Source organism: Hetaerina americana, unplaced genomic scaffold, assembly GCF_022747635.1.
Source record: "Hetaerina americana unplaced genomic scaffold, ioHetAmer1.1.p SCAF_5, whole genome shotgun sequence".
NCBI classification, from domain to species: domain Eukaryota; kingdom Metazoa; phylum Arthropoda; class Insecta; order Odonata; family Calopterygidae; genus Hetaerina; species Hetaerina americana.
This window is the reverse complement of record NW_027287095.1, coordinates 8,659,534-8,781,429: the sequence shown is the minus strand read 5'-3', so window position 1 is coordinate 8,781,429 and position 121,896 is coordinate 8,659,534. Positions and strand designations below refer to the sequence as shown.

Sequence of the window (121,896 nt, the reverse complement as noted above, 5' to 3'; positions counted from 1 at the left end):
GCTTGGCGTGGAAGGGATGACAACTACTGTAGTGCAGATATTATACTTGATTTATCATTTTCGTGTACATTGATGGAAAGAATGGATGGTTTTGAAGGTGAATACCGATGTCAAGGAAAGTGATAGAAAGGTTGGGCATTGTGGGAAGTGAATTAAGGGTAAAAAGATGAGTTTAGACTATAATCAATGCATTTATAGAGTGCTTTCATGGAATCCTCCTCATTCCACCACTTCCATCAAACTTATATTCGTTCGTATTTGTCATCCATCCCAGTATTTCGAGTTTATCCTACTTGAGCATATATCGGAGCATTCAGTACGTAAAATTCGATATACAAACATAGATATTGGCCATCTTCTCCCCTACCCGTGGTCATCCGCGGCGAGAGGAACACGCGAGAGCCGTATTGGGGGGACGGGGGGGAGCGCTCTCCCTTGTACCCTCCTCCCCCCGCCTCCTGTCCGCCCACGCGAACCCCCAGGCACCACACGCGACCGAACCAACACACGAGCCAATTCCCACACCTCGGGGTGTCGTGTCACGCTCGCCTGTTCCCCCCACCTCTAACCCCTCCTCCCTTTCCCCCTCCCTCCCCATCTCTCTCCGCCCTGATCATCGCCTTATAAAACGGCCCCCTTTGCCGTCCCACACACAAACTCCCTCCCTCGTCCACGGCGCGCGCCAAACTCCGCACTCCGCTCTCTCCGCACGAGGCACCAGCCACCCTCCGCAGCACCAAACAGCACCCGCACACGACGCCCAAGAAGCGAATTTGCCGGTGTCGCACTTCGAGGTCCACCGCCGAACGGCCCCACTCCTCTCCGCCGCTCTCGTCTTTCGCCTTCTCTCTCTCTCGCCATGGCCGACGTCACCGGAACCTTCAAGCTGGTCAGCAGCGACAACTTCGACGAGTTCATGAAGGCCCTCGGTGAGTTTTCTCTCCCCCACCCCCTCCCTCTCTCTCCAAGGAGTCGTTCTCCGCGTCTGTCCAATTTTCGCCGAGAACCCTTGTCGCAGAATTTCTCCTCCCGAAGCCAGAGGATAGGAATACCATGGATATACCCAGCTGAGAAAATATGCATACTCTAACATATGCTTCGCTCTCCCAATTCAGTTTTCTATCATCCAGAATTGTTTGTGCATATATTACCTTCAGTATCATTTCATTTTTATGATTGTTACATAACGTAATCTACACCATTGCAAGTTCTGAAAAGAGATAGATTTGTCTTTAATAACGACTAAGCGATTACCCTCCCAGTTCTCTGTATTTGTTCTTAGTGTGAAAAATGGAGTGACCACTTTCCGAGTGTACTCCTTTTGCTGTCTTAGGAATAAAGATTAAAGATGATTCCGGTTAGAGTTCTCTTATATATTGTTTATAATATTTATGGATGGGTCTTCTATTATATAAAGCAAACGATCTACTGAGAGGGTGAGGTCTAAACATTTGATGAATTACATTTTGACTAAATTGCAAAAATCACTTGGTGATGCATGGTGAAATCGCATTTTAATCTTAAGGGTTTGTCAACATGTAGGCGCCACTGCATGTAATAGCTCCATGACCACATCCTATAACCTTATTCAATTAGAATTGTTATAAAACTTGATAGTTAGTTGATATTTTGGTACTAGGCGATGCATTTAGAGGATGTTTTTTTACTGTTTTGAGTTCCATTCTTGTGCTAAAATTCATCCAATCCAGCAACCATTCATTCCCACACTAAATTTTAAGCTTTAAGCCTGTTTTTTTTTTAATTTTAGTTTTAATCACATATCCTGGAACTTTTCATCACTTGTTTATTTATGGATAAATGTATTGTCGAGAAAATTAGGGGAGTGATCGGTGCGGGCGGAGTCAAATTAATTACAAAACCTACGCATACAATGTGCATAATTTTTGTGGGCTGAAGAGAGAAATATAAGCAAGGAATGTAATTGCGTCTTATACAGAAATCCTGACTTAATAACTATTAATTTTATACTCCTAATCCTAATTTTATACTCCTGATTGAATGTTTGGTACACCTCTTGTTTCCGTTTCTCGTGACCATGCCCTGTTCTGAATGACTGAGGTTCCACCGATGCTGCACAAGGCATGCAGTTTCCAAACCTCTTTGGACCCCTCCAATAAATGTTATCAATACGACAAAAACGGTCAACATAAATATAAATAAATATAAGAAATATAAGAATGTGGACCATCAAAAATTCAAATAATAACGAAAATGGACTCGAATTTGGTTGCATGACACGGTCTTAAAATACTCGTATTTTTATTTATTTTGGATCCACGATTCTATTGTCACACCGAACTGAATCAAAGGCCGTGTAGATTTCGGGCAGCCAGATATTTCTAGAAAATATGCGGGAGACGCTCGAAAATCCTTCGGCGTCGACGTCTAAAGCCTTGCACTCTCGCCTTCCAGAATAACCTTCAAGTGGCTGACTGTTATGGAAATTATAACTATATAATTTAGCATATTTCGGAATACGAAAATTGTCGGTCGAGGTAATCCTTATCCTTTTCATTATTTAACATATTTAATTATAATTGTATGGGATTAAAGTTGTTGGATAAAGTTGTATAGGATTGTTGTTGGTTCTTAATTGCGTTCGAATACTCTTCATACGACGCTGCACAAGACGAGATATGTACAACATATCGCGGATAAGAAAATATAAATTTAATGTAACTATTAATTTTGTAATAAATTTTTACGGATTGGTTTTGGTGTTAGCTTTTGATTGCTAGCAAAAAATCATAATGATCAGGTGGCGTGAAAACCAGGACAGGAAAAAGGCAAATGCTGCAAAAATACCAATGAATTTTAAAATTACTCTTATATTTTAGCAAGAAGGTTGGTAGTCTATTGGGTATGTCGCTAGGCTTCTCAACGGAGGACCCGGGTTCGATTCCCGGGCACCCTCAGCTTTACCCGACCTTGGTAATCTTTGGGTTCCAGATCTTTCTGGGAAACCATGGTCGACTCAGGAAAGGGATCTGCCCCCTCCCCCTCTACGCGGATATGTGAATATCACACACCATCGAGCTTAGCATTGGATAAACTCAACCATTACCTATCAAACCACCTTCCTGTTGATTTCTTTGATTGTAATTTTGAAGAAATATTCACTTCCTTTCAAGTCTTTAACCTGAATACAAATTCGCCCATTATGTCCTCCTACGACTTCACAATAATTGATCATCAGTCTAACACCATGGTTCTGATCGGACTAATGGGGCTTTAAAATACGTGCTTGTATCCAATTAAGGCGTTGAATTCCAGTTTGTCAATCGCATTTAGCGCACCGAGGATGTTCTTAAACTCTCAAGAGTAACGTGATATCCGTCGCTTTTCCCCGCACGCACGCCCCCGCCCCTCCTGCCCTTTCCGAATACCCTCGTGGGGGCATTTGTGCCAGCGTGGGCGTTTATTTGGCCTCTGAGCGACAGCAGAGTGTGTGTATGCAAAAGAGAGTCCCCTTTTCCACACAGACTGAGTCGGACGTAATCTCGTATTTTAGGGGACGGGTGGATTATGAAGCTATGTAAGTGCTTCAATTCCTCATAATGCGGCCAGTTCGGACGCTGTACGAAAGTAAGATATAAATATGCGCGATGTCAAGTTCAGGGTTTCGTGGAAGCCACAAATCCGATATGGGCCGAACACCATAATCACTTTTAGTAGGAGACTTTATTCACACGAACACTAAAATGATAGATATTTCTATTTATCGATTTTAAAATAAAAAACATTTATTACGTTACATACCAATATTAACTTGTGCCAATTCGCTGATTTGAATCTTTCCTTATCATTATGATGCAAAACTTAAGGATTATTCTTCTCTTCTCCGCATTTTACTGCACATTGCAATGCGTAAGAATTGCGACTAGCAAATGATACAGTTCCTCATGTAACATGCTACCCGTCTGTCTTATCGTAGATAGTGTTTCTTTCAGGTAGTAAGCATTATTTATAATAAGATCTAAATCCATAATATTTGAAATGATGATGACCGTGGGTATCGCTTAATTGTGTGGAGGCGTCGAATACGAAATCAAAAATAAGTAAATTGAATCTTGTTACCTTCCTTTTTGAACACGATAAAGAAAAATTGTGATAAGAAATTTCAAATAAAACAAATGACAAAAAGCTATGGGATATTGTACGGGATATTTCGTTAGGCACTGACACTTATCGTTAGATATGGCAATGTGTAGAAATAGGAATCAGGAATCCTGGTCGGGGATTTCAAATTGCACTGGCTCGGATCCCTGACGCGAAAATGATTTTTAATGTGATCGATTTCTTGGCCTTTATTTGGCGATTTCTTGGTCGGTTTTCACCATTCGCTTTTTATGAAGAATACAGTATATGATGCCTCAAGGAAATGACCGATGAACTTATCATTATTAGGTAATCTAGGGTTGAGGTAGATTTTAGATGTACACAACTACAAATTAAATATCTACTGACAAAACACAACCCCACATCCTACTTTACAACAAGTCCCTCTTCATCTCTGTGCATTTCCGTCCTCCCTTCATCCATTCCAACATTCCTATCCTGTTCCTTCCCTTTCCTCGTTTGTCTTACGTTCTCCCTTAAATTACATTCTTCAACATCCCACAGCCGATCAATATGCTTTTCATCCATTTTTCCTGCCTCCATAGGATTTCTCCCGACAAACCCCTCTCTTCGCCCACCATACCGAGTACCTCCTCATATGTTTTCTTCTCTATCCATTTTACCTTCTCCATTCTTCTCCACACCCACATTTCAAAACCCTCCAATCTACGTCTATCCTCCTGCTTCAATGACCACGTTTCCGGACCGTACATAGCAACGCTCCATATCAAAGTTTTTACGAGTCTTTTCTTAACATCCTTACTCAAAGTCCCTGTCATCAACTCCCTCCTCCTTGTGAAAGCCTCTTTGCCTAGAGCAATTCTTCTCCTTACGTTCCTACTACTTTGACCGTGTTGGTCCAAAACACTACCGAGATACGTAAACTGTTCTACCTGCTCTAGTTTTTGCCCTCCTATTTTAATAAGCTTAGGCTTTTTCTTTCTAGAAAATCGCATAACCTTTGTTTTATTAATATTTATTCTCATCCCATATCTATCGCACTGAATTTCCAATTCACTAATTAATAGATAATGTAATTGATGATCATTAGAGACCCGTAGCATTAACATTAGAGTCGCTTGAAATACCGCACTTGATGTTCTCCGCTGCTGCAGTCTCGAATGGGTGGAGGGGAAAAAGGAATCTTTTTTATTCCGTGCATCCTGTTTCCCATTTACTACTCCTTGTGGTCTCGTCTGCATTGTCTCGGAAATAGAATTAAGCCAATGCGCATTACATTTATTTGGATGATTTTCATTAAATCTCTTAACTTTGAGTGGCTCCTAACCCAAAATTGCAACTCTCCTTAGAATTTTCTTTTGAAAGTTTCCCCACTAGTTATTTCATGAACCCATTACTTCAAAAATATAAAACTCATTCGCCTTGGCCGGGATTTGAACCCGGATTCCTCGATGTCCGGCCGAGTGGTGTAACCATTTAAGCTATCAAGTTCGAAGCTATGAGATGTTGCCGAAATACCGTACATACGAGGGTTTAACCAACTTTTATACACAAAGGGTGTTTTAGGTTTGATAAATTCCAAGAAATAGCAGGAGATGTCGCGGCAGTGACTTTTAACGCAGTCATTTGCTATGTGTGCATCCATGTAATCACTCCCTGTCCTAGGGGGTATTGTGTAAAAGAAATGTGAGAACCGGATACAACTTGGTCCGCCAGCATCATCATTACACCTACAAGTTTGTGGCTGTTAGGGTTACAGACTTCTTTATTGTTATGGTTGCAGAATATATCTCCATCTCCGAAATGTATTGCTGGGCACTTTTTCAGCTTCAAACGTAGTCCCCCGCCCTGGCATCGAACTCTTTTATTAAGATCGTATAAGTCGCTTGACATAAACAGTAGGCCAGCACATTTTACCAATTATGCCTCAGTAGATGACCGTGTCATGGATGAATAATGCTGGATACGTTGCCAAGGAAGACATTAATGTCAATATTTCCAAAATATTGTTTTGATGCAGCTCTGTGTCTTTGACTCACGTTCATTGATATTTGTAAATTGTTTGCCTCTCGTTAGATCCGATATCGTTGCGACATGTGATTCGACACGTGAGACTCCCTGATCCTCCCTCTCATGCCTGCCTCTACACGCTCGAAAATCCTCACCCTAAAGTTGATGAGGGTTTCAACAACTCTGGGTTCAACCAACCCCTCACCTCCTCCCCCTTCCTCCCTTCCCCAATCGTCCGCCCCCCCCCTCATTCATTCCAAGAGAATCGTCCTCATCTGACGTTCGTCAATTTCGTCATCAGTCCCGCCGAGGAGGAGGGGGCCGACGTCGAATCGATCGAAATCGGCGCGCCCTCGCGATTATTAACGCGGGCCGCAGCGCGCGCCAGAGGACGTGCACTCGCGCGCGCATCTGCGCCGCATTTGCGCATTACGGGGTGCCATTTCTTCCACCCGCCGCCCCCCCAACCTCCCACTCCACCCTCACACCAAACCCACAGCACTCACATACACTCACGCGTTGTCGGCGGGAGATGCGAATTTTGCGCCGCCGCGCCCACTTAACCACTTCTACGCTCCCGTCATCCGCTCAACCCCTCCACCCCCACCCCGGCGGTTGCCCGGGGGGTGGAGGGGTTGAGCCGGCCCATCCCCGACCGCGCGATTCGCCCCGGAGGCAACGACGACGCGCGCTCAAATCCGCGCTAACGACATGGACGTGATCTGGACGCGGAAATGAGTTGGAGGGTAATGCAGCAACGCACTTGTGCATAGCTCTGCTTCCTCGCTCTGTTCTTAATGCGACACAATTTACACTGCTGCCATTGGAAAAATACATACGTAGTATCAGGAAATGATTTGTCTTCATTATTTTCATAAGTAATGTATCATAATGGATGGAGGACAAATAAAGTGAGGCAATCGACTGTTGAAGGATGTAGTAGGTTGGAGAATGTTGGTAGACCGAGGTAGAGGCAGGAAAAAAAATAGCAACGTTGGACGAAATGAACGGAGGCATTAATGTTTGGGAATGAAGAGTGATTTGTTGTAATGAATATTTCGCAATATTTATTTAGCATCATACTAGGTGGGTCTAAAATATGTATCAGAACTTAGGTAGTGGAGTCATCAAAGCCTAACTTCACAGGTAGACTGCAATTTTCCGCAAAAATAAGGGCAATATTTTTAGCAATTGTGTATTCATTTAACCTTACGAGTTAATCCGCTGATTCTCCACGCTCCATGATATGTGCAACAGGCGAATTCTATTTATTATGCCCTGTTAATTAAATTTCTTGAACCCGTAGTTTAAGAATGTTTTCTAATAACGTTTATTACTCCTCGTACGGCTCTTTAATTCAATAAATCTATGTATATTTCTTTTTACTTTATCTCAACCATGAAACGAAGGAAATTGATACCGTATCAGTGTTCCTGAGTCCATCGTCCGGACGCGAGTCTGAGCTCATCCGGAAACGAGTCCCACAGTTTAAGATTTGACGATGAGATATAATCTTTAAAAACTATGGCATAACCCAAATTTTTGTTAGAATACCTTTAACATCATCACAGGAGGCAAATTTATCCCACGAAGAATTCATCGATCCTTAGACGTAATGCATATGCATACATATATGGCAAAAGTGTCGTACTTGTATGTTTCCAAAGCGGATTTCAATCTCGAAATCAATATCGTCGTCGACATAAATATTGCACTCGTCCTCGAAGGTAAGCGTGATTACCTCGTGGGTAGATCGTCACTAAACTGCCCAAAGGTCAGGCTTTGAGTTCGATTCCCAGCGGGTGATAAATTTCGTTGACAGCATGCAAAATCCAAGTGGTGCGGTTATCTGGTTCCTTCTCGCTTCGCGAGAAATCGAATGATTGATCAGGGGAAGGAACTGCCCCCATAACCTGGATATGAGAATTTCACACGCCTTAGAGCTTAGTCCTGGGTGACCTCTACCCTCGCCTATCAAAATCAATCTTCGGGTTGATGACTGCGGTTAGTACTCCAGGCGACCGTACGAAGCAGCTGGAATAATTCCACGTTGCGAAAGTTAACTTCGCAGTGGTACCCGATCATTGTTTTCCAAAAGTTCGGTTGCAGGCGGAAACTGGGTGAATGTTTTCTGAGCCGAAGCAGCAAATATAAAATAAAACAGACCAGACGTAGTATATCAAAACACATGTTGTGAAGGAAGACACCATCGTAATTTTCACCGAAGTTCGTAATGTAAAGACTTTTGAAGTAACTTGTATCGTCATCGTAAGGAAAATAAGATTGCATTTTGTCTCCGATTGATGTTTTATGCTTCCTGATTATTATCTTAATTATTCTCTGCATCAAATATCGGATGAATAGCTTGATTCCTTCTGTTTCTGCTCCATCCAGGGAACTATTCATGGAATGACTCCATATTATACGCAAAACATTTGGCGGTGAGATTTAGCATAAAATCGTTTCTTCAATAATTCACTACTGAATACAACATTTGGAACACGGGTGATTAAATGCTATTTATTATATATGATTAGGCAACAACCGTATGCTTTTTGAACAACAGTAATTTTTGTGCATATCAATGAAACAATGTCCTCCTATGAATATGAATAATTGCCTTTCCTTCAATTGCATGACAACAGTGAGCCCAAACAAGGAGTTTACGGAATATTCTTTGCTATAAAACCCACGTATATCGAAAAAGACGGCTTCCAGTTCTAACACGCTTGTGCCAATCCGTTTTATTTGGAGAACATTCCTTTTGATTTAATTAGATCTGTATTACCCACGAAATTATTCCCCAATACCCAATACAACTCGAACAAAACATTTGGGTACCGGGATGTTGCGGTAGCTAACATACTGTACTGGCTTCCAACTCTGAGGGCCTGGATTCTAATCCTGGAGACTTCAGATCTCTTTCAGTGGCATCCCAATCCCCATTTGAGGTGCTTTGTGGAGAGCACTTTGAGTGAGTACGCCGTCCGTCGAATGGTACGTTAAATTTTGTGACCTCTTGGTGCTTCTCAATAAGAGTAGGCGAATGCCGACGCCGGGTATCTTCCCCCCCTTCCTCCTTTCCCATCCATCTCTAATGGCGCAAATGACCTCAGCTCTCGATCGCCTCCCATAAAAACTACTACTTCCCCAAGACGTGTGTTCACCATAATTAATTCGCAACATCATTCGCTTAACTCTCAAAATGAACGAATGCTGATTAGTGTTTTTCCATTCTTAATCTTTGTTACCGACCACGGCTTGAAGTAATCTCTGCCATTTCCTAGTTACAATTTTTATGGGTTGCTCATACTTAGTCACGCGCCTCAATGTCAAGTGGGAAATCGGGGGTAGATTTTCAATTCGCATTCTGCTATTTAATGATCGTGTTTATCTGTCACATTCTCATTTTCCATCCATTTCATTTCCTCGCTTAGTTGGAGGGTATTTCATGAACCTATGGGACGTTTTAATGTCAACTAATTGCAACCATCCCCCCGTCTCTTCTTGTTTCCCCCTGTTAATCCTGATTAAATTGGTGACATTCTTTTAAATCGTGCGTTGTCCTCCTCTTCACCCCCGACCGGTTGGGGCAAGTGTTCCCGTACAGCCACCGATTCGTATTTTTATTCTTCGCCAGCTTCATCCGTACTCGGCTTCTCTCGATTCTCCTCCATTAAGACGGAAGACGGAAGGGGGCGTGCGTGTGTGTACGAAGACCAGCATTTTAGGCGTCCTATCCCCCAGGGTCAACCCCTAGAGGCGTGAAGTTTTCGCTAGGGCGTGTGTGCTAGGGCCAAGTGTTTTCATCATAATTGGTGCCAAGGCTTCCCCAGCCCCGTAGGATGACGCTTCAACCAAAACGTATGATCTTCTCGTCGCGTGGTTGCAAGTGCGCTTTCATTCCCGTCTTTCTCATTGAGCGGCCGATGACTCGCGGTGCCTGCAGCCTCAACGATGCAGTAGTTGACCTATCCCCGCTCCCTCCCCCTCCCCCCCCCATCCACCATCCAATTGCTTCATTTCCAATCATATTCCCCACCCCCTCCCCACCTCCCCGCGATCCCGCTTCCTGCCAATCGCGTCTCGTCCGTTGACATCGCCTCGGGGCCACTAGTCGAGCCACTTGTGACGTGACTTCGGCGAGACGGTCCTCGAAGCAAGGTTACGGGGACCCAACGCACCAATCACGGCCATTAAAGGGTTAATTTTTCCACTAGGCATGAATTTTTGGGCGGAGGAATCGCCGACTACGATGAAAGCCGTCGAAAAGACCGATGGCACACCCGGAACGAAATTGCATCCATCTTAAATAATATTCTACACAATAAATTTGCGACTTTTATTAAATATCTCAAAGTTAAAATATCCTGGGAAAACCCCTGTTTATTGATTGGCAGCCATGTCATTTGCATTCAAGGGAAATATTTTTGTTGCTAATACTTAGTTTCAACATTTCAATAGATGCATAGCAGTGGATGTCAGGTGCATACTTTACAGTGTGCTCCCACGTAACAAAGGGGTAATATTGATATTAAATAAATATAAATTACTGGGGCAGGATGCATTCTCATTCAGTGCATTAACAAAACAATAAGAAAAGTAGGTATTTATGTCAACGAAAGATGTGCACATAATTTTAACACTGATTTGAGAATTATTTTTAGTTCATTCAATTTTAGGACCATGGATTTTTTTAAGTCTTTTATTGAGTCAGATGAAAATATGCAAACAAACTCAAAATGCATGCCGAATAATACGTACATATTTAAAAATTCTCATTATTCAAGATAGTCTAACGAATGAAGATTTGTCTTTGACAGTTTCGAGTTGTTTTTATACTTCCATTTGAAGTTTTTAAACAGTTTTTCTCAGCAGTAACTTCATCTTCACTACAGCAATTCATCTCTATGCCCCCAAGGTTGTGTACTCCACCGTCACGACATCCAAAGTACCTCGCTCTATTCCGCCTATCTTTCGTATTATTTCAATCCTTTTGATGTGTTTTCTTCGAACATTCTTTAAAACTTTCTTTTTTCGACGTCCCTCTGCGAGACTTCTCCGTCTATCTATGTGTGCATAACATGTCATCCATCTCTTTTCATACCCACATCGATTATGCCTCCAATCAAGCTAATCCTCTTTCTTCAAGTCTTGATTTCCTGAAGCATACAGTGCTACTGTTCATACTAGTGCAAGTATTACAGGTGCTTGTATTATGGATTGGCTTCGACACAGCAATAGTATTAGTCTTAACACGAGTATAACCGAGTTTAAGTAAGAGAAAAATTAACTGGCTCTACGTACACCACCTGCGGTTCCCGAGGAGAGGTCTGGTGATAAGAAAATCGCATGAATTATAGATGACATCGTACCTAGGTGGTCATTAAGAGTATAACAGAGTAACTGTTGCCATAGGAAATCATTTTTTAATGCAACGTAAAATTTATTACAATTATTGTATAATCATAATCATATATGATATACAAAGAATTAATACAATAAATGCAACGTACAATTACAGACAATCTTTATCATATACCATAGTGATATGAACTTCATAATATGCAGTAGTAATATAAATTTAAAATTAATAAATGGAATACGCATTCTGGACCTGCTAAGCCAGTCAGTTCTGGCTCGACAGCAGGTATCACGTAAACAAAGATAAGAGCTTAAAATGTTGCAATTATAAAGCTGCATATATTGTGTCACGTTTTTCTCCAAGCCCTAATCCATTCTGTCTAATAGCCAGTCTTTTATTTTCCCTTTAAAAGCATTTACTGACTAAAATATTTTTAAATTTTTAGGCCATACATTAAAATTAGAGGTACAGTAACCTCCAATTATCTTCTGCCTTGATTTGGATGAGTTTATTTTGTTATATATGTACCTAATATCGTCCCATAATGGTATTTCCTTTTTATTAAAAGTAGTTATTCTAGACATTTTCTCTAGGATTTTTTGCTGTTTATTTTTTAGTATATTGATTTTTGTATAATTAGTGTCTCCCCAGACGGTTATACTATTTCTTAAAATATTGGAAACCAAGGCAAAATACACAACTTTGATGACATTCAATCTTAAAAAACTCCAAATGTGGTGAACTTGACGAAGGATTAATTTTGATTAATTTCAATTTGTATGCAATAATGTTTTTACAACAATATGTTGATTAACCCTTTATGGTCAACAATTTTTCTACGTAAGGGAAAAATTTTTTCCTTCCAAATCTAAATCAATGGAGACTATAGGAAGCATACCTATCCATTTTTAAAAATTTTTTGTCGAAATTGTTAAAAACTAAGATATGTGCCAAATTCGGTACATTGGGCATTCCCGTAACAGTTAGGCATCACCAGAAGGCAGGCAACCCGTCTCACCATTTTTAGATTAAAAAGAAATAATTCCTTATTAACTGCCTCTTTACAATAGTCAGTCTTACTAACGAAACATGGGAATATCCTTTGTCAAATTTTACCTTTCATAATTTATTTCAATACACAATGTGTTAATCATCAATAACTTTGTTACAGTTAAATATCGGCTGGCAGCATAAAAAGTAATATGCATGGAGGAAAACAGATATTTTTCCAAAAAGTAAACAGCAATGTATCCATAATAATATGTCTGATGACATTTGATTGCTTAGTGAAATAAATTTGGAGAGAGTTACACTTCATAATCAAACACTTATTCTTAAATGGATACACTAATTTCTGTCATCATTTCAGCAAAATATAAAAATCAATGGGGAAGTATTTGAAGAACTGCAGAAGATGGTTGGTACAAATAACAATGAACTGAGTTATTTTTCATGAAATTTAATAAAACAATTAGAATTCTTGTTCATACACAAGTGTACATTGCATTTAGTACAAAGAAACACGGTTTTCCCTGAACAACCAGGGTTTTTGCACCTCTGTCTGACATCTTACAAATCAAGGCAGAAGATAATTGGAGGTTACTGTACCTCTAATTTTAATGTATAACCCAAATATTTAAAAACATTTTAGTCAGTAAATGCTTTTAAAGGGAGAATGAAAGACTGGCTATGAGACAGAATGGATTAGGGCTTGGAGAAAAACGTGACACAATATATGCAGCTTTATAATTGCAACATTTTAAGCTCTTATCTTTGTTTACGTGATACCTGCTGTCGAGCCAGAACTGACTGACTTAGCACGTCCAGGATGCGTAATAAAATAAACATTTAAGCGCTATCTTTCTACGACAAATATTTCCTGTGGATTTCAACAACCCCATGTCATCTTCCTGATGACACTTGAAGGAGAATTTGGAAATCTCATGTCCAGGTCGTGGATATTAAGCATTTTTGCCGAAATGAGTATTAGATTATTGTATTTTGCTATTGTCAAATGATGAATCACCGGCGAGTGCATTGGTAATTTATTTGAAGTCAATTGCAGCTCGCTCCAACATCGCATTCCGATTGACTCTCGGCGACGGCTGCGTGTGCATTGGTGGGCCCAAAATGCCAGGCTGATCATAGATGAAAGGTGGAGAGTGCTGGAATTTAACATAGACTCCGGAAGAAATATAGCGATGCCCATCTAATGGTCTGTTCTAAGGTATTGGGATGGTCGGAGTTGACCTCTCCGCTTTTCCCTCGAAGCGGTGACCCTCCGCCAGCTGGCGCTGGCCTGCACACTCTGGTTCCTCGGACAAGAGCGTCGCTCCCTAACAGCTTCGGCGACCCGAAGGAGACACGAAACGCAGCGATCGACGTCGGAGGACGTCCCTTCCGAACCGTCTTCCCTCGACGGGGCCAAGCCTAAGCGCCCCCCGGTGGATTGCCGCGTGAATGACCGCCACTCTTCCCGGGAAAATCTGTCTGCCCCCCCCCCCTGGGGTATCTCGCCCCGAAATTAGATTAATGGCATTTTAAGAGTTGGAGACGGGAGGAGATGGGGGTTTCGTGTTTGAGAGAGGTGGGTGGGGAAGGATTTGGAAGCGGGCCGACGGGTGTATGCGTAGGATTTCGAGACGTTGGAAGAGGGGGAGGGATGCGTGTCCGCCCCCCGGGGGGGTGGGGTGAGGAAAGGCGGGGTCTCGCGAGGAGTCACGCGAGGGGGAGGAGGAGAGGGATGGGAAGGGAGGATTCGGAAACACGGTTCGCACGGCAATCGTCGGCGCAATCCCTTTCACTCCTCGTGTCGTGCCAGGGGATGGGGGGTGGAGGGGGTCGTGTGGAGCACGCGTGAATGATAAGGATGACAAAGGGCGCGCGGAGGGGGTGGTTGAACCCTCCGGAGACGACAGGGAAAACCATTCCAGTGCTCCGTGTCCACTAGCAACGCACTACGACCGTCTTACGCACATCCCAGCGTTTCCAAATCCCAAAAAAGATGCGTCGACATGATGGAGTTTTTCAATTTGAACGGAAGTCCACGAAATGTGTGTTATGCGAAACTAAAACAGAATCAAAATTGTGAAACACCGAATCGTTAGGCAAGTTGTTGAAAGAATAAGTTAATCCTCTAACTCTGTAGTTAGAGGATTGTAGGTAGGATGAGTCCAAAATACGATAAACGAAGCGGTAAATATACGTAATATGACCGGTCTATGTAGAAAAAATATAAGTATTTTTAGCGTCAATTACGAAATCGATAGAAAAAATAAGAAAATAAGTAGGCTTGAATAAAAAAGTGTTCATTCCATGACCGCCCCTGATTATTTCATGTAGTTTCATGGCCTTAAATGAATTTTTAAAATGGGAGAAATTTCTCCTCGCCTGAAGTCCGGAAATTTTCTCGAAATTTGACATAAATGAACAATCCGGTCAAAATTGAGGGTATTATCTGTTTTTGATGTGACGCATCTGTCTTTAACACGTATTAAATAAAAAGCTTCAATTTTAGCCAAAGGGGAAACAAAAGTTTTGAAAATATTTTTGAAAATAATTGATGTTTTGCCTATTTTTACAATACATGTACATTGAACGAGAAAGTGGTTGGTGAGAATTGTTTTGTGTTTATTATATAAAAAAAATAAATTATAATCTAAGACGTATGAGTTCACTTTATCCGGTAAGAAAGTAGGTAAGGGGACCTCCTCACATCCTTCGTATGTCGCCCTCCTCAGCTGAATACTTTAAGATCCCTAAATATTAACGTCATTTCTTTAGTTCTCTATTTAATTTTTTCAACTTTATTTTAACACATTTGGTTGTCAGAGAGCCATTTTTAACCTGTTATATAAAAGAAAAGTTCACAATTCCGATGGAAAAGACTCGATTTTACATGAGAAGGTACTATGGACAATGATGGCGTCGCGAATATGTTGCTTGTGGGAAAAAGGAACTTAAGTTTAGCTGGACTGGACCTGACTGGTGAGAATATAAAATTTAAAATATATCCTAATTTTAGTAACTAAATCAATATATCTTACTTACATTCACACGCACACATACGCGCACACAACTCACGCATAAATAAGTGTGACATTTTTTCTTTTCTCTCGTTAGATTCTTCCTGTTCCTCATTTCAGTTCTTGTTTTTTATTTGAATAAATAGTTGTGTTAGTAAAAGGTTTCAATTGCATAAATATGTACATTTTTTTTCCTCATTTCACTTTCCAACTCTTTTTCCATTCGCCAAAGTATCGAGAAACAATACTAATGACATTCGTGACCCATCCGTGACTCTGGCACGTCGACAAAATCTTTGAATACACCTCCAGGATTGGTGGCCCTCGTCTGACTCGCTGGCTGTGGAGAGGGGGCGGTAGTGTGGGGGGGAGGAGGAACAGGGGCGGGGGGCGGATGGAATACAAGTGAATTCGAGATCGGGGCTCACGCATTCCTCTGCCATTTTGTTCGTGAGTGCGTGCGTGCGCGCTCTGTGCGTGCCGGGTGGTTTCCCGTGTCGAGGGAGGGAGGGCGGGAAGGGGGGCCTTGAGGTTCAATTGAGCCAATCAGACGGGGGGAGCGGCACGAAAGGGAGCGTCCCGGGCCGTCCCTTCTTATCCCTTGCGCGCGAGAGGTGGTCACGAGTGGAAACACGGCGAGCGAAGTTCACAAACACCGCCGTGGAGGGACGCCGAGGGGAAATGTTTGGCTCGTCCGGTCGTCCTCCCGCCTGCACCCCATCCCCCCATTCCCACCCTGTCCACCTCCCCCCCTCCCATCCTCCTCAGCAGTGAGTGCCAGGAGAAGAGTGCGTGAAGTCCACATACTACTATTACATCTCACCCTTGAAGCCACCAACCAGGGCGCACAGCAAGGGGCGTTTATTCATCGGAGTAATTGGTGATTAATGACATTCGGGGTGATCATTTTGTTACGTACTGTTGTAGTCTCGAACTATGCGGGGAAGAACAGTGATTCCGCATACCGATCGTTTCTGGAGTCAATTGCCCGTAACTCCTCACCGTGGTCTCGCCTACCGATGGAATGCAGTCCTGCTCAAATTACTTTCATACCTCCTGAGTCAGCATTAAACTCGAATGATCTGTACTTATCTAAAAGTGTAAGTCGTGCATATTGTATACGTGCTTCCAAGGTCTCCACAACCCAGACTATTCGGTGACAATAATTTCACGCTTTCGGTTCATTATTGAAGGGAAAAGACGCCGTATAAAATTCGATTCGTGCGAGTTCTGACCATCGCAAAATCTCCCCTTTGCATTTTTTTGCTCGCCAATTCAAATAATTTTGGGCGGACAGTGGTTGGCCGGTGGCTCGAGCGGTCCACTCGCGTCGGGTGATGTCGTGAGAATGTTTGGCGGAGCGTGAAGGGCGGATCCAGCCAATCACAGCGTAGGAGTGTCTCGAGACTCCCCTCCCATACCATTCCTCCACGCCTAACCATCCATTCGCCATGTACTCACAAAAGACCCGCGCTTCCTTCGAATCCCTGGAGTCCTTGACCGGGTGAAAATCGAGTTGTGAATTGAATCCATGCGGTCACACTATGTGACATTCATTCGCTCATCTAAGGGGGTGTGCATGTGCAAGACAAAATGTGTTTGGCCGAAATTCTATGATTCTTTTATGGTTCCTCACATTTTTCCATCGCCTTGAATAGTGTTCAAAATGGTATGTTCTCCCTCCCTGCTTCCAGCTTGTTAAATATTTTCCCGTACACCCCGGCCTTTGACATCCTACCTTCTCTCAATGTGCCTTCCATCCACATTTTCTCAAAATTTCGAACTTCAACTGGAAATACACTGTAATACACTGCAATGTATAAATATATATATTTATATATATAAATATTAATATATTATACATATTTATATGTATAACGTATGTATTTATAATATAAATTATTACATAATAAATTATATATATGTGTAATACATTATACAATATATATATATATATATATATATAAATATTTATATTTATATATATATATATATATATTTATTTATATATATATATACATACATATACATATATAATGCATGTATATATAAATACACATATAATGTATGTATATATAATTTACAAATACGTACATAATATATAAATGTATGTATAATTTATTATTATTAGGCAATCTACCGGTTAAGGTAGGTTTTTGGATGGACACAGCTCCTAAATAAATATTTTCTCCAAAAAAACACTACTCTACATCAGGTCCCTCTTCATCTCTGAGTACTTCCTTCCTTCCCTTTCCTCGTTTGCCCAGCATTCTCCCCTCTATCACAGTCTTCAACATCCCACTGCCGGTCAATACCCCCTTCATCTACTTTTCCTGCCTCCATAGGATTTCTCCCAACAAACCCCTCTCTTCGCCCACCATAACAAGTACTTCTTCGTTTGTTTTCTTCTCTGCCCATTTCACCTCCTCCATTCTTCTCTGCACCCACATTTCAAAAGACCCCAGTCTACGTCCATCCTCCTGCTTCAATTACCATGTTTCCGCATCGTACATACAGGGTTCGTCCGGAAAATAAGTGTACTGAGCTCAGGAAAAAAAATGTATTACACTTTTACATATCTTAAGCTAATATTCCTCAAAATAGGACCCTTGTGAGTTGATACACTTGTTCCAGCGGCGTTTCCATTCCTGGAACGCTCCCGCGAAGGCATCATCGGGAACCTCTCGAAGACACGTCGTCACGGCCTCTTTGACGGCCTCCAAAGTCCCGTATCGCGTTCCTTTCAAACTCCTCTTTATCTTCGGGAACAGAAAGAAGTCCGGTGGTGCCAAGTCCGGGCTGTAGGGCGGGTGCGGCAGCGTTGCCACGCCGTGCTTGGCCAAGAAGTCCGACACGACAAGCGCGGTGTGAGACGGCGCATTGTCGTGATGCAGCCGCCAGATGTTTTTGATCGCTGGCCGGACGCGGGCGACTCGTTTTCGAAGCCTGTCGAGCACTTGGACGTAAAATGCAGCATTTGCAGTTTGTCGTTCAGGTACAAATTCGTAGTGGACGACTCCCCTTTTGTCAAAAAAGACAATGAGCATCGCCTTGATCCGAGATTTTCTCATGCGAGCTTTCTTTTGACGGGGTGATGATGGGGTGTGCCACTCCGCACTTTGTCTCTTCGACTCCGGGTCGTACTCAAAGATCCACGTCTCGTCACCCGAAACAACGTTCTCTAAAAAATGTGGATCATTTTTGCAGTGATCCGCAAGTTGTGTCGCGATTTCCAAACGATTGAGTCTTTGATCATCACTGAGCACTTTCGGCACCTACTTTGCACAAATTTTTCGCATCTGTAATTGCTCCCTAATAATCTCGTGCACTATTGTTTTTGGCACATTACACTGCTCTGCTATCATCCGAACACTAAGACGACGATCAGAGTTCAGTACATCGCGAACTTTGCGCACATTTTCGTCGGTGAGTGTCGTTGATGGGCGTCCAGGCCGTGGTTCGTCGTCGACCTCTTCTCTGCCCTCCACGAACATCTTGTGCCACCGAAAGGTCATGTTTCTGGACATGGCTGACTCCCCGTAAGCCTGGTTAATCATACCGACAGTTTCGGTAGACGATTTCCCAAGCTTTACCGCAAATTTGATGGAATAACGCTGCTCCGGCATCGCGTTCCGTGACGTGGGTCGAGCGTGGAGGTTCGCGTTAACAGAGCTCCTCACTACACCACAGCTCAGAGCCGACTGCCTTTTTCAGCGTCGCTTGCCAACATACCCCCCTCCAATCGCAGCCCGTCAGAGCGGTGCTGGGCGCGCCTGGAGCGGCGGAAAAAAATCAGTACACTTATTTTCCGGACGAACCCTGTCGCTACGCTCCATATTTAAGTTTTTACGAGTCTTTTCTTAACATCCTTAATCAACGTCCCTGTCTTCAACTCCTTCCTCCTTGTGAAAGCCTCCTTGCCTAGCGCAATTCTTCTCCTTACGTCCCTACTACTTTGACCGTGTTGGTCAAAAACACTACCAATACGTAAACTGTTCTACCTGCTCTAGTTTTTGCCCTCCTATTTTAATGTTAAGCTTAGACTTTTTCGTTCTAGAGAATCGCATAACCTTTGTTTTATTAATATTGATTCTCATCCCATACCTGCCGCACTGATTTTCCAATTCACTCAGCAATGCTTGCAATCCCTTGGCTGACTGAAAAAGTAAAGCTTGGTCATCAGCAAACCTAACTGATTTTACGAATTCCCCGCCCACTTTCATTCCTACCTCCAGTTCTTCCCATGCCTCTTTAATCATTTCCTCTTCATACAGGTTGAACAGCAACGGTGATAATGGGCAACCCTGCCTTACACCTCTTCCTAACACTGCCCGTCCGAACTCCCCGTTCCCCACTCGCACTTGAGCAGTCTGAGACATGTACAGGTTGCGGATTAGACTCCTTTCCCTCCACTCTATTTCTCTTTTCTGCAACATACTCATTAGTTTTTCCCAATTCACTCTATCAAACGCTTTTTGAAATCTACGAAACAGGCAAATACCTCCTGGTTGTGTTCTATATTATATGATGATAATGGGAAACCCTGCCTTACACCTCTTCCTAACACTGTCCATCCGGACTCCCCGTTCCCCACCCGCACCTGTGCAGTCTGAGACATGTACAGGCTGCGGATTAGCCTCCTTTCCCTGCAATCTAATCCTATTTTCTTCAAAATACTCATTAGTATTCCAACCAGGAGGAGGTTTTTCACCCTCCTGAAGAAAATTTACGCATCAGTAAAATTTCCATGCTTCACACTCACCGAAATGTGCTCTCTATGAATACGCAATGAGTAGAAGACTCGTGAAGATTATGAGATTGAAAAATTTAGAATATTCATAAATTTTCTACAATAAGTGAATTTGAAAGGACAAATTTAGCGACCAAATTGCTCTGCGAAAGTTAATGTTAAGGATTATATTTTAATGAATAATCTCCATCATCTTAAATCTTAGGAAACTAAGTTATTAACATTTAAATTTCCATACAAATATATTTCACCATGGAAATCTAGTATTCCGCATTTGTAATGCAATGTGCTCAAAAGGAGACTTTTCTAGTTTAAATGGATTATCGTCTCCATTTATAATTTTATCATCGGTTTCAGCAGATTTCAATTTATTTAATATCATTTATATTTATGATTATCTCATTTTTTTGACGCGGATTAGCATGAAAAAGATGAATGTTTGTCAAATGCCATAATTCACCCGAGCGGTGATCACTCATTTCGTCTGGCACGTCATTGAAGACGACTCCTCTGTCGGCTTCCGTTCTCCACCGCCAGTGATTTTGGTTTAGAATTTTATCTCTCTCTCTCTCTTTCCACCTGTTTACTTGGCCGTTCATTTTTTAGTAATTTTCCACAGACGCGAGCACTCTCGGGGGAAAAAAATACATTTTCATGTCCTGTTATCGCGACGTCACCGCTCGTTTCCTCCCGAATATACTCCACCCCCGAGTCCCCTTCCCTCCGCCCCCCCCCCTTCCCACACGGAGTGAGTGTATGCAAAACTTCCGTACGGAGTGAATAGGGGTGGGGGGCGTCGCTCCCGAGGGCAGGGGATCACCCCACCCCCCGCAGGGCGAACCGTAGCAAATTCACCCTCAGGACTTAGCCCCGCGTTGCGATTGTATTGAATTTGTGCGATCGGAATGGATTGTGCATATGGACAATTCATAAAATACATAAACAGCGGTTCAGGGTCTTGGGATATGGGACTTTATTTTCCTCCGTGGGTTAATACTTCCTAGACAAGCCTTCGTAATGCCATCGCTTCCAAGATATTACCTATGGAAATCACTATCGAATCACTGGAGCTGCAGTGGACCCTGACGAGAATGCTTTCGCTGACGTTTTTCAAATTTATTGTAGCTATATGCCTTTCCTTCGACTAAAAGTAACAGAGCCAGTCAATATTTCGAGGAAGCATTTGAGTTCTACGCCTACGTGTTAAGAAAATCGATACCTTATCTTTAACAATTTTTTATACTTTTCACAGTGCCTTTCGTCTCCCATAAACAACTTGAATATTTAAAATCTTTGCATTACTCATAAATCAAAATTTCCTTAGTTTGAATTGCATAATTCGATGGCGGAATTCGGGCACGTTGTTCAACTGTCATTGTGCTCGGGAGTGTGTAATAGGTGTTGCATAATCATTAGGATGCATCTGCGCTTCGTTTTCTTTCACATCCTATTACTTATTTTCACATCTTATTTCTTTCCTATTCATTATTCCAGAAATGTCATAAATGGAAGCTTTAGTTTAATGAAACGTAAAATACAAAATTCGTATTATCAATCCGACATTATTGACGAATTCTTTATTGGTAAATTAAGAAACTAATGCAGAGGAATCAAAATATCAATTTAATTAGGAATATAATTCTTTGAAAAGTGTTCTGTCGGCGAGGAGGGACAACGTATTGATGTATCGGGGAATTGATTGATTGATTTCCACTCAAAGGATTCCTCTGTACATGAAAACGAATCACCTCCATGGGGCACTGATGCGATATTTTTGCTATCGAACTGAGGTACCGTTATCTAATGTATATATGCATGGCGCCTCAGAAAAACGTCTCGTGCGCAGAGAACAACCCTTGAGGCATATGCAAGTGTGTGTGACGAAACCGAATCCTCTTTTTCTCTGCCTCGACGCTTTTTTTTCGGGCCTCTTGCGTGACTTCAACGTTCACCTCCGACGACATCCAAAAGTGTGTGAGTGGGACGATGAATTAATGCCGGGGCCGTCTCGGTGGAGTCGTGAGCATTGTTGCTATTACTCGTGTCAAGATGACTTAGGAAATGTCAAAGTAATAATTCTGTTTAAAGGTTTACTTGTAAATCTTAATTTATGAACGTATGTTCGAATCGCCTGGTGAAGTTGGACATTTATTTAATTGTTGAATTATTTGTTTTAATCGTTTAAAACATAATCTTCAACACTCAATTTAACCTTTTACATTGGCTATTTTAAAAGATACTACAAGAACAAGGATAATTGTGTATTACCAAGCCCTAAATGGACGAAACTCAGCGAGTCTAGGAAACCCCGGAACCTGTGGATCGACAAGCGATAATTTAACCCTGCTGCCACCGGGGGCCGGATTATTAACATAAAGCACCCGGCAAGCAACCGCTAGGGTGTGTGGAAGGGTATGATTACCTTGCTACAATTTATCCCAAATACTTGTCCCCCCTAGAGCTATCTTTAGTATCTTTAAATATATATATATACATACACGAGGGTCATCCGGAAAGTAGTACCCGTTCGTGCCGCATGAAGTGCTGACGACGCGAGTAGCCGCTGGACGAGGTCAGATAGCTTCAGTGGCTTGTCTGCCTTCTCTGAGCCAAGTTGCGTGACGCTAGCATTGCCTGTGTTGTTTCTGTGATTGTTTACAATGTTTAAAAAAATTGAGAACGCCGCCAGTTGTGAAGTGAGGGCAGTGATTAAATTCCTCAATGCAAGAAACGTTCGCCCATGTGATATTCATCGCCAATTAAAGGAGGTGTATGGAGACAATGTAATGGACGAGTCGTCTGTTCGGCGGTGGTTTCGCAACTTCAACATGGGGAGGGGGAACACACACGACGATGAGCGTTCGGAGAGACCGTCTGTCATTACAGACCAACTGGTGAGCTCAGTTGACGAATTCGTGAGGAACGATCGGCGCGTCACAATTGATGACATCTGTGAGCATTTTCCCAATGTTTCTCGAACAATTGTTCATGAAATTGTTAAACACCATCTGCATTATGCAAAAATTTGTGCAAGATGGGTCCCTCGCGTATCTCAATGAGCTGGCGGCGAAGGACTATGCAGCAGGAATACAGAAACTTGTCACACGTTATGACAAATGCCTTAATTTGCTTGGAGATTATGTTGAGAAGTAGTTTAAAGTATCCTCTTTCAAATAAAATTTTTTATGTTTGTTAATATTTACTTTTGTGTCTTTATTTCACGAACGGGTACTACTTTCCGGATGACCCTCGTGTGTGTGTGTGTGTGTGTGTGTGTGTGTGTGTGTGTGTGTGTGTGTGTGTGTGTGTGTATATATATATAGGCTTAATCTCTCTAATTTCAGTGACATCTCCCACCGTAGTACGATGGCGCTAATAATGCATTTTCAGCAACATCTCTAAAGAGGCATCCTTCTAATCTATGCAGGAGATTTAACTTATAATTTAACCTTCACTCCGTGAGTGATTCCCAACCTGGCTTCTGGGAGCGGGAGAGATTGCATGAGTGAACGCACAGATATTCGACGGGTAAATGCAAACGCCTCGTCATCGAACGCCTCTGGTATCGAGGCGAGGAAGCAGACGGGTTTGGAGTGGGAAGGGACAATTCCCATGGACGTATTGTGTCAGTCCCGTAAGTGTGTGAGGCAGGTGGTGGGCGGGAGGGAGATTTAATGCATTGGCGGGAGGAGATATGCACGGATCAGAACGTTGCGAGGTGTGTGAAGTCGCTGGGACCTTGTAGGGCGATAAGGATTTGTGTCGACACCTCACAGTTAGAAAAGGTGTCATCGATATAATCGTTACATTGAGTTAATACTTTATTGAGTTGCACGAAGGAAGATTACCGGTGACATTTGATACTTGACCACGTGGTTCGTATTGTTCATCAGCCAGAAAATTTCTAATAATGTACGGTAATATTCAAACTTGATGTACATGTATATAAAAAAATGTCAAAAACTGGATTTTTTAAGAAATTATTGTTAAATTTAATTCTTATTGTCATAATTTTGACTTAAAACAACATTTCAGCATCTTAAATCCTTCGCTATTCAACCGATCTTCTAGTTTAACGTGTTTTATTTGTTTTTAATTAGCTGAAATCATTTAAATCTTCATCTCTGATGTTTTTCATTTTTGCATGATAGTTAATACAGTACAATAATAATTTATTTTGAAGAGACTCTATAGAAATTTCATTATATCGGTTTTATCAATTTCTTTAATCCATCAATGGTCACAATGTTCAAGAAGGTCGATTTGTACTTTTCCCATAATCTCAAAACCTTATTCTGAGAAATGACCCTTGGTTGATCATTAGCCAGGGCATATGTTCCATGTATAACCTGCAGAATGACAGAAAAAGGTAATATCAATTTTATATGTATCTTAAAAGTCAATAGATATTTATAAGTTTCAGCTAATTGAGACGATATTGCTAGGCTATCTTTTTAAATTATTCATATTTCTTTCAATAAGGATTATTCCCTATCTATTCAGAAAAACAGAATTCTGACGTTTATTAAGATTTTAATATTAATTGTTGGATTCTGTGCCTAGGTTTTATGTTATTTCTTCAATCATTTAAGCGTAATATTTCCCAGAATTCCTAGCACAACTGCCTTTCCAAATATCTTGAACTCAAGTTGACACTCGTGCATTCACCTCATTGAATATAAAATTAGTAGTTTTTCGGGGAGGCGACCTACAGCCGAGGTCATTTGAGCCATTGGGAATGGACAGGAAAGGATGAAGGGTGGAGAGAAACCCCGTGTCGGCATTAGCCTCCTCTTTACGAAAGGCGCCAAGGGGTCAGCGGCTTAACGTCCCATCCGACGGACGGCGTACTCACTGAAAGTGCCCTCCACAAAACGCCTCAAGTCCAATCGGGATACCACACGAAATATATCTTCCACCTCCTGGCTTCGGACCCAGGCTCTCTGGGTGGGAAGCCATTACGTTAGCCACCGCACCATCCAGATTCCCTTTTGAATAAGGAGATGCTTTAAATAGCTTCTGGATGAATGGTAAAATTACTCTTTGATTATCGGACTATTTGAAAGTGAGACTGTCAATACTGCCAATGCTTGTACGTCTATTAAAATCCGTTCTGGTCAGATTATGTATCATTTATAATTAATTTAGAGTAACATGGCGAAATTGAAAATCTCAAATTTCGCCTGCGAAGATAATCCGCTTCTCATCGTGAAAGTCAACCCCGCGAGTAATCCTTTCGGTCCCGGGAACTTTGGCGAGAGTGTGAAAGCGACGAGAATCGAAGACACGGTGACGCTCGTCCAAATTGTTATCGAATCTATTCGGGATTTGTTCCCTGACCGGCGGCGTAAGATTCCGCGTCTCCCGCTCGTGATCGATACTCGGCCTTCCCTCCCCCCTACTGCTTTCTGGGAAGAGTTGCTTTGGTCATAATTCACGCACGGTGCCTGCCGCAATGTAAGTTTTTCCAACTTCCCAGCAAGGAAGCCGTGGTGGGACTTCACCCGTCCGCGGAAGGAGTCTCATCAATCAACCCGGAACTTTGGTTCCCGCTTGTGAGAGCACCAACTCGGGCTTTGATTCATTCGCCTCGCGGGGTGGGGCGCCCAGAGCACAACCGGTACTCCTGAAATTCACTCGTGCGGAGTCTTTCGGGGATGATTAATTGCCTTCCTGAGGCGGCGGCGAAGCGTCGCGACTCGCGGTGTATTCATCTGTCGCCCGAGCGTGTAGAAACATCTCCTCCCCGCTTTAATTTGCCTCCCCAGTTCGATGTGTCGAAACGGTCTATGAATTAGAGGTGGCCCATGGAGAGACGTTCCCTTTACAATTAGCTCAGCTGCTTACTCTATTCAGTGACGTTTGCTGAAATACTGATGGAAAAACATATTCCATGTTGCTTTAATAGCAAGTGATAACATGTTGGTTAAAGTGCTTTAGGAAGGTTGACGTGAGTTCCGACGATGGAATTGCGAAGAGGTTGCGTGCAGTGCATACGGCTGACTCCAAATTCCTCGAGGGATGATTCTTTTTGTGAAATTTTGAAATACGTAGGATTAACATCTTAGTGTGATTTTCGGTATTTCCAGATACTTTTGGTATATAAGGCAATGTAATTTTTTAAATACTGGTACCCTTTATTGTCAACTGAGTACATATTATTTCCATGGTTCAGCTTTTCATAAAATTGTTTTTTATCCCTGCGTGTGCCTACATTCAAATTTGTTCCATTATTTAATCTATCTTTTCTATTGTGCTTGGGTGCTAGTATTTCTTTGGTGGAAAAATTTTTCAGGAGTAGTAAAATTATATTTAGGGGAAGGCGACTTAATCCATACGCACCATTGGGGTGGATGGGAAAGGAGGAAGGGTGGAGAGAAACTCGACGTCGGCATTAGCCTACTCTGATCGAATGGTGCCAAGGGTCCTCAGTTTAACATCCCATCCGACACACGGCATACTCCCTTAAAGTGCTCTCCATGAAGCACCTCAAGTAGGAACTGGGATACCACTAAAATAAATCTGCCGTCTTCAGGATTCGAACCCGGGCTCTCTGGGTGGGAAGCCGGTATGATAGCCACCGCACTATCCCCATCCTCAAGAAGAAATTTCATTTTGGACTATTTACCATATTTTAAATACACGTAAAGAAGCACAAGTGGATAAAGATATGACTTAATTTTAAAATGCCCACGCTATCAAAATATTGCCTTTTATTTATTCAGATTAAAAATCATGGGTAGTTTTAGAAATATTCTGAGCTGAGTGATTAAATCACTTTATCTTTGTGGCATATGAAGGAAACAATTTAATGGTTCAAAATTTAATTCCTCGTTTTTCGCAGCCGTATTTCCTTTGATCTTAATTACTGGTTTAGACTAACAACTCTCCGACTCCAAACTTCGACTTCCGACGACTCCAAATTATTATCGATGCATTGAAGACCTCAAGTCAAAAAGTAATAGGTGAACACAAATGGCAAGTTGAAATGAAATGAAATAATTGACTTTGTAATCCCACACACTTTATTTAAATAACACGACCCAGGTTACCATGTTGAACGTCATCATCAAAAAAAAAACAAATGACAAGGGTTAACCTTTAATATATGTGGGGATTCACGCGACACTAGTTGATAGTTTCAATTATTAAGCACTGCCACTTTTTCACACCTTGAGGATACTTTAATCCTCACCATGCTTCCACGAATGACTGCTACTTTAACATGATGAGCTTGAACAAAATTTCATGCAGTAGAATTTATGTGTGAATATATTTAACTGCATGTAAAACTATCACCATTCTTCATCTTCACCAAGGTGGGATAGCAAAGATAGTACAGTGATTGCCATCAGATGATAACTTTCACGAAAGATTTTTTTTTTAATCATACGTAAGATGTCCAGACGCAATCATTTTACTGTTCTCCATGTAAATGCAGACGAATCCCATCCGTTTGTGTATTTTATGCCGTTGCTTTAGGAAAATTGTTGCTTTATTTGAAATAAAATATGCGTGCTTCACTTTTATATCCTCGCTACGGCGTCTACGTATCTGGATTTTCGACGGTGTGCAACCAACGCAACAGATGTGTTCACTACGGCCTTGTTCCTTCTTTTTTACTCGGAAACCCGACTCGTTCTTTAACAGTTGAATAGTTCCTGTTGCAACTCGCTGCACCGGGGTGAATCTCCACGCGCCTCCCCTCTCTCCCCCATGCTCACTTCGCTAATGAGTAGGCCACGCGTGCGCATTCCGTTCAGAGGGAGAGAGAGACCTTGCTCCAGTAATGAGCGCCGTCGCTCCACTGCAAGCGGTCATCCGACGAGGCTTCCGACGAGCCTCGCTCTCCCGCACGCCGGCAACTCCGGAGGAGGCAGAGGGGGGGGTAGATCGCTCCCTGCCGACCCCTGCCACTCTCTCACCCTCCCAGCCCCCCGGATGGGCGCCTCCGTCGTCCGTTGGGTGCCGCGCAGAGGAGGAAGTAGTGCCGGACGACGACGCCTTGCTTCCCAGGGGACGGACGGCTGTCGGGATCTGACGCACGAGACGGCTTCAATTCAGGCGCCCTCCCCCCTCCACCCTCCCACCCCCGCGGCCGCCCTCAACCTTCTTCCCGGCCGGACGACTAAGTCCTCCACTTATCCTCGAATGAGAAGTCGAGACGAGACGGCAATTAGCTACTGGGGATCGGATCGAGCGGTGGGCACCACTCAGGGGGCGATGGGTACCAACCGCCCCCACCCTCTCTATCCTCCCAACCACTATATCCGTGTAGTCCCCTTCCCACCCTAAGCGCCGCCAACCCCAGTCCCCTCGCGTCCTGGAGGCGGAGGGATACCTTTCCAGGAGAAGGCGAGAAACTGTTGCACATTCGTTTTTTAATATATTTATACAGTTTGTTTGTTTTATATTAATTAAGATAGTAAGTTGTTTTGTGTACGTGGACCGGGTCTAGAAGTCGTTATTCAATATAGCCTTAAAAGAGACGAAGACATCAGTTAATTGTCATCGTAGCGCCGTACGAAAAATCGTATGTAAGACGTAGCGCCGCATCCATACGGTCGCATTATTTGCGAACGATCATTATTAAGCAGCGAAGACATTGAGGGGTTGGCCTGTGTAGGGGACTACGCTTCGAATCGAAGTTATTCATTCATCCCACGCATATCCATGCATATGATATAATGACTATGAAAATGGTCGCCTGTTCGTCGTAACGTCAACCATATTCGTGACCTTTCTTTGTGTTGAAACGCATATGTACCATAAACACAGTAATCAACCTGAAGGTCTGTTTGGTAGTGATGGAAGAGTTTAAGCAATACTTAGCCCAATGGCGTGTGAATTTCACAAATCGGGTTAAGGGGACCAGTTTCTTTCCCTGTGCCACCTACGGTTTCCCAGGAAGTTCTATCCTAAAAATCACTCAGCGCGGGTGAAGCTGTGGGTGCCCATAGAATCGGAATCGAAACTGCACCTTCCGGTCAGTAGTCCAACGCTCTACCCCTGGACTACCACGTCGACAATTACGTTTATCATCCCTCTCTACCCCCCCAAGTACACAAGTTCAGTGTAGATCTCGGGGTCGACTTCCCCCTCGGGGACGGGACCAGATGTCATCGCTAAGCAGAGAGCACTGGAGGAAAAAGTCTGTCCGACATCCTATCTCTCCTTTATCTTCAATAATCCACTTAAATTTCTTCATGATTCTTAAATTACATTAACTGGCCCAAACTATACGTACCATACTAATTATTTTTTTGATATTTCATTACACTTTTTCCTTGCCATCTTGAGCAACTGGCTCTATGAAATAATCATCAAAAGATTTGTCTCTTCATGTCAAAAAAAATAGGGTAAAATTAACATTTTCAGCTAATTCCTTTGTTCTGATCTGTCACGTGATGCATACGATAAAGAATGTCTCTTTTCCATTGCTATTTACATCGGATTTAGTTCCGTGGTAATAGAATGCCTATCATTTGGACCAGAGGAAAGAATTTTCATTGAATTATTTTCCCATTTCAGCACCGCTTTAATTTTTGAGATTGCCTTTTTTTCTGGTAACCCGATTGTTTTGATTCCATCTAAATGTTCCAGCCGATGGTGATGCACATAACGTAGCTATTTCGTTTTTATGTATTATAATCAAAGTGGTTTTGTCTGCCATAGCCTTCGTCGATCATTTTCCTTATTAAATATTAAGTTATTCCATGATTTTGAAGCTATGTTAATCTCCGACCTGGAAAAATGGGGAAGTAATTGAACACTCATTGAGTCGCGACGTTGGTCCAGACGTTTCCGCTTATGTGTGGGCTCGCGTTAATGTTCACATTGGAGGTTGAATTAATTACCGGCTCTCCAAGAGTTTCTTCGTCACGGGATTGGAGTGACGTGCCATTGGACGCAGGCTCCAGGGAGAGAGAGCCTTGCGCGCGTACGTATCTGCGGTAATGGGGGGACAGGAGGACGAGGAGACGCACTTAACCCTGCGCCGCCGTGTGCATTTGCATGGGCAAGGGGGCCGCCGCCGCCCTCCACACCCGCCCAGCCCGGCCCACTAATCCAGCGCATAGAGTATCGTGGCTGCGATGGCGACGACGTCACTTCCTCTCTAGGCGGATGTGGACCCTTGATCGCCTCCCATTCCCGCAGCAGTCCCCTCCAGCCCTCAAGATATCCGTCGTCGCCGCTGTGGAGGGCATTCATTCAGAGCAGCCTCACCGCCTCATCCACCCCCAAAGAGCGAACTTTCCACCCCACTTCCCCCTCCTCAATCGTCTCTCTCGTTCCCTCCCTCCTCGGCTCTGAACCACTCCCCCCATCTCACCCTCTCGCCAAGAGTTCAATAAACCCGACCTTGACTGAAGCATCCTTTAATGTTCAGGGAGTCCGGGTAGCGAATGCCATCTGGCGGAGACGTGTCTGAAACCACTGCCGCGTCGGCGGCGTCGGGAACCAGTTGAAGAGAGGTTTTGGGTTTGTGAGGGAGGGGGGGTGAAGGGGGGGGGGGGGAGAGGGCGTCGGAGGTAGAGGGGGCGATTGGCGCAGAAGCGGGAAACGCAAAATGGTGGTGGAGAAGAATGGAAAGTCCTCATCCCTGTTTAATATGGGAGAATTATTGAATTCAATACCTCTGTTCTTCATCCCTTTTATTTATTTCTTAATTACATAGTACCCTGCAAGCCACCACTAGTGTGTGTGGCAGGGGGTAATTACACACCGGTCTACTTTTGGCCCAAAATATTTTCCTTACCCCTATCCCGGTCGCATAACGTTATTCCGATCCCTTATTGCTCGTGGGAAAAAATTACCTCTTAAATCTATCTGTTCTACACTGAATCTCTTTAATTTTATGCACATGAACTCCCCTGCCGTAGTACGTTGGGGATAATAATACATTTTCAACATTATCGCTGAAGGGGCATGCTTCCAATTTATGCAAGGGATTCAAACTGTAATTCAGCCTTCGCCCCTTAGTGAGTGATTCCCAACGTAGCTCCTCTAATAATTTTTATACGCAACTCCGTTTATCATGACAATTTTTACGAATCATGCTCCTCTAAGCTTCACGCAATCTAATTCATCATATTCGGTCTTTCTAATGCTTATCACCCTTGTTCGCCTTGGTACCTATCCCTGAGCCTAAAGTTCCTCTTTTTTCCTTCTCCATTTGCCCATTAACCGTTCTCATCCATCGTATTATGTGCCAAAATAATTAATTATGCCTCAGGTTTTGTCCAATCAAACTAGGGCTCGTTCTTGAAGGTATTGAGTCGATTTGCAAGTGTTCTGAAAGGCATTTTATGAAGTAGCCTTTCCAATCGACATGCTCTGTAACGTTGGTAGTAACAAGTACTGCATCATCTATTGTAATCAGCAGACCTAATCGGTATGTACTTATTACAAGGATTTCAGAGTTTAAAAATCATTCTCCTGTGAATGATTTTTACGTTTAGAAATTATTGAATTGTAATTCACATTTAGCGGATGACTCCGTTGAATGTTACTGTTGCGGCATCTCCCGCAGTTTCTTGGAATTTGCTACAAGGAGTTGTCAACTGAATTCTAACTTTGAGAATCTTTGACATATTTTTCTTATCTACTCTTTTGCTGTTGAGAATTATGGAGAAATAAATTATAAACGAGATTTATCGTCTCGAGATATCCATTTAATTTAAAATTAAAGTTTCTGGAGAAGTGTTTTTTTACGTTCAAGAATATCCAGCGTTAGAGGCATTTCTTACTGTTCCTTGCCAGATGCTCCCATCAAGTAAGGCACCCGGAATAAAAAGACTAAAAGTGGTCCATTCAGAAATCTGCGCTTCCGTTGACTGCGCGGGCGTTGACTGTTAATTTACTATCAAGGTTGTGAGTGGTGAGATCACACGGACCAGCACGAGCCAGATTTTGATCTAGATGACGGATTTTGATAAATATAGTTTTTCAACGAGTATAAGGCACTTGGAGATTATTGGTGTCGCAAGAACACTGAGCCTAGTTCCATGTGACTCCGTTAGCCGATGATTATATTTTTCCAAACTTGATAATATTTTCCGAGATTAGAAGACATAAGGCAATTTAGACAACATAGGATTAGTTGCACCGATTTTTCAAAACTTCTTTTGAATGTTTAAAATGAAAATTAAGTAGAATATGTTTCACACTCATTAATAAGTTTCGCAAATTTTTCTATTTTATTGTCACATGAAGTATATTTTTAAAAATGAAATTAGGTTTTTGTTTTATTGCCATAGAATTCCTAAATTAATTTAATTTTAGAGCACCAATTCTTTGCCTTCTATGACGGTGCCTATGAAAATATTTCTTATGCGATTCTCACGCAACCTTCGTCGTCAAAATTTTAAGTAAATTACTTAATTCTCGAAAAATAATTGCCTGAAATGAAAAACATCCTCGGTCCGAACATAACGACACTTTAGCGCTGAATCAAGATTCGAGAAACTACAGTTCCGTAGGTTTAAAGGAGATTCTGGAAGGGGGGACGAGGGACCATAACACTGGACGACGGGTGACGTGTGGAAAGCACGTATAGTCTTTCCCATACTTGCATCACCATTTAACTTTCAACCGTAAGCTTCATTACCAGATGATAAAAGATGAAGCTGAGGAGGGAAAGGATGCTGCTAAGTCAATGTTAAAACCCAGAGGAAGCAATGCATCGGAATTGGGCTAATATTAATACAAATTAACTTCAAGAATAATTTTAAAATAATACCTAAACGTATTTACAATATTACATGGCTCTTGGATATACTTTCATCTTAATAAAACAGTTCCTTAATAAGCATTTATCTGAGTGTTAGTTTCTGAAATACTCGTTCCTCTCACATTCTTTTCTTTTCATTAATTTGTATAAATTATCCAATGAGCCAATTTTAAATTGGTCTATTGTGACCATGGAAATTCTGCGAAACATTTAAGCAGTTGAATGATTATTTCGTTTTATTGTTAAACCGTGGAACCGTCTTAAAATCGTTTTAATGAATTTTACACTCCTTTTGATGTTTAGATTATTTTTTATGTTAAGTCTCTTCTTTTTCTCAAGTTAAATTTTATAAATCATGCCCGACGAAGAATTAATGATTGATATGAAAATTAGAAACTGAAGCTTGCGGATATAATTCCCTGCAGTCCCATAAGAAATGGAACTAATGACGAATGAACGATGTGGATAATCGGCAAAATATGATGGATCGCACGAAGCCGGAATTGGTGTATTTACAGCGTTCGAGAAGTCACGTCAGTCTACTTTTCGATTCATGTCACAAAATCGCAAAATGGCATCCTTTTCTTCTGTTAATCGCAGAATTCTTTCGCCATGTGATGTTATAACTTCACAGTGAATGCGTCTGCGGAATCAATTTGGATTCCATAGTCTTTTCTTATTTTATTTCCACAGAATCAAAAGATATTTCGACTTGAAAACATATTACGATCTCTCAAATATGCTGCCCCAAAGTTTTAGCCATGATAAAAAAAACTGCAAACTCTGAAGGAACGTGCCTTCGCTAAAGTGAAAATATCTGCTCCGTTTCTGGTCGAATGAGTCATGAGTGGGTGGACTGTAGGAGAGAACTATTTGACCGAATCATCACTAGATAACGAAAAGATGGAATTCGCCTACGTCATAGGGTTTCGATGTCGACATTCATCAATTTTCTCTGACGCCAATGATGACTACTCCCGGTGATAATGAATGAATGAGTAAGTGATGAGTGGTGTGGAATATGTGACGCAGACGATGTTGTAGCAGAGTGATACCAGTGTCATAATTAGAGGGAAAATGCATAGTCTCTTGGGTGAAACTGGACGGAATGGATGAAAATGAAATATTCTCATAGAGTGATATCCTAGTCGGTCTGTTTTCTACTATCGACCATGTGTCTGTTGTGCCGTTCAGGTGACTAAATACATTGATATTCTAAACATAACAGTTTCAGGCTTAACTTTGTGGATTTCCTTCATGATGAGGGTAAAAAAAGAAAATTTTCACTTCCACATAAAGATTTAATGCTTCGCATGGCCATGGTTTCGATGCTACGCATCATCATCAGGTGTTGCGCAGCATCGAAGGCATCATCACTGATGAAGGATAGATGCAGGCATCATAATCGATTTTCTACTTGGCATCGAGTAAAGTGGAAATCAAACATCTCACTAAGGTCATATCTCTTGCAATATCCATCATGCTTGTATCAAATATCTTTCATATGCTCTTGTTGGGGAAGTAGCGTCTGGAAAGATTCAAGGACTGCTTACAGTGAGTCGAGTGCCACTGGAATTTAGGAGAAGGGTCGAGAAATGTTTCGTTTGGCGTGCGGTTTTATGTGTAGCTGAGACATGTGCCATAAGGAAGAAAGAAGCACTAGATTGTGTTTGCGGATGGAAATACGAGACGTAGAGAAAGTGATTTGAAGTGACTGAATGATAAAATAACATGGGCTAAGAAGAGTTATAGAACAGAAAGATGTCTGCATATAACGAAAAGTTCCAAAGAAACTGCGGGAGATGCCGCAACAGTAACTTTTAACGGAGTCATCCGCTAATATGCATTCCAATGCAGTCATTTCAGAGTGTAAAAATCATTCTCACTGACCGGGATTCGAGCCTGGATCCCTCTATACCCGATCGAGTGCTCTAACCATTTAAGCTATCGAGGCGTCCTCTTAAACTCTGAAATTTTGGGGGCTTTTAAAGGAACAAGATGTTGTGACGAAATACCGTACATACAATGTCACAGGCCAAAATTTCAGAGTTTGGCAAAAGCACTCGATCGGATTCGGATCGGATCGAATAGTTCGCGTATTTTTGCCATGGCAACAGCTCTTGTTGTGAGCGTGCATTGTCTTGATGAAAGATGACTTTCATCCTTGCTAAATCTGGCCTTTTTCCGTGCATCGTCCCCTGTAGTTGGTCGTAGAGGTTAGTATAGTATTGTGAAGTAATTATTTGACCAATGGGAAGATAATCTATCAGCAGAATCCATTTCACACCCCAGAAAACTTGTCATCACTTGTCTGGTCGACGGTATTGCCTTTGCTTTCTTTGCTGGTCGTGAATCAGCATGTGAATCAACTGTTTTGTCTCTGGGGTATAGTAATGGACCCAAGTGTACTCTGTGCTCACAAAGCGGCGCAGAAAATCCAGTTGGTTGCTCTTAAAACGGGTTCGGAAATTTCCATTCTGATGCGTTTGTGATTCTGCGTCAAGAGTCGCGGCACCCATCTATCATATAATTTTCTCAAATCCAATTCCAACGTTAAAATGTGATATGCCCATTCAGATGGCATCCCTTCAGCTTCAACGATTTCTCGCACTTCCAGTCAGCGATCCTCAATGACCATTTTATGCACTTTGACAATAATATTTGGGGTAATATATATATAAAAATATTTTGCAATAATATCTAATAAGGGCACATTGTGGTAGTGGCTCTGGTGGCAGGGGTAGTGGTTCGTAATATGAGAGGGCGAAGGCTTTGCGAATATACGTATTAAGAGAGATTCAGAGGACAGACAAGGTGGTTTTAGTGCCAGTTATACATACCTTAGGACATGTTTACCAAAGAAAAGGAAAATTGTGTGTTGTTAATTATTAGTTTGGAACCCTCATAAACTTTCCGTGGAAGGTCGCTTGTTTTCTTGCATTTAATGATACTAGACTCACTAATAGTAAGTAAAGTGTGAAACTCCTTTCTTTATCCTACGTGAAAACACAACACCCGCATATCCTTGCCATTTGTCGGCCATCGGCGAAGTGCATGGCGTGCCAGGGAAGTGCGCAGTGGTGCTCTGCGACATAAGCATAGCCTCCTCCTTCCAGTCCGCCACGTTCATCTTTAGCACTTGCCCGCGAAAAGACTCGCGGTCGAGTTGAGGCGAGCGTTGTGTATTGCGCAGTCGAGTGTGGTAAGCAGGACGGCTGCCGACAAGGTATTATTGGGGGGATTAGGGAGGGGGGGGGGGGGTTGCCGGCCCAAGGAAACAATGGATGCATGGACGAGAGCGCGAAGGAGGCGTTGGGGGGGGGGAGGCAAACGGCTTGATGCGAACTGCGCGCAAGACGGGGGCGAAGGAGGGGACGGCCGCCCCAAGCCATCCCCTTGCTATGACGCGACGCTACTGCTGACGTACATCGACGAAAGCCTGACCGGGGCACGCTCAGCAACAAGTATCCAAACCGTTTACGGCTGTGCAAATGCCATGGTCCTCAGAAAAGCTCGAGGAGTGACACTTGAGTGTCCACAAAACCAAAGGGCAAACGATAACCTACGTCCATTCACATGAAATGACTGCATTTCCCGGCGTTAACTACGTGATTCTCGCTGGACGAACAACTTCCTCCATTAGCAAATGCCGATAGCGTTTCGGGCGTTTGGCTAGGGAGTTCAGCTGAATGTGATACATATTCCCATATTTGTTTTGTCAACATTAGTGTTGATCAATATTAAGGAACGTCAATGTTAATCGGCCGCGAAATTTAGTTTATACTGCAGCAGCGATTAAATTTGGTAAACATGGTCAACCGATAAAAATAAATCGCTGAATTCCAAGTTAGCGAATTTTTAATTAATCGCAAAATATTCACTAAGTCATTGTACATATGATGGTACGTACTCGGATAGTGATTCCATTATGATGATAGCAAATTGGAACAATATAGAGTTTCCATTCAACAGAAAATATATTAATTATTCAACTAGTTTCGCTACACTGTAGCAGCATCAAGGCTAATTACATGTGACGCACACGCATATAATATGCATATTATTACTATCAGTAATCTACTGGTTGAGGTGAGTTTTTGATTGGAATAATCTACCAAGAATTGCAGCGGCATTTCTCCTAACAAAGCGCCACCTACTTACAACAAGCCGCTCTTCATCTCCGTACACACACGCGCACCTCTTCATCATCCGTACACATCGTATTTCCTTCTTCCCTTCATTGCGTCCAACATCCCTATCCTATTTTAACCCTTTCCCCGTTTTCATAACATTCTCCGCTCTATATCAGTCTCCGTATCCCATTGCCGATCAATATGCTTTTTATCCATTTTTTACCTCCTTATTATTTCTCTCAACAATACCCTCTCCTCCCCCACCGTACCTAGCACTTCCTCATTTGTTTTCTTTTCCGTCCATTTCACCTTCTCCGTCCTTCTCCACACCCACATTTCAAAATCCTCCAATCTACGTCTATCCACCTGCTCCAGTGACCATGTTTCCGCGCCGCACATAGCTACGCTCCATATCAAAGTTTTGACCAACCTTTTATCATCATCTTTTCTCAACGTTCCTTTCATCAATTCCCTCCTCCTCGTAAAAGTTTCTTTGCCTAACGCAATTCTCCTTCTTATGTTCTTACTACTTTGATCACTTTGAGCCAGAACACTTCCGAGTTACGGAAACGGTTCCACCTGCTCCTGTTTATGAACTTCTATTTTAACCATGGCTGTTCCTACGGTTCATAAAGGTAATTAATATTGGCATTAACTCCAGCAGTTGTGCCTCCCGCGTGACAGCTTATGATCATCATATAATTATGATATAATTTCCGTTTATTTCTTTAGTGTCGTTAATTTTATTTCACTCTTTATGTATTGTTATTATTTCTCAACAGATACATGAAATATGTATGAAATTATTTTTTTGCGAAATTTGTAGGATAGCATGTTTCAATGTAAATACACGTTTGAGGTTTTTTTGGACAGCATCTAAATGTTACCTCCTCTAATGGCATTTCAATTTAAGAAATATAGAGATAACTACACGAGGAAATGGTTGCTTCCTCGATTATCGTCATGGCAAGAGAACTTGTGGGAGGCAATGACGAAGGTGATTAATTATTCGGGAAGAGGTGATTTATCTCTTCTTTGCGCAAACATTATGAGGAATAGTTGGGAAGCAACTTTTCTGAGTCATTAACTTTTCTGTTATTAACTCCTCTAACTTTGCGGTACTCTTTCATCATAATATCAAGCAGTAACATAGTATTTCTACAATTATTTTTATGTTAAAAGAATAAAAGAGGATCTGCAAAGGTGTCTTCCAAATACATGAACCCTTTTATAATGCTTTATGAACGCTTTTATAATCTTATTGTAACGCTAGGAAAGACAAAAACGATGGAATTTTTCCTATGCAGACTGGTGATACCCCTAACAGGAATAAAAATCCACAATATAGAACAAGCATAAAATATTCAGTGTGGAGGAAATGACATTAAATATGACGTGACATATTAAAAAATGATCTAGATAACAGATTACATCGCTTTGAGACAATTTTCGGAATAATGAAAAGAACACCAAAAGGAAAACGTAGAATAAAGACACTATTAAAATTGTATAAAGCTACGGCAGTTCCGACTCTAGTATATGGTAGTGAATTCAGGATATAGAAAAAGGAAGACAATATGAGGGTTGAGAAGCAGAAGTTCAATTTCTTAGAGCAGTTGAAGGTTACACCAGACAAGACAGACTAAGACAGCGGAGGATTAAAAATAAAAGCCGACCCCGGTGGCGGCGGGGTAACTTCCTCGTCCGCCATTCCAAGGGTCGCGGGTTCGATTTCCGCCTGGGTGGCTTTTCCTATACCTAGGACTTGGGTGTTTGCAAATATGGCCATTGTTATCATTGTCGATAGTTCGAGTCAAAAGGTCAAAAAGTGGTGTTTTCGGCCTAATGCTAAATAAATAAATAAAATGTAAAAATTAAAACATCAGTGAGAAAATAATAGAAAATAGGACAATATGGAAGGCCTGTTTAGGGCCTGGGTGGAAGAAGGAAGATTTCCCATGGAATTTATTCTACACAAATCTAATGGTAAGAGAAATATCGGAAGACCTAGGAAAAGGTGCGAACTCCAATACGAATGCCGTGACAGGCTGAGAACCTAATGAATGATGAAAGCAAATGATAATGATTCTATTAGACAGGAAAAATTACTGAGGAAAAATTACTGGGACGCAGTATTTTAGGGGGTAGAGCGTTGGACTACTGACTGTAAGACCCGGATTCGATTCCCGGACGCACCTCTGGTCACTCACTGCTTCACCCGATCAGCTTCAACAAACATTATTTTGTCAATGCTTAGCATGATTGGGAAAATTGACATTCGGCCGACAGCATTTTCCATAGATAGGAATTCCGAAAAAGAATACGATTCGTAGTCAGCGATCCAAGCCGGAGAGGCTGCACTCGTCTGGGGCAATTGAAAAAGTTCCCGAGAGATCCCTTAATTCTTCCATGCGGCTTTAGAATGTCAAACATAGCCTTTGCAATTGATGAAGACATCTCGAGAAAAATACGTCTTAGAAGAGTAATAATTCCGGTTGTAAGGTTTCGCGCATCGACACTGGCGAGGAACAGAACACAAGTGAAGAAACTACATGTTAAAACTGAGGAGCCCAATATACGAGGTCTGCCCAATAAATACGCGAACTGAGGCCTTAAAAACTTTATTTTGCAAAATTTAGTCTCCATAGAATTTGCCCCCTTCTAAGTACTCGCCATTCGTTGCTATGCACTTATTCCATCTTCTTTTCCACTGTTTAAAGCACCCTTGTAAGTCCTCGGCAGTTAGGCTTTTTAGTTTTCTCATTGTTTCTTGTTTTATTGCGTCCACATCTTCCCAGTGACGCCCCTCCATCAGATTTTTATATTTTGGGAATAGGAAAAAGTCGCAGGGGGCGATATCTGGCTAATAAGGAGGATAATCAAGGATGGTGATTGAACTTTTTGCCAGAAACTGGCGAAAAATCAATGTTGAATATGCAATCCATCATGTTCGGTTAAAATAGTATTACTATCACTATTGATTTTCCTAAATTCTGTTCATCTGCTATTATTCGGACAGTTTTTCGGCGATCGGTAAGGACAAGGGACCGCACACGATCAATGTTGTCGTCAACACAGGTGGTTGAAGGTCGTCCCGGCCTTGCATCATCTCTGGCGTCTGGTCGGCCATCTTTAAAACGCTTAATCCACTTGAAAACAGATATTTGCTTCAGAGCATTATCACCGTAAACAACTGTCAATGTTTCTGTAATTTCTTGATTTCTTTTACCGCACTTCACCAAAAACTTGATGTTGATTCGTTACTCCGTGATTTCTTCAATTTCCATTTTCGACAAACAGTAAAAACAAGGACAACAGAAATTTACATAACTGGCACTATACGCACAGCTCGACGATCCGCCAAACACAGACGACTCATAGGATCTCACTACCGCACAACTATCGCCGCTAGTGAGCGAGGCTATAGTCCGCGTCATGGCCGCCAGATTGCACCAGTTCGCGCATTTATTGGGCAGACTAAGTAAGTGCTAGGGACTAATAAAGAGAAGGTGCCAGAGGCGTCATGGCAAGGAAGGTTTTTGTGGTTGGTATTCAGGGAATCGAGACGAAGAGGAAGACCAAGAATGAAATGCCAAGAATTGTTGAAGAAATGCATCGAATCGAGAGAAGAGGGATAATTGGAGAAGATATTTATGGACGGGAAGTGGTGGAGAGGGTTTTCGAAGCGAAGACCCGTCGGGTAGTTGAGTGACGTGCCTGGATATATTATCTACATCTACATTACCGTGCATGAAGCCCATGAAGAGTGTGGCATGGGGTACTAAGCTACCAACTTCCGGTAAACTCATTGTATATGTGTTCCAGAATAGTAATCTGCAGTTAGATTCGTCGGTTGTAGCTTTTTCGTTCTTTAGATACGTTTTCTGTTGTGCTCGTGAATAGCACGACGAACGAAAACGTCCCAGAATCTATCGATTCCCCAGTCTACACATCTCCGTCATCTTAACCGAATGGTCCAATCTGTCGATATTACAAGGGAGGGGCTTTGGCGATTCCTTCGGCGCCATCTGTCAACTCGAGTGTCCTGTACCTATCTAATAGCCGTAGTCGCGCCTTCTCCCTTCGTGCTTCGAGGTACTCCCATCCTCGTTCCTTCAATAAATGCGTTTCGCTCGCTTCCTTTTCGAAATATTTCGTCAAAAACCCAGCGGCCATTCTTTCGCACCCTCTCCATCTCCTCAACCAACTCCTCCTCCGACGGGCACCAAAAACTTGTCGCGTATTCCAAGTGCGGCCTCGCAAGTATCATCTAATACCTCTCCTTTGCTTTCTCATTAAATTCCCTCCAAATTGTCCAATAAATCCAATTTTGTTGAAGCCACCTCCATAAATATTTCCAACGTGCTCGGTCCATCATAAGTTTTTTTGTGGGGGTACCAAGGCCCGAGTACCTTATTTTTTTCCGAATGTTGTATTTCGACCTTGTCAATTTTGTATGCTGTGTTATGACTTCACCGGTGATGAGGTACCACCGTTGGAAGTACGGGGCTTCCTAGCTTTCCCGACTATTTTTCCCCTTGGCGCTTCTAAAAATATATGCTGTCCCAATCTCAATCACACAATAAACACCGCTGGCCGCGCTGGAGAGTGGATGTCCCCGTGGTGTTCCCACCCAATCGGCCGGGCAAGCACCGAGGAGTCACCGTGCAGGATTACACAACTGTTGCGACAGTCGGGAGGAACGTCGTATCTCCGGGAAAACATTGAAAGTAACGGGATAGCAGCTGAAGATGATATCAATGCCAGAGGCAACATCAATATATCAATACCACGACAACCTCTCACGCCGCGACCGGAGTTTGCTCTTCCCAGCTTCCTTCGCATCGTGCCCCTCCCTCCCATGAGGTCCTCGAGTACTTCACTTCCATCATTTGTGCCGTTGCGACACCTCCCTGGTGTGGGTGGTGGCATTTCGGACCCGGCGCAACACTTGTCTTGGAGTGGACGTGCGGTGGTCGGGCCTACGGTAGCACGCGCCTGAGATGCACGCGGTGATAAGACGAGCGGGAGACGTGGACGGACAGAGGTAGCAGATAGGAATAGGCGGGGGGGGGGGGACCAAGGGGATCTCAGACGTGCAAGGTTCATCGCCGGGCGGGCGATTGGTTGGCGGGATGGGACAAGGACGAGGGTGGGGGGACCCCCGTTGCGCCCTTCAAGCTTCTCGTCCGACAGATCACGAGAGAGAGAGCACGCATTCAGAGACGCCCATCTTATCGCGGTTAAGTGGACAAACGAGAAAAATCTGACGCCCTCAGCGCAATTCCTTCCCCATATCTGATTAACCACTAGGTACACCTTGTACTGCCGTTCCCTCAGAACAAGTGTTCGGTTCGGAGATTAGCAGAATGCATTCGCAAGATAACGGCCTTGTAGGTAAAACAATACAGTAGTATCAAATAAGATAACTATCCTTCATGAAGGTCATTTTATAGTGTTAGGGGAGGGTAGTAGACCTCACCTCGTAATAACCCATATACTGCGCGTGACACTCCTCAGAGAACAGGGTATGGACGCCAGTTCCTTCTCCTGTGCTGCTTGCTGTTTCTCAATAAATATGTTGGACGGATATTCAAAGAGCTTGGTTGATGTTGGGGGGGAGGGGTGGTAGGGTCCTTTGCTGTCATCCGGATATGAATGCCCATTCAAGATTCAAACGCTCTGACAACTGGATTACCGCGCCGCCCTTTAAAGGAGTAGTTGTCCGAAAAATAAGAAAAAAGAAAAAAACAGCTAAAACAGCTATATGGTTCAGTGGCGATCATAATTTCCCATTCCATCAAACGATGTTTGTGCACTATATCGAAATTGTTCTGCAAAAGGGACAAGTATTCGCGGAGATGAGGATAAATGGATAGATAGAGGTCTTTATTTGGGCGATTTGAATCAAATTGTTCCTTCTTCCATTTAACCCATCGTCGTATACAAACGAGCGCAGCATTGCTCACCTAGTAAAAACCCACGCAGGAAAACACCCACGAAGAGAAGGGAAGTGTGAAAAACCTGCAAAAACAATTGGAAGTTCATCCATACTTATTTTACAATGTAGTCTAATGTATCCGATTATAATGGACTGACTTTTGATGGGGTTTATTTTCAGTTAAGTTTTTATACCCCATAGTGACAAAGCAGAAAGATCTGAATTAATTTCATTAATAATTTTCTCGTAGGTAGGTCAAGAAGGCGAGCAGGCGGGCGTAGAGTGCAATTAGAAATACCTTTCCTAATATCATTTATACCCGCATACAGGGAAAAAAGCAAGGGTCCAAGAATGGATCCTTGTGGAACTCCCCTGTGTATTTGAAGCCAGTTAGAGGATGAATTAGGAGTGATCACTCTTTGGAATCGGTTACTTAAGCATGAGCGAATCCATTGTAAAGACGAGGAAGAAAAATTCAGGATTTGAAGTTTTGCTAAGAGAAGGTGAGCGGGAAAAGAAAGGGATTAATGAATGGAAAGGTTTTAGGCGAGCAAAGAACGGAAGGTGTTTTGTTTAAAAGGCATAAGGTAGGATGTAATTACCCTGAACTTGGTCATGTGAAGTCATGTGGCCTTGTGAATTAGGAAGATGATTGGGTGACCAATGGCCGAATCTATGATTTAGATTCGGTCATTGGTCACCAAGCTGTGTGATATGCTCAATGGGGTAGTGACCAAGAGAAGCGCTAAATGGTAGAAACGAATCGAATAGCTTCTCGGTATCGAAGGGAAGGAGAGTAACATCGTACGACTAATTGATTGTGCCGATCGATAAGAACAACGCCCCCAGTTCCTCTTATCAGTTGTTTCTTTAAATCACAGTTGGGAGAAATACGAGGTTGCCGTGATTTAGTGTGCTTCACGCTTAAATAATTCCTGCCACAAAATAACCTTCAATTTCCCGTTCGCCTCTTTTGTCTCATAAGATTCATCGGAACTGAAGTTTTTTCATCTGGCTTGTCAACGCTGTGAATGCTATGTAAACAATTTCAACACCGGATTAGCCGCATCACAGCTTTGCACTCCATGGCAGAATTGAGTATGGCATTAAATCGATTAATAGCCGATTCCATCCATACCAAATCATAAATAATAAGGTAAAATTTTAACAATGAATTTTATTACTGTTTTTGGAATTTTAGACGCGATAGAAATCCTTCCCTAATGAAATAAAATTTGCATCTAAAAAAAATATCTGGAATAAAAATTCCCACACAATTTAAAAAAATGTGTTCCTAGACATGGAGAAACTTTCATTTACCTCCTCGGAGTGCTTTCTAGAGAAAAACTAATTTACAGCATTAAAAATAATAGGTATTAAATAATCAACCATTTTAAAATAATGCATGTAGATAAAAGGAAAGTAACATTTAAACCAGGACGTGCACTGTTGTATGAACAGGAATTGATCAGGAGTCAAGGAGCAGAAATGTGTAATTTGTGTCCGACAAAATTCTGAGAAAATTCCGAAGACTGGGAAATCCAATGTTAGAATAAATTTAATAAGTTAACGCAAACGTATCAAATTGTAAGATTTAATCTATGGCATTGAGTAAATAATCCAAGAGCAACACTATTGCATCGACAAGTCGGGAAATATTTTCAAAATAAGTGCAGCTAGACTGTCCCACGGATAGATTGAAGGATTCATTGTTTTTATTTTTCCACATTTCGCAACTGAACATCCTCTACCAGACGCCTCACGCACGCCTCACGCTTACAGCTCACGGAGTACTTTTTTTGTTTTTAGGTGTCTCATGACCGAATGATGACTCAAGTTAATTCCAAAGTATCATCTTAGTTTTTAATCAGGGAACATTTTAGTTGCGTTCGAGTCATACCAATATCTCAAAACGAATGTCTCGAAAATTCCTCGCATCCACGTATTTTCCTGGCTTGCGCATGAGTCACCAACTTCTTCTCCCGGCACCGACATTATGGGCACGCACCACACCTTGGAATTGGCCACTTTCAGGGGTTGGTGTCAAACCCTTATGCTTGTCCTCCTCGGTTCCCGCCGCCTTTTGCGGCCTGGGAATCGACTGAGTCAAGAGGGGAATGTTTTGCGGGAGTGGAGAAAAAGAAAGCACTCCATCGGTGATTCTCAAAGAATTTCCTCGAAAAGAGTTTATTGCTGTTTGATGGGCGTCCCTGTTTTTTCCCTCTCGGGCGTCACGAGAGGCCTATTAGTTGATTCATGGCTTAACTCTCCGCGACCGGAGTCACTCACTTCGCCCGCGTGCTCCACAAACTGAGACGGTATTATTATTTTTTTTAATCACTACCGCGTTTCATTCCCTCCCTTCGCCCACTGTGGTTTTTATTTAACCACAGTATTAAATACGCACATTTAGGGCTTTAAATACGATATATTAGGATCTTAATATTTAATGTTATTGAATGTAATTGAAATATTAACGATAAGATTCCTCTGATTATAATTAAAAAATGCATTATATTGCAACTAAGGGACAGAATTTTGTTGAAATCGGATTAGATGTAAATTTTATATCACTCCTCGACCATTTCTCTTGGCCCAAAGTGATCCGTTGAGTCCTTATGACATATATTTCTTGCATAGCATCACATATTTTTATTATTACTATCGCATCGCGCTCTCTAAAACACCTATTATTTCATCTACCTCGCATATCCGACAGTATATCACCTATGTATCACCCATAAAAAGGTATTAATGCGTAAATTAGCATAAAATGTACTTTGCCAAAAGACATTACAATGGAGTGAATAGAGCTCATATTTTTGGAGAGATTTCTCGTTTTTTGCATACAAGATTCCTCGGGACATTTTAATTTTAAGACGTGACTAATTACAATTCACTTTAATAGAAAAACTGGGGGAAAATAGCCAAAGATGGTTTAGCCAGCACCCCCCTCCCCTCCAACTCCGCTCGTCTTCGCTCGTACTTCGACCCTTGTGCCCTTTATCCGACTGAATGAATCACCTTTCTAAACGGTGGTGCCCACCTGTTCCTACAGTGGTGCATCCATGAGCCACGAATTTGCCTTGTGACGGCTTCCGTGACCTCAACTCTCTCAGCAATAGAATCTCCCCTTTTCCCTCTCTCTCTCTCTCTGGGGACATAAGGAGAATCGGGCTAGGACAAGGAGGAGGGGATTGGGATTGATAGTAGGGACGTTGAGTAAGGATATTAAGAAGAGGCTCGTGAAAGCTTTAATTTGGAGCGTAGTAAATGTGTATGAGTGCGGAAACATGGTTATTGAAGCATGATAATAGGCATTTACTGTAGTATTTTTAAATGTGGGTGTGGAGGAAGATGGAGAAGGTTTATTGGACAGAAAGAAAAGCAAACGAGGAAGGGGGAAAAGAGGGAATTGTTGGACGAAATCCAAAGGAGGCAGAGATAGTGAAATCAGAGCGTTTTGTATCTGTTGAAGACTGTGATAGAGTGGAGTAAGTTGGGTAAATGAGGAAGGGGAAGGAATAGGTAAAGCATGTTGGACGAAATGAAGGGAGGAAGGAAGTATGCGGAATTAGGGAGAGGGTAGTGTCGGATTCCAGGTTGTTTTTGGTTACGAGAGGCAAGTAAATATATTTTTGCACAATTGTATAGGCTGTCCATCCAAATTATCTGTCTGTGTCCATCCAAAACCTACCTTTACCGATAGAATACTGAGTAATAATTGATCTCCAATTGAAGAGAAGCTCGTTACACACTCTTCAGCCCATCGTTTCCACTTCGCATGAAACAAACTCATGTCTAAAGTCGCCCTGCTGATTATTATAATTTATAATATTTATTCGACCTATTATTCGACTTATTTTATTTAATAAAACGAATACAATAACAACTTGTAGGCGCATGTACTAGTTTAGTGAAATTATATATATATATATATATATATATATATATATATATATATATAACTTATTACAGTTTGAACTTAAAATTCACATTTATTCGTTGCTATAGGACCGCTTTAACGGTTTTCTCCTCCGTCCTTTTTCACTCTCGCTAGATGTTTCACGTAGAATTTAGTGAAGCTCTTCTTATCTCTTCCTCTGGTGGAGATATTTTAATTGGTATAACAGCCCATTCCATGTCTTTTGCCAATAATTTACTAATGTCATCATTAGGTATAGAGATATCTTTTGCATTTAACCGATAATAGTTTGAAAATGTCTTATGTGCATGACCTCAACGGTAATGATAGTTTAGTTATGATATTATTAGGTTGTTGGTGGTCGTGAGCTTGTTTGTAATTCGGGCTTGACATTCGTTTGGTTGACTTTCTCCGGGTCGCTTGCTCTTCCCTCCTCCCGACTCTATCACTTTTCTAGTTTGTCTTTCCCACCGTTTGCTGCTATCTCTGTCAGAGTAAGCGTTAGGTGAATGTGGATCTTCTTAGGTCAACTCCGAAGGACACTTATGCAATGGCTCCTCCATATCAGAGTCTTCAAGCTCATCTTCTCCTCGAGAATCCTCCTGATAAAGATATACCCCGCTCCGCTCATCCCCTCTGGCGACGAGGTCACGGGATTATCGCCGTTGGACCCAGAGCGCTGATACTCCAAGTTTCATATCTTTCTTCGTGTGTACGAGATAGTGTCCCATCATTCACGGCGCCGGCCTTAACACCATTGGCTGTCGCAATTAAACATGTATTATATATCATATGTTATATATATATATCATATGTTATATATATATATATATATCATATGTTATATATATATATATATATATATATATATATATATATATATAAATTAGGTAATCTACCGGTTAAGGTAGGTTTTGGATATACACAACTACTAAATAAGTATTTTGTGACTCCTAGCAAAAGACGACCAAAATATATATATATATATATATATTTATTTATTTATGTATATGTTTGGTTCGCGGTAGTCCAGGGGTAGAGTGTTGGACTACTGACCAGAAGACCCGGTTTCGATTCCCGGGCCAGCGTCTCTGGGCACCTGCAGGTCCACCAAACTATGTGATATTTTGGGTACCAGATCTTTCTGGGAAACCATAACCGGCACAGGGAAAGGAACTGGCCCCCCTACCCTGATGTGTGAATTTCACGCGCCGTATAGGGCTTAGTACTGGGTGAACTCTATCATCACCTCCTAAAACCGACCTTGGGGTCGTTTACTTTTTATGGTATGGTTATATATATATATATTCCATCTCAGTATATCTCAGTATATCTCAGTATATCTCAGTATATCTCAGCATCTCAGTATATAGCTATAATTGTTCTCATTCCAGCGTATGCCGATAAATTTTTGTGTCAATAAATTATGATGTATTTTTTAAATAGTTCCGCAATACGTAAGAGGAGCGCTCATCCACATTTTAAAATGAAACCGTTAATCTCAAGTAGTTTGGTCATTACCACATATTTTATCAAAGCCGACTTTTGATTGCTTCAGTGCAAAGAGTGAGAAGAAAATTAATTTTATCCATCGGCTAATTTTATTTATCGCCTTTTACTTCAGATCGTTGATATTTCTGAAATTCTCGTAGATAATGTGTGAAATACGTAATATGCTTACATAACAGATCTTGACTTAGTAGTTACATATGCCATGATGAGTGTAAATGAAATGCTGTTAGGGCCGTTTTTAATCAGTAAGTAGAATTTTCTGTAACGATAACGGGTCGATGAATATTACATTCGCTTTCACTTCGCAGCATCCCACTCTGATGTGAAAGACAATCCAAAGCAAAAGGAGAGACCGTTATGCTGTTGTGCGGTGAAGATCAATGAGGGGAAACGCCCTAGATATTAGTTCTCATTAAACTTAGGAAAAGATTAATATTTAATTTTAGCTGAATGGATATCAATGATTTTTTATATTTGAACGTAAAAAGGGTTCTACTCATCCTGCTTGTGTCGGAAGAAAACGAACTAAACAGGAACAAAGGAATTTATATTTGAAATACGATTGTAGATTGGCTTGCGTGACGAGTATGTCCTATCTAAAAACCTATGACCATATCCTCTATTTTGCCAAAATTTTATTATCAGCGGGGTGCAATTTATTCCGAAGTCATGCATCCATAAGATAATTGATGAGGATATCCAAGGCTGAAATCAGCTGGAACACAATTCCACCATTGACATATATTGGAAAGATTAGAATGACCTTATTTATGATCGCATATTTTTCGGATCTCCGGACGTTGACGGTCGATATTCGAAAACTATATCAAGTATCTTTTATTTTTACTTACTTTCTTTTCAAATACGATTATTAATGGTGAATTGCATCTTTCTTATCCGAAGTAACCGTACCCGCCTAGGGCGTCCTCTTGTTGAATGTTAAACGGACGAAGAAACGTATGTACATGTATACTAAACATATGCAGCGGATTCTGCAGCGTAGTGATCGACCAAATGCCTTATAATTAGAGTATGCTTCTGCTTGTTTTACTTGATTAATGCTAGGATTCTACTTCAGATGTTTTTACCATGCAAAATATTCCTTTCTGGAGAAGCACGAAAAAAGTAAAATGGATGGAAATGGCAAACAAAAAATGGAAAACAAAGGCATTACTTATTTTAGTAACCTGCAAGCCATCACTAGGGTGTGTGTCAGGGGACTAAGGTACTAGAGTGCGAAGAAGTACTAGGCCTTAATGATGTAGGATAGAGGTTGTTGGGAGACGAATTAAGTAGGAAGTAGGCTGGGGAAGTGGGAAGGGGAGTTGATGCAGGTTATTTTCATTTTTATCGTCGATTAAATGTTGAAGATTATGATTAGATAGCGTAAGGCAGGCGAGGTAAGAGAGGAAAAAAAGGGCAGAAAGCAATCAGAATTAAAGGGTTTAGTGTAGGGTGCCACGTTGCACCGTGTTAGGTGAGGTTTAGAAGCATAGTGGGCCAACCACCTAATCACATCCAAAACCTACCTTTGCCGGTAGACAATTACTCTTAGCAATAAATTGTTCTTCTGACCAAAATATTTGGGCAAATTTCGGGTAATTCATGATTGATTTTTTTAAAATTACGAGTTTAGTTTTTATTGGGAAATATTTACAGGCACTTGAGGTACTCGAGCACCCAATATTTCAGATCAACTACACACATTTTCTCATTCGTGTAATTGCCATAGCCCGGAATTACGAAACAATAGAAATTAATGTTTTGCCATTGGAGCAAAAAACTTATTTCATCATAAAATCATCTAAAAGAGAGTTTTTTATGCAAATTGTATGTCGCGTGTGCAATATTCACCTTAATTTTCACCGACACAGGATTTTGTACATCAAGCGTGTGCCAACTCAGACAAGAATCGCTGTTGAGCGGAGAAAAGTCATTGTAGGGCCAGGAGCAAGGCGTTGTTTTACCTAAAGTAGGCGCTGATAAATGGCGACACCTCACTCATTGTGATCCATCAACCAGTTCGCGCATAGAAAAACCAGTCTCGTCTAGTTTTGTACAGAACTTGTAGTGTCGAAACCTTAGGTCGAAATATATTTTATTAGCAGTGGAATAGTCTATTATTATTATTACTATTATTTGCTAATAATCGATGTGTGGGGCCTATCTAGTTACTTTCCCTCTGACTGCCCAAGAAGATCCAATACCAAATAAATCACGTGCATTCGGCGAGTCAAGGCGTATTCAGACCGGCTGGGAATTGAATCCGGGTTGTTCGATAAATAGCCGGACGCCATATCCACTACATAGGCTACCACGTTGCTTTCAACTTTTTACAAAAAAAAACCTAATAACATTTACAGTCCACTGGTTAACGGATGAATTTCTGGTAATTTATTTTTTACAGAATTTTCAATGGGTAAATTGGCCTGTGAAATTCTTAAATACGAGGAGAATAAAACAAGTACGGACTAGCTATAAAATGTTGCTGTCAACATGTAGAAATAGGCTCAATTGGTAGCAACGAACACAAAGTTTTGAGCAAATTCGAAAAGAGTGAGACATTAATCTACTGCATGCAGAGTCCACTCGTCCAGTATGTAGCGCATTTATAATTTAACTTTTTCTCTCTACCTGTGAGTGAAGAAAGTGAATGATTTAGTTCCCCGACTGCATTTTATTTTTGAGTGACAAGTTTCCTCTGTGTACATATGTGTTCACCCTTCGCATTAGTTCATCGATGACAGTGAGATATTTACCCGAGTGCAGTAATTTCACAGCGCGAGTGAACAAATTCCACTCCTGTATTAAGGAATGTGTAAGTACTTCAGCAGATACGGTGGCGAACTTGAAACGCTATTGATTCAATGTCAAAGCAGTTAAGTTTACATAGATTAGAGCTCAAAACAGTAGCCAACATGACAGTCGCTGAGGAAATGGGATATCGGTTCTTCCACTGTGTAAATCTAAGCAAAGGTTATCTTCTATCGCCAATATCCCCAGAGTAAAACCGATTACTCTTCTTCCATCATTCCCTCAATTCTTCTATAATGAATTGCATGGTGAAAAGTTTTTTTAAGGTAAATAATTGTTCTATGTTCCAATGTATGCCTAAAAAGTTAAGAAAAATGTTACGCATTCCTACTTAAAAATTATACTAATACCTAACGAGTCACATGATCAAATCACCAATTTGCTGAATTTACTGATGTCCTTCCTGTATCCTAATACTATGCCAATTTGCAAGACGTCTAGATCCACATCTAGACGTTTTACAAATTGTCTTGGGTATACAATGAAATAATTGCTCTAAATGGCCCACAACCCCTAAACGAACCTGAGATTAGCTCGACAACAGCCATTAAAAAATCGAAGAATAAAACTTATTGTAAATTTTCGGATGAGATGTACGCATAAATGCGAAAATAGTATCATAAGCAGGTAAAACTTCAAGATCTCTTAATAGCAAATGTTTCTCGTATTACTTTATATTATCAATGCATTTATTTTAAATGCATTAAAATTGGAATAAAAAAATAAATATTATGTATACTATGTTCGATAGTTTCGATTGCAGGTAAAGTTGAAGTCCAGGTTCCCGGTTTATTTGGTGGGTCAACGTCAAATTTAGTGTCAAAAGTTTAAATAACTAATTAACTAGGCAAAGAAAGAACCAAGTAATTCCCAACTTAATGGCACGTCATCTCCGAATCTGAACCTAAGTCGAACACCCACATGACGGTGGAATCGGCGATGCAATTAATAAAAAAAAGCACCAAATATTAATTTTGGAAATTGAACAATATTTTTATTAGGTGCCTTATTCGAGAAGTACTGAAAATGCTGCTACTTGAACCTGAAGGTATGAAGGTATTGATGATTCTAATATTTCGAAGCGTTTTATATGCTTCGCAATCTGAATGCAGAGGCCAAAAAGCGCAGGGTATCGCGGGGGAGTGAGTGCGTGGTGCACCACAGTACGGACGGAGCCTATATTTAAATATGACTGCGGAGGAGGCAGTTATTGAAATAGAGCGACGGTTATAGTTCAGAGATCGGTGCTATAAAGATAAGGCGACATTCGGAGACAAGCAAGAGCGGCCGACAACTCGCATGCGAGCGACGGACGGGAGAGACAACACACATACTACTTACACATGTGTCAGAAGATATATCACCGTTACGGGTACGAAAATATCTCTTAGTCCTGCTTTCGAAACTTACACCGCGCTCGAAAAGAAGAAGAAGACTGAAAACAATGAATTTCTGAATAATTTTAAGAGTCGAAAGCTCATTTAGATGGAAGAGGAGTACTGGTTGACCCTTGGATATTTCAAATTCCTCGGAGAAGCGTCACTCAAGTCCGAAATTGAATTTTTGAGGAATCATTTGCGAATCACTCTCTCAGATAATGGCACTCTCATCTTTCTGATGGAGATTATTTGAATTTATTTTGTGTTCCATGTCCAATTACATAAAAAGTCTAAGACAACACCGAAGTTAAAAAAAAAATCGGTTACAGGATATTTAATCGTAATGAAAATACGAAATTGTCGAAAATACCTTCATGTTTTCATGTGTTTCATCACTTTTATTTTAATAAAAGATTAATACAAATAGTAGTAAGCATTTTGGACATCTTACTGCGACAAATTGGGTAATTATTCACAAATTTTGGTGGAATTGAGATTACTTCTCCCGTGTAGCAGCATTTGACATTACTTTTGAAAATTTTTTAAATATTTTTCAAATTCCTACTTTAACTATGTTTCCCTCAATTAAGAAGTGACATAGTCTCGGTTCGTTATCATTCTGTTCTCAAATCAAGCTTGTGCGAATAACGTTAATATATCCGTTGCATTGTTAATTTTTCAATTTTTTCCTTAAAATTTCTTTTAGGAGAGCGAAAGGATATGATATTTTACGCAGAGCGTTCCCCAACTTTTAAATACAAACATGATTCACCTCTGAAACGATCAAATGTAGAGTTTCAAAAATGGAAATTCCCAATTTAACCAAAACCAAGTCAATTTCGCATTTTTCTTTCCACTCTCCTCTGCCCTTCCTCAACGAAACTTCTCCGCCCGACGAAACTCCCCATAACGTTTTTAGCAATGAGATGAGATTGAAAAGTGAGCAGCGGGATACAAGAAAACCATTACGCACTTAATTGGTGAGGAAAGGTACGAAAATAGTGTTGGGAGGCGCTAAGAGCGAATGACATTTTTTTTAACATCTTCCACTGAATTGGTTAAGAATCTTGACATCATCAATTAAGTGGGAAGACACTTTTAAAAAGGGAAATTTGACTACGCTACCCTTCATTGTGAGTGAGTCATCAATTTAAGATGGCTTGCGTTTATTATAGCAGCTGGCGATCGAAATGGACGAGCAAAGGGGAGTATGCGAATTTCTGAATGTTCGAAGCATCCGAATCGAATCGAAAAAGGCGCAGAATGTACTCATGTGGCATTTTAAGCAACTGAGAGTCGTCTCCTTCAGAAAGCGCACCCAAAATTATTCCAAGCATATTATCGCTCAAAATAGAATCAAATATGACGTTCAAAGTAATGTTTTTAAAGATAATACGGAATAAAGGAAGGAAGTTGTTGTGGCACTTACAGTTCGCGAAAGATTAATTAATTAAAGTCACGGTAGTTAAGGTCGTAATCGCGAATCAATCGCACGGTTAATTTTCGTAATTTTGCAAAACCACAATGGTTTTGCAAAATTGCGGAATGGTCTTGCATGCTTTCTTTGGTTTCATATCGTATCGAGGAACCACAAAATCATATGCGATCATCAACCAAGATTCCTCTAGTCTTATTACATAATGAACGATCGTAAACTGTTTTTTTCTAACTCGAAGCCTGAGCTGCAACATGGTCAACTTAATGATTACGAGTATTTGTTTTATAAATAAGTGAGATAAGCCCTGATAAATGCGAAAATTCCGTTTTAATTGCTACATCAATTTATAATTATACTTTTACAATACTTTTACTATACTTTTACAATATTTATAATTTACAATTCGGTAAATATGTAATACACATGTATATGTGAGCCACATATAATATAATTGTTTATTTCGAGTGGATATAGTTTCATTCATTCTTTATGAAACTTATTGTCCATAATTGGTCTCTTTCATACGTTTATGTATATTTTCAGATTAATTTTTTTAGCGCTGGTGAAATTTGGGCATCAAATATTATCAAGTACTTATCCAATCCTGTAGCAAATATTTGGATGCAGTTTGATAAAATTATGATAATTTAATGAAGCCATCATGCATTAAAACATTAAGTAACCCATGTTCTTCAAGTCAACACATGTCGAAATCCGTCACTATATTTCCCTACATGTATTTCAGTGTTCACTCTGAATATGAGTGACCCATTTAGTGGGTCTTTAGTGGAGCAGTTAAATCCCACAAAATCCCCGATATCTCTCAGTTGGCATTCAAGGGCGAACCCTGGGACCAAAACCAAGTATTATGCATCGAGAACGAAATTGGTCGATCAGCGGTGGAGCTGCAGGGAAGGAACCAATATCGTTAATCATGACCCACGGTCGATGTCAAAGGGCATTCTCGCAAGGCACGTGGGTGCACGATTCGTAGAGGGACAAAGGGACCGTGGGCCTCCGTTTTCCATCTCCGGGGGAAACCGCGGGTCGAGTCCGAGTCCCTCACCCTATCAAGGACTCGACGTGCCTTGTGATATAACCTTAGCTGTCAAATAACTGGCTAAACACCAATTTACTGCTTCCACCAAAGTGTTTAGAGGCTTGTATTCCTCTTCCATGTTTTAGAACCTCATCAATTTATTCAAGAACTGTTATTTACTTTATGTTTCTAATTCCTCCTTCTCTTTCTATCTCCATCCCTCAGCTCGTCTTCATTTCAACTATGTTTCACATTCTATACATTCACCTATTTCTTTACTTATCTATTTTCCACGTTGTCTAGCCCCACCGCCCATTCACAACTTCGGGGGTATATGATTCAATATCATTTCTAGAGGCGATTATTATTATTATGGGCAGTGTTTTATGAAAATACGAAATTTATTTCTCAGATGAATGTTTACTCAGTTAATTCTTGGTGAAGCTGTGCTCTCTCAAAAATATTATTTGGCGGCATATTGGTCGATGGAGGCATTTTCCTAGTGTACAAATATTTTATTATTTATGAGAAAAAATAAGACAGGAACAATCAAATAATTAATCTATGTTAATAGGGCATCAGCAGGAAGGTTGTGCGGCAAGATACTTTAATGCCAGGGACCACAAACAATTTATCAATTTTACAATTCACGTATTGTAAAACCACTCGCGTATATCAAGGGACAATTTTTCCTAGTTTTAAAAAGTGTAAAACCTCTTGTACGATGCCAAAAATACCCGATAATGAAGGAGAAAGCCATTGATAAAGTGGAGATATTTGGCCACGGGTTAGGATGAATGCAAAAGGAGAGTTTTTTTAATACGTTACGCATTTGTCAACTCATTCGAAAGGAGTAATTCGTTGTCGCGCAAAAAATTGTTTGTTTCATTCCATTCATATCGCATCAATGAGGATGAATGGAGATGAAAATTCTCAGTGTTACCACGACATTAATATTTTCGATGGCTTCATCGAGGGAATCCTTCGTAGCTAGCACACGTAATTTCGCATTCACTTATGACTGTTTCATTCTAAATGGGGCTCCGATTTGTTGGATGGCAGTAAACAAATTTTAATGGCCCCTCAACGGCCTCGGCATAACGAGGCGAAAAGAGCGACGGCGCTCGAGATTTGGCCGGGGGGATGGAGGGGGGACGAGAGGGAGGGAGCGGAATATAGTCGCGGCATGGAGGCGATCCCCAGGGAGCGAAATTCTCCGGCGTGAGGGCGGTGAGACGGAGGGAAGGGTGGAGAGGGGGAATTGGTGGAGGAGGGGAGCCTGGGGGTAGAAGATGGGGGGCGCATTTGTGGCTTAATTTGAATGATATCGAAGGCGGAAGTTCTGAATCACGAGCGCGTGGGAATTCGACTGTTTGCTCACCCGAAGCCCACAATCCAAGGGGTACAAAGGAAGAGGAGAGATGGTCCACCGCTCTTGATCTGCTCCAGGCGAATCTGGGGCTCGAATTGAGGGGCCCATCAGCCCTCTTTATCTACACTAGGCCGGAAATTTGCCCACGAAGGCGGGCCGCGTTCGAATACCAATTCAGAAGCGACCATATCGACGACCGCGACAAGGTTGTGGCCAAAGGAAAATATGAGAACAATGCCTGGATACAATCAAACTTGCCATCGTCAACTGATTCTGAAATAGTCATATTTTTTTGTCAATTGCGTTCACTTATATCACTTATATAATAAGGATCTACTTGTATCAATTATAATACTTATATCCATGATAATAGCTGAATGATGATACGAAATGGACGCGGTACTGTTTTGAGCATTTTTATAATTGGTGGTTCCCTATTGCGCGGCTATATTTGGAAAATATAATTGTGTGTAAAACATACCCCAAGATATCATAAGATCAGTTTTGGGTTGGCAAAAGGTCGGTGCTAATGTCGAGATTTTTTAAATGCCTTTTCAATTGCTTTCAGAACCTAACGATCCAACTTGTGTCTTTTGCGCATTTTTAATAAACTTGTTTTTTATAGTACTTACTCAAAAAACCCTTTCTCTCGTAATGCAGATATCAAGATCAACTTCTTTGGGCGTCAAGTAATACGTATGTCAGTTCGGGCAGGTGAGTGGATCAGTTTGCATCGAGCAGTACTTCACTTCGTTAATCTTACTTCCTTACTACTACTTCGTTACTTCACTTATGTTAATATTCACTTCATAAGCATTCCTGCCGTTCTCCTCTGCTGCCCTCTTGAGATAGATTCCGGCATACTTACATTACTACTCAACTTTTCTCATCTTGAATTCTGCAAAATCTTTGAATATAAGACAAGTCTTTTAATGCCTCCTATAAATCTATTTGGTTCAAATGCCACCCGTGTCATCACCAACATGAGCAAGAGTCATCTAACCGTAGATTAGTTTGACGGAGTTCTCCAAACATTGACTCCATTTTTTGCATCAATACCACACTTTATTTTGCATTCTTTGTAACTTTTATAATTGGTCCGGACGAATTTTCTCTCCTTATCTTTCTTAGTTAAAGCTTGACAAATTTCGGAGGACGTCATGCCTTTAGAAATTTGTCACACTAAAATATATCCGAAGAGCTATCCGAACACCTTTTTTAAAACTTCCTGCGAACGTTTATTTTTAATCAATAACTATTCTCAGCTCTTCATTTACATTAATCCTCTATTTAATACTCACTAACCTCATTTCAAGTGTCGTGGAACCTTCTCGGGCGGTTTCATGTTCAGGTCTGGTAATACCTTCGCACGTACAGGATGCTCTAATGTGATTTTCTGGGTACCAGAATATCTATAAAACGGTGAACCATTAGACAATAAAATAAACTTTACCATCCAGGCATGTCTAGTTATCGCAAGCCATAGGTTAATCAAGTACCATATGACTTCACCCTGCATCAATTGAAAAAAACCACTTGGTCGACGACGAATGCTCAAGTATTGTATTCTCAACTAGTATCACCTTTCAATCCAATAATTGCAGAGTGTAAAAATGATTAACCTTGACCGGGATTCGAACCCTAATCCCTCAATATCCGGTCGAGTGGTTTAGCTAGTTAAGCTAACGAGGTGTTCTCTTGAACTTTGGAGGACGCCTCGGTAGAGTAAGTGGCTAAAGCACTCGATCGGATATTGAGGGATCCAGGTTCGAATCCCGGTGAAGGTGAATGATTTTTACACTCTGAAATTATTGCATTGAAATGCATATTAGCGGATGACTCCACTAAAAGTTACTGTTGCGGCATGTCCCGCAGTTTATTTGTAATTATTATCACCTTATTTTTTTGGTTGCAAAAGCTTTTGCCGTTTTATGTACTTTATTTACTGCTAGATGACACTTACGTTCCATTAACCTCCCTAAATTAGTATTTGGACGCACCGGGTTCTTCCAATGCAGCCGCTTTTTGAGAAACGCGACATGGCGATATTTTCTTAGTCACGTATATAAGCTCCCTTGCATATCATCACCGTCACATATGGATGTACACCTACCTTCATTGAAGATCACGAGTTCTACTCCATACCGTTCTCGTCTCCTTAATATCTTTTACACTCGTTCTTAATTATAGTCTTTGGGGACAACAAAACACTCTTTTGTCATGCGAGAGGACACTCCTCTATCCTTCCAAATGGGCCGTAGTCTTGCTCTCCACGATTTTATCGAACGTGAATAAAGTCAGGAGATCTTGTTCCATCCTTTTATCTATTATACGTTTTTGGGGCAGACAATTCTTTTTCATCGTGCACCTGCCGTTCGTAAAACCAAAAATACACTATGATCGGAAAATTGTCAATAAAACACATCGCGTGCATCTGCTCCCAACTGCATTTTTAAATGCGACCTCGACAAACAACGAAAAACATGTGATACTCTTCGTCCTGTTTCATTTTTCTCGTGCCAAAAGCTGGATCATTCGGGGCATTTCCCTTCCGAGAAGACACGAGTTTGCATTCTCGGAAGGCTCTTCAGCGATTCCAGTCAAACGATAAGGAAATGTGCTCACATGTTAGAAATAATGACAGTTCTCATTGAGCTCGTAAATTCTTCGTCCGTGCCACATCTGCGCATCAGACGACCATCTGCGCCTCCGAATTGCCCGACCGATTATCCCCTCCCCCAACGAGACAAAATCTACCTCACCAGTAAAGTTAGCGATACACGTGGAGATTTCCATAGCCATTGATTTGAAGAGACTAAATCAGTGATCGCATTACGACATTTGCGCAAATAAAGTTAAGCAATATGATCGTAATTGTTTCAAACAATAGCTTCGATTAAAAACGCTCTTCTCGGCTAATATAATGCATCATGAGGGTAGTTTATCACCTTTCTGAAACTTGCATTACATGCATTTAACAGTGATAAAGCGTTAGCCTTCTTTTCGTACCTCAACAGCGATATCTCTTTAGCGAAGTATGTTATCCACAATGATTTCGAAATATTCAGGAACTCTATCCATTGAGAACACCTTGTCATTATTATTATTATCTAACGAGTGTTAAATCTGTGCATAGCCCTTGATCCCGGCAATATTTAAAAACCTGAATTTGATGTTGAATTTTAATACCGTTAGGTGAATCACAATCTTATTTTTATACTTGAAATTCTAAACTTGGAAAACGACATCTTTATTGCATAGACAACTTTGGCTATTGAACTACCAATGCACACATGGATTATTTTAAAAACGCTGCGCCACTTTTCCATGTAAGTGGAAAAAGCTTCTTTCACGTGGGAAACACAGATATCTATAAGATTTATCATTATCTTCTCAAGGCGGAACCTTGTCGCTGCAGCCATTGGTCTCCCTCCATTGCCTTTCTTTTCAGTTCGTCGTAGGTTGTAATACTCTCATAGTACATTTAATATAATCTATAAATTTCTTCCCTTGCCTTCCCCTTCCCTTTTTTCTTATTATTTTCGCCTTCATTATCATTATATTTTCCTTGAAAATTGTCATAAAACATTTTTTTCCATACTTGTATTTTCATGGGTACATTTATTGCACACATTGTGATAAGCATAATAATGACTTTAATGAATAGAATTATGATAGAAATAACTGCTTCGATTTTACAAGGTTGAATAACTCAACAATGCCCCCTAATAATAAAACGCGAAAGGTTCCATGAAAACAAATGACTGACAAAAAATATTGCTGTAATTAAAAATTTGCTTGAAGAGATACTGTGGTCGTTTCCGGAGAGTGTCTTGTGTTTGGGGAGAGAGGTTGGCAGAAGTCAATGGAGTGGCGGCGGCGGGATGCAGGTTTGGCCTTGCACGTGGCCCATTTTTCAAGTCCCTCCGGTGACATCTCTCTAGCAGAGTGATTTTTCGGGGATCTTAACTGAGGACGCAGGGAAAGGTTCCGGCCCAACCCGACGACCAGCTCGATTGTACACACTCCGCGGGGCTTTATACGCCATGTGAGTACATATGAAAACCAACCTCCGTGGTTGCGGAAATAAATGAGAGCTCTTGCATGCGATAGAGATTGCTCCCATTTATGCCTCAGCCCAAAAAATATTCAACTGCTCTTGTACTGAAGGCTCCATTTTAAAGTTTTTAACTTCATTCATTTTTAATGTTTAAGTACGAAGGAAGACACGTTTGTGGATGCCTCCTTAACGAACTTAAAGGATTCTCGTATTAAGTTATAGGTATATCTGACATACGATACTTGTGGAACGCGAGCTTTTGCTGAATTTGTTGACATGTTGACACTGGCTTACCAAAAAATATATTTTTATAAAACAGGTGTTTTTTCTTTTTCCGGCTTCGCTTTAGTCAAATCAACAGTGGTACTTGCGCCTTTCTTAATTTATTCCCCGCGTCACAACACCTTCCTCTTTCATTCCCATTTCACCACAGCAGAGGGACGATTCGAACATTAGCGCATCCATTCAGGCTCTCGCATTTGATTTCTCGTCTTGCACGGCGGAAAATAGACCAACAATTCTTTATTCAATCTTACTTAATCAATACTGTTGACACCAGGTATATTCACTACCACATTTCATACTAACAGATCGGAAATAATCAACTTGACTGTACATATTAATTGTAGTAATTCTTATTTATTGTTTTGGGTGTTTTTTAAGATACGTCATCAACTTCCTACTCAATTTATATGCTTCATAATTCGACGCAGTTCTCTAAATGCTCTTCTACTTAACCAATGCTCGTCTCCCAACCAATGAACTGGTTTACCTTCTCTACTTTTTGCCATCCAACTTTAATATTCATATTTCCGAATAAAATTGTGAAAATCGACGGATGTGGATTATCTAATGCCAAGTCCGTTAGTACGTTTAATGTTTAATGGGTATTGAAATCAAATGTACCAATTCCAGAAAGATGACGAAGCAAAAATCAAAAGACGGGCTGCATTTAACTGTGTATTAGGGTCACCAAAACCATAGGTGGACCCTGAATTATTATTCTCAGTGTCAGTGTCAAGTTTTTAGGTGAGAATTGCGAAGGTGGTATCGCTTTAGGAGGAACTTTTTTTTATAACACATCACCTTTTTCTTCCCGGTTATTCTTTCTTGAGCACGGGGTTAAATGCTTAGTAATTAACGGGGCAACTTAAATTAACTCTCGGACAGGTTGCCGTCATCGACGGCTTCACCCCGTCGTCGGCCAGCGTGTTCGTGGTTTTGCCGGGGTCTGATCGTCTTCTTCAAAAGTGCCCACAGAACTCAAAATTCATTTTCTTGTCGGTTGAATTCAACGTCACCCGAAAAATTGAGGCGAGTCAACAGGGACGAATGTGGACACCGATATACGTACTCTACCTACCTTGGCCAGAGGTCCCAAAATAATATCCTGGGAATCACTCTGCAATATTCTCGGAGTATTGCGCGCCATTAGTGCCTTTGGTTTTTTGAGGAATTTTCAGGGCCGCGCGACGTCGGCGCAATTACATCCGTTTCCTTTGAATAATTATCGATTGGCACAGGCGTCCCTTCCCATTCAAGCCCCTGTCCAGAGTCCCATTCCACTCACTCACTCTTCTACGGTCATGGATGCCTTAGTGTGTGTACGTACTTCTCCTCCCCTCCCGGCGTCGTTCCACTCTCACCATCCCCTCTAATTCCATCTCCTTCCGACCCATTCCAAAGGCGCACCCTCCCCACCTCTCTTCCCCACCCCCCTCTTCCTCTTCCCGCCAAACGCCCTGCCTGTCCCCTCCCCTCAAAACCCCCTCCTTCCCCGTCCCCCTCACATGCCGCGTGCACCGGTCCCTCGCCTCAGCCACGACCCCTTCTCCCGCCCCTCTACCTCCTCCTCCGCTCCCTCAGACGCCTCCCCTCTCGCTGAGCGTCCCTTGCCCACTCCTCCTCCCCCCCTCCCGGAGTCTATATAGTTCTGCTACATGACACCAGCGTCCTCACTCCGCCGGTATCCTCCGAGACCAGTCGTCGATCCATCCGAACGCCGCCGTCTTACTAGCTTACCTTCGCCGTTTGTGAAAACCCAAGTCACACATTCGCCATGGATTTCGCCGGGAAGAAGTACAAGATGATCTCCAGCGAGAACTTCGACGATTACATGAAGGCTCTCGGTGAGTCTTTTGTGTCAAATTTTTTAAAAGATTTATATCTTCCCAACCCACATTTTAGTTCCATGTAGTGCGTGTGTGTGTGTGTGTGTATTTGTGTATCGATAGTGTGGAGGAAGACTTGCGCGAAGTTTGTCCCGAGTGTCATTAGTTTTTTTTCAAATATATATTTTGCGTTCGAATCCGCGTCGGTGTAATATCGTGTGCCGTGCTCGCGTGTTTTGAGACGAGGGAATGAAATGGCCGAATGATTTTGGAAACCGGGCCGGCGAGTTTCATTTTTGGGGAAAACTTACGCGTGCGTGCGATTATCTACGGTTCATATTTTTTCTTTCGCGCACGCCTGTCGCCGAGTCGCGCGGTAACCCCTCCAGGCGATGGAACTACCTATTTCTCAGTTTCGTTAATTTTTCTTGGGAAACACCGTTTGGAATGGCGAGGAGAGGGAGGGATCGAGCGGGGAGGTGTGGCGTTTCTGGTCGTGCGTGACCCTACAGGAATTCCAATCTTCCCTTTCGCGCGGATTTTCAAGTTCACGGTCTCTTTCCCCCCCCTCCTCCTCTCTCTCCACCTCCACGACGTCCCTCACCAATCCTCTATAGCATTCCTTTTGGCCCACGAGGGACAAGCACACCTCCCACACGATCTGGGGCAGTGATTTTTTCAATTCTCGTGGCCCCCGGAAACTTAATGTTCACGAGTCTTAACTAACTCGTTGGGTTAAGTCGTCGACGTGAGCATTGGCGGTGGTTGGTTCCAACAGCGAAATAATGTGATCAGAATCCTCTCTCCACGCCGGAGGCTGTGCATGTGGGGGCGTTGTCGTGAAAGGAATGAGTACTCTCCCCCGGCCCCGTCAATCTACTTTGCAGCCGGTTCCGATTCATTTTCATACTCTTTTTTTCCTCCTTGGGTCATATTACTTAAACCGTTAGTTCTCCTGCGTTTATTTTCTTTCGGTGTGATCGATCAAGTTAGCTAGTAATTCAGGACTTACAATATACGCATGGTTTTAATTTCTGCCGAAGTAATAAAACGATTGATCTTAGATCGATGGAACTTTCGGATGCATTACTGTTAATCTTGTCACTAGATTCCGCTTAAAATGTTGGCAGTTTAAAAAAAATGCATTCTAGGCAATATCATTCGCGTCGGAACTATTGCTGTTGGAACTAGTCGATCCACCTTTCGGTCGAATGGGAACGTTATAGTTTTCTGTTAAGTGTCCATAATTTATTCAAGGGCTTGTTTCGCAGTATTCAAATAGATTCCAGGTACTTTGCCTCGTGTCATAGTTATCCTTAACAGGCAGACATGTAGTGCAGGCAGGCTATGGCTCTCATCCTCTCAACATAAGCCTCATTTTCCTGCTTACTAAGTCTGGCAGTTATATCTCCGAAATTCCATATCACGAGACGAACGGATGCCTAAGTTGGCGAGGGAATTTTGTACCGGAAGCAGTGGTGCGGTCCTAGTTTCCCTTTGTGGCGAATATTTCGTCTAGTTAAATTCCACTCATTATTATTCGGACCTTTTCCTGCGTGGAGGCTTGCGTAAAATGTTTGGGTAACTTGTAATAAAAAATGTACTCAATTATGTCCGTGGCTTCTAAATGACATGGGTGACGTAGCATTGTCGGCCCCGTAATGCCAATTTTATTCAAAGACCTTACTTAGGTCAAGAGGTTCCACTTGTTTGTGTGTTACAATTTTACTCGGACAACACGTAAAAAATGTGAATTTAACCCCAAGCTGAATTAGACTTCCCATTTTAAATGTATTTGCCTATAGGCCCTTTTTCTCACATTCATCATTTTTTCCCTTGTCGCAGGGTGCATTTCACTTGGCTATTGCATCGATGAAGAAATTTCGTTAGCGAGAGCAGTCTAATATGGTATTTAAATTATTTTCCGCATAAAACAGGTAATGGGTTCTAATCCAATGGTTAATTCTTGATTATTAGACTTGTCGATTCCTGCAGCATTACTTAATATTGTTCGACCGTGGTTGGCTCATGTTGGGGTAAAATTATTCTGGTGTTTTCTCACTCCCTGCCACACACCCTGGCGGCGGCTTGCAGAGTTTATATAAATAAAAAAGTGTAATTTTACTTTAAGCAAACGCACGGATGTTAATATTCATTTTTTGCCAATATTCTTTGATTTCTTTTACTGATTACTTTATTTCCACATTATCTCGTTCTCTGATAATTCCTCCCGTCCAATTAGTTCTTGCTCTGCGTAGCAGGGAGTTCTCGGGAAAATGTGAGTTGGCATTAGGAGCCCGTTCTGACATTGTTCTTTCTCTGGGTTCACATGCAGGTGAAGGCTCGACCGTGTTTCTCGAAATAGTTCTGCGGTATCATAATTAAGGTTTTCATTTTGAATCCTGGAACTAGGTTACATGCAGACTCGTGACTATTTTTCTGCTTTAATTAAATTTTCATAGATAAATTTAATCGCTCATGGTGATTTTCGAATCGCAATTTATCTCGCAGAATCCTTGAATGGCATCGATTCCTAATGGCCCGTATTGGGGACAGTTTATTTCTAGAGTAGTTCCGCTAAATTCTCAAAATGAAATGTGGGTCTCTATTGCCCTCCTTAGAGACGGTGGATGAAATGACTACTAATGCACACAGCGCTGGATGGATCGAAGAGTCGGCCGACCCCGTGTCTTTCAACTAGTCACTTGATTATTCTCAATTTTCAATTGCTCCCTTGTCTTTGTATCGGAATGGCGGGGATAGGAGGGGGTTGGGTGCGTTAGACGACGAAGGGGCCGTTGACCGCGCGTGCAATTTCAGCAATTAAATTTCTCCGTCGCGGTCTCCTCCTCATGGAAGGCATGGAATTTCTTCTTTAGAATCCTTTCCGGGAATAGACCTGGAGCAAAATGTATTCATCTCTAGATTTTCTCTTGACCCTCCCACCCATGCCTGACGTTAGCTATTTAAGATTTTTTTAAATATTGGAGAGAGAAGTTGGCGAATATACACATAGCCAATGTGTACTGCACTTGCTTCCATAGCTTTAGGTCAGTCTTTTTGCCTTGGGATGAGATTGAAGTCGAAGATTCATGTGACCCTTCTTTAAGACACCTCGAGTAATCCGTAATACTGAAACTTCGTATTTGGGGGAATGAAAAAAATGGAAGATTGTGACGGCACTATCTTGGGGCAAGGAATAAATGAAAAAATTGATGAATGATGCGAAATTTAGAATGTCTATGCTTAAAATCGGGAAATGTTAGATTTTTAAACTTTCTTTACAAATCAGCGTATTAAAATCTACATCCAACTTGATGGGCCGCCCTGAAAACACTCAATCGCATAAAACGTAATTAATTATAAATTTGGAAACTTTTAATGCCCTTATCGTATCATACCTAAATTGCACATGCTATTTTTTAATACTTCGGCAATGGAATAAATATTGACGCCCTGCGTGAGTTTCGTTCAAGTTTTCAAAAGATTCCTTTATTCCGTGCACTTACAAACTTAAAAATGTTACTTTTTATTTCGTAAGGGCCTTGTCATGAAGCTATGGTTAGTATCAATCGTAAGGGAGGAAATATTTTAGATGAGGGATTATTCTTGACTGCATTGACTGAATTCGAGTGAGACAATATCTTTGAAAACTGCCCTCGTGTCCTCGGGTGGGGGGATCACTTCTTGAAATTTCCAGTGCCAGTCGCTTTATTCCGCCGCGTCAGTGTCTCCCCTCCCCCCCATCATTCCCACAGTACTTATCTTTTTGTTTTCTTCTCGCCGGCTTGGTTCATTCCAATTCTACTTGCTAGAGGACGGCCAGATAAAGATTTCGTTTCCGGTCTCCGCTAAATAGCACCGGCCCCCACGTGATTATCCACAACAGGCCCGGAAATAAGAATGAAGTCCTTTGTATAGACCCCACGGGGACGGGTATTAATTCTTTGATGGAGGGGGTCGTCCGCCTTGAGGGGAGGCTCCTAATCTTGAAGATTCCCGGCTCGCCGCGTCTGGTGTCGACCGCTGTGTTGTCTCCCCGAGTGGGAGGACAGGGTCCTGCTGCATCAGCAGTTACTCGCTCTTGATGTTGTATAGAACTCTCAATGGAATCAAAGTAACTCTCCGTCCACTACTTAAGGACTTACATGAACTGCTATTGTCTTTGGGGCGCCTCTTTAGCCTCTTATCGTTTGGCGGTATCTTCCACACCTTTCCACGTCCCTAAGAATTCCATATCTTCTCCTCTTTCCTTCTTATCGTATCGTATTTATTGGCAATTCCTGCTCCCCTTGATTTTCTCTGAAATATCATTTTAATCAGACATTTACTTTATATTTTCTAGCGGTTGTGTATACTTTGGAAAAGTCTGACCCGTATAGAGGCACGTGTATACTAACTAGACACTTACTTGGCTAACCAGTTTCTAAAGGGGAAATTGGTATTGTCATTAGCCGATTCACCTTATTGCCAAGGAACTCATTTCAAGTTTGAATGAAACCGGAAAAACATGAATGTTTTAATCTAGCCCATTCCTAAAAATTCTGGAATGAACTGATGCACGTGTGATAAAAGGTCATTGCTTCAAAATTGATTTTTCGTGCCTGTGCTAATGAGTTCAGTCGTTAATTTTATTCGAAGCTTCGAATAGCGGTGGCGAATAACTCAAGTTAAGTTCACTCATCCTTCAATATTAGCGGGAACTAATATTTACAGATTCTGTTGTTTTTCTGTACGATAACTTACACACTCTTAACAAGAAGGCATGACTCTCCGGGCGAAAGCATGTTTGATACCTGAATTTTACTACCAGGGTCTTCGCTCATTACGGGGAATGTGTGCATGAGTGTATGGGGAAGTGTTCCCTGGATGCACTCGTGGGGGAGTGAGAGCGGGGCTGACAATGGTCGTTCTGTCATCAGATTCCCTCGCCGCGGGGTTTATAATTAGAGGTGCACGAATTTTTGCAATTCGGTGTACGCTCTCTCCTCCTGTCAATTTCCCTCGAGTATTTTTTGGTTGAGGAGGGGTTTAACTGGGGTAGTGTAGTCTTGTCTTTAGATTCCGTTAGGCGGGAGAGAACTTTCTCTCGGGCCTTCGGCGCGTTACTCATCCGCGCACCCCGTCATCCCCCGGTAAGTTCCAATCTTCATTCCGCGGTTCAACCCCTTGTTTTCCAGTCTCATCATCCCAAGCCCCCCTTAAGTGCCTTCGGTCAGACGCCTCTGAATCGTCTCCCAGTTAGTCACGTTTCGCGAGTCAGCCCACTCTCAGGCGACCTTTCCAGACGCCGCCGTCTCTCTCCTCCCCCGCTCCCCTCCTTCGCCCCTGGCCCTGAAACCGGACTCTCGTCTCTTGTATTCGTGCATTTTCTCTAGATCCGCACAGGGTTCTGAATTTCTCTTAACTTTCACTTGACCGGAAAAAATAACCACTTGAAAGAGGGGACTCATTCCTCCAGCTCGACCGGGCGATTTTGCGTCACTTTGATCGTGCATTTCACAAAATGGATATCCTGAATATTTCAAAAAGTATACCTTGTATCAACCTACTATAACTAGGATGTATTAGGAGAGTATCGGGGAGAAGTGATGAAAAGGTCGGGGAAAATTCTCGACTAACGCTGGTTAGACCTCATTTAGAACAAGCTGAAAGTACTTTGGCACGGGATCCTCGTGAAGTTGATTGCCGAATTGGATCGCGTGTAGCGTGGCGTTGGCGAGGGAAATTGGTAAAACTTTGAGATGGATAACTGGGTAGCCCATGAAAATTATTAAAGTATCTAGGTTGGGAATCGCTCACGGAGCGAAGATTAAATTACAGATTCTCTTCCGTAAATTGTAAAGGTATTTTAATTCATTTTAGTTAGTGAGTCTTCGTGTCGTCCGTTTTGCCTACAGCTCCTCTCTAGAGAATTGTACCTTACTGCAATACCGTAGTTCTTATATCTGGAGTTCTTATTTCTTATTAGAATTATTTTACAAAATCCGAAACTAAATATTTGGAAAAACTTAATTTTTTGGTGTTGCATTGGTGTGTAATCACCCCCTGCCTCACCCCAGCGGTGACATACGCAAGTGCATGATGTATGTGCTAGAGGCATTATCACTCGAAATGATAGCCTTATCGAGGGCGACGACCTCCGTAAGTCTCCTTCGCCCAGTGGTGATATCCCTGCCATTGTTCTGCCTCAGCAATATCCTGTCAAATATTCAATTGTAGTTCAGTGCAGAATTAGATTCGCGATATTTTACTTAAAACTTATTAAATTACGTAGATGAAATGCATAATACTTGGATTTAGAATTCACTTTTTGACGAATCAATGCTTGAGAGTAAATTTTGAACTTCAGGGTTATGTTTCCAACAGTCGTGTACTAACTTAAACGTTACCTCAAAGCCTATATAATTTTTTACATTAACATACTTAACACCCTCGGCCTATCAAATGAAAATCGGTCGAGTGTTGGAATAATAATCTCGCCTCGTGTATTCTAAGATGATTTCCCTACAAGAATATTCTTGTATTAGGTTTCGCCACGGTAAGTCATCGCCGGGTTACTTGGACAAGTTTTATTTCAAGATTGAGAAAGATTTTTTGTTGTTCGCTCGCTCCGCTCTCTGTGAAGGTGCAGCAAAAACTTAGGTCGAGCAACATCAAATGAATGAATGTATGCATGCATGTGGCCATGTCACGCGACCGACGCCGCTTGCTAGCCATATTCGATATTTTTTACCGCCCGGCGTCTTCTGCCGTTGTAAAGTCAGCCGTTCGCGAGACCAGAATTTCAAATACGAGACGACGCAATCGTCCTCCCCCCCACCACTCCTGCTCACTGACAAACTCCTTCCCATTTCTAGTCTATAGTTTCTCCTTATACTGGTTCGTTAACTCTAGTTTGATCATCCCAGGGCGCCTTCAGGACCACTGCGAAGATAAACATTATCTGGATGTAGTTGACCTGTCCTTGACATTTGCCGGGTCCAATTTTTTGGGACAGTGGCAATGGTTGCGATATCATTTTCCCTTAAACATCGAACTACAGTTATTTCGAGCCGTTTTTGTTCAGGCATGAGTTTCACACCTCGCCTAGGGCCAGGGTGCATTCCAATGCCCCTCCCTGTTCACTGAAGCCTTTCTCTCAGAGCGGATCAAATGCATGCCCTACTAGTCGGCATTGATGTGCGGCATGAGGTACTCGATGAAATTAATTGAAGAAATTATTTGCGTGGAATTAAACTGCTTCGTCTCAAGTTTTGAATGTTCTTCTACATCTACAACCATACCCTGCGAGCCACCAAAAAGGTGTGGCAGGGAGTTCTTAACACGCCTCGTTCTCCACCCTGTTCAATATCTATGCGACAAGTTTTAACCGATATTGTAGAAGTATAACTGAATTGAACCATGATTCAAACGGAAAACTGTGGAAACTAAAAGTGAACGGATGAGTTTTTCACTCGGATCAGGGAGGGAGGTAGTCAGTCACAAGAAATCTTAAGATATTGCTTAAATTCCCCATTCAACCTTAGGCCAAGCCTGAAATAATTGCCCAATTTTAATCTCGCGTGCCGGGAAAGAATAACAGATCATATCATAGTCCTCAACCCTTGATTCTTTTAGAATATCTTTTAGTCGTATCGTAATCATTAATGAGACTGCAGCTGCCAAGTTAATATGGGGGTTCTGTGTGCATTTAACATTTAAAACATTCACAACAGGCTGCCTTGTGTGAATGCATTAGTGGAATCTAACGGGAACTCGTGTTTTTTGTCCCAGTTTCGGGTAGCCCCCTACCTCCCCTCCCGCACTCCCCGCCCCGTTCTTCCCTCACTTCCCTCATTCGCCTGCACCTCGTAACCACGATTTCTTCCAGCCTCTGAATCTCCATTACCCTCGAGCGCGGGGCAAATGTGCATCCTGTGTCCCGGGATCGAACGCCATCCACTCGCACCTCCATCCTCGTGATGACACCCCAGCCGACTCCCAAGTAAACGGTTGACTTTTTGTTTTCTTTTAGTGGCTAATGAGTACTCGAACAAGGTTCTTCGTACTCAATTGACTCGAAGATGTCCTAGATTTTTTCGAATTAAATTGGTGTAATTTCTGTCCTCGCGCTATCATTCGTCCTCTCATTATCGAGGTGGCTTAATAGTATTTCGCATGGAATCTACGCCTACATAATAATACCCCACAAGTCGTCGCAAGGGCGTCTGGCGGTGGGTGTTGGTCACCAGCTGAGCATGATGCGTATGTCCGGATGATGAACCGTTCATTTGGTCTTAAAATTACGTAAATATTGCAGTCGCTACAATTCAAACTAATTTTCTTTTTCTTTAGGGTAAGTTGTGTATTAGCAAGAAAATATTTAAAATTGAATCGAGACCACTTGATTAATTAACAAAGGTGGGACTCTAGGATCATATCAGTCAGCCTGGATAATATATAAACGCATTAGCGTAATAACGGCCTAATAAACTGGCCATGAAATGGTGTTTTTCATTATTGGTGAATAATGAATGTTAATATATTTTGAGATGCCATGAATATTATTCTCTTGAAAAGTGGTTGGAAATCATTGTCCAGTGATGGTACTGTGATTTGGTTTGCGTGGAATGGAATACCTATTCGCATGAGGGAATCCTCGTCGGCTATTTAGTTTTGCTGAGAGATTTATTTTAATTCGAAATTCCGAGGTGGCCATTAAGGAGGCGATGCTTTGATCAGTGTTGTCGCGCACTCGGGTGCTTCCTTGTTATTTCCGACGGCGTTGTCCAAACGTGGGCCGGGCGTTGCACCTCGCGGGCTTCTCACAGTTCCCCACTAACCCCCACCCACCTCCACTCTCCTCCCGCTACTTCGCGTCGACCAGTGACGTCACATTCAACCCTCCCACGTCCTTTCGAGCCCCTTCCCCCTACACTCGCATTGCCACCTTCGAGCAATCCGGCGTCACAACCTTTTCCCCCCCTCCGGTCCGCTTAAGTTTCGTGCCCGTGCACTTGTGGTGAGTGTAGCCAAATGGTATAATTTACCCGTCTGGCATTCTCCACACACTTCTTTTCACTACCTCCCTTTCTTTTCACTCCGTTGCACGCCTCGCGACCGAAGCGGCGGATGTGAAGTTCCCAGATGGATGTATTCACGAAGATTCCGCTTTGGTGAAATTCTATTTTTGTGCCAAATTTAGTACCAAAATTAGGCTATGCTTCGTGACGTATCTCCGCTCCTCCCACCTCTCGTTTGTATCTTAATGAGACTGCAAATTACTACTTGGCCAGTTTTATTGGCTGGAAAATCAAATATTGCACCAGCTAACCGATGGCATGGGATTGTTTAGGTCAGAGGAGGAGTAAGTTTTCAATTGCCACTTTAATGCTATCACCCACCCTCTTCCTCCTCCCCCATTGACCTCTGGTGACTACTTGGGAATATTTCGCGATCATCGGACGCTGCCACGACTAAACTACTCACGCCCGATTTGTACCGTGGATTTAAAAGAATTTACCAAGATTATTCAAGGTCACCGAAAATTTTTTCATTTCTTCCAATTTTCACTTAAGGTTAAAACTTCGTGATCCTCCTAGGTTAACTCTTCATCCTGCCAGGCTCTTCGTGTGGCCAATGACTGTGCATCTCATTGGTAACTTGTTTCTCTTTAATCGGCACCTAGTTTTTATTTTAATGTTCTGGAATCACTGCGACGCAGAGAGAACGTAATTTTTCCTCAATCCCCTAATATTTTACTCTTTTCTTTTTGAACGTGGTTGCAGAAGTACGCGGTCTAGGACAGTCATAAAAAGTAAGAAATTTCTGGGTTAAGGCTGAATATTATATTACGACAGCAGAAGACTTATTTGGGGTTAGATTCATCGGTGATGCAACAATAGTTAACTTTGCGTCCTGACGATTTCGGCATGGACGCTAAATCCCAATGGATTGCTCGAGTTTGACATCCGTGGTTTTTGTAAACAAACGATCCTCGCTTCATCAGTTTCTGAAATATTATGGCTGCCACTTCTTCGCCGTATTCGTCACACTTGCTTCACAAAACTCGCACGATTATATAACGAATAGGAAGTGGTTTCCCTGGCACGAGATTTCTTGTTTGTTTTTCAATTCTCGACTTAAGGTCAACATTCGTCTCGTGGTTCCTTCGACAAAGAGCAGCTTTAAGGCTATCGTGCGCAAATAAATATCCTCCCGGTTTGACACCTGCAAGTTGACGCGTTCGACCCTTAAAGTGATTTGTGGTGGAAACACAAACATGGTGGCAGAAGCCAGACAAATCTTGTGGTGTCGAAATTTATGGAAACAAACGAAACGTGCTTGCAAAGGGTTAAGTGAGTGATTGGGTACATCGGATAAAAGTTCAAAACCATGTATTGAAGCAAAGATCGTGGGTATCAACTAAAGTCCTCCTCTAGTTCACTGTTTTGGCGTTTAGGGTGCGCAGTATATGTTTCGATTCGGATTAGTACCGTAGTATGCGTGAAATGGTATTTATTCTCGGGTTCCCTCATGGAGTGCTTTGAATCCGCACTCTTTTGAGATTCATTTCATCCTCGCAAATCCGTGCATTCTGAGACGTGTGACGGCTCTCATTGCAATAAGTTTTCCATTTTCGATTTACAACGCTCGGATTTGACACTGGCAGTTGACCTGATCGGGCCTGCGATGCATTGCAACCACTCGACGGAATGCACCGTCAACTCGATTCTCATTGCTTCGACCTGGCTCTCCCCCCCCTCTAAACGAGGACGAATCGCAACTACGCCGGACCGGATGGCACAAAAGGGTTGTGTATGTGGGATGGAGCCAGTTATGCGGTCAACTTCCACCGGATTTGTGCAGGCATTAACACCACGATTGCGTAAAACGCTTAGGACCAATAAGAGTTATTGATACTGTTCAATATGAATCGTTAGTTATTTTACGAGATTCGTGTAAAAAAACTTTCTCCAGATTTTCTACGTAACTATTTTCGACTATTATTTATCGCTATCAACGCATCGCATTGCTCATTGGAGTAAAAATACTCAAATAGACAGTTATTATATTCTTGAGGTTCTAATATCCACCGGTTGGTTCATTCGGTAATACCGGGGATGATAAATGTTTAAAGATTTCAAAACTTCGATATTACTAACGTCGTTGGGTTGGCTGGTTTAAAAATCCGTTCAGTTGGTACGGTGGCAGGTAGTGTATTGTTACAATTAGTAATGCTAGACTGCCTTTATCCGAAGGATTGTCTAATGAGGGTGATCTGAATAGGGATTGATCCATTTTCATTATTTTCAGCGGTATGATTGCTAAGAGAACTTCGCAGTGGGTAGGTGGCGTTGTTTTCTGGCCGTTTGATGTTTGGTTTGTCCCTAGGTGCATCGGCGGGGTATATTTTGCCCTCGGCTCCGCATTTACGCGGGAGGGGTTCCTCCCTTCTGGGGGAAAGGGAGACGGGTCCCTCTACCCCCTCCTTCTCTAGCACTCGGTACATTGACGTCATCCGGCCGTAAGGTGACGCTCTCGTAAGCTTCGGTGTTCATCTCCATGGAGCTTCCGGAGATTGTATGCGCTGCAATGCGCATTGCTTCTCTGCCAGCGCTTTCATTTTATTTCTTCCAGAAAACTTATCTCCCCATCTCCTCTGAGACATTCCAACGATAGCCTCAAACAACACTTGTTCAACAGGGGTCTTAGTTATTTCTGGTGTCCAAAACGGAGTTTTCTTTGAAACTCTTGGATTTCATTATAAAAAGACTCCTTTTGTGAGAGGATTAATTACTTTCATCAATGCAACAATTTCAGTGTAAAAATTATTGTCAAGGCGAATGATGTTTACACTCTGAAATTGTTGCATTGAAATGCACATTAGCGGATGACTCAGTCACTGTTGCGGCATCTCCCGCAGTTTCTTTGGAATTTACTTTCATCAAATTAGTGTAACAGCTCGTGCATGGAAGTACTTAGCGTAGTCGAGTACTTGTGTATTTACGAGTGTTAGTGAGTGTCAATAGGCCCGGTGAACCTTCTTACTGCATTGAGATAATTGACGATTCCTTCTTCTGCACAGGATGGGTTTATTTCCGTACAGGCCGCACATTAACTAATAGGCAATAAACTCGTGCCATTAGGGAACATTTATAAGATCAGATTAATGGATTAGATACTTCTACAAACTTAACTACCCCGATTTCAAATTGATATTCTGCGTCCCTCAATGCGATCATAGTCAACTGTCACTTCTGTAAGTCGGTATCTGAAGTTTTTTAATTAAGTTTTGACTCTTAGGAAAAGTGTTTACGTGGGTGGTGTTTTTTGGTACTCCCTTAGCTTCTTTCAATGAGTTGGCTCTGAATCGCCACATGAACTCATCGAAAACAGTGCATAGCTTAGATAATTCAAATCGAAAAGCATGCATTTTTATCGAAAGAAACAAGTTTGCTGTATGCGCGTCTGTGATAATTCTAATTTTATCACTTGATGTCGCCGAACTGTTCACGGGAAATGTTACTGAAGAGAAATCACCCTGTACTCGTACAAGTTCGCTTGTACAGTGGTTGTGGTTTTACGACGGCTCCGTCTCAGGGGAGCGGTCATTCCCATCGAAAGTCTTCCCTGCCTTGTCTTCCCGGCCTCTTTCTTTTGTTTGTATTGGGGTTGGGGGTCCTCGTTGGCCTGCAACCCCCCACCCACCTCTCCCCTCCCTTCCACATCTCCCTCCGGTCTCTCCCAGTCGTCTAGCCGCCTCTAAGTCACTTGGGGACTCAAGTAATTTTCCAATCACGCATGATAAATGGTGGGCAGTGATTGGTGGTAGCGAGCGTACGTGATCGAAAACCAGTCTCCAGTCTATTTATATACCACCACTGTTAATGCACGGGACGTGAATGGATGATGTGACTCCTCGCATTTTATGATCGGTTGTACCATAGCGGAGCAACGAGGTCCGTTTTTCCTCTGCAACTTCAGTTTGCTGGAGTTTAATGTTTCTTGGAGTGCTCTGAGAAATATGGGATAGTCAGTTTCCAGAATCGGCGGGATAAGAGTTTGGCCTGGGTAGGAGTTAATCGGTGCGTGGCTCCTCTCGTGCCCCAATCAGCTAATGCAATGAAGTGGACTGACATTTTATTCAAAGCGCTCTCCGGATCTGTATTCTGGCACTCATTTGCCTATCGGACGAGGAAATGTACGTCTTTGACGTAGTTTGTCACCGCTTTGTCCCGGAATAGGCTTGAAATTATAGTCGTGTATAGAATCTTCATAATCTATCATTTGGTAATGCTCCAATATAAGAAACGAACTGACGGTTGAATAATCTCCCGGCATATTTTAGACAACTGGGATTGTAAACGAAATAAAAACGATTGGCTTTAAACGAATTGTCGCTCATTTCATCGCTGTACACTACACGACTGTCCAAAATGAACAAAATTTGAGCTCATGCATTCTGGAGAACAAAAAAACTTGGGACTACTTCGGCGCCCGGGTCAATGTTGGGTGGGATTCACCGACGCCGGGTGACGCCGCCGTCCCCCACCCGGTGATCCCCCGAACAATCTCCGGACTCCTCTATTCTTCGCGGTCCTTCATCTCTCACGGCTTGCCCCCGGGGCCCTGCTCCCGCCGAAGGTCCACACGTGCGTTCCTCGCCACCCCCTGCCTCCGCGTCTCCTCCCTCCCATGTGTATGACGCCCTTTTCACCTCCGCCCCTCCCCGCCGGCTTCAATCCAAGCGGCCGTCCCTGAGTCACCCCTCCGGTTCTATCTCACCCCCTCCCAAACCACCCTCGAGATGGAGGGTGGAGAGAGTGACTGAGAGGGTCGTGGGAACGGCGTCCGGTCGGGAGAGAAATGCGACGATGGGAGTCGGGTGGTGCGTGCTTTGTGTGGTCCAGTGTGGGGATAGGGGGGCCTCCGTGGTGACCGAAAGGCGAAACCCCCACGGCTCTCTGGTGGTGGTTCCTGTGGCCGCGGATCGGAGGCATTGTCGCGCTTATTCTGACGGTAGCTGGAGTTAGGCCGAAGTTCAATCCCTCGTGTTTTTTCGTTGACTTCTACATATGGAAAAAGAAATCTGAATTGCCGTTGAACTGTAATCCTGTTGTATCGAATAACGCACGATTAGAAAGAAAACTCATACTTCTATGCTTAATCCTCCTAAGGCTTTTTTTTCAAATCTGCTCTTAGAGCGAACTCATCCTTCTTGGCTGAATTTAATGTCGCAATGTCTCCCATGCACCAATTTGACTGCCTCAACAGCTGTGCTGGGATTTCAAATGTTATTTTTGTAAAACAACGTATCCTCCGGAGGAGCATAATTGATAATGGACAAGTGGAAATAAGTCGCGAAGTGACTTGATATGAAACGTTATATGTTGCAGCGAGCGAGAGTTCCAGTTGTGAAGCCGACCTGTCAGTATGTCCTTCGCCGCAGATAAAGATAATCGAAGGCTGTTACTTGTCGCAAGACAAGATGAATGGCCACGTCTCTAACAACGTAGAAGTTGCACTCAGGCGCGTACACGTGGCATTATATTGCCGGCGGCACGATTTCTCTCAACTGCTGCCAGTGAAACCACTCTAACGACTTGGTTTAGTTCCTTTTTGTTACTTGACGATCTTTTGATCTAATCGTTTGCTAAACTGGTTTTTAAGTTTTGGACGAGGGAGATTGTCATTTCAAACTGGGTTTTCTTTTTCTTATCGTAAAGAATGGTGCCTAGGGAGGACGGCAACTTCCAACCGTCCACCCAAGTTTTCGCTTTGGACTTGGCGATATTTTACTTTAAATTTGGGAATTAAAAATAATCATTGCTATAATTAAAGCAAACAATAGACTTAACCCCTATTCGAGGTGGATTTAATTCGTGGCGCATTTTCCACCCTCTCCATCGAACCCCTCTTGATCAACTCTGTCACTTCCGGCTCGCGTGCACTTGCGTGATTCCGCCCTCAACGGGCCTCCCGTTTCCTCCTTCGATTTGACCCTTCGCCCACAATCCGCAACAGGTGCCGTTGTGGTTTTGATCTCCTTAGCCTCCCCCACCCCCCAAAGGCCCTTTCCCCCCCTTCCCATCCCGCCTAGGATTGTCCTCCGCTGGCGCGAACTTCGTAAGACCGCGAAGCGACGTCAAAGGCGAAACACCGGCTCTTATGTAAACTACGCGTCAGAATCTCTGATGATAAACACAAGCTAAGAAAGTTTTATTCCAGGAATTACTATTCGCGAATGGATATCGTTGCGATATTGCAGCCCACATTGTCGTGTAATAGTAAATCTTTGCGGAAGATTGAATTAACATCGCTGCCAAATTGAGATCAGAATTTATATAATGCAATTAGAGGGAGGGTGTGATTGAACGGGAATGCTAAATGAAAAAGAATATTGATGTCTCCCCTTGAGCCCAGAGTCCCTCGATTGGCGCTTGATTTCGGTGGCGTGTTAGATACGCGACAGGCGTCTTGAGGCGACCCGTCGGTGCAGAGGTCAGGGAAGAGAATTCCCACGGGATAGGAACGCGTGCGCCACATGAACTGGTCTGGCCGAAAGTCGATAATTTTATCTACACTGAGAAGAAACTTCCGTCGCACCATAAGAAACTTGCACTGTATTGGTATTCTTGTTTCAACTCAAAAGAACGAAGATTTCTCAAGCGTTCATATATTTACCTACTCGTACTTTTTCCAATTAGTATCACACCTGAAGTCTTAGATGTTTTACGTATTTATTCCAAGCCAGGCTAGTTTCCAAAGCTGGCAATAGTTTTTCATTGCAAAGGTGTAATTCCTTAATCTCTCGTGTATTGTCCTTAGGGCTATCTCTAAAGACCCTGCGCATCGGTGGGCTTGCTTTGGCTGAATGGATATCTAGCTGCTGTAGGAAAAACAATTTAAATAATTTTTTAATGCATGAAACTGCTGCGACGTTTTCTTACGTACCGTATGTCAAGAGTTCCCGGAGTCAAAAACCGGTATGATTGCAAACCTTGAAAATTCTCACCTTGCGAGTAAGTAATTTTCTATAAGAACGTAACTCCTAAGGTAATGCATATTTGCCGTTTGGCGTAAGTCCACGAATGAATGTAGACTTAATAGCGCGGAAGACAAGTCATTTTCGTGAATATCTAGAAACTAGATTTTATCGAACCTCAAGACTGATGGCTTTAACATATTTATTCATTCGGATGAAGTTGTTTGAACTGATTTTTTGGTAATAAATTTGTTCATCCGCCTGGCATAGCATGTGGTCACTTTGTCCAGGTCGTCTTATTTTCATTGCAACCTGCGCCAAAAAACTACGTGTCGATATCTCAAAGACCTTTAACAAGTTAAATAGAATACTCACTCCTTACGGTAGGTACCTCGAGATTGTGGAGTTGAATGTGTTCATCATCTGATGAATATTGGCGGCAGTTTAATGATCGGTGAAACATTCCAGGGGGGAGGGCCCTCGTAGAGCAAAATTTCGTAGGCTCCGGGCCTGTCAGTCGATGATCCCACACTATCGATTGAAACCATGTGTATCGAAAGAGGAACTGAATATTAATGGGATGTGGGTGTATCCTAATGCATTCAAGAGGAATGTAAATTTCACGATTTGCTCCCTTAACTGGAGATGAAGTTTAAATGATATTTTTAGTTACAATATTAGTGTCTTCCTAGTCGTTAATTCGATGTCTTTGATTTATAGCCCTTCAAAAGATTATCTGCGACAATTACATACTCTTTAAGAATTAAGGTCCGTTTCAGCCATAAGTTGATTCTCTTCAGGGCGTTGACAGACGGTTGGACGGAGATTTCTTTCTTCCACTCGCGGGGTTGCGTGCTGCTGCATCGTGCACGTGGAACCACTTTCAATGCGGTGGTGCAAAAACACGGCGCCTTCGACCCGTCTTTTTCTCTCGTATTGTGGGAAGAAATGCCGGGAGGGGGCCACGCCTCTTGTCGTCCCGCGCGTACGAATCTCCCGCGCCGCCTCCCACCCACGCCTCTGCCCCTCGGCGCAACACCCAGGACCCCCACCCCCTCAACATTCGACCGTTCCTTTTCCCCCTCCCCTCCCGTAGGTGGCGTGATACTCTCCAGGCCCTATCGCAGCTCGCCTGCCGGCTCACGCCACAAAATCCTCCCCTCCAGTTCCAGAACCCCTTCTTTCCCCCACCCTTTCTCCCTCTTGTACCGCTCCACACTTCTCCAGCGGCCGAACAAGGGGGGAAGAGCCTTCCCTAAAACTACTCCCATGGCCCCCGTCTCATTCCAGTCTGGAACCCCGAGCCTGGCCTCTCCCAGCCCCCTGTCGTCTGATCGAAGCGGTGGCGTGACTGAGTGGGAGGGGGTGCTTTTAGAAGGGGGAGGCTTCGCTTTGCAGATCAATATGCCGCTATCCGCGGTGTGGGGGGAGACCGTTCGTCTGCTCGCTGTTTCGGTGGTCCTCTTCGCTGGGGTCTGCATGGGGGTTGCGAGGAGGCTGGGAGTCGGGTAGGGGGCAGCCTGATCCGTCATATTGAGGGCCGTGTTCGACCCGGAAGAAGCAGCCGCCGTGTGCGTGAACACACCCTGATTTCCTCGACTGGCGTTCGAGGCGTGCCAATTTCGGCTTAATATGAAAGTTGACCCCCAAGTCCTAGGATAGTGAAACGAAATTGAATAAATCAGTTAACCAACTGTTCTTGCACGTCTTCCTCGGCGTGAACCTGGGGAATTTTCTTACTTACCCTTGACAGTATCATTATATCTGCAGTGGTTGAAAAAAAGCCTATGTAGCAATGTCTATTTTTAAAAAGTTAACTAGCCCCCGAGTCATCAATATGCACTGCATAAATGCGCACGGCGCACTTGCCGATGGTGCGGTGTTGAATTGGGGGAATAAAACTTGAATTTTTGGTGATTTGTCGCGTGTAGGGTTGCTTCACCCATCGGTGGGAGTGCGTTCAGAGGACAAGCCAGTGGACGAATGGGTGGTCATGGAGCTTGCTGTCGTAAACATGAGGTTGGGGTGACCCACCCTTCCCTCAGAGGTCGGCGCACGTAGTTTTCGCTCTCCGGCCTGAAGAATCTATGGCCCTGACGGGTACTCACATTTCTTCCCAAGCTTCGATCTTCTCTCACTTCCGTGATGTCCTTGCTGGCACTTGCGTCGCGCACGTGGTATCCTCGTCGCTTGTTGAATGGGATTTCACTGTATGCCTCCCCCAATCCCCTTCTCCGCTCCGCTATCGATCGGTAAGTTTTACTTTCGTCTCCAAGAGACGTCATTTTAAACAATTCCGTCACCTCAGACGCCAATTTGTGGGAGAATTCGTAGACGATGTAGTGGATTACCGTGATATCCCCAGGTTCACCTTGAGGGATATACGCAAGAACAATTCATTAACCTGTCGGTCTTCAATTCGTTTCACCATCCTGATGACGCTTTATCAGCTGCCCTTGCTACTTTGCAACGCTGTCGGGACCCTTGGCAATCAGATTTACACTTTAAACGGACGCGCTAAAAAAAATGAAGATTTATTATAAGAATACTTGCTATACTAGTATGTGATGAAAAGGTCTAAAAAGAGATACTATCTTTCGCTTGTTAGGTCTCATTCAGAATATGCTTCTATTTACATGGGGTTCTCACGAATTTGGATTGATTGCAGAATTGGATCGTGTTAACCTTAGAGGAACTAGATTTGTGAAGCGCTTTTATGGTAAACTTGGAGGCGTATCAAAAGTTATTAGAGCAGCAAGGTTGGGATTCGCTCAATGTAGCGAAGGTCAAACCACAGATTTAACATCTTACTTAAATTAGGAAGTCTTAAGCGCTGACGGCGACAATGTATTATTAGTCCCACCGTAGTATAGTAGGAGAGAGATCAATAAAATTAGAGATTGTTTAGAACAGATAGGTTGAAGTTGTCATTTTTTCCACGAGCGATAAGGGACCAGAATAAGTTAATGGGACCGGGCTATGGGAAGAAAGAAAGATACTCTTATATTGCTCCAAACTTTGACTGGCGGGTATTTACCCCCTGCCATACACCCTTGCAGGTGCTTGCAGGGTACCTAAAAAAAACTCCTCCACTTCCGTCTTCAAAAAATATTTTTAGTACATCCATCATCTGTTAAGTATATTCACTCGAATCGTCACATTTTTAAATATAATTTTGTGCTGTTTAAACTGCCCCATGTAACAATTTTTCTCCACACATGACCACTCTAAAGGTGCATTTGTTTGCAAATATCCCTTATCGGTTGATTTTTTTCCGAAGGATGTATTAGATATTACCAAAAACATTTTAAGGGTTAGTCCTTTCTTGATGTAAGACAGATTTTTTTGCGGATATTTTTAACTCATTGCGTTCTCTCCTGCATGAGACGAGCAACCCTAGCTTCGATCATTAATGCGGTTTAAACGCACACCATGCGTAAAACTCGGTTCAATGGACTTACTGTCTCTTCCAAATTCGCCGTTCGAATTGCCCATCCAACAGGAAAGGCGCAGTAATTAATGCGTTGGTGTGGGCGCGCGCGTTGGTGCGGCGGGGGGAGAGGGTGAAGTGGTGCACGGCTTTGAAATATTCCCAAGGCCGGCCTTTGTTGTCTCTGTCATAGTGCGAGACCACCGTTCGCAGAGGACGCTGGCCTTCGCGTCAACCGAAGCGCGCCAAAACGCCCCCCCCCCTACTCTTTCTCCTGCGATCCTCTGAGCATTGGCCGGTAGCAGTTACGCGTCCCCCATCCACGTAATTAGCGGATGTCGGTTGTGAAGAAAACGGCGGGAAACAGGGTTCGTGTAGTGGATGTTGAAGGAAAATGGCTGGAATGGCCGAAATTAAGCGTCGTCGACTGAGTTCTGGGCTCCTTTTGAAAGAGCGGTGCCTCGGGATGTATGTGGACGTCTGTGTTCCTGCCCTCAAGTGTTCACCGGGATGGGCTGCTAAGGGTGTCGTGCAGACTCGAGCGACCTGGGTTGGGCGGTCTCCTTTGCCCCGGGATTGCAGTGTGGATGTGAGGGTGCATGCTTCCCCTCGTCCCATCTGCATCCAGCTGTCGGTCGTGAAACTGGATGCACCGGAATGCATCCTGCGTGGGATGAAAGTGCCGCCGCCATGGGTGGCAAACGGGCATGTGGGAGATTGAAGTTAATTTCCCATCGTAAGGAAGAGTGAAACGATGTCGAAATGTTGTCAAACAGTTTGGAATATCAGCAGTATAATGTGAACCACGGGGGTATCCGTTGAAATGGGATGTGTGCAATCGCGTACGGTTCTGGCAGAAAGTAATCCTCGGTTTGAATTCTCCCGGACCATCAATATGATACTTATGGCACAAGCAGTGGCAGTGGTCATTAAAGTAGCAATTCAATGATAAAGAAATTATTTCATTTGGTTAATTGCGACGAAAATTCCACCATTTGTTCGTCTTTGAAACTTATTACCGTGGTTCCATTTTGAATAATTTGATAAAGTAACATTTTCCATTCTTACGGAACAGAGCTCTATTTCTCGACGTGGAGGGAAAGTACTTCATAGCTTCTGACATGGTGTGGTAACAAACTGAAGCGCCTGTACACTGTTCTCGCTGCCTCCTGATCTTTTGAGCGCGAGTTCCCTCTTGATCACGTGGTCGGAAAGTCGCACGTGGTCTCCTCAGGGCCATCGCACCGTAAAAGATACGATGGACGCCGTGAGGCTTTGTGGAGGGGGGTGGGGCAGACGGCGTAGTACGGGGCTTAAGACGCGCGAGTGGTCCAGGGAGAGAATGATTCTCGTTTCCGTGCGATAAGGCTTTATCCCTGCGACCTGGTGCTGCAGATGCTCCAGCTTCCAGTCCCTGCCCCGCTCCGTTGCCAAGTTGCCCTGTTAGCGAGGGTGCTCTCCACGGCGGGGGAGAGAAGGCGACCACGTGGCGCACGCGCTCGCCTCCGCCCACTCTGCTCCATTTCCGAATCAGTGCTCTCCGCCGGGCCATCTGCCTCGATGCTGCTCGGTGTCCCCCCGCTTCCTCTGCCGCCAAGCGGGATTAATCCCCCCTACCTCCTGGCCCTCTAGGTCCTTCGCGGAATATACTAGATTCCCCCACCCCATTATCGAATGTACGGCGAAAATTGATATCATTCTTCTGACATGAAAAATGGAGTATACCATCGTTGGAATCCTCTGTCGGAAACATCGGTGCTCAAGAATAATCACTGTATTTTTGAAACATTGAATGGACACCATATTCTATGCATTTAGGATTATTTGTATTAGTGATAGACTTTAACCCGAAAATGAATGCTCCCAACCACCACGACAAACGAAGTAGAACTGGCTTGCGATTTGTTTTATTATACTTTTATACTTATTAAATGGTTTCCGTATTGGTAAAACAATAAAGTTCGTCAAGTTTCCACTTTCCACTTAGTTATTTCGTTAAAGAGTGTGAAATTTTGGTGTTAGGCTCGGGGGTCATATATAGGGCGAGGGGGAGTGAACCTCAAATTTTCTGAGACCAAATGGAGAATGGCGTATATAAATTAGATATAAATATTCTTCGCAATACCCCTGGACATACTGAAATGTTGTCAAAAAGTGATTTTTTAAGACTGTCTAATTGGTACTTAATTCATCGACCACAATGCTTTTCCCTAATGTGGTGGCTCTCAATCGAAAATCATTGCCAACTCCTGAGAAGATGTTCTACGCCCTGTTAAGGTCGAGGGAATTCCCGGATCTGGACCCTCAGATGGTAGGGATATTCTTAGCTGTACCTGCGTGTCTTCCTGTTTAAAAAGGGAAGAGGCTCTCGAACACGGATACTTGTTAGGGTGTTATTTGATTATAATCAGTCATTAAATATTAATGAGGTGGCTCTAATGGAGTCGACGGATTTTGCGCTGCCTTGAATGGATCTCGCCAAACAATGCCCGATGCATACCAATGAATCGACGTGGCCGAAATCGGAACTGACCCCGCAAAAATCGGACGAAAGCGATTAATTCGAATAATTCATGAGGCTTGTCTTCGTTCCAATGTCGATCCGTAAATCCTTCTGCACTTCGGGTATTCACTAGGACTTACTTAACTTAAAGTTGAATAATAAATATTTTGATTTTTGTCAAGCCTGGCCTTCAATTTTTTAAGGACCTCAAATTTTTTAGAGGAAAAGCCAGAGTTCTTTCGGCAGTAACGTCCCGACGTCTCTGGTCCTCATTTAAATGCGTCGCTACCCCGTCATCCCATGCATTCATTTCCCTTGCCACGGCGGGATGACGCGGATTCCCGTGTCTAAACTGCAGTGGACGAAATGTCACTCACTGCTCGCTCTATGGAGGCCAATACCGTGCGAAAGTGAGCAGTTGCGTTCGTCGCCTCGCGACCGTCCTCTTAATTATGACTCGGCTATATTGGAACTGGCGCAAAGGGCAAGGCTAAGGGGATTTTGGTGCCGTGCCGCGCGGGTGTGGGCGGTCGCATTTAGTTTGGCAGCCGGGTGACAGCTGCCGATTTTATTTCCGCGTATTGTGCGTCAGCATGGAATGAAATCCCGGACTTATCACTCGAGTGTACTGTGTGAAGGACGCACCATGGCATAAAGCATGGGGAGGGTTTTTTGTGCAGAAGGATATTCTAAAAAATCAGATTCGGTGAAACAATGGATCTTTTTTCAATTTTTTCCCAAGCTATCGAAAAGTAGTGGATTTGCGCTGAAGTACCTAACCAGTAAACGAGTTTAAAAACTTTGTCAATACTTGTTATATATTTTGAAACTGTCAAATCATTTCCATAGTATACAAACGCCAAATTCCATTTAGTTAGTTAAAGAATGGTCGGCATTAGTTAGTCAGTTAAATCTAGTCTACAGTGCTTAACTAGATATTAAAGTAAAAAGGACTTTTGAAATCCTAGATTTTTTTTAGTATTCGAAGAGAACGCATCATTAAAGGTATTCTTCGAACCTTTGCAACTTGACCCCGTAATTGCTGAAAATTTCCTAATTTCTTTAGTAACAACACATGACAAATTCACTGTCTCATCCATCGCTTTTTATTTCTTTGTCCCCCAGGCGTTGGATTGGTGACCCGTAAGATGGGCAACGCCGTGACCCCGACAGTGGAGGTGTCGGAGAAGGACGGCACATACACTCTGAAGACATCGTCGACGTTCAAGAACAGCGAGATCTCCTTCAAGTTGGGCGAGGAGTTTGAGGAGGAGACGGTGGACGGCAGGAAAGTCAAGGTGAGGTCACGGAACCAGCCCACACTCTCTCCTTTTGGTGACAGCCGGACACTTCCCCCCCTCGAGTGACAGTTGATTGGTTGGACTCCCGGCGTGCGTCCGGAAGGGGGGGGGTTGGAAGTGTCTGGAGGCCTTCCTGTTTATATCCACTGGGGATTTGTATTAAAAGACGAATCTTTCATGTAATCCAAAGAATTCTCAACCATGCACTTGTGCTGAAAAGAAGGATTCGGGAAGTAAGAACTTATTTCTTTCCAAAAAGCCTGGGGGCAGATTCTATTTTTAACACCATTATGTAATTTCACCAAATTAACGAAAACCTCAACTAAATTATATATATATCCTCCAGTTGCCTGGATCTGTGGCACAGAGGAATTGGCCTAAGTTCATGGATGAAAATTCCCTTAATATTAAGGCACAGTTGTATCCTTTTCGTCTATTAACTGTGCAAAAGGTTTTTAAAAAATTAGGATCAGTACCTTGATAAAATTTCCTTCGAACCAACACCGCCTGAATTGCGGTGAAATGTCCGCCGTTTTTCAGCGGGTCAAGGCGTCAGCTGCCGACGTTTCGGTAACTTTCCTATTCCATCGGAAATTCGGCAGCTGGCACCTTGACCGCCAGGTGGAAAACCCGCGGAGACTTTCCCGTAATCGGGTGCCGTGGAAATACCAAACCATTTCAGCGGAATTAACAGCTACTATGAAACAAGTCGCACTAATGATTTCGTCCCAATCTCTCTAATTTATGAAATTAAACTAATCCTGAATGTCCCTCGGGTAATTAATTACTTTAATTTCGCCAGTGTGTAAAGTTTACGTTTAAATAAGACGACGCATTCCGAACCCACGGTTAAAGGCTACCGCCCTCGTGTCTCATTCTACCCCTACCAAACTCCAGTCTCCCCCCGCCAACTGGACATGAAGTGGACCTCGGCAGTCTCCTCCCTCTCCTTCCACCCACACCCTCAAGAGGCCCCTTGCGCCCTCGTTGGCAGACACCTCGGCCAGCCGCGGTCGACTCGCGTTAAGTTATTTTTGCCCCCGGTATCGGGCCAGATATTGAGGCATACAGACGCAGTCAAAGCAGCATCTGAAGTTTCCTGCTTTCTCCACTCGCGTTTCTATTCTCGCGAAAGAGATTAAGGCATCTGAAAGCGTGGATACTAAATCTGCTGCGCTGTCTCTCCAAGGTTACGTGGAATGATATCTTAAGGCATCACTCTCTTTAAGAGTGTGATTGTTGGCAAATGTGATATGCTCGCTAAAGGCATGGTTGGCGTACGATTAAGGTATTTTCTTCAATAATTCATGGGGTGCTTAACCTTTCGGTGTTCTATTTGTAGCCATTTGCGTTGAAGTAACAAGTGATTAAACCGGTGAGAGCTTTAGTGTTTCCCGCATTTGTCGTCCACGCTGTCGATATTGCTGTCCTCAGTTATATTGTGCAGTAGATGGAAATTCTTAGCGTCATGTGTTTTTCATTGTTATCCAATTCCAAAGAAGTAAATCAATGCATTGTCATTAATCATTCACTCTTAGTAACGGCGACGTATAGTGGTGTAAACAGTGCTGGCTGCTCCATTGAGCTAAATTACATAATTCATATAAATTTGATTTCATGCATGGTTGACTTTTGCCATCCGAAAGAAAATACAACTTTTGTCGTAGATTTTATTTTGCACTGTTCAGTATCTGCGGGAAACAATTGATTGCTCAATAAAACCACCAATAATCAGTAAGAAACTTGACTATATACTATTGCCAGTTATTCGTGCCTCTCGCAAAACAATATTCTCATTTTACACTTGAGCACAATCTTTCGCTATTATTTTTTTGCTGTATATATGTCCCCTGTTTATTGTAAAAACTGATTTTAACATTGAATGCAATTTTTTTCCCCCCCGCAGTCCGTGGTCACCAAGGATGGAAACAAACTCATTCATGTGCAGAAGGGCGAGAAGGAGACCACCATCATTCGGGAGTTCAACGGCGATGAAATGAAGGCGGTGAGTGTTCCCGTGCTTGAAAGATTGCCATTATTCACAAAAACTATTTTACTTCTAACTCATTTGGGGTGAAACAAGATCGGGAATTATTTATTTGAATTGACGACGGAGAAACCCCTGTATTAGCCACGTTATTTCCGCAGGATGCGCAATGTGTCAGCCCCAGTTTGGGAAATATTAAGCGGAAGTGGTACTTAAGATTATAAACACACGAGGATGGAGAGGAAGTAAATCATTACTAAGGGAAGAGGCACTCGTGTTGCCATACTCGAAATGGTCTCCAGCATTGCATGGCAACGTTTCTTGACAGGGTACCTGTTATCTATTCCTACCCACGGTCATTCGTTATGTCCATTATCATCTCGTGAACAGTAACCGCTTAATGGAAAATCTTATAAGACTTTAACACCTCTCCTCCAGCCTGAGCCAAGTAATTTACCGGTAATAAACAAGGTTACGAAGAGTTTACAAACTGAAATATTGTTCAATTGGAATGCCCTAATAATCATTTACAGCACATTTAAAAATAGTCTCTCACTATTTAAAAATATTCTAAAGAAAAGCAAAATCTCAATATGCAAATACATGACACTAGACTGAATCTAACTTCTATTTTTTTTCCAGATCCTCAAGGTTGATGACGTCGTCTGCACCCGAGTCTACAAGTCTGAATAAAGTCACATAATGCCATCTATACGCTTACTGCCGACATCACCCTATACCAAAGACTGTAAGCCTTACCGGAAGTGGATCACTTCAACGTGAAGTTCCTGTTGACACCTAAAAGTGGAGCCGAGAAATAAAACAGTTGGAGGTGCGACGTCCGCATTCTTCGGATTTCGTCGCAGTGCGCACCCTTAACCCGTTGATATTCCCGGAGGATGTACGGCTCCACTGGCTCCAATGAAGATATTCTCGTCCGAAGTTACTGTGCAGAGACTCGAAGCGTAAGGCGGTGTCTGGAGAGAGTAAAAATCACGGCCACGCACCTAAAGGGAACCGAAAGAAAAATTTGTTCGTCGATCATTACCTTACCAATAATGGCGAATTTTTTGTCTGAAATAACGTCACTAATTCTTATTTTTCCCTTTGTGAGGGATGTGACTGTAACTTTTCGGTTTCTCTTATGTTATTAAGTTGTGGTCTTTGCTTTTTATTATGTTAGCTTTGCGAGGCTCCAGTGGGTGATGTACAAGAAAGAAAAGGCTTGAAACTTTTTATATAATCATTTTTGGCTGTATACTTTCCCTGTAAAAAAATGCTTCGATTTATTTTTGTATTGACAAATATTTGGTTGTTTGCAACTTCACTTCAAGCTATTTAGACTCAATTTTTATGTTCGCTGAATTCCATTTATTAAAGTTATTTTCTTCCCATAACCTTTGTATCTTTTACTTTGTGGTTCACTTTTCCTGCAATACATATGCCTCGCGTTTTGCCGATCGTTCATTTCTAATGTCCAAGTTGGGATACGAAGTTCCTGGTTAATATGATAAGTTTTTCTTATCGAGGTCTTCTATATTTTGGTGTGTAAGTCTGTGGTTATAATTATACGCGAATGATCAAAAAGGTAGAACATGTTCGCGCTTGATAGTTTCTTACGCACACTTCTTATTAATTTCAATGTCGCTGGTTTCTCACTTTGTTTGACATGAAATATCTTTTATCGAAAGTGTAATAACCGATAAGAATTTGGTAATGTCTGGGTAGGAGTTAGGAAATCGTGTCCTCTTTGCATCATGCATCCCATAATAAATAATCGCACGGAATATAGGGAAATTAAATTTAATCTGGAATATCAAGAAATAGGCTGAGCAATATGAATATGGGCAGTAGGAGAAAGATTAGGGAATGAAAAAGTCCGGACAGGGGAACTGAACTCTTAATGAATCGAGAAAGACATGGAGTGAGAACAGTTGTCTTGAGGAGCGATGGCTCTGGAGTGTGTAGCCGGAGATGGGTGAGGCGAGCAGACGTTAGCCGCAAGCGTTAGGCTTTTGGGATAAGACGATGAAGAGTAAATAGTGCATAATGGAGGACAAACAAAGGTGTCGTAGGGAAGAGATTTTGGGAAATTCTAAGAATGCAAAAAGTGGATGGACGTCCAGGAATTTTGACTGTGGGCGTAGAAGAGATTCTTCATCCTACAGTTAGCTATATTTGTTTTTTCAATTGTGGTTATATAAGGCTCATGATGAGGTGCCTATATTTCTACTTCAATAATGTTAGCTGGTGCTCTTTTAATTTTGGTGGGGTTATGGATAACTGTTTTTTCACTAACTTATTTCGTGGGGTTTCCTCGAAGTATTGTAATTGGACTAACGTTATTTTGTGGTGTTTTAGTAAGCTTGGCTTACTTACGCCAGGTTAATTTTAAATTGCTTCATCCTCGGTTACTCGAAAGGTATTGATTGTATTGCAGGATGTTGGCGGTGAGCGCAGAAGAGAGCAGAAACTTTTTTAGATGACTGAAAGAATGCGCAGCCGAAGGTATTTAGTCTCCGAGGGATGAAATTAAGACATTCTATACATGGTCACGACGTCATAAGGATGACGTGCATTTATTTGGTCAAGGAGTATTCTTCTAAAAGTTAATTTTTGCGTGGGGGGGGGGCGACCGAAGCTGAGGTCACCTGGCGCCATTAGATAGACCAAATTGAGGGTCATTCGACTGTCAAATATTTTTGCGGGAGGTGTAACGGGAATCTTGCGTCAACAATTGTGTAAAAGCGTTTCTGAAGGATATCATTGAAAAAGGCTAGTGGTACTCAGTAGCAAATTATCTTCATTGGATTTTCGTTATCACTGTGGGGTTACATTGCTAGCGGTTGGAGAATTACACAGCCGACCGGAGGACGGTCAGCTTGTGTGATCTTTCGGGTAACAACTCTTCCTGGGAAGCCAACTGACTGGTAACTGTCTCCTTTTTCAATGCGAATTTCACCCTTCCGCGTCGTAGGCCTTAGTAGCAGAGGAAAGGGATACCTATTGCTAAAACGTTACAAAAACATATTAAACAAACATTCGGGTTCATTGGTGGTTAATGAGCTCGAGTATTGATCTCATATTGTTTACTTCATACCTTGGAGAGATAGATTAGCGATTGTTGGAAATTTTAACAGAATCGTTCCCTATCTTTGGGGTTGAGGTGCTAATTAATGTTGAAAAACAATACTGGACTCACATCAGTGTACTTGATATCAATGGATTAGATTAGACAAGATGGCGACCTTTCTTTTTTGCTGGCAGGGAAAGGAACGCGGCCCGTGTGTAGCAGGTGGAAAGCCTAATTCCGAGAAATGGATGGGAACTGCGAAGGGCATCTTCGCACCTTAAAAGTAGGAAATACAAGCAAGTTCCCTATATTTTTTCATTTATTTATATATACCCTGAAAGACACCGCCAGGGTGTGTCGCAGGGGGTGAATACACACCAGCCGGATTTTTACCCGAACATGACCCTACCGGGATCGATAAATGCTATTACGATCCCCTATCGTTCGTGGAAAAAATGGAATCTCAAATCTATCTATTATACACATAATCTTTCTAATATTATTAGCATGATCTCTCCTACTGCAGGACGATGGGGGTAATTATAAATTTTCAACATTACTGAAATGAAATGTTGAACGTCTGAAAAAAATCAAAGTAGTATGTTTAATTCAAATCGGTGAAGTTTGACATAATTTATTTTGAACCAAGTTTCGTTGATAGAGCCTGTTAAAATTTTAATTTAGATTGGATCTGAATTAACTTTTAAGTTATTGCACATGTTAAATATTAAGTACCGCATTTTAGAATGGTACTTTAATTATTCTCTGGGTGATGTAGAAGTGCAATATTTCAAGTCTCTCTTCTCATTTATCTCTCATCTTCGCCTCTCGCTGTTAGCAACCCAAGATTGAGGTCCACTTTCGTCCGACAATTTTAAAATGACGTTTAAAGTTAAGACTTCCTATAATAAAATAAACGCATTAATATGAATGAAAAATTAAGGTGATGAGATTAACTCGTACGATAAACTATTTAACTTGTTGATTAACGCGTATCTACCCATGTTGATATTGGGACAATGACCGAATGTCATCTAGTCTCACCATGCGTGAATGTGGATTCAATGGAGAAATTAGTTCAATTTTCAAATAGAGATGTGTCATACACTTTCCAGGGGATGGTTTTGAGTTTTTTTGAATGCATATTTATTTTGGAACACATTATTCAAGTATTACTCGAGAAAATTCTTCAGATTCTTAGGACATTTGTTTCCCCTGTCTCCTTTGGTCACTCGCCTTGACCTTTCCTGACCTTTTTGTGTGTTTAAATAGTATGGTTTATTTATGGAAACTTTTTTTGATGGAATCGCGGAGAGAAACTTTTTTTCAAGGATTGTCGGTGATTTCTCCTTTTAAATATTTCTTTATTTCTCCATAAAAATTTCCCCGTTAAAAGTCACTGTTTCGGTTCGCTGTCGTTGAATAAGCTGCGGTGATTCACCATTTGATTTTAGCACCGTTACGCAATAAAATATTGGCATCCAAAGTGTATGTATAGAGAATATAAGCGCTTCGATTATAAAGATTATATTCTGCCAAGTATGAATTAAAATAAAAGGAACTGCGGGAGATACCGCAACAGTTATTTACGATAAACCGAATAATCCTCTCATGTACATTGAATACAAAAATTTTCCGATCTAATGCAGTTACATACAACAATCCCGATCAAGTAGAATGGGTTTTTACGTTTATTGAATCAACACTTTGAGCAAATAGTTGCGTTTCATGAATAAATGGCCTCAAATTCGGACAAAAAATTACGGGAATTTTTAAAGGAAGGATTTCTAGGTGGTGCAAGAACTTAGGTATCAATATCTATGCAGAAACCTCAGATATAGAGGCAAAACAACTACATGAATCTCTAGTATCTTGTCTATACATGTTTAACTTGAATTTTTTTCCCAGCAAGAAGCAAATGTATTCTTACATGAGTGCAAAATGGTAGAGTATGTAATAAATTTTGTTGTGTAAAAAGAAAATATTTCCGTGATGGATTTACAACTTTCAAACTTCTGAGTGTTCCCAATGAGTAAAACTGTAAATTAAATCTAAAAATGGTGACCGTAAATTTACCTATTTTCAAGGATCAGACCCTAGGGTATTGTTGGGAAAATTTGATTTTTCATGTCTCTGCTTTTTGGTTTCACGAGATCCTGTTCTTCTGGCTAAAATATTTTGGAATATAAAACATTGAATAGAGTCATTGAAAGATTGCTAAAATGAAGAGTGCTGTTCAAATCTAAATGACAGATGATAAAGGTACGGTAGAGTTAGTCTTGATCAAAATTCAGTTGTGCCGCATTAATTTCCTGTGAGACTTCATCAGGAAAAGGAAATCCTGTGCTCCCACCTAATTAGAGGAATTGTCAGATTAAATTTTCGTCGAGGAAATGCTTTTTCTCTTTTATTTTTTACCTTTTAATCATTGCTCTGTCAAGTAAATTACTCTGGGACAATTTCTCACGTGTTAGAGAAATTAGCATGAATTTTATATTCCTTACAGTGTTGGTCCAGTATCTGTTTTATCTTCATATTATTTGGCATTAAGCATGCGCCCTGCCCGTTTGGTACGTGTATTTATACAGGTGCTCCGGGAGAAAGTTGGCGGAGATGAAAAAGAAAGGGGGAGATGTGGAGAAGATAGAGAGGGGGAATGGAATGACAATGTGTTAGTTGGGCAAGATTATTGTTGGATGGGTGTCCATTGTTACTCAACTCGACATCAATGTATGTAGAAAGAGAAGGATTAAGCTGTTCGGAATGTCTTTTAGCTAAATGGTCACGAATAAAAGTTGTTGGAAGCATCAGCAAGTTACTGCGACAAAGTAGGTTCCGTTATTTGCATCGATCTATCTGTTAGAAAAATCGGACTGGAAACAAATAATTTTTGTAAATATTGCGAAGATGGATGGGCCTGTTGTAGAGTAGGATATTTGGTTGTGTATGATTAGGAGAAACAATATATTTATTTGGTATTTTGTCCATCCAAAACCTACCTTAACCCGTAGATTACCAAACAATAATTCGTCTGTATATTTCGTCACGCCTTCGGTTGAATCAAATTAGGGTTTAATCTTATTCTACAGTCTACAGTTGGAGGACTTGGATGTGTTACATCGCCTTACCCTTACAAATCTTCCCTATGCGGTGGGCTTAGGAAGGGAATTGTTCTTTTTCTAAACTGTAACTTGTTAACATTGATTTGTTTACTAAAGTCGTTAACATTTTCATGTGATAGTGAGTAAAATTTAACCTATTTAAATTTTGTCACCAATTAAAATTATTTACATTGGTATAAATTAAAAATAAAGTGTGTCAGGAGGTGAAATTCAGTTCTCTGTTTAAGTCCCATGCATTTTCAAGTCAGGGAAAGTTGATATTTATCAAAATGATTAGGTGCCGAAATTCATAACTGTTCCAAACCTATAACGTATGCTTGTAAAAGGTGGGCCTTGCAGTGAAATGGGCACGGGTTTTAAAACTCTCTTGAGGCATTTAATTTCTTTTAAAATCGATTGATAGACTTGGTAGTCTAGTGAAAAGAGCGTTGGACTAGTAACTGCTAGGCCTTGGTTCGATTCCAGGGAAGGCCTCTGAGCAACCCTCCTCTAACCTTACCCTTCAAATAAGTTGTGTGATTTTGTCGGGTACCAGTTCTTCCTGGAAATGGCAAGCGGTTCAAGGAAAGGAACTGACCCCTCCCCCCTTCCCTGGTTTGTGCATTTTACACGCTTAGTGCCAGGTGAGCTATTAAATCTCACCTATTAAATCCACTGAGGCTTGTTGCGTGGAATGATGTAACATAACCATAGTCTTTGGAGCAGCTGAAACTGAAGTTTTTTCCACATGGGGCACGGAACTCAGTTTTGGGGCTTATTATAAAATAATTCTGCGCCAAACCAGAAACTTATTTTATCGTATTCAGGACATATCGCGATAAGCAGGTGCTGGGTCGGTTGGATAAAATCCAATTTGGATATAATGATGGACAGGTGAATGAAACTGCTGGTTTCAATCGTCTCGAGGATAAATTGTTGTTGGAACTGTAAGTATAGAAGTCCACAGCGAGCTTAAAGAGTCATATCTCCATAGTAAGTACTATCACCATACTAAGTTCTTCCACTACACATGGGGCCATCACATGATACCAGTTGTTTGGTGCTACACCAAACCAGGGAGAGAGTGGCATTGATCAATTTCACGGATTGCTTGGCATAATCAGTTTCTTGCTCCTTTTTCATTGAAGTAAAAGGAGAGTGCGCTAGTATAGTGCGGACCCAATTGATTTATGAGAGAAATTTTAATTAACAATTGTGATTTCCGCTATAGTATTGCTGGAAAACACAATTGTTAATTTTCATTTCTCCCCAATATGGAAAGTTTCCACGTAGTTAAGCCTGAAACTATACAGTTCCATCGATTTTATTAGCATTGTGATTTAATTAGCATTAGATTAATACCGATTCTTCGATTAATACATACATACATACATGGAACCGTGTTATCCACCGCTAGGAAGTGTGGCAGGGGGTGATTACACACTAGACCACTTTTCACAGAAAATACATTTCCCCATTGGGCGGTCGGACAACGTTATTCTGATTCCCTATCATTCGAGGGAAAATGACATCTTAAATCTACCTGTTCTATATTTAAATCTTTTTAATTATATTGCCATAATCTCCTCTAGCGTAACCCGGCGGGGCTAGTAATACGTAACTTTTCAGTATCATCGCTCTAGATATTCTTCATCCTATGGTTGGCTCTATTTGTTTTTCAATTGTGGTTACCAAAGGCTCATGTTGAAGGGCGTATTTCTACTTCAATGGTGTTAGCTGGTCTTCTTTTAATTTTGGGGGGGTTGTGGATAACTCTGTTTTTTCATCTACTTATGTTGTTGTGTTTAGGTATTCTGCAATTGGACTGACGTTATTTTGTGGTGTTTTAGTAAGCTTGGTTTACTTACGCCAGGTCGATTTGAAATCTTTAACTGCATCGTCCTCTGTTGCTCATATAGGCGTTGATTGTATTAGGTGTTTTAATTACTTTAACTTATTAGGATCAAGAGGTTCTTACACTTTAATGATTGGTCACGGTCATTGTTCTTCAGGGAAGTTTTGTTTTTGCTAACATATCCTATGCGCATTTATCCACGTGTAGATTATTAATTGATCAGGGTTTGACTATCCGTATGTCTAGAATAAGTTTATGTTGGTTCCCACTTTGTTCGTCTAGTATAGCTGCCCCGCATACACCTAATCTATTGAATGAGATTACCTTGTTTAATGGTATATCATCTTTTGACGGTGAATATCTATTTTTCTTCATTGTCTTTTTTTCATGGTATTTCTTCATTGTCTCTTTGTAGTCTTGGTAATACTTTACATCTTTACTCTTTTACGCAGTATGGTAAGATTTTCTCTTGTTTATTTGTAATTCTGGGTTGTTACTTGAATATTTATTGCTTTTTTGACTTTCAGTCCCATTTTCTAACTTAAATGGTATTTTATTTTCACCCAACATACCTGCGTAATTAATTTAATATCAGCAGTTATAGTTTTCCGGAAACACACGCAGAGTTAGATAACAATTTAGTGATAATGAAGTGTAACGTAATAACTGCGAATTACTCTCGCTGTTCAGATTTTCTCTTGTTTATTTATTTGTAATTCTTGGTTTTTACGTGAATATTTATTGCCGGTTTTTACATTCCGTACCATTTAATAAGTTCCGATACACATCACCTCAACAGCGGGGTATTTGTTTTTTTAGGCCTATCTCTTTTTGCCGAAATGTGTAATTGATAAATTTATTTAACTGCAATGAGAACTTATTTATTTATTTATATATACCCTGCAAGCCACCACTCGGGTGTATGGCAGGGGGTGAATAAGCGCCAAAATAATTTTACCCGAACATAACCCTACCGCGGTTGAATAATGTTATTATGATCCCCTATCGTTCGTGGAAAAAATGACGTCTTAAACCTATCTGTCCTAAACTTAGTCTCTCTAATTTTACTATCATGATCTCTCCTAACGTCGTACGATGGCAGTGATAATACATTTTCTACACCACTGCTAAAGAGACCTCCTTCCAATTTATGCAAGAGCATCAATCTGTAATTTAACCTTCTCTCCGTGAGTGATTCCCAGCCTTATAATTGTATAAAGAAATATGTCAAATTGTTATCCATAATTCAATTAAATCCAACAAATTGGTTTAAGTGGCTCGGGTACACACTTTCGGAACCGAGTGTAGTGCAACCGCGACGCAATAATGAAGTCGAACCAATTCAAATTGTACCATTTATACATTTAACATTAAGCTAATAATATGGCATATCGTTAAATGTTTGCACAATAAATATTTCGAATAAAAGTTTTTATGATCAGTCATTGTTGAAGAGCCCTCGTGATATTCCTTCGCGGAAGAAAAAGTTAGAGCTTCGGTGAGCCGCGTTTACGACTCTCTATGTGGTAATCAACCACTCGGGGGTCACACTGGGGTCTTCGCCTCGACGGCGCCAGCTGGAACACCTTCGAGGCTTTGTCACGCCAAGGCGAGGAAACGCTGGGCGAGAACCCTAAAAAACAGGCACGTTAAAAAATCAACCACTCACACCCGAAGGGGAATGCGGACTCCCTGCGATTTCCAAGGGAATTGCTGTTGATTTCCACGTTTATATTTGTGGGACAAAATTATTAATGTCATTGAGTATACTACTTCTTCAATATACTTCTAGCGAATTCTATTTTTTTCAATTTGACACTTTAATTGGCGCTCAAAATGAGCAGTATTTGCAAGCCTGCCCGAGATTTTATTGGCTTGGATCTTGGGATTTCCAAGAATAGAAGGATCCTCTCGTTTTAACAATTTGCAGAAACCTATTGAATTTTTTGAAAAAAATGTGAACATTTATTGCTCAAATTGTGAGTTAAACCTTTGTAATCTCGAAACGAATAGGTCTACTATTTTGCTGAGCTACTTTTACAACTTTTCCAGGCTGTGAGTGCTTTGTCATGAATAATGAAAATCGATGTAAAGTCACTGCTAAATTTGTCGTATGTGGAGTGTGATGTTATTTTAGCCTCGCACGTGAATTTACGGTAAGCTTTGATTTCCTTTTAAGTCTCTCTGGCCCGGACGTTGCATTAAAATTGGCCCGTGGTTCCTCTACTTTGCTCACTGCGAACTGTTAAAATGTGTGCTGCGATAGAAAACCCTGCGATTTGTCCGCGAGATGACGTATTCACTCGTATTAACAATTTTTAATTGAACGAATAGATCGTCAGTTTGGAGAGGACTGGGCCCTCTCCTTCCTTCTGCTTAAGATGGTCACTCCAGTGAAAACTTCTTTTCTCGCCGGAGTTTCCCGCTCTCTAATGTTTTAGTTCTCATTTGTTGTGTGTCATGCCTACGCCAACCTTTTAATTATACGAGGGTTGCATAACATCAGTTAGATATGCCTCCCAACCCAGTTATCCTGGCCACATAACGAAGGGAAAAGAGGCTATGGTTCGCACCATGATAAATACTCATACACCACACTATTACGGCAATGAACACAATTTCTATGACTTAATTATTCTGAAGCTCTGGCCTCTCGATAACTCATTCATATTTAAGAAAAAAAAGGTTCTTCTTGGAAAATGGTTTCCGATCCTCACCCTATGCTTCTCCCTAGGCAGTCAAAATGGAATGTTTTCACGGGAAAGTGATGAAGATTCCGAACTTCTTCTTATTCATATCCATGATCGGATTAGTCATTGGAGAAATTCTGATGGCGTCATGAGGCCAACTTAACATCTGTGAAACGTGATTTTGTGGTAAGGTTGTTATTTTGTTTAAATATATATTTACGTACATGTATTACACTGAAACCCACCGCTTGGGTTTGTGTCAGAGGGTGATTAAACGACAAGTATGAGAAAGTTTAAACAAGCGAAAAGTTGTCTCTCTAAAAGTTTGTTTCGTTTTGCGAGAAAGATCGCGGAACGAATTATGCTCGCTGTACGACTTTTCACCGTGCTGGACAATTCCGGACCAACATTCTTAACCATATCGGTGTGCCGTTTTTTAAATGAATCCGTTAATATTTGAAATTGGGTCTTATTTCCTCTGTAAAGCTCCTTAAGGTTCCGCCCGAGAGACTTACGTGAGTAAACAGAACGGGGCAAGTGCAAAAGTAAATAATGCCGTAGGACAGGAACACCGCCGAAAGTTTGAGCGAGGAAAAGTCCCCAAAGTATGAGAGGAATAATTTGTGACGTGTGAGGGAATAGTAAGGAAGTTATAGAAGGCACACTTGTACCACCATGTCTGTATTTCTCCCATTCAAGAGAGATTGATGAAAAAAACCATAAAAACGGTAATCAATCCGAAGGTCGGTTTGGTAGTTGATGGTAGAGTTCACCAGTACTAAGCCATATACGGCGTGGAAATTCACACATCAGGGTGGGGGGGCCAGTTCCATTCCCTGTGCCGGTCGTAGTTTCCAAGAAGATCTGGTGCCCGAAAAATCACATAGCTTGGGTGGAGCTGCAGGTGCCCAGAGTGCCTTGCCTGGGAATCGAACCCGGGCTCTCCGGTCAGTAGTCCAACGCTCTACCCCTGGACTACCGCGACCCACAGAGATTGGTTACTACCGCAAAAAAAATCCGGAAAAAATTATCGGAAATGATTTTTAATGAGCGAAAATTTATTTGGCTACAATGACTGAACTGATTCCATAACGGAGAAAAAAGGCCCCAGGTCAAAATTTGAGCTTTCTTTGTTTAAAATTGAACTAAAAAATTTGGGTTTTTTCAAACCGGACTCAAAATCGACTCAATATTAAGGCTTTTTCTGAACCTACGAGGCATCAGCGTAATTTAGAGGTTAATCAGATGTGTTGAATAGTGATCTCTGTGTAAATCGCATGAATTGACCACGTTTGAGATGAATAAAGAAAGAAAGATGGCCTCAGTATTTCTGATAAATTCCTTGAATCCTTGAAAATCTTTGAAATCTTTATTGTAACAGGTTTTATATTTCATAGAAAAATTATTACTATAAACGATTTGGAATCCCGATCATGTGTGGACAAATCTTACATAAAACAACGAATGAGCTGGAAGCCTGCAGCCCAGCGTTGCCACAGCTGTTTCTTGGATGCTTTCATTTCCTTTCATGCAAAGGAAGAAATTTGAGTGGAGGCCGAGGAAAAGAAAAAAACTCAGGAGAGTAAGATCTTCGAATTCGTTGCAGGTGTTCATCAACAGTAACAGGGGTTGGGCCGTATTGGCTGGTCTCACTAAAGAGATACTGGTCCCAACCTCCAGTTAAATGGGTTTCGGAAATAAAATATGACACAATGCTTGCGAAGGATTCATGGGAGAATAATTATTCTTCCATGGTGGTGCGAATGGCATCCCTGGCGATCATAAACACAAATTACATGAAAAATTAAAAGCGAAAATGGCAAAAGAAAGTCAATTGAAGTTTTTTTTTAAACTTCTTGACGTTTAAAAGACAATATGAGCAATGCATTATGAATATCTTGCAGCTAATTTCCGACTGTATATCTCTCCTCCGATTCGTAACCCCCAAAATTAGACAAACAGAAGTACGAAAAATATTCACCTGTAGATAATAGTGCCTCCTATAGTTGTGAGGTTGAATTCTTAGATCGATTTCTCCCCAATAGTATGAGTTTCTTTGAAAGGTTAACTTTTCTTCGGAATAAGTTGTAATCCATTGTTCAACGAATTGATGTTTGTTCAACTCGAATAAATTTTGATATCAATATGAATTAAAATTTTCCTGAACGCGGGGCATAGAGCCCTCATTAGGTTTTTTATTTCATTACCGTGAAATGCTTGCGTAAATAATGCTACGATTCTATGTGCTTGTCACCCGGTCAATTTCCACTGCCCTTCATTCCGGGGCAGACTGGAAGTCATCGGACACCATTCGCCTTCCTTGGAAGGAGGGTGAGGAAGGAAGAGTGAGGGAATTGGGTGAGGAAAAAGGGGTTTTCGTTGGTTGAGACTGTGGCAGCTTTGGAAGGCGGAGGCCTTTCATTCTCAGAATAAAGAAGAACCAAGAAAAAAACGTCATGAGCGTTGTCATAATTCCCCTTTGGCTTTGCATCTATCCTACTTCAGGAGAACCCAGGCTTCGTCGTAAGGTAGATCGACTGACCGGCCAGAGAGACGAACTCTATGGATGGGATTTTTATCTTTTCCTGTGATTCATACGTATTGAGAAACTAGAAAACATATTTTGTCTGGTAATGTATTAAATACTAGAAGAAGCACCGGCATTCGATCATAGAAGATATTTTTTTCGTCCACCTAATTAATGGTACTTATCGTAGTTTTGGGCCCATATTGAGAATTATAACTATGACAAAACAATGCGGAACATTCAGCGATATCCAGAGAGCAAGCGTTCATCCATAGCCTGCGTTATTAGGGCTACCACAAATAAGCTGAAGAGAGAGATTCCATGTACCATTCTTCTCCTCCCACTTCTTCAATCTCTTGGAAGGAAAGAAATTGGATGGGTCTTATATGCTTTGCTTTTCTGGAATGACTTCCGTTGTGCGTCAACACAGCAAATATCGCCGAGTGCTGACCACCCAGTAGTCATCTCGTCCACAACTTCGTGATTCTAATTTGGCAGCGGACAAACATTAAAGGATAATGGATTAGTTGGAAACAGAATGGAAGGGAAAATCCCACGAGGAAGACCAAGAGACAAGTGCAAAAAGGAGGATAATAGAGGCCTGAAGTACACCTATCTTTACGTAAGATTGAAACACTCAAAATGATAATCAGGTTCTTCGAGGGGAGGAAGGGGCTTTTTTTTAAATTTATTTATGTACCCCACAAGCCACCGATAGCGTGTGTGGCAGGGGGTGAATACACATCAGACTAATTTTGACCCGAATGCCTTCACCTCTACAGCGGTCGGACAATGTTAAGATGATCCCTTATCGTTCGTGGAAAAACGATATCTTAAACCAATCTGTTCTACACTTTATCTCTCAAATTTTATTACCATGATCTCTCCTACCGTAGTACGATGGGGGTAATAATACATTTTCAATATCACTGCTAAAGAGACATCCTCCAAATTTATGCATGAGCTTCAATCTGTAATTTAACCTTCGCTCCGTGAGTGATTCCCAACCTAGCTGCTCTAATATTTTGGATACGCTACTAAGTTTATCATGAAAACTTTTTACAAATCTAGCTCCTCTACGCCAACTTCTTACTCGATGTAAAAAGACGCCGTGAGGGAGATGGGAGGAGAGTGAGAGAAAGAACTTGGCTCACGGCGACGCATCGTATTTATCCCGCGACGCGGAGAGCGTGCGGCGACTTTAACGCCATCTGATAACTTTCATTTGAACTACCAAGAGAATGCCACGTGAATTTATATCCCTCCCGCACGTGGCGGTTTATTACGGAGGCGCAAAGCAAAAATGGAATCATAATGCAGAGTTTGCCCTGTGAATTCGAAACCCGGGGAGTCCATTTTAAAAAGCACCGAGATCCATGGCGACCCATCTTAGCTTTTCACTGATTGCTATTTGATACATCTTCTTGCGCACTCATTATGTCTCATCTTTGCAAATAAATGATTTACGTATTATGCTAATTATTTCCAAAGTATTGATTGAAATCAAATTTAATAGTATGCCTCATACGTTGTGAAAATGCCTGATGAAAATATAAGTTGATGCAATTAAAAACAAATGTCAGTTTTTTACCTTTTATAACTTAGAAATCGATCGTGGTTTCGGAACTGAGTGACGTTTCCACGTCCCCAAAATAATTAAACAGTTTGTTTGTGCTTTAGTAAGCCCCATGCATTAAGTGGGAAAGGGTAGGTGGTTGTTGAATTTGGGGAGGGAAGATTCGGCATGGTATTCTAACACGTGGTAATACTTGAGAGAAAAACTGGTTACAACTTTGATATGAAGCGTTGTTATGCACGGCGCGGAAACGTGGTCACTGAAGCAGGACTATAGAAGTAGATTGGAGGCTTTTGAAATGTTGGTTTGGCGAAGAATGGAGAAGGTGAAATGGACAGAGAAGTAAACAAATGAGGAAGTACTTGGTATGGTGGGCGAAGAGAGGGGTTTGTTGGGAGAAATCATAAGGAGGTAGGAAACACGGATGAAAGGCGAATTGATCGGTAGTGGGATGTTGAAGACTGTAATAGAGGGGAGAATGTTAGGCAAACGAGGAAAGGGAAGGAACAGGATAGGGATGTTGGACGGGATGAAGGGAGGAAGAAAGTACTCAGAGATGAGGAGGGACCTGATATAGAGTAGGATGCTGGATTTTGTGTTTTGTTAGGGGTCACAAAATGTTTTATTTAATAGCTGTGTCCATCCAAAACTTACCTTAACCGGTAGATTACTTAATAAAAAAAACAAAATAGTTGAAAAGGTACGTCTGCGCAGAAGACACATTGTCACACGCGAACAGATGTTGTTCTATCACACAGCGTAGATGGCCTAATTACAACAATATGGTAAAATGACAATGGATCCACTTGTCATTCAAGGTAAAAATATTAGTGCAAGAATATATGGAAATAATTTACAGAGCGGGCAAAAACGACATCCATTTCGTGCAAGGTTATGGAACACATAGTTGCTAGTTCGATCGTGGCACACCTCGATAATCAGAAGTTATAAATGAAAAATCATTCCGATTTCCGGAAGGGCAGTTCCTGTGAGATACAACTTGCCCTTTTTGTCAATGATATTGTTATTTCGGGAGAGAACAATGTTCCAGTGGACCCGGTCTTTCTAGATTTTAAGAAAGTCTTCGACAATGTACCACATAGTAAACTATTCGCAAAGCTAGAAGCAAATGGTATAGATAAAAATATCCGGGGTTGGACTAAATACTTTTGGAATGGTTGGATTCAAAGAGTAGACATAGATGGAGTTAGCTCAAATGCAATAGAAGTTACTTCAGTTGTAGTCCAGGGAAGTGTCATCGGAACCATTTTATATCTACTTCACGTTAACGACATTGACTACATGGTCACTGGTAAGATACGTTTATTTGCCGATGACGCAGTGGTTTACCGTAATATCCGTGAACCTAAGGATACAGCATCTCTGTCAGGCGACCTTAATGTTATACAACGCTGGTGCGACACTTGGCAATTAGCATTAAACTTAAGAAAGTGCGTAGTGATAATTTTTGGAAAAAGAGTAATTCCTTCCCGAACCCCTACTGCATTGGGAACACCGAAATGGAATATGTAGACTCAATCAAGTACGTTAGCGTTACCCTCACTCACGATCTCCCCTGTGTAAAACACATATGGGGAATACGTGGAAAAGCTAACAATCAATTAGGATTAATTAGCAGAGTACTGTGTAAATGTGATGAAAAGGTAAAAGAGAAATGTTTTCATTCGTTGGTTAGGCCTCATTTAGAATGTGCTTCAAGTTTATGGGATCCTCATGAAGTTGTATTGATTGTCGAATTCAATCGTGTGCAGCGTAGAAGAGCTAAATTTGTAAAACGCCGTTATAATAAGCTTGGTATCGTATCCAAAATATTAGAGCAGCTAGGCTGGGAATCACTCACGGAGCGAAAGTTAAATTACAGATTAAATCTCTTGAATTAATTTGAAGGATGTCTCTTTAACAGTGATTTTGAAAATATATTTTTACCCCCATCGTACTACGGTAGGAGGGATCATGCTAATAAAATTAGAAAGATTAAGTGTAGAACACTTAGATTTAAGACGTCATTTTTTCCACGGACGTTACAGGATCAGAATAATATTTTCCGACCGCGGTAGGATCATATTCGGGTCAAAATTAGTCTGGTATGTATTCACCCCCTGCCACACACCCTAGCTGTGGTTTGCAGGGTGCTAAAATATCAAATAAAAAAATTGTCAAATATAAAAATGACAAAGCTGACAGAGTGGAATCACTTCATTTGGAACTGGACACAATGGTTTACATTATTTAGATTATAAAACCAAAACATACTTTTGAATTTTATGAATAAGAATTAGTAGGCGGGAAGTATTTCACATGCGTAAAAAATGAATAGTTGCCAGTACTCATATTCTCTCTACCATCCATCATATATACGTATACCTTGGGAATAATAATTGAGGTGGTTTCCCGATGCCTTCCTCAATAGTGTTTTTAACGTAAAACCATTACACAATCGTCGCCCCAATGGGGTCGGACGCCATTGCAGCTAACTCATTGAGAAACACGCTGTGTAGACTACCTTTCGTCTGGCTCCTAACCTTCGCCCTATCTGGCATGGGTGACCCCACCAGGAGCAATCATCAGTGCTCCCGCCAGCACAGCTCTAATGGCCATCAGAACGCGCAAGCCTTTCCACCACGTAATATAATAGTCCATGAGAGGGATATATTTGTATATACCTAGTTCGGGGTGTATTGGGAAAAACAACTGAGTAAATTGTGGTAAATAGGAATAGATTGGAGGGAAAGGAGGCTAATCCGCAACCGGTACACCTCTCAGACTGCTCAGGTACGAGTGGGGAACGGAGAGTCCGGATGGGCAGTGTTTGGAAGTGGTGTAAGGCAGGGTTTCCCATTATCACTGGAGTTGTTCAAAGTTGTTTCTATTTACAAACCAAAGGCACAGCGATGGGAACGAGGATGGTTCCATCATACGCCAATCACTTCATGGGCCACCTTGAAGAGACTTTCCTGTCACAACAACCCCTCAAACCTCTTTTCTGGGTCCGCTACATAGGCAACATTTTTATTCTCTGAATACATGGCTATTTATTTTTTATTTGGGATACATTGCTGTTAGGCGATAAGCCGGGTGGCAATGACATGATATAACAAACAGTAGTCATTCTTAAAACATATCACAGTGTCATTAAATAGTCGCCATTAAATAGTGTCATTTAACAATCCCATCATGTATACCTTTTGCATTCACGCCTAAATGATTTAATGCTTTTGGGTAAGGGCTTAAAGAGTTCATCAGGCAGCTGGTTCCACTCTTTGATTCCCATATTTAGGAACGAAAACTTGGCGGTGTTTGTCCTTTGGGGCATGTATTTGATTTTAAGCGGGTGATCATTCCTGCCGAGATAACATGGCTTATTTACACTCTCGTTCAGTTCTTTCCAGCCTCCGTCAGCTTTCAATATTTTAAAAATGGCACACAGTCTATTCAGCTTCCGTCTGTTCTTTAGTGACCCCCATCCTAGTGAGCCTAGCATGTCACTTACACTGTCGGTCTGCCTATGTCGCCCTAAAACGTACCTGGCAGCCTTCCTTTGCACTGCTTCTAATTTTTTCACATGCCCTATTTCAAAGGGATCCCATACTGTGGTCGCATATTCGACAATAGGCCTTACAATTGTTTTGTAGGCCAATTCTTTAGTTGATTTAGTGCTTCCTTTGAGGCTCCGCATGACCCAGTGGAGCGATTTAAAGGCCTTGCCTACCACATAATCTGTGTGAAGTCCCCACCCTAAGTCTTTTTTAGGTGTACCCCTAGATATTTACAATTATCTTTTGTTACAATCGTTTCTCCCATTATTTTATATACCCTTCCCTCACCTGCCTTCCTTTTGGAGAATGAGATGTGGATAGTTTTTGCAATGTTTATCTCCATTTTGTTGATTTTGATCCAATTAGCCACGTTATCTATGTCACCCTGCAGAACGTCGCGATCACTGCTGCTGCTGATTTCCCTATAGAGTATACAGTCATCAGCGAGTCCCTCAATAATTTCTAATCGGCCTTAAATTCTTCCTTCTCAGTTAAATTCACTTCTTCCATTCCAGACTCCCCCATCACCTTTCTTGACACAGGCATCTCACTTCACAATAACAAATTCATCACTTTTCACTCATATATCAAAGTCACTTACCATCAGAAATACCTACACTTCACTAGCTGTCACCCTTCCCAACTCTCACGGCGGACACTGGATTTGCAACAGTGCAGCCAGCCTCAACAAATACCTCCACAATCTAAACCATGCAGTCCACAAACGCGGTTACCCAGAAAAACTCCTACAGAATAAAATACACCGCTCCACCCGACCACACACACCACAGAAAAACAACTCCACATCTGATGCCGGACTCAACCTTTGCACCACCTATTTCCCCGGCAACTACAAACTAAAAACCTTTCTTAAAGGACTTTCCTATTTTACACGACAATGACTATGCCTCACCGTTACTGCCCCAATGTCGCACTCTCGCATACAGACGGCCCACCAATCTCAAAAACCTTTTGAGATCCACCAACCCTTTGGCGCCACCTCCTAACGAATTTCCTCATATTTCCCCCACTTGGAACCGCCACCGATGTACTGCATGTCTGCTTATCAGATCTGTTCCCCTCTCCCTATATCCTCTCATTGCCCCCTCACCTCATTCCCACGCTAATTGCATCTCGAAAAACATTATCTATCTTTTGTCACGCAAATAACAACCTTCCTTCTACATTAATGGAGGTGAATGCATTATTCCCTTATTCATTCGAATCAACAATCACCGCTACTCCTGTAATTTTGCCTCCCTCTCTTCTCTTCCTATCCCTTCACCCGAAATTCCCACAACCTTTCCTTCGACAAGTGTTTCTCTCTAACCATCCTAGAATCCCTATCTGTTTCAGCCGCCATTGGGAAACATGTCTGCTTCTATATATCACAGTAATCAACCCGAAGGTCGGTTTGGTAGGTGATGGTAGAGTTCACCTAGTACTAAGCCCGACGGCGTGTGAAATTCACACATCAGGGTAAGGGGTCAGTTCCTTTCCCTGTGTCGGTTATGGTTTCCCAATAAGATCTGAGAAATACCCGAAAAATCACATAGCTTGAGTGGAGCTGCAGGTGCCAATATATATAATATAATAAATATAATATACATAGGATATATATTAATATATATTATATATAAGGAAATAGGATATATATTTATATATTATTTCCTTTATTCGCAATAATTGTGTCACCACTTTTTTGTTACCTCGTGTAGATCAGTGCTCTACCCACTGTATTAACACAACCCCTTAAGCACCCGGGCCAATAGCAAAAGGGAATGCTATCGACACATTTTAGATGTGGAGGCGAAAATCCCACGGGTGGATAAAATGTGGGACGAGCAGGTGTTAAGGGAATTTGTAGAGGGAGCGAAGGTTTCAGCAAAAGCAGCCAAGTTTACCTTAAAAGAGGTGATAAATTGATTGGACGAATTCTGCGGATTCAGGGATTATTGGAAAAAGTTCGTCTGGGGAATTGTGGGAACAGAGAGAGAGTGAGGAGAAAAACTATGGAGTTTCATTTCTCAAGTGAAATAAATGTCAATTACACACTTAATTTGAAAGCAAATTAATTGGATGAAATGACAGTTTTAAAAAATTGAACTTAATTGAAAAATATCAGACTAATTGTTTGAAAAATGAAGCCCATTAAACTTGTATGCTACCCAATAGATACAATGTTAGAAATCATGAATTGCTTCAGCATTTAAGAAACTGATACCCGTATTGGCACCAAAATAATTTTCTTAATATGTCAGTTAGTAACTTTGGCTTCTGACGGTCTCAATTTTCGCTTGCTCGGGAATGCTAAGGCTATAAGATATTCTAAGCATGGTAAATTGGGTTAGCCTTGTGAAATAAATTAAAATTCAATTTCCCTTAATTCTAATTATACTAAATTCAACAGATTCAGGTGAGATATAATGAAAGTTCGTCATCGTGAGTAAACAATATTGCAATTTTCCATACCGTTTGGAAACGTTTCACTTGTATTGGACCCGCACGAAGTAGGACATATCAAAAAACTGGAAAAGGTACAAAGAAAGGCTGCCCGATGTGTACTGGGGAAGCATAGGAGGGTGGAGAATGTGTCTGAAATGCTAAAAACGCTGGGCTTGGCAACTTTTGCAAAGTAGAAGAAAAATAACCAGACTTTGTGGAATGTTCCGCATCCCGAAGGGAGAGAAAGCTTGGGCAGATCTAAGGAAAGAGGCGTGAAATCCAAATTTTGTAGGGGGAATGATCACAAATTCAAGGTAAAATGCCGGGCACATAGAACGAATAAAAAAATTGTTTTCTAAAGAAAACAATTATTGATTGGAACACCTTACCTGCAAAAATATTCGAGCCCTTTCCTAACAGAGTGAATACTTTAAAGAAAAGATGTAAGCAGTTAATGTAATAATTTGATTTATGTGTGCTGTAAAATTATATGTAACAGCTTAATTTTTTTTCTTGCTGATTGATGTTAATGAGATTGCGAGTATCTTGTTTTGCGAAAGAGATTTGTGTTTGGAAGTTTCCTTTGAGTGTACTTTTGTTTTACTGACTGATTTTATTTATTATCTTTTGTGATTACTTGGGTCTTGTGTGCAACCTGACATTTTCTATTTGCACATGTAAATTTGCACATGTAATAATAACTTACAAATTTCTTTTCTCCTAATTATACCATTTGCTTTTAATATGCGTAGAACTTTGTTAAACGTATGCTCGGACGGGCATAACTTTTATCGAACGACTCTCATAATAAAAAGGAAAAAACATGCCTCACTCTCCTATTTTTATAAATATTTTGTTTGCGTACATAACATGCATGATTAAAAATTAAGTTTTTCTTAATTATGTGTATATTTGTACAAGGGTCCTTTTATAAGTGAAGAGACAGATACTTTCGTTTTCAAAATATTCAATTAATCTTTACCATTTTGGCACTTTGAGATGAACTCTGATTAGCTCTTCGTTTATTTAATGTCACCACAGTCTCCATAAATCTTTAGTTCACCATGGCAAGTCGACCAGAAGATTGTATCTTAGAAGAGCAGCGCTCTGTTATTAGATTTTTAGTCGCAGAAGCTGTGAAACCAAGTGAAACATTTTCTAGAATGTTGATACAACACGGGATTAGTTGCATGAACCGTGCGGATGCTTGGAAGTGAGTTAATTGGTTTAAATGTGGCCGAAAACGTAAGGGTGATGAACCCCGATGTTAACGTCCAGTCGAAGTTTCTGGTCCCTCTTTGGAATCGAGGATTGATGGATTTATATTGCAAAATCAGAGGCATTACTGTTAAAACGATAGGTAAGGAAGTTCAATTATTGAAAATGTTCTCAACATAACCATTTAAAGTACGGAAAAACGTTTGCGAGATGAGTTCCCAGGCAGCTTACTGATCCTTATAAAGAATCGAGGCTTTCCATTAGTCAAGACTTAAAGCAACGAAGTTTTAATGAAGGAGACGCTTTTTTTTGAAAGAATAGAGACTTGCGACGAGGTCTGGATGCATCAATACTACTATCCTGAGACAAAAATACAGAGTATCGAGTGGAAACACACCACCTCTCCCGTTCGCAAAACATTCAAGGTTCAACACCGAGAGTAAAGTGATGCTCACCATATTTTGGGACTCCAAGGGTCCAGTCTACTGCGATTTCCTTGAAGATCAGCGGGCAATAAACAGACAGTACTACTCTGAGATGCCACGCTGTGTGTTACAAACTTAAACCAGCTATCTGGAGCAAATGCCGAGGACTCTTGGCAAAGGGAATTATTTTTCAGCACGACAACACCCGCCCACGGGTCAGCCGGGACTGTTCGACCCATCTTACCCGCGAAAAAGTTCAAGAAATGGGTTGGTAGGTCTTATGTCATCCCGCGTACTTTGCCCTATTTGGTTTTTTACCTGTTTGGACCACTCACAGACACCTTACGTGGAGAAAGAGTTGCCAACAACGAGGGAGTCAAGGAAGCGGCACTAAAGTGTCTTCGGGGCCAACCGAAGGAATTCTTTGCCAAAGTAATAAAGAAGCTACAAGAAAGATGGGACGAATGCATAAATGTTGGGGGATTCGAAATTATTTTTGGTTTTTCCAATCAAGAAGTAAACTAGAAAATTAATTGGAGATAGCACATATGAATAAAATGGTCAGTTTAAAGTAAAATTACTAAACTTGAACGAATTAATACTTAGGACTAAACTTTTTAAGTTACCCACGAACGATAAGGGAACAGATTACAATACAAACTACGATAAGGGAACAGACGCCTGCCGCGATAGGAGGGAAAAGTATTTTAGGTCAAAAATTGTCTGGTGAATAGTCACCCCCTACCATACACCCTACCTGGCTTACAGAGTGTCATGTATGCATGTACTTGGGAAGCAGTATTTGAAATAAGAAGAAGATGTAGAATTAAAAGTAACATAATAATTTATAAATTTAAAAGTTGATTCGAAGATCTCTCAATTCAATTATTCGATGTCGTTCTGTTTTGAGTTGCTTAATTCGAATGGAAAAAAAATCTACGGTAAACTATGGTGAACTTTTATTTATTTACACGCGCGGGATTTTTAGCTGAGAAGGAACTGAACACAAATTTAAAGTTTCGATATACGATTGCGCAGGAGATATCTCAATATCGTAATAGACTACCTTAACTAAAAGCAACTCTTGAAGACTTTTCTCTCGTAAATTGGATGGTGTGTCAGTATTTATTCCGGTGACTAGTTAAACTCAATCGACTTTTTCGAGAGCGGTCCTCTTATTTAATCCTATAAGTACGATTCAATAATAGGCATGCGATTGAATTTATATCATAGACATGCTGCTACTATTTAAAAATGTAAATATAATTCGCCTTGACCGGGAATCGAACCTGGATCCCTCGAGGGTAGCTTAACATGCTAAAGCACTCAGCCGAATATTGAGGGATCCGGGTTCGAATCTCAGTCAAGGCGAATGATTTTTATCCTTTGAAATTGCTGCAATACAATGCGCATTTAGCGGATGACTCCATTAAAAGTCAATGTTCAGGCATGTGCCGCCGTTTCATAGAACTATATCATAGGAATCACCACTAACTGCGTGCCTAATAGAATTCATGCTTCGGATATCCGATGAGAACGTTTACTGGCGTGATTCACGGAGCGAACTGACGACCACACACTACAATTAATATTTATTTCAAATATGTACCGCGATGCCAATTTTTCCAATACAGGATGCAGGAGCATGTAGTTTCATTTTCCGCCACCGTGATGCGAGTGCCTTGTTGGTAAGCGCCTCTCACGGCTCTCTTTCTAACTTGAAAGCGGTGCAGGCACACGTGGAGTAGTGACGGCGCTCCTACCAAGAGCTTCTCATCTGTTATTTTGCGGTTTCCAGCCATATTGAACGTACGAGTGTCAGTGTGTGGTGGTGATGCTGCTGCATTTTCGTTTGTTATTGGAGATGTGCTTGTGAAGTGTTGTTATATTTACTGAAATTCAGTGCCTTAAAGTGGAATACTAAGTACAAATTGGTGTTCATCGCCGTATCCTTGGATGTCTTGTTGAATATGCTTGTGTTTGTCTACTTCGTTGAGACTATCAAGTTGTTTGTTGTCCATGATAGCAGTTTTTGAAATAGATATTAATATCGGAAGTGAATGGCTTTATGAAATTAAGGTGAGTAACATTGTGCACTATTTTCCATTTAAATCCTCCATGAAATGTGTAACCAATTGACATTCGTGATTAACGATTGACAAGTTCGACGAAAGAAGTGTAACTTGGAAAGAGTTTGCGTTAACCTTTACTCTGCATATGTGATAATGGAATTTAAATCTGACAAAGGAATTTACGGCGTATATTTTATTAGCTTTTGGCGCTTTATTCTTGCAAAGAAATATTAATTATTATAATCCTTGCTGTGAAATCGACGTAGGACCTCGCGTGATGCCGCACATGTTTTTCTGCTTGCTATTGTCTAATGTGTGAGCGTTTATCAGCTCTCCGAGCAATTGACTCTTTTAGTGAAAGTTCGCCCAAGAAAGTTTATGTTGATACCCCGGCGGTGAGCGGACCTAAACAATCCAGTCAATTTATTTACATGTCCCACATATCTGAGAAAGAATCGTCAGCTTTTCGTGTGTGTGTCATGTGTACGGGGGGAGTGATACGGCTTGTGGAGTTCACACGAAAGGGCGGATTGTACGAAATCACGCCGCCTCACTGTGTTTTGATCGAGTAAACTTCCGAGGGCGCTTCCGCGTGCAATGGCATTGACCTTCAACACAGTTCCCACCCCGCCTACCTCTGCCTGCCCACATACCTAAGCCACCCTTCCCTGCCGCCAACTCTCGCCCGTCCCTGCACGATTCCCGTTATGCGTTACCCTACCTTTTTCTTTCCCCGACAAAAAATTTTTTTGATCCCTAGGTCCCGGAAGAATTTAATTCGATCCGATATCCGGATAGGAAATGCGGATGTTCTTCGACCCGTTTTTTTGTGTTTTCGCGTGCCTCTCTTTTGTGCCGCACCGAGAAACATTTTCACTCTCCCCCACACAATGGGCGTGCGAAAATCATGTCACTTTCACTCGGGCACTCCCCGACTCCGCGGCTGGATCGTTCCGTGGGATCGATGGTTTTTGCCTCGTGCCCGGGAAATGAAGCCGGGCGGATTTTTAGCCCCCTTCCCAAGCCGCTGACTCGTAAGATGCCTTCGGGGCGCTCTGTCCCTTCCCGCTTTCTCTTACTTCTTTCACGTGCTGCAGAGAAAATTTCCCGAGAAGGAAGATCCCGCCATCCATTGGTGTTCGGAATAGAGAAGGGGCCTCTCTCTACCGAGCAGCGTGATGGCGGTCCCCCCACGAGCGTGAAGTGTAATGTATAGTTTGTTCATGTTTCGGAACAAATTGCTCCCCGAGACGGGAGTCAGCAGACCGCGAATGCCACGGAATAATATTTACCGGGGAAATAACAGTACAGCCACGCGATTTTTCTTTTAAATTGCCCAATGTTTGCGTTACGAAGGAAATGAATGCTTCATATCTCCGGCTATTTGCTCAAAAACTTTTAGAGGATGTCACGAGTGCCCTCGTAAAACTATCGTCATGAGTGCATCCAACCATTACTCTCCGTGCAGAAATCTACGTAAGGTTTCTCGAATTCCCCTGATTGTTTTTACTCGTTCGCTTTCATCGTAAATGACCGCACAGCTGACCGTGATCATTCCTCGTGAGTGAACTCGAACGGTGTCGCAGATTACGATTTTTGCAGGTGAAATTGAAAAAAATGCACATTTGACAACTCTAAAAAAAAAAGATGTTTTCGAAGTCTTACGGATCGTGTCGTGCAGTTGTTCGTTTTCTTTTGACTTCTTCGTGTTATTCGTGGCCTAGACGGAGAATCATTCAGAGGTGTGCGAGGGGGAGGGGTTGGCCATAGGAATCGAGGTGGCCGCCTGATTATAATCCCGGAGTGGTGGCCACCCCTCCTTCGCTGGTCCCCCAGCACCCCTGGCTACGATCCCCGCCCCCATCCCACTTTCCCCCTCCCCCGCTTCGGCCCCTCCCCCCCTTGCTCCTGGATCAATACGATACAACCTTACGCCACGAGGCGCGTGAAGCGGCAGCCGCCCCCCCGACTCCGCTTTCCTCCCCCACTCCCCTGCCCCTTACGTCGGGCCAGTGCTCACACACGCATTTACATCTCAGAACATTACTCTGTGAGCACGCGGGCAGGGATCTTCGGGAGGACACTGGCGTTGGGAAGAAAGAGAGAGGTGTAAGATATGTAATGGGAGTCTAGTTTTCATTCGTTGGTTCAACACTCGTGTAGTTTTGGCGTAGTGCCATAAATATTGTATAAAAAAACTAAAATAAGCCATGTCAAACCTGCTTACTTATTAATCACGGAGGAAGGAAGACGTGTAGCATACAGGAAGTGTTTAGTACTATCTCAAGCCAGACTTACTTTCGGTAAAAAAAAATAGTTATTGACTTATAAAAATAGGATCGTAGAAATTAAAAAGAAAAAGCTTGATTTGAAGTACAATTATGAGTCGTTGATGGTTGGTAAAAAAATAATAAAGGACTTCGATGTGGTATTCGAAGTGTTAAGTGATGAGAAGGTTTTTAATAAAGTAAGAGAAAAGATAGCGTCATAAGATGCTGCAAAACTAAGAAGGGAGAACTGAGTTGGACATATTTTTAGGAAAAGGCGACTTAATCGTCAATTTGCTTATTGGCAGGAAAAATGGAATCAAGGAAAAGCATGGGAGGACCAAGACTAGGACACTTGTGAGCAGATTCTGTAGGATGTTGGAGAGAAGATTTAAAAAGAAACGAAAAGCCTATTAGATGAAGGTGAGGATTGGGAGAGAAAAGCCATGGGTGCTAACCGATCCTAAGTCTGACTACAAGAAGGAGGAGATAATTGTGATCATGAAGAAAAAACGAGTCCTTGAATCTATTTGCTCGGCTGTATATTTTTCTCTGTCATTCCTGTTAAACCCACTGATGTATTATATAAACATCGGATTTTGAATCAGCATTGAATGTGTACCATCATTCTGCGGCAGGGCTAATCTAGCGTTGGGACTTGGCGTCTTGCGTGGTGCCATACCATATATACGTACTTATAACTATTTTTATATTATTACTTAGTACCTTGCAAGTCACCGTTAGGGTGTGTGGCAGGGGGTGATTACATACCAGACTACTTTTTACCTCAAATAATTTCCCTACTACCGTGGTCGGAGAATGTTATGATGATCTCTTATCGTACTTGGAAAGAAATGATGTCTTAAATCTATTTGTTTCACCCTTAATCTCCCTAATTTCATTGACATGATCTCTCCTACCGTGGTACGATGGGGGTGATAATACATTTTAAACATCACTGCAAAAGATACATCCTCCCTATTTTTTATAAGAGATTTAATCTGCAAATTAACCTTCGCTCCGTGAGTAATTCCCACCCTGGCTCCTCTGATAGTTTGGATACGCTGATAAGTTTATCATTACAACGTTTTACGAATCTAGCTCCTCTACGCTGCACGCGATCCAATTCGGCAATCAATCCAACTTCGTGAGGATCCCATATACTAGCAGCATATTCTGAATGAGGGCAAACCCGAGAAAGATAACGTTTCTCTTTGACCTTTTCATCACATTTACCCAGTACTCAGCTAAGTAATCCTAATTGTTTGTTAGCTTGTCCACATATTCCCCGTATTTGTTTCACCCAGGAAAAGTCGTGATTGAAGGTAACGCCTAGGTATTTAATTGAGTCTACACATTCAATTCCGGTGTTCCCAATGCAGTAGACGTTCGGAAGGGAATTGTTCTTTTTCCAAAAATTCATCAATACGCGCTTTTTATTTGTTCAAACACCAAAGTATTAGCAAAGTTATGCATTCATTCCCTGTGAGGGATCCGAGTGTCTGATGCTGTTCAAGTCCTATACTTTCATAGTTGTCATTCGAGTAGTTCCAGCTGTAATTAATTTATTTAGGAAAAATGTCAACGTAAAGCATTATGTGGACAATCTATGGTGAAATGTATAAGAACATAGGATAAGAGATGCGCGCTGCAAATATCAACTAAGAACCAAGGTTAATACAATATCAAATGGCTGCTCTAATTATTTACGGAGAAGTGAGGTTGAGATGGGTGGGTATGTACGTCAGAGGAAAAAGATAACTGGTATGTGCCATGAGGAAGTGGAAGAAAGATTAACATTTAATGGCGATAATCCGGGAAGCTCAGGGGCGATCAGGAAACCAGAGATATCTGGGACGTTGTGGGCCCTGTCCCGCCGATACTGGACGTACGTGGAAGAAATATCTTGGTGTGTGTTAATTCTTTGGCGCTCTCCGCTGTTTGGTGTGAGTCATTCGTTCACCGGTCACCCTTTCAATTCTCGAATCTTTTTTTTTCGGAAATTATCTTAAGTTCTCGCTATCTTATGTAGTGCGGAGTGTATTTAACGAGAAATGGCAAGTCCCTTTCATTCATTCAAGGTTGTATTTTCGAGCTGTGGGGTTAACAAAATAGCCAGCCGGCATCCTACATGTATATATATACAGAGCATGCGTGTTAGCCAATTTAAGCCCTGATGCGGTGATGTTATAACCAAATATTTTGAGTTGAACCGTTATGGGAGACACTCACTTGAACTCCTTCGAGTGAGCCTAGACGGAATGGATTGATCGTAGGCACGCTGAATGGAAATGTCAAGAAAAGATTCGGTAAAATTTTAATATGGAGCACAGCGCTCTTTAAATCCGAAATTACATAGTTCTATGAGTCAAGGGGTTGATCGGAGATGTGGGGGTTTTGAGCTGTGAGGGTGAAAAGAATTAAGAACATGAGTTGGACACAGAGAAGGAGAAGACGTATCGAAGTTTTTTGTATAGCGGGTCATGAGAGGAAGTAGCTAGGTGAAATTTGAAGAAGGCAGTGAAAGTGGACGGAGGTGATATTGTTGAAAGATAACAGGTTTTAAAAAGCCATGAAAGAAGGGAGAATATAAATTACAGATTCAGGTGTGTTTTGGTGGAACCGTTCCGAAGCAACGGTGACGAAAACTCTTGCAATTTTCCACTTGATAAAGATTTTTTTTGTCTTGTGTCGACTTACTACACCATTAAGACTACATCAATTTTCTAGACTTGAAAATGATGTTACTTAAAAAATGATGGTGTGCATCGAAGCTAGTCAAAAATAGATCTCCATTTAGTGCAAAATTGAAACAGTTTTTGTCTCTGCAGCACTTCGGCCAATACATCGGACTTTGAACAATGATATAACAATTGACTTACTTACATAAATACAAAGCCCTTGGTGGATGAAAACCTGCCTAGGCGGGAATCGAACCCGTGACCTCTGGGTTGGCAGGTAAGGACTTTAACCCCCGCCGCCACCGGGGCCTGATTATCGAATAGAGAAGGAGGTTTTACCGACTGAATGAGGGCTGGTAGGAATTCTGAAGAACTGAGGGATAAATGATTATAGATTAAAATAGACAAGTCCAAGCGAGACGTAATATACCTGTATAATAATTGTTTTAGGGAGCGTGGTAGTCGAGTGAGTTCAGCGCTAGGATACCGACCGGAGGGCCAAGGTTTGATTTCGTGGCTGGTGAGCTCCGCCCCCGCAGAACAAACCAACCTTCGGGTCAATCTGTCTATCCGCTGCAGGGACCGCGCTAAACCTACCTTTAATCGCGGGATTGCCAATGATGGCGAGCGAGTGTGTCCATTCTTCGTCGCGCGGGCGCTGCATACCTACCTCCCCGTCGCCCTCCCTCTCCGCTTTCATCCCATTGCTTTCCCTTTCGTTTCGTGTGTCCTCATTTTCGCGCTGCGCTATGCACCCTCGGTGGGAGTCTGTCTGGCCGATGGACACCTCCCCGCGCCGGCGCGACCTCCCCCCCAGGTGCACGTTCCCCCCCGTGCCTGTGTGCCCCCCGGCGTGAGTGCAAAGCTACCGCGTGACGCGACAATGCCCACTCGCCCGTGCCATCCCTCCTATTTCAAATGAAACTAGCTCTTTCAAAACCTTGTGGCATTCCATCACAGTTTAAATATTTGAGTAAACTTTCACATTGAGTACCGCGTGTAAAATAATATTTCAAACAATTCGGGATTAAAAAAAGGTTAAGGAAGTCGTTGCCTGTTATAACGGCACCAAGCGATGATGATATGGGAATTGAAGCCCAGGTCGAGTGAAGAATTGTTTCATCCGTGTCGCTTGTTGTAGGAAGAGTGGGTTTCAATCATTAAAGTCCGCCTCCTCGGTTCGCAGGCCGGGGGCGCGACCGCCTCCTCCCCGGCGTCCCCTTTTCCGCTCTTCCGTCTTTCCGGAATCCCCCGGCGAATCGATAAATGGCATTGGCGGCCGGAGAGTGCCGGGGTCTTCTCCCCCCCCCCTCCGCTCCCCCTTTGCTTTCGTCCCCCGAGGTGTGGCCCCCGGGGCAGAGAGAGAGAGAGGGAGAGAGGTGTTTCAGCGGGGGATCCCCCGGCGAATAGTCATGCCAGCGAATCCGTGGTCACTTGAGAGTGCTCCCTTTGAATCAATTGCCATCCGCGAAATTGCCATTACTCCGGTTGGTTATCTGAGGCGCGCACCAGACCGTGATGCGCAAAGCGAAAGGTGCTTTCAGCGGGGATCCCAGCCGGGATCGTTGGATCGCGAACTAACGTTTGCGTGGTGTTCTCGAAATTCGCATATGAGTGGTGAATCAAGGGCTGCTAGGGCATCGGTCACGGGTTATTAGTCCGAGGATTGCGATGTTGAGGCTCCCTAAACCGCCTCCCGTTCCAATATTGTCTTCTCTTCGTTCCATTACAGTTCCCTTGATTTTGCATATCAACTCGTGATTCATTGTTACCCTTCCGGCGCTAGAGTTCTCCACCACCCCATCCCCACTGGTTGGTCCTCGAATTATCTCTCGTGCCCCAGGGGGTATCCAATCAATTATCCTCTTCCACTTGTGTCATTTATATGCCTCTCTCCCGGGAGACTTATTCATTTGTTCCTTTTGCGTATATACTGGGTGGGGCAGAATGGATTCCCTGGGGATCGAGATAGTGCGGGGGCTAACGTACTGGCTTCCCACCCAGAGGGCCCGGGTTCAAATCCCGGCGGTGTTAAATATTTTTCAGAGGTATCTCGATCCCTACTTGAGGTGCTTTGTGGAGGGCACTTTGAGTGAGTACGCCGTCCGTCGGATGGGACGTTAAGCCGCGGACCCCTTGGCGCCTTTCGTAAAGAGTAGGCTAATGCCGACGCCGGGTTTCTCTCCACCCTTCATCCTTTCCTGTCCATCCCCTATGGCGCAAATGACCTCAGCTGTCGGTCGCCTCCCCTCAAAACTACTACTATGGACTCCCTGATTAGACGGGTAAATTATAAAAAAATCCCAACCAAGATAATTAAAAAAGGTTTTTATTTCTGAAAACTACATCCAATGCCAATTAATTTTCATTAGGTTTTGAAATTATTTCATCCAGATGACGACCTTGGTGAGCGATGCACACGTTGAGTAGTATATATGTAAAGAAAGTTTATATGCATGTATAGATATATATAAATTATCTTGGAGAGCACCACGCTTCCATCGCATCCAATATTCGTTTATCTGCTGCTTTTAGCGTTAAACTTCACGTTTGTAGCGAAGAACATTCCATAGAATATTGGTATCGATTATAATGAAAATTAATTTTATGATATTTTGTTCTGGATTGTTTTAGGGAACGTTATTTCTCTCCCTGCGACTCGGTTATTTAAAAGATAGAAATATGGATTAAAGTAAAAATATATAGATGGAGTTTTGGATAGATTAATGTTACTGAAATTGCTGCAGTATTGAAGTGATCAATCGAAGAAAAAATGGGAAAAGATTTCAATATATATGGTTTATATTAAGAGTATCGGGAAAAGTTTCGGAAAAATAGATTTATTTCAGATATTCCTGCAATGCCTCGAAATATTTTTTCTCGAAGTTTCCATTAATTGTTTATTTTTGACTGATTTTATTTATTACCTTTTGTGACATTCATTGGATTTGAGATGTCATGTTATTTTTCCAAGGCAAGTTTGATAGTAATACTTGGGACTTGGGTGCCACCTGACATTGACTACCTGCAAATGCGAGTTTTAATAATAATGATAATTATTTTTATTATTATCATTATTTATTACAGTCTAACGCTTAAGGTAGCTTTTGGATGGGCACGGATTCTACACGGTTTGTATAAAAAGTATCGGGAAATATTTCGGAAAAAGAGATTTATTTCAGATGTTGCTACAGTGCCTACAAAATTCTTCAAAGAGCATCCCTTGAGCGTCGACACACCCCTGTCAGCGGGTTTTTCACGACTCGAAGGCTCTCTGGTTGGCGAATTTCGGAAGGTCGTTAAGGGTGTTGTGCACGCTCCTTTGACGGCACTTTGGGTCCCATGATGACCTCCTTTGAGGGAGGATTTCACTTTTTGGAATAGGAAATAGTTAACTGGTGCCAAGTCGGAACTGTAAGGGGGTTGGGGAGTCGTCTTGATGCCGTCGCATAAGGTCTTTGCAAGCAGATACTCGACTCTGCCCTTGGTCGTCCGTCAAGACCTTCAGGACGAGTTTAGGGCTGATCTTTCGCAACGCCAAATTTTCAGTGATAATGGTGTGCACTGTCATCTTATCAATGTCAATTCAATCTGCGAACATTCGCACGCTTAACCGACTGTTTGCGTTCAGATCTTTACGCACACGTCAGGAAAAAAATGTTACCGATACTTTTTTATACATACCTTGTAGCATTGGCCGGAAATGTAAAGATCCCGGTGCGGGCTTGTAGCGGTGCGGGCTTCAGCGAATTAAATTAAAAAAAAATATTGCAGTGAATCTCCCGCAATTGAATGGAGTATGAAGACAAAGTGTGGTTCAATAAAAAATTTCGGTAGAAAGGGAATATCACATGGTTGGTTATTAGGGAATCTCAGGTGGAATCCACTGGAACAAATTAAACGAAAAATTAAACTGAACTGTAAGACTGCCTACCTCAGAGAAATTGCCCCCACGCACGCGTCTGCTTCTTATACACCAAGAATGGGACCATATCGAGCACTTACAGAGACCAAGGTAGAAAGAGGCTCCCACAGTAATTGATATTCTCGATGCTCTTCTATGTCAGAATAAGCGATAGCAAAATAAAACAAGATTAAACGCTCTGAAAATACTGCTTTAAAATCTTCTCTCTTGATCGCGATTCTTTTTTTAATTTTAGTTGGTTTAGTCTTTAAGTCGAATGAACCCAGATGTGTATTCTCAGAATTACAGCGAAGTATCTCTTAAGGGATTGTTTTCCATTGGAAGTTTTCATTTCTGTGCTTTCCTCTCTAGCTTTCCTTGTTTCCGCCTTGAAGGCATTCAAAACTAAGGTTTCCCCTGAGGGCGTACTCTCCGTCTCCACATAATGGCGAAGGAGTGGGCATTCAGGGGAGGTTTTAAGAAAATAGCTAACATTTAATATAAAATGAAGCATGAAAAAATAAGGCACAGCTGAGATGCAAGTAGTCTCTGACTGGCGTTGGTGTCACAGGTGGAGGAGCCTTGAGAGTCCCAAGGACTCACTCA

The 121,896-nt window shown here is 42.0% G+C and overlaps 1 protein-coding gene across 2 annotated transcripts; it reads left to right on the top strand.

Annotated features, from left to right (window-relative positions):
* The first annotated feature begins 658 nt into the window (after positions 1 to 658).
* fabp (fatty acid binding protein) lies at positions 659 to 89,296 on the top strand. 2 transcript variants are annotated; one of them, XM_071592132.1, is made up of 4 exons: positions 659 to 929; positions 85,737 to 85,909; positions 87,819 to 87,917; positions 88,542 to 89,296. In XM_071592132.1, exons 1-4 carry the CDS (start codon positions 860 to 862, stop codon positions 88,590 to 88,592), a joined length of 393 nt encoding a protein of 130 aa, XP_071448233.1. In that variant the 5' UTR covers positions 659 to 859; the 3' UTR covers positions 88,593 to 89,296. The 2 variants fall into 2 exon arrangements, with proteins under 2 accessions (XP_071448233.1, XP_071448232.1); XM_071592131.1 differs by lacking the exon at positions 659 to 929 and adding an exon at positions 62,544 to 62,726.
* The last annotated feature ends 32,600 nt before the right edge of the window (positions 89,297 to 121,896 follow it).

Bases quoted from the DNA above. Each gene is read 5' to 3' on its own strand.
- fabp (XM_071592132.1), top strand. From the start codon at position 860: ATGGCCGACGTCACCGGAACCTTCAAGCTGGTCAGCAGCGACAACTTC. The intron at 930-85,736 runs GTGAGTTTTCTC...TTTGTCCCCCAG, and splicing joins CGAGTTCATGAAGGCCCTCG to GCGTTGGATTGGTGACCCGT. The intron at 85,910-87,818 runs GTGAGGTCACGG...TCCCCCCCGCAG, and splicing joins TGGACGGCAGGAAAGTCAAG to TCCGTGGTCACCAAGGATGG.